The following is a 137,082-nucleotide window of genomic DNA, read 5'->3' on the forward strand; positions in this document are numbered from 1 at the left end:
CTCATCATTCCCCAGTCTTCTCAATTGCTAGGTCTTTCGACCTCACCATTCCCTGTTCTCCTGCAGTACCCATGGGAGCACGCTTGTAGCTTTTAGCACTGGAAGAACTTCAGCTTCTATGATTCAGAGTTGCTTCCTCTGACTAAAGCTATCCATCTCTCACGTCCTCACTTCCCACATCACAAGTCTCCAGACCCATTTTGGTCTTATTTGACTCCTTACCCAGCCTAGACTACCCAGTTCTGTCCCCTTGCTTGTCTACCTTCTGGTTACTTACCAAACCAGGGTAATTGCTCCCCGCCCCTGCCTCTGTTCTCTCCCCCCCAACTCCTGGGCCCAGTTGTATTACTGGAAAAAAAAAAAAGCATGGATCAAAAAAATAAAAATAAATAATAAAATGCATGGATCATGCTGGCTGAGCCCCAGATTCCCTAACCTCACTGCTGGACTCTCAGTGCAGCCCAGCACTGTCTTTTATGGATTCCCTGTCATATCCCTCTAGCTAACTCTTCAAATGTTTCCGTTCATCAAGTCATTCCACCTGTCTCCATCTGCTCTCTGCAGAATGCCCTTTCTATTTTGTGAACTTGAGGCCAAGCATTTGAATGTCTTAATAGTTCCATCTCTGTCACCACACTTGATTCATCCCACAAGAATTCCTCTCCACTTTTACTCCTTTTTGTTTGTTTGGACTCAAAGGAAGAAGTGTCACTCCTCCTTTATAAGACCAATCCTTTGGCATATCTTCTTGCCTCTCCTTTCCAACTGCCTCTAGGCCTCCTTTTATATCATCTTCCCTCTTTTCCTTGACTCTGTCACCCTCTGAATTTCCTATCTGACCTTTAACCTTTCCCCCACCCAAGTCTATTCTTCACTGTGCACAGTTCCTGATCTACCGAAGTGCCCAGCAAATATTTATTGCATGAATGAATGAACCATTCAATTGATAATGTGCTTTCAAAGGGCACTATCTCCTTTGCTTCCATGGCACTGCTTTATCCTTGGTCTGCTACTGTCTCTCTGATCTTTCCCTTTGTTTCACTTCTCCCTCATTCTTTAAATGTGCATGTTTCCTAAGGACCTAACCTCAGCTTTATTTTCTTTTTTTTTTCCTCAGCTTTATTTTCAATACACCTTCTGTCTTGAGAACTTTCATCCTTCTCATGGCTTCACTTGGCATTTCTGTGCAAAAGACTCCTAAATCTGTATTTCCAACTCCAACCTTTCCACCACCACCACTCCCATTTCTAACTCTCTATAAGACATAAAAGCTTGTTCTACTGGCAGCTCATATTGTACATGCTTTTCTTCATGTCAGCTCCTCTTTCTAATAGCCATTTTCTATCATTACTTCCATCATTGTCCTAGTAACTCAGATTCAAAGCCTGAGTCAGCCCTAATCTCTCCTCTCCTTCATCTCCTTCATTTCTAAAGTCCTTCTGGTTCCCTCCCCTGTCTTTAAACATCTCTCCTACTTTTTATTTTCTACTTCCTCATTCATCACTCCTTTGGCCCATGTCCTCTTTTTCTCAAGCCTAGAATATTACAATAATTTCCCAATTCACTCCCTTTTCTCCTCTCTTCCCTAGGGGTAATGTATTCCATCTTAAGGCCTAGTCATGTACCAACTCCACAATCACCCTCCTGTGATTGCATCTCAGCTAGTCATGACCTCCTCCCCCCTTTTTTTGCACTTATACAACATTTGGTTTGTATCTCTTGCATGACTCTCATCATATACTCCATTGCTTTTGTTTGTGTACATGTCAGTTCTCCTACTAGATAGAAGCCATTGAGAGCAGAAACCAAGCCCTTATCTAACTTAACTTTCCAACAAAAGATACCCTACACAGTATCTTATACCAGCATACCGTTGGTGTATGTTAGTAAAACACATGAAGGCAAATATGGGCCAAGAAGAGACTATATATCCCTGGGGAAGACCGATGCATTCATGGAAACAGAGCAAAGACTTAGCTCAGGTGAAAACTCAAAATGCCCCAGGGAACAGGAATGCCTCTAGAGAGACAGACATGTCCTGAAAGGGGAAGTCTGTCTCAGAGGATGAATAGATAGATATATTCTAGGAAGCATATAGGTATATATCTATGGAATGGACAGGCGTGTCCCAGGAAATGGATGTGCATGTCTTCAGAGAGGCAAATGTTTCAGCAAAGAGGAAAGTCCCTGATGAGGCTTCAGGCACCATAAAGAATGAACATATGCCTTTATGGAGAACAAAGTTGTTCTCTCATATTTTTGATGTTCTGGAAGAACTGGAGGTGAAGGTCCTCTGGTGAAAAACTGGGCCTTACTGTCTGGGGAACATGTAAGAGTGTCTGTATAAGAAATGGTGAGTTCAGAGGCTAGGTACATCCCTAGAAAATGGGAATGTGTCTTAAGGGAGTATCAGTATGGCTTAGGAAGCTGATAGAATGTCCCAGTTAAGAACTAGTGATTGCTATGGAGGTGGCAATGTCTGATCCAAGGGTCCGTCTCCTCAGCTTTGAGCTTCTTCCAGGTCACGTCCATCTTCTGGCTCTTACCTCTAGTGGACACCAGGGGGCAGTGTGCTGTCAGGCTGTAGGCCACACCCCCAGGGTACAGGACAACATAGGATGAGGCAGGGACCTGGAAGGGGAGTCCTGTGGTGGACTTAGTAGAGTAAGTCCCTACTGCCCTTGCCCTCAATCCTGAGGTCCTTAGAGATGGACTCTTTTTGGTCATATCAAAGTTCCTATTCTCAGACCCTGGGAGTAAACTGAGGCATGAAGAGGAAAATTCAGGGCTTCTGGGTGGTCCCCCTTCCTTCTTGCAGGAGTCACAGCAAAAATTCCACCCTTGCCCCTCCCCCCACACCTCCCCAGCTGCTGTCCAGACCGGAAGGGAGTCTCTTTCCTGTATACTTCCTGGTGCTGGGTTTGGATAAGGACAGGAAAGGCCCAGCCTTAGGAGGAAACAGTGGAGGGGTGGCCTTCAGGTGGGGGGAGGGAGATATTGGGGAGCAGGCAAGTGAACAAAACAGTGCTGCTATCCAGATTCTTCTAGCTCTGCTTCCCAGAGCTGAGGGCCTGTGAGAATGGCAGAGACTCTAGGATGGGGAGGGGATAGTACAAAAAAAACCTTTTATTTAGAAGAGTACAGAACTTGTGCTGTGACACTGCTGGGTTTCCATTTCCACCAGTCCAAGGATCTGTGGTGGGGTGGGAGTGAGAAAAGGAGGTAGGGAGGGGAAGAGAGACCTGGTGGTAGCAGGGAAAAGGAGTAAAATGGCTTCCAAGAAAAGCTCATACCACCCTAGGCCTGGGCTTCATTGTCTTTACTCCTCCATACCACAAGGGTGACGAGGAAGGGGATGAGGCAGATGGGGGCTATGATCATGGCCAGGAGTACATCCTCTGGGGGGTCTGATAAGGTGGGCTGCACCAGGGAGCAGTTGGCAAAGTGGATCTGGTGAGTCTCAAAGATGACCTCTTCTGCCCAGGGATTGGGGAAGCCCAGGCCAAATGCTTCTGCAAAATGCTCCAAGCAATACTGTAGGTCGCTATAAGGCCTGGGGGCAAGGGAAGACTATAGTGAGTACAGGTTGGGCCAAGAGAGAAGAATGTCCCACACTTATGCAAGGCCCACCCATAAGGAGCAGGCCCCACCCCTGGCCCAAGCTGCCCTGGTACTGCCCCTACCTGCTAATCATGGCCCAGTCGCACCAATCCTTGGGGATAGAGTCCATCTGCTCCTTATAAGATTGCCAGCAAAATTGGACACTGGTTTCATAGTCAGCCATCTTGTTCCCTGTGGGCACAGATTGCTGCACACTGACCACACCCCTGCCCCTTCCTCCAATCCCTCTGGTCCAGGTATTTCCACTGTTCCTGTCTTCAAACATGGCAAACACCAGGAGAGTCTCAGAAAGTTTTCCAAGGAGTCTCAGCTCAGAAAAATGTTAATGCCTTCCAGGTGCCAGCCCCACTGGAACATCCACATACTTTTTCTGGGGTCTTCTAACCTACCTGTGAGGTAAGCCAGCTCAGAGCTGCGTGGGAGCCACAGGGGATGAGAGGGAGAAAGACCACAAGGAACCCCAAGAGAGAACAGGAGGGAGTTTAATGGACCACCAATTGGGCTCCTGAGAAAAGAGACCCTCCCCACTGACCTGGCTCTCCTCGCAGCCCTAGCCCGCCCACCCTCCCAGAGTTGGGGTGGGGGTGGGTGGGAATACACACCTTCTAACTTCAAGCTGCCTTCAGTGGGAAGAAGCTGAGCCAGGGACTCCTGGGGCTTTAGGACAGCTGTGAACAGAAATGGGAGGGGGAGGAGGGATAGTGGGGATCCAAGCGGTGGAGCCTGGAGGAGGGTTCTGAGACCCTAAGAAGTCAAAACTACTTTCAGAGGAGAAAAAGGAACAATCCAGGCCCCCAAGGGACGCCTCAGCGACTGGAAGAGGGGGCTGAAACCAGCTCCCTCCCACTCAATCCAGACCCAAACTCCTCTTCCTCCTCGCCAGCCCCAGACCTCCCAAGACTGCTCCGCGGGGTCCCGGCAGCCCAAGTTCCTCCAAGCGGGAAGCAGCTCGCGCCGAGCCCTCACCGAAGTGGGGCCGAGGACCGTCCGAGGACAGCGCTGTCCCGCCCGCACGCCGGGGCCCCGTCTCGGCCTGGGCAGTCCAGCCCCCTCCCCTCCGGGCCTCTCGCGCTTCCCCCTCCCCCGGGCCCCGGGGCGCAGCGCTCACCGCCCAGCAGGAGGAGGAGGCGGAGCGCAGCCGGTCGCCCGGCGCGGGTAGCGGGGAGCCGCGGGCCGCTGGCTGCGCGCTCAGCCCGGAGCGAGGCCATCGCGCGGCGCGCAGGCGAGGAGGGGCGGTGGCGCTGAGCCGGGCCCGGGCGGGGGCGCCTATATCCCCGGCCCAAGCCCCAGGAAGCCGCGCCGCTTCCTCGCTGGGGCTGGGACGGCTGCGGCCACGTGGGGGGCGGGGGCGACGCCCGGGGCCGCCGGGCTGGAGGGGGAGTCGCTGCCCCACCCGGCCCTGGCGCCCGCCGCTCGCTCGGCCGGGTCGGCGTTGGCCCACTCTTTCTCCTAGCTCACCCTGCGGGGCTGGACAGCTCCCCTCGTAACCCCAGAACCCGGACGCATTTCCTGGGCTCAGCCGCGTGGCGCCCAGGACTCGCCGGGGTCTCTGAGCATCCGCACCGGGGGCCCTGGTCGCCCCGGCTCCTTCGCGGCGGGGGTGAGGAAGGAGGTTAGCGAGCTGCTCTCGCGGACCTGGAGGAGAAAGAAGGGTTGGGGGTTCAGAGGGCCTCTCCACGCCCGCAGTATCTGAGGCAGGGGGTTGGGGCTGTCCTGGGCCGTGGGGGAAGGGGTGTCTGGAGCTGGGCTCAGAATTCCCCTTCCCTGGGAACACCCACTAAAGTCAGCCCGCTGGCCAAAACTGGGGAGGAAATGAGGGAGCCAGCCCTCCAGAGTCTCCAGGACAAGGCCTGGGGTTAGGGACAGAGAGGAAACCAGAGTCCAAATACCCTCCCTCCAGGCACCTCCTAGGGCCTATATCCACAACCTGATTGGTGGGGAGGGCAAAAGTAAGGTTACTTCATTCCTAGGAAGAAGGTGGCCACTACTCTTCGAGACCAAAGTTAGGAGAAAGGAAGGGTTTAGAACCTACTATGGGTGACTTCATTATTGTGCCAGTTTTACAGGGTAAGAAGCCAAAGCTCAGGAGAAAGAGCCCAGAACTTGAACTCAGCAGCTCTGATTCCCACTTCTGTCTTCCTACTCCACAACCAGGTAGCCTGGAATGACTTTGGTTATCCTGACAATGTTTCCCCCATGTAAGATGGGGACATTATTCTTGATAAACGGTCAATGGTAGTGAGGATGACATATGTGAAAGGGCATTGCACTCACTCAGTGGAGGTTTCATTCCTTTCTTTCCTAAGGACTTGCCTAAGGTCACACTTCTGGGAAGCAGTAAGGCTGAGCCTGGAGTCCCAGGGGTCCTGACTTCTGCTACACCACAGCTGTCTCTGTGTCCTGAGCCAGAGCGTCACTAGCTTGAAGCAGCCGAGCAGCCCAGGAGCTGGTTTGGCCCTGACGCTCAGCTCCAGACACAGCTGTCAGCACTGAACTTTCCTAAATTACTCCCAGACACTGACCCCCCTGGACTCAGCTGCTGCTCTTGTCCCAGTTCACTGATTTCTGCCCACCACAAATTATGCTTCACATTCTCTCTTCAAATCTTCATCTCAGGGTCTTAGGCTCTCAAATTATGGCCACTGAAAGCCTGTTGTGCTCCTCCATAGCCGGGATCATGAGGTTGCCTTCATAAGGCATCCGGAAGAAGAAAGGAGGTGGCCCACTTGGCCTGAACCACAAAGCCCTCCTGGTGATAGTCATCTTCTGCAGTGTGCAAAGAGCCTGACAGCCAGCCTCAGAGTCACTTCAGGCTGGCGATCAAATCCATTAATTTCCTCCCACCTAAGAGTGCCCTTTTGAAGAAGGAAACATGGTCAGGAGGGAGATTTCTGATTGATGTGATAGGAGGAGCAGGGATGGGGGGACAGAAAACAAACCAGCCATTTCCACTGAGCTGGGGCCAGAAACACTTGAGCCCACTGTGAATTAGGACTGGGGTTGGGGTAAAGATTAAAGTTAACAAAAAAGTTGGGTTTTAAATAGGGAAGTATGGTATCATTGATTAAAAAGACAAACAAGCATTGGTTAGGATTTTGAAGGCAGATTGTGCCTCCGTGTTGTTGTGTCACCTTGGGTAGGTCATTTCATATCTCTGGAGCTCAACATTTTATATATAAAATGACCTTAGGGGACACCTGGGTGGCTCAGTGGTTGAGCATCTGCCTTCAGCTCAGGGTGTGATCCTGGGGTTCCGGGATAGAGTCCCACATTGGGCTCCCTGCGGGGAGCCGGCTTCTCCCTCTGCCTCTCTCTCTCTCTCTCTCTCTCTCTCTCTCCCTCTCTCTGTCTCTCTCTGTGTGTCTCTTATGAATAAATAAATAAAATCTTTTAAAAATAGTAAATAAACAAAAATTTTTTTAAAAAGCATAAATGGGACTTAATATCTCTGTTGTTCAGGGATCCCTGGGTGGCGCAGTGGTTTGGCACCTGCCTTTGGCCCAGGGCGCGATCCTGGAGACCCGGGATCGAATCCCACGTCGGGCTCCCGGTGCATGGAGCCTGCTTCTCCCTCTGCCTATGTCTCTGCCTCTCTCTCTCTCTGTGACTATCATAAATAAATAAAAGTTAAAAAAAAATCTCTGTTGTTCAATGACTTTTTTTTTTAATGACTTCTTTTTTTACTTAAGAATAGGTCTTGGGCTTCTTTTCACAACAACATATATAAAAGTTCTTCTTTCCTTTTAACTGTAGTTACCTGTAGTCTTTTTGTCTTATATCCAGTGGAGCCTGGTCTTTGTTTTCTACCCACCTCCTTAGTTCTCTGTCCCTATCCCACACCCACTCCTAGTGCCTGGGAAGACAGGGATCTGGTTCTGATCCAGATGGACATTGACCTGAGATTTCTGGCCCCAACCTAGATTGACTTCTGGGTAGGGATCCTACTGCCATGTGAATTTCTCTTCTAATACAGGCAGTGGAACATGTGGCTGAAGCAAGAGGAGAGGTGACCCTATCCTTAGGAGTGCTGTTTCTAATCTTCAGCCTTCCCCCTATACACTCATCACAAATCCAGAACAACATACCGGGCAGTAAAAAGCACTAGGGGCCTCCTACACAATGAAATTGCATGCATAACATCCTGGGATTATCGTCTCTATGATGTAGAGACATGCTGGCCTCTTCCCCAGCTGTCTGCAAAATACAGAGCAGAGCACAGGAGAGGATGTGGGGGAGAATCAGGGTCAAGGGAGCCAGAAGTCCTAGCTGGGAAGGGCTGATCCCTCCAAGCTGGAGAGAGGAGACAGATTTCTTTAGCGGGCAGGAAGGCAGCAGGGACAAGCAGAAGAGCTGCAGTCAGGGCCAGCTAGCTAAGGGAGGGAAGACAAAGGTGTAGGGACACAGCTACTCCATCTCTAGCCATCTTCTCATCTCTAGAATGACACACTTGGTGTGAAGAGCATGGCCATCTCTCAGAAAGAAGAATGGTTACTGGGGAAAACTTTGGCTCGCAAGTTGGTAAAAAGCAGAGAAAATGGTTGAGCCATGTTCCTCATCAACTACCAGGGACTTACTAGTAGCTGCCATTTATTGAACAATTACATGTGATGCACAGTGCATTCTCTGATACAAGTGCTGAGTGCTTTGCAAGTATTTTTTAAAATCCTACTACCATAACGTATCAGAATTATCTTGTCCCTGGGAAAAATGGGGAAACAGGAGTAATGTGCCGAAGGCCCCAGAGGCAGTAATTGACAGTCAGAATTTGAACTCAGGACTGCTTGACGCTAAGCTTCAGGTCTTAACCATTATGATTTATCACCTCCCTCCCACTCTATATCCAAATATTAATTTCTTACTGGGTCTTGAAAATGAGGTCGAAAGAGGAGAGAAGGATAAAGAATTTCTTCCAAGACCAGATAGACCCCTCCAGAAATAAGAAGATCCTCTTTCACCCAGCTATGTATATACAATCTCCTCCTCCTTTCCTTCTTTGACCCAGGCTAGACTATGACATCACATGGTGGAGGCTGTTTTTCTGAAAAAAAAAAAAAAAAAAAAAAGGAAATAAAAAAACCAGACTAGATCCAGATTTATAAGAACGACATTCAGACAGCATGACTGAAGAGGATGATGGCCAAGTGACCATAGCACACGCCCAACAGTGCTAAGAACACTGCCGGTCCCTCGGCACCTGGGGCTGACTCATGGTTGCTGTCAGGACCCAATGCCAAATGCCAGTGTTGCTTTCACTCTCCCTTCATTGCTCAGGACCATCCTGTGAAACCATCCCAGGAACCCTTCTACCCACTCCCAAAACCTAAAGAGTTTTGATGTTATATAACATGGGAATCCCCTGAGGACGCATACTGCTTGGCAGTATGCTCACCTTGTTTCATTTAAAACTCACAACCCCCCCCCCCCAAAAAAAACAAAAACAAAAACAAAAAAACTCACAACCCTATTAAATTAGGCACCATAGCAACCATTTTACAGATGAGGAAACTGAGGCTCAGAAAGGGTAAGTAATTTGTACAAGCTCATGCAACTCATATTGTCAGATATCCAGATCTTGATCCTGAAGCCTGAGTACTTAACCTCTGCTCCACAATGGAAGTCAGCTTGCTAGCCAACCTGCTAGAGAGAACCAAATAGAAAGGGATGCAGAAGACCAGCTGGAAGGGCAACCAAACAAGATTTGGCACGGAGGTCCTCCTGACATGGAGGGCCGTCTCCTCTCAATATGATCCCTCTCCTGACTATGCCTGCTTTGTTTATAGACGGTATCTTTTCACATCTTTTTCCCCAAGACCTTAATGTATAGGATAGACAATGAAAACCCTCACGATGGGGTGCCTGGTTAGCTCAGTCAGTTAAGTGCCTGCCTTTGCCTCAGGTCATGATCCCAGGTCCCAGCATTGATCTGGTGCAGTTGCACCAGGCTCCCTGCTCAGTGGGGAGTCTGCTTCTCCCTCTTTCTACCCCTCCCCACTGCTCATGCATTCTTTCTCTCTTTCTTTCTCACAAATAAATAAATAAATAAGATCTTTTTTAAAAACACTTATGATGTTATGAAATAAAACATTTTCTAGATTATAGCATCCAACATGTGTTAAGCAAATAAGACAGTAGGAGTATATGTTTAACATGTGTGGTATCTATAATGTGAGCTTAATACTACAAAAGGCAATATTTTCCTCTCCTGCAAAACAGGGATAATAAAAATACTTATTAGTTGTAAGATTTAAAGCACTTAGTGTAGGATATTATTATTATTGCTATTATTATTATTGATGATGATGATGATGATTTTCATTACCTTAGTGGTTAAGAGCACACACACTTTGGAGTCAAGCAGACTTGAGTTTGGATCCCAGCTCCATCACTTATTTAGCTGTATGTGACTCTATGTAATTACTTAACTCCTCTGAGAATGTTTTTTTATCTGCAATATGGGGTTACTGGTGTATATCTCATTCAGAAGTAAAGATAATGTAAGTAAAGTATTTGACCCAATGTCTAGTGCTAGTAAGCATGTCATAAATGGTATTTACTATCATGGTGTGTAACATATACACTTATGACAACTGTATTTCCAAGATATTCTGGGATCCTTCCAGTTCTATAATTTTGTTCTTTTCATGACACAGCACTCCTTTTATTTAAAAGAATATAGACTTTGGAGCCAAATAGAATCCCAGCTTTCCTACTTAGCCATGTGCCCATGGCCAATGTTATTAATTTCCCTGAATCTCAATGTCCTTCTCTGTTAAATGGAACTGGGGCACCTGGATGGCTCAGTTAGTTAAACATCCTCCCTTGGCTCAGGTCATGATCTCAGGACCCTGGGATTGAGCCCCACATCAGGATCCCTACTCAGTGGGGAGTCTGCTTACTTCTCCTTCTCTCCTCCCTGCCCTCGCTTGTTCTTCTAATTCTCTCCATCTCAAATAAATAAATAAAACCTAAAAAAAAAAAAAGAGTAGGGATGCCTGGGTGGCTCAGCAGTTGAGCATCTGCCTTCAGCTCAGAGTGTGATCCTGGAGTTCCGCAATCAAGTCCCACATCAGGCTGCCTGCATGGAGCCTGCTTCTCCCTCTGCCTGTGTCTCTGCCTCTCTCTGTGTCTCTTATGAACAAATAAATAAAATCTAAAAATCTAAAAAAAAAAAAAAAAAAAAAAAGGTAAAATAGTGCTAACAATGCCCACTTCTCATGCATATTACAAGGATTACATGAAATAATGTAGGTTCACACTGTGTCCAATGTCTTAACATGAATGTTAAAGATGATTTGTTAAATACATGAATAAATGTGATTTACATTTGTTCCTTTATGTACAGTGTCATGGATATAATTGTAGATGTATATATGTACTTTTCTTGCTCCAAAAGCATCTCTGTAGCCTGGTATCCCATCCTAGCTGGAGTGTGGTTCAAAAGGCCATAGCATTAACAGTGTGCGACCCTGCTGATAAGCCAGGGAAGAGAGAAAGGGAAGTTACAGAAACAAGAGGAACTCCCCTTTCCTGTCTGGCTAGGATTTGTTTGTCTTTCACACAGGCTGTTCCCTACTGATATGAAGGTCTGTCGAGTGTCCAGCTTTGATTGGCATCTCTAGTACATAGGGAGTAAGAAGCCCCTCACCTTTCTGGAACTGTTTTCCTCTGAATTTGCAGAGCTCCAAACACATTTCTCTTTCTGGCACCACTGGTAAGAACAGAAAGCTATGGAGAGAATCCAGAATCATGATATCAGAGCTAGAAGATCTCAGAGAAAGGAGGAGATAGAATGACGCGGTTCAGAGCATGGGTTTGGGGGTCAGAATGGGTTTTGGGTCAGACCCAAATCCTGGCCACACCACCCGCAGCTGGGTAACCTTGGGCAAGTTCCAGAATCTCTTTAAGGTTTAGTTTTCTCAGCTGTAAAATAATAATAAGAATATTACTGACTTCATATGAAATGAGATGACCCTTTGTAAAGTACTCAGCACAATGCTGGGCCCATACTGAATGGACAGTGTTTGAGGACTATTATCACTTTTCTAAGTTCTGCAGTTTTACACTGGAGGACCCTGCTGGCCAGAAAGGAAGCACAGCTCATTAGCTGTCCACCCGATTGGGGCTACTTCCCAGGCAAAGTTGTGCCAAAGGCGTGTCCCATGAGATCAAGGCCCCGAATTAACTGTGCCAAGGGAGCAAGAATGGGCAGCAAGCACCACCCTAGCTGTGGGGTTGGAGCTTTTAATTTGTGCAAGGCATGAATCCCACCCAAGTAATCCCCAAAAGAGAAAGTCCCTTCCTGCTGGAATTATTTATTTTGTAATTAACAAAGGCTAAGGAGGCCCTTTCTAAATTTTGGCTTGGAGGCTCAGAGTTTAAACTTATAACAGCCACAAACAAGGGTTTATTGTGGGCTTGTTCTTACTTGCTGAATTGAATGCATTATTATGATCCCTATGCAACTAGGGGTCAGGAGCTAAGTACCTGGGGCGGAAAGCTGTGTTTTTGAGATGAGAGGACAAAGTGTCCAGGAGTGGAGAGGCTTCAAAAATTGAGCCATGTTTCCAGGCTCAATAATGTCCAGACCTCAACTTGCTTTGGAACTGCCTTTGCCTCTAAGTGTTCAGGGAGGGGTCTGGCACTTCAGCTGGCCGCACCAAGGCCTGGGCAGCAGCCCCAGTTTCTGGTGACCTTCACTCAGGCTTTTAGGTTGTGCTTTGCTTTGTTTTGTTGTTTGTTTCTCCACAGCAGGGTGGCCTTTCCCTACTTCTGGGTGGGAACTGGGGGAGGGGAGAGCGAGGAGGGAGGATAGTTTGCGCCCATCTCCACAGCTGTGTTTACACTTCCCTGTCAGGGACTGTCTGGGGCCCAACCTTTCCTCAGTCCCTTGTGTCCCCTCGGAGAAATGTTATTTGATATCCCTGTGGGCTTTACAAGGGAGGGGCAGAATGAGCCCAGGGGTCACTATCCAAAGGGACCTGAAAGGAGGAAGGGAGGAAGATTGGAAGGGAGGAAGGAATAGGGCAGAAAGCATTGTTTGAATTCTGGGAAGCATCATCTTCTTCCCTTTCTACCAGTGGCCTGAAGACCAGCAGGGCACAAAAATACACTTAGAACTTGACAGCCCCCAAAGGAACAGAACATATGATAGATATGTCATTTCTAATTACTGGATTGAACAAAATCTTGTTTTGTGATGGGGATACGAGTGCACAGAGCAGAACAGTCTTCCTCAAGGCTTCACTGGGGCCAGTGGTCAGTTACAGCATGTTAAAGCCAATAAGATCATGTTAAAATACATGCAAATTAAAAAGGATTTAAGAAAATGGTCAAGTAAATAATGCTCTTCTTCTCTGGGGAGCAAGCTGAGCTGGTATTAATCAGTAGTATTGCTGGACTCTCGGCCAAGCCTGGGAGAATGGCTGCCAAGGCAAATCAGGCATCAGGTTTCAGAAATTAAACACATAATTTTATTTTTCCACAATAAGGCACTTTCAGAAAAAGAACCAGCTCTATTAGGCTTCTCAGCACACTTTGTCCAGTTTCGTTCAGCCCCAGAGGCTTCCAAGTTAAGAGCAAGATGAGCAACTGGAAGCCAGGAGTGACACAGTTATTCCTTTCTCCTATAACTGTCTGGGAGTGGGGCTGGGAGGAGTGGGGCAGGGGTGATGGTACTGTTTTTCAAAGGTCCAGCTGCCAACCACTTGCCAACAGTTTTTCTATGAATTCATAGGACAAAGACCTGGAGGGTTGGGGAAAAAAAGTTATAAAGGAAGAGCTGGCCAAACAAACATTGGCCAATAGCATGTCATGGACATAATCTTCTTTTATGGAAGAGCTTGGTCTCAGGAAAAAAAGGGGAAAAAAATCTCTCCCATCACAATGAGGAGGAACCAATCAGCAAAATTTCCCTAAGAACTCCATGCTTAATGGTGATGTGGGAAATTGCTTTTAAAATCCTCCAGTGATCAAGGATTACTAAGGCCTGGTTTAGTCCTGTGTCAAGTATCATTGTGAATGTGAAAGAGATAACAGCATGAGAGTGAGCATGAGGTGGTACTGGGGTTGAAGCAGGTGGAGATCCAGGAGGGCTGGGAGGCTTTGTGAGGAGGTGGACCTTGAACTGAGCTGCACAATTCTGATCTACAACTTTGAGGTCAACCTTCTCACCATCCTTCCCTTCTGTTTCAAAATATTTCTGTGGCCATGTTTTCTTTATTATCACAAAATTTCTTGTATCTCTCCTCTTGTCACTTGGCTTACTCTCCTAAAGCAATGCTGTCCACTACCACAGTGTTAGTTATCAGCAATAAACTGATGATTCCCATATCTCTCCCCAGTCTCAGTCCTGACATTCAGATCTGAATATCTCTCCTTAGATAATCCTTTTTTTTTTTTAACCTGCTGCCTGTCTCTCCCTCTTTTAACCTACCTTCTTTATTTCACAATTATTTATGTGGCATAATGGTTGTGAAACCTGGTTACACAATGGGATCATTTGTGATTCTCTTAGAATTCTTTTTTTAAAAAAGATTTTATTTATTTATTCATGAGAGACACACAAAGAGGGAGGCAGAGACTTTGGCAGAGGGAGAAGCAGGCTCCCTATGGGGAGCCCAATGCAGGACTCAATCCCAGGAACCTAGGATCACAACCTGAGCCACAGGCAGATGCTCAACCACTGAACCACCCAGGCATCCCTCTCTTAGAATTCTTAATTTTCTTTTAATTTTATTTACTTATGATAGTCATACAGAGAGAGAGAGAGAGGCGCAGAGACACAGGCAGAGGGAGAAGCAGGCTCCATGCACCGGGAGCCCGACGTGGGATTCGATCCCGGGTCTCGAGGATCGTGCCCTGGGCCAAAGGCAGGCGCCAAACCGCTGCGCCACCCAGGGATCCCCCCTCTCTTAGAATTCTTAAAATCCAGGCCATACAGCCTCTCTGGAGGTGGGAAGCAGGCATCAATAGTTATTAAAGCTCCCCAGGTGATTTTATTTTTTTATTATTTTTATTTTTATTCTCCTCAGGTGATTTAAATGTGAGCCACAGTTGAAAACCACTGGTCTAGAAGGTAGGGGGAATGGAAAGGAATATTATTGCAAATTGCTAGGTATGAAGGAATATTTGCTTTGATTTCGTAGTTAATCTGATAGAGGCAAGAGAAAAAAAAAAACACAACAACAACAAAGCCAAAGTTGCTGATATAAGGAAAAGAACATTAAATCTAAAATCCAGAGACCCAGGGATCCCTGGGTGGCGCAGCGGTTTGGCGCCTGCCTTTGGCCCAGGGCGCGATCCTGGAGACCCGGGATCGAATCCCACGTCGGGCTCCTGGTGCATGGAGCCTGCTTCTCCCTCTGCCTGTGTCTCTGCCTCTCTCTCTCTCTCTCTCTGTGACTATCATACATAAAAAAAAAAAAAAAAAGTTTAAAAAAAAAATAAATAAAATAAAATCCAGAGACCTGATTTTAAGACCTGACAGATTTTTCATTAGTGTAAGGCTAGTCTTTTATGTTCCTTAGGCCTGAATAGTCTTGTGTGTAGAACTGAAACTCTCCCTCCCTATTTCATAGAGTTATGAAGATTATCTGAAAAAATAAACATTAACAGGCATTTGTAATTATACACTTTGAGACAGATTCAAGGTAATGTTATTTTGCATTTTAAGTTTTATTATTTTAACTTTATGTTTTGAAGTAACTTCAGATTTACAAGAGTTGCCAATGATAGACAGTTCCCATGTGCCCATCAGCCAAGTTCCTCAAATGTCGAAGAAGTACAATTGCCAAAACCAGGAACTGAGATGATAAACTGCATTTGCCTAGTCTAGGATTCTAATGTCATCAGTTATCCCACCAGTGTCCTTCTTCCCCACCAGGATTCAAGTCAGGATCACACATTACATTTAATGTCCTGTCTCCTTAGTCTCCTCCAATCTGGGACCATTCCTCACTCTCTGTCTTTCATGATCATCACATTTTAAAAGATGCTGGCTAGTTATCTTTTTTTTTTTTTTTTTTTTTTATGATAGTCACACACAGAGAGAGAGAGAGAGGCAGAGACACAGGCCGAGGGAGAAGCAGGCTCCATGCAGAGAGCCTGACGCGGGACTCGATCCAGGGTCTCCAGGATCACGCCCTGAGCTGCAGGCGTCGCCAAACCGCTGCGCCACCAGGGCTGCCCTCCTCTGTAAAAATTTTTTTAAGTTTATTTATTCATGAGACACACACACACAGAGAAAGAGAGAGAGAGAGAGGCAGAGACACAGGCCGAGGGAGAAGCAGGCTCCAAGCAGGGAGCCCTGATGCGGCCGGGGGAAGGCAGGCGCTCACCCGCTGAGCCACCCAGGCGTCCCTCCTTTGTAACTTATAAGTATGTTGTTTGTTTCTTATAAGTAACTTGTGAAGAGATATTTTGATACAAGGGAATTCATTTGAATCTAAGTGGGAAAACTTGACAGACATAGGGAAGTCGGGTGTAAATAAAGCGAGAAGGATGATGGAGAGCTCAGACTGGTGTTTGGAGGTATTGGTAGGTGTGAGGGATCCATACGAAGGATTTCGGGTTGGTTTCAAACGCTGAAGTGAAACGTGGCTTGCCGTCCGCGCGTGAAGATGATGCAACCGCTGGATAGGGTCTCCCTGAAGACATTAGTGACTCTGAGAGGTCCCCTGAGAGCCCCCTTCCTGTCCCCTAACAGAGCCGCCTTGGAAACCGTCGGGCTCGGGCGGCATCACCTTCGACTCCCGAGTTCGGGGTATTGGCGCCAAACGACCGACGTGCGAAGAAGGAAGCCCAGGTGGCCCCGCGGGCGGGGCGCGGGAGGCGCAGCGCGCAGGCGCGGGGCGGGGCCGCGGCGCGGGGGCGGGGCCGCGGCGCGCAGGCGTCCTAGCGGCGGGTCCCTGCGGCTCGGGATGGAGGGTGAGTGAGTAAACAAGCCCGGGCCGGGCGGTGGGGCCGGGCCTCGGCACCTCGCCACGCGGGGCCTGAGGGAGGGAGAGGCGAAGAGGTCAGAGAATTGGGAGGAGGCGGAGGGGCACACTGCTTCCCCGGCCGGGAGTAGCGGGGCTCCCCCTCCCCGTCCGAGGGCTGGAGCAAAGGGGGCGACGGGGCGAGCGAGCCCCCGGCGAGGACCGCGTCTGAGGAGGGGAGGGCGGTGTGTCGGGGAGGAGGAGCGGCGGGGGCGGGCCCGGGGATGGGGACTCCCGTTGGAGGGCGGGGTGGGCCGGTGGGCGGGAGCCCCGGAGCCGAGAGGGCGCGGGTGGGCGGTGGCACCTGCGGGGGCCCTTAGCTAGGTGGACTCCCAGGGACTTGGGGCTGTGCCCCGGGGGGCTAGACGCGGGGGCTGTTTGTGATGACTTTGGGGTGTGTCGAGGAAGGGGTGGCAGAAAAAACAGGGCTGGGACCGAGGTGAGGCGAGGGAGGTTTCTAGGCGCAAAATGAAGGGGGGCGCTCACTTTCGGGGTCTAGCGTGCGCGCTCGGCGCCTCGCGCGCCTCTCCCCGGTCCCGGCCCCGAGTGGGAGGCTGCTTCTTTCTAAATTTGGTCTCTTGCCAATCCCTGCCCACCGCCAGCTCTCCTGAGGATCAAGGGATAGAAGGGGAAGCGCCTTGAAGCAAAGGCGAGGTGCTGTATTTGGGACATGGCTGTTAGGAAATGCGGGACAAACTTACTTCTTACTGAGCAATTGTTTCTCAGGGGGTGGGGAGGGGAAGGGATGTGGAAGGATGTTAGTGCCCCCGGCGGAATATGGAGAGTGGGCTTTTGGTGGATGACATGTAGGATTGTAAGTGGGGTAGCTCGGGTAGCGAGCCTAGCCATAAAGGGGCGTGGATGAGGGAAAAGAGCCGAGGTAGACCAACAGCTGGATGTGTGCGCAGAGACGGCGCGGAAAGTGTGGTCTCTGCAGTGACGTCTTTGAAGAGAACTCCCACCCCCACCGGTGCTTTAAAGTTGAGGAAACCGGCACTGAAGGAAGTTTCCAGCCTGAGAAGGTCCTAACTAACTCTTCTCAGAGGTTTCTGTGAGAGCTTGTCTATTTTAAGCCTTGGAATCCCCAAGGCTGGGATGGTGTGGCAGTGATCGAAGAGATTATTTGCTTACATAGAAGAAGGTGTATTTAGGAGATACGTACCCCCCCCCCCCTTTTAAACACACTTAAAACAGAGGAAAGGATCATCTATGAAAATATAATAATAATGTGTTGAATGTGTGTCTCACAGCCACTGTGAATTAACTCTTCGACGCAGGAGTGTTTGCCTGTTTTATTCATTGATGTACCCTCAGCACTTGAAACAGTGCCAGGGGGCAGCCCGGGTGGCTCAGCGATATCGGGTATCGGTATCGAGTCCCTCGTCGAGCTCCAGGCAAGGAGCCTGCTTCTCCCTCTGCCTGTGTCTCTGCCTCTCTCTCTCACTCTCTGTCTCTCATGAGTAAATAAATAAAATCTTAAAAAAAAAAAATAAGAAGGAAAAGAAAAGAAACAGTGCCAGGCACATTGTAGGTGCTCAGTACATATATGTGGAATAAATAAATAGTGGGCAGATCTCTGGAACCTGGAGTCTGGAAGTCTAGATCCTAGTTCTGCTAGTAGCTGGCAGAGTACTTGTAGACCAGTCATGGAACTTGATGCTAAGGCACGGCCTTAAAACTCCCTGAAGTGGAAATAACCTGTTCACTGTGGTGTTACTTTAATTCTCTTTGAAACAACAATAGAACAAGGAGCCTAGGATTAAAAAATGAAATTTTACTCCCAAGAAGACTTTCATAAGGAGGGAAAAAGTGAGAAGATGTGGTCAGAGTTGTTTCCCTTATACTTACTTGCCTTTGAAGTAGCATGCCTTTTTTTTTTACTTTAGGATTTTTTATTTATTCATGAGAGACACACACAGAGAGAGAGAGGCAGGCTTCCTGGGAGCCCGATGTGGGACTTGTCCAGGGCCCCAGGATCACCCCCTGAGTAGAAGGCAGACACTCAAACCATTGAGCCACCCAGGCGTCCCTAAATTAGCATGCCTTTTAAAAACAATTTAAAATAATCAATTTGTCTATTTAATTCTTGAGATCAAAAATTTGGTTTCCTTGGGATGCCAAGGAAAGCGGCTCCCTGCAGGGATCCCAATGTGCGACTAAATCCCATGATCCGAGGACCACGACCTGAGCCAAAGGTAGATGCTCAACCACTGAGCCCCCAGGTACCCTAGTGCTCCAGACCTTAAAGTCATGAATTACTAAATGGGTAGTTAACTTTTAGTGCCTCTTGTGTGTTGTGTTCTCTGACACACTTGGCCTGATACTTTGATTCAAAATGGAATAACAAAAACAGTCTTTTTATTGAAAAATAATGAGCAATCACTAAAGATTAGGCTTTGTGCTCACGTAGTACAGAACCAACCAAGGTAGGGCTCTAGCCTGTTAGGAGACTGCTTTAACTCTTCTAAGTCAGCATTTTCCTATGGGTCTCCTAAAGACCAATCCTGCTTTGATTTTTATCACCATTATCTCCAATGCAAACGACTGGATTCTCTTAAGCAATGCTAGAAAATACTAATGCTATAATTTTCTTTTAAATAAGAGTTCAGGATCACAGCTTCCTGTTAGTAAGGTTCTTTCTGCGTGCAGGGTGCCGGGAAGCTGAAACTAATAACAAATGTAAATACCTTGGAGGAGTGGGAGAAGTGTAAATTAAAAATGTGCTTAAAAATCCTAATTGCAGGATCTATCAGGCTGTGTACTTAGCCACAGAATAGATTTTAATGGAATGTTGATGAAATTGGCGATCACCAAAATGACTCAATTCTGTGTTTCTAGAGCTCTTTGTAGAGGTAGGTTCACCCCTGTTTGTGTTTCAATTCCACCATGAGCTAATAAGGAAAGAATGAGATGGAAAATTTAAAAATCTACAATGCCATCTACTACTTCTGAAGCCTTACTTAGCCTGCTGCTTGATAAAATTATATGATGTAGAAGAAAGTAGTAAAGATGTTGAACTTGCCCCAAAGAGAAGCTCTTTCTGCAAAGGGAGGGCCCCTTTGTGTGTGTAAAAGAACTTCATAGCTTGGAACTTTTATATTCTGATCTCAACCTCTCTTAAATTTAAGAATATTGTTTTTTAAATGTTTTATCTCCAAACATTTCAATAAAGTCTTCCCATTTCCAGCTAGTGACAGACTACATTCTAGTTTTAGCCTTTGAAACAAATTGAGATCTAATTTTCTGGGGAAAGATCTCCAAATTTTTATAAACTTTTTTTTTTAACATTTATTTATGTATTTTGGAGGGGTGGGAGGGAGGGAATCTCAAGCCGACTCCCCACTGATCTCGGAGCTGACACAGGGCTTGATCCCATAACCCTGAGATCATGACCTGAGCTGAAATCAAGAGCCAGTTGCTTAACCACCTGAGCCACTCAGGCACCCCAATAAGGTAGTTCTTATTTCCAATTATCAATTTTTTAAAAAAGTTTTTTAAACAGTTTAAATTTACAAAAAGATAATAAAGATAGTAGAAGGAGTTTCCATAAATTCTGTATCCAGTTTCCCTTATTATTAACATCTCAACATTAGCATACAGGTAACTTTTTTTTGCAGTTAATAAACCAGTATTGATCATTTTACTGTTATCACTCATTATGAAGTCACTCAGTTTTTTTAAACGGTGGAATTGCCTACTGACTTTTTTTTTTTTTTTTTTTTTTGGCCTACTGATTTTTAAACAAGATTTATTCTAGAAAGAGAAAGTAGAGGGGAGAGGCAGAGGGAGTCTTAAGCAGACTGTACTAAGCACAGAGCTCAACATGATGCTTGATCTCATGACCCTGAGATCAGGACCTGAGCTGAAACCAAGAGTCCAACAGGTAACCAACAGCACCATCCAGGTGCCCTTCCCTACCTACTGATTTTTAACAATAAAAGTCTCTAGAAAATTACTGGTTTGATCTATCATCAAGAAAGACTTATTTTTTTTGGGCAGGCCTGGTGGCTCAGCGGTTTGGCGCCGCCTTCAGCCCAGGGTGTGATCCTGGAGATCCAGGATCGAGTCCCACGTCGGGCTCCCTGCATGGACCCTGCTTCTCCCTCTGCCTGTGTCTCTGCCTCTGTCTCTCTCTGTGTGTCTCTCGTGAATAAATAAAATCTTTAAAAAAAATTTTTTTAAAGACTTATTTTTTCTATAATTTTTTTTTTTAGAGAGAGGCAGAGAGACATAGGGAGAGGGAGAAGCAGGCTCTACACAGGGAGCCCAATGCAGGGCTCAATATCTGGACCTGGGATTACACCCTGAGCTGAAGGCAGGTGCCTAACTGCTGAGCAACCCAGGTATCCCTATTTTTTTCTTTAATCAACTTTACTGAAGGAAAAATTTATTTACGTATGATAAATTCACATTTCATGTGCACGGTTCAGTGAAAGTTCTTAAGAGTGCATAGTCATATAACCATCATCACAGCCATGGTATAGAACATTTCCTAAGACCCCAAAAAGTTCCTTTATGCTTCTTTCCATGTAATCCCTTCCCCCAGCGTCAGCCCCTGGTGACCACTGATCTGCTGTCACTAGATTTTTCCTTTGTAGAATCATTCCAGTAGAATGCACTGTAAGTGGAATCATATAGTACGTAGCTTCTGTGTGTGTCTGATTTCTTTCACTTAGCATAATGCTTTTCAGATGTATTGTACGTGTATAGGAACAGGGAACTCTTCATCCCCTTTTATTGCTGAGTAGTATTCCATCCTGTGTATGTACTGTAATTTGTATCCATTCAGCAATCCATAGATATTTGTTTCTACTTACTGGCTATTATGAATAAAGATGCTATGAACATTTGTGTAGAGGTCTCTGTGGGGAACATATATTTTCGTTTCTTTTGGATCCCTGGACTCCGGGATCATGCCCTGAACCAAAGGCAGATGCTCAACCACTGAGCCACCCAGGTGTCCTATGATCCCCAGTTTTAAATGGACAGAGCAACCTACCATAAGCTTACTATTTCAAAAAGGGAAATGTGCTTCCCCAGAAAATGAGAGAAGGATTGCAGTTCAAAACCATTTTTTAGGAGGTTATGAAGTCTCACTAAATTATGATCTATAACATTTGAGTCTCAGTAAGGGTAACCTAAGGTTTCTGAGGGAGACAATTTTGTCCTAGATTTGAATCATTTTTTTATTTTCTGGAGGAGGCTGTTATACGTATTCAGGGTAGAAATTACATGAGCAATGTACATAGTATTACATGTGAGTATGTTGCACATAATTAAATAGTTTTATCACTTAAGAAAAAAAGTCCCTCTTTTGGCTCCATTCCATAAAGAATGAGAAGTATTTAAAAGATATAGGAGGAAGAGAGATGGTGCAACTTGTGGGAAGGAAATTCAAATCTGTTTAATTTTTTTTTTTTTTTTTGTAACCCAGCACTTTGGCAGTCTGGGATTCAGATTCTTACATTATGCTGTTGTTTCATTCCCTTCCCCCAGAGAGATAATATTTAACTCACTGGGAATTCTGCTTTTAAGAGCTTGAATCACTTGATTGAGTTAACAGTAAAGGCAGGGAGTCTGCTTCTTTGTTATTCTGTCCTTCCCTTATCCTCTAAATTTAACATCACATTACCCTGATCCATTTGGTTCTTCAAATGAAACAATCAAGTATACAGTCTCTTAAAGTCCATGTGCATGAGATATTAAAATCGTGTCTGATTGTGACAGATGTGAAACAGTGGGTTAAATTTTGCTGTTTTCTTGTCAGTGCTGTCATGTCTTAAGGGGAATTTAATTTTTTTTTTAATTTTAAAAATACTTCTTTAGAAGAAATATGTTCTTAAACTCCAAAAGAAAAAAAAATTCATAAAATTTAAAAAACAAGGCCTGAAATTTTAGTTTCTGTTTCAGATTTTGGCTCTTCATAGTTCCTTGTAATGTTTTCATTAACTTAAAAATGCTAAGTGAAATGAATAGAATTAGTTCTCTAGGAAATCTCAGTAGCTAATATAGAATAGAAACATAACCTTGTAGATTTTATTGAATTTTTAAATGTACTTAATATTTGTTCTTTCTCTAAAACAATTGTTTTTTTTTTTTTTAAAGATGAATGTTTTTTTTTTTTTAATTTTTTTTTTTAATTTTTTATTTATTTATGATAGTCACAGAGAGAGAGAGAGAGGCAGAGACACAGGCGGAGGGAGAAGCAGGCTCCATGCGCCGGGAGCCTGATGTGGGATTCGATCCCGGGTCTCCAGGATCGCGCCCTGGGCCAAAGGCAGGCGCCAAACCGCTGCGCCACCCAGGGATCCCTCTAAAACAATTGTTGAGTCTGCTGGCTGAGCCTAGAAATTGGTTCGGAAAGGCAGAAATGTGAACTTGGTAATTGTGAGAATATATTTGCACACATGACTGGAAGGATATAATTTAATAAAGGACAGGACAAATGGCACCAAGTGTGATTGGGGCCTGACATACACGTAGAAATAGTGGTAAGCAGAGACCTCAAAGTCTTTATAGTTCTGGGTAAGCATCTTACTGAGAGTATCAGGGTCTAAAATTATGCTCCATTGACTTAAAACCACTGTCTATTCTCTTTTGAAAAGCTGAGCATTTGTTTTGCCTTTGTGTCTTGCCATTCCTCTGAAGAACAGAAGGCACATTATAAAACCAGACACTTCTCCTTGCATTGTATGAGGTAAGTAGAATGTGTTACAGTAAGTACTTTTTTTTTTTAGACCTTTGAACCTTAATTCAAACACTTCCCCCCAAAAAGGTGATTTGCAGCGTTACATTTCTGTGTGTCTTACTGTTGACTTGGAGTAAAGATTATGCTGTTGTCATATCCTGCCTTTATTTCTAGGCCTGTGGTAGGTTCAGACAATTTGGCAGGTATAGTTTTGTAGTGTGGGTGAATCTTTCCATAAAGCTCTTTTTTGTTGTGTTTTTATAATTGTTGTGTTTTATTGTTGATTTTGTTGTTAATCTCTTCCCGTGCCTAATTTCTAAATTAAACTCTATTGTAGATATGTATAGAGGAAAAAACGTAGTATATGTAGGGCTCAGTACTGACTGGTTTTAGGCATCCACTGGGGTCTTAAAATATATCTCCTTTGGACAAGGGGGCATACTGTACACTGGTCCTTCTTCCAGGGCAGGAATCTTCATTCCATACGCAAGTTGTGCAGGAAACTCTTAAATTTTTTTAAATTAATTTTTAAAAAGATTTTACTTATATATTTTAGAGAGAGAGCAAGTAGGAGGAAGGGCAGAGGGAGAGGGAGAGAGAAAATCTCAAGCAGACTCTGGGCTGAGCATAGAGCCCAGTGTAGGGCTTGATCTTATAACCCTGAGATCCTGACCTGAGCCAAAACCAAGAGTCAGATGCTTAACCAACTAAGCCACCCAGGTGCCCCTGAACTCTTTGATATTAACTTGATCCCTGCTGAACATTTCTTTTAGTCAGGGTATTGAGCAGGCTTCCAAATTTCCAAGTAATTCAAATTCCGAAATATCTGTGAGAGAACTTCCTAAATGCTGAATTAAAAACGAGGTACCAAAAAAATAAAAAATAAAAAATAAAAACGAGGTACCCCCCCAAAAAAAACAAAAACAAAACAAAAAAACCACGAGGTACCACAGAAGACAGAGGCTGAGCTTTTTGGTGATCAGATCAGGAATGGCTAATGTGAAATCTTTTTTTTTTTTTTTTTTTTTTTTTTTAATTAAAACTTTTTGTTGAGCTTACAGATTTGGGTTCTTGAAACTGTGTTTTTATGAATAAATGCAGTGGGAATGGAAGCATGACTGACCATGCTTGAGTTTGAGGCACTCTTCATTTCCAGACAGTAAAATGCCTTTTCTCATGTCTGACTCTCTTAGATTACAGCAAAATGGATATGCCAAACCCCCCAACTTCCAAATGTATTACTTACTGGAAAAGAAAAGTCAAATCTGAATACATGCGACTCCGACAACTGAAACGGCTTCAGGCAAATATGGGCGCCAAGGTCAAAAATAAACCCCGCCAACCGGGTTATCTATTTTATTGATCCAATGTGGAAGCTGGGCTTTTTAAAACTCTTCTCTTTAAATCCTAATCATTCCTCCCTTGGCTTTTCTAGGCTCTGTATGTGGCAAATTTTGCAAAGGTTCAAGAAAAAACCCAGATCCTCAATGAAGAGTGGAAGAAGCTTCGTGTTCAACCTGTACAGTTGATGAGGCCTGCAAGTGGGCATCCTTTTCTCAAAAAGGTATATCCAGGTGTTTAAGCTCGGCCTTCCTTGTTTCTTGGACCAGAGTTGGTTGGTTGGTTGTTTTCTGTATTTGTGACTTATTAAAAAATAAGTAAAGATAATGGATACTGCTATCATAGTCACCTTTGAATAAGTAGGATGGTAAATCTGTAGCTTAAACAATAGCCTATTCACTTATTATTCTCAGTTAATGAGTGTAATCATGAGTGGTTGGTTTTATTTCTGTTATTTTTAATAGAAAAAAAAACATTTAGTGTCTACTTTTCTGGGCTCTGTGTACAAGTTCAAAACAACCTTGTTTGTGCCTTGTTTGGCACCTCCAGTGCTTTGATATTGGAAAAGGAATGCCCCATATAATAGACAGGAATGGACTGATCAAAGGGATGTTTCTTATTATAAATCTAAAAACGATTTTAGTTTCTTAAAGAGATAATATTTTTAAACTGTAAAAATTGGATAGTGTATTGAGAGCAGTTTTTTTTTAAAGATGTTATTCATTCATGAGAAACACAGAGGCAGAGACATAGGCAGAGAGAGAAGCAGGCTCCCTGTGGGGAGGGAGGTGTGGGACTCCATCCTAAGACTCAAGGATCACAACCTGAGCCAAAGGCAGATGCTCTACCACTGAGCCACCCAGGAGTCCTGAGAGCAATTTTCTTTTCCAAAGCAGAATATGACTATAATTTCTGTACTACTTCACTTCCCCCTGTATTGTCTCTATCACCTCTGCAGCTAAATTGATGTCAGCTGTCTTGAAGTTTAGGTCTTCAGAAAAACTCCCTCATCTCCTAGGGCTTTCAGAGGCCCTTTGCTGTTGTGTACAGCCCAAGGAGACCAGAGATTTTAAGTTGAAATAAACACCAGTTGAGTGTGAGAGGCACCATGCTGGAGTATATAAAGATGCAAAGATGAATAAGAGGCAGATCCTGCTTTGCAGAGGTTTATAGTCCAGTGGTTCCTTTTAGGAGCTGATTGTTACAAAGCCATCATTCTGTTAACTTGTAAAAATTAGAAGACTCCTGGGATTAGTTTGGAGGGACACTGTAGTTCTCTCTTGGGTCGTGTGCTTACCTTCCCCTCTCCATGTCTTTGCTTATATTTCAGTGTACCATAGAGAGCATTTTCCCAGGATTTGCAAGCCAACATATGTTAATGAGATCTCTGAACACAGTTGCATTGGTTCCCATCATGTATTCCTGGTCCCCTCTCCAGCAGAACTTTATGGTATGTATTGAAAGCACTGTGGTAATTGTATAAACTGTATTATTTTTTTTTCTTTTTTAAGATTTTATTTATTTATTCATGAGAGACAGAGAGAGACAGAGACATAGGCAGAGGGAGAAGCAGACTCCACGCAGGGAGCCCGATGTGGGACTTAATCCTGGGATCCTGGGATCACTCCCTAAGCCGAAGGCAGACGCTCAACCACTGAGCCACCTGGACGTCCCAAGTGTATGATATTCTTATGTTGGCGTGCTGGTACTTCTCTTAGGTGAAAGGTTGTCAGATTATACTTAAAGCTTGGACATGCTGTTGTAATTTATTTACTCTAAGTTTGTGTTTATTTATATTGCAAGTTGTTCTAACTTGTTAGGTTTTGTGTTCTATGAAGTGTACTTCTGAGTTGATGCTGGTTTTTTTTTGAATGAATGAGACTGGGCAAGACTCCAATTCTCCCTTACTACTTTGGCCCAATTTTTAACATATGCAGTTAAATGCAGTCTAAATCAGACACTTGAGGCTTAAACAGGTTGACATCTTACTGCTGATGGAGCAGTCCTTTCTGAATCCCCTAAAGGCAAGATGCCATGAAAGCAACCGAGATAACAGAGATGCACACAGATCCTTGAGCCTTTCATCTGGGTGTTTATGCTGACTCCTTCTAGAATTAGTTGTGATTCTGATGATCAGTCATCTCTAAATACTGTCATTGCTTATCATCTGCCTGATGACAGCAGTTCCACTGACTGGAATAGGATATTGGTTTACAGAAGGGAGTCATCTAAGAATAAAACTTCACAGTAATTTTACTTAATACTTGAGGACTTAAGAATGACCATGTTTTCTGCTGAACAACAATAACAAAAATCTGTTAATACTGTTTCTTTAGCCAGTAAATATTCATAGCTCATGCTGCAGTTAACTTTAGGTCCCCACTAAAGTTGAGTGATGGACATGAGTTATAATCATAGTTTTTTATTATGATTATTGGAAGTTAGTCTTAGTCTGTATAAGAGAATATCCAGAAACTTTATGGTTGCCTAGATTTTGTTCTAACTGTTCTAGTTATATTGCAGGTTACGCTCTGGGAAGCTTTCCTTTTCATTTATGTCTCCACTTACGAAAAGAATTATAATTGAAGATTTTTTAGGCTGTTGTTTAAGTGCTATTTGTACCTATTTTACAATGGTATTTAGTAGATAAAATTGGATAATAGATGTGAATAATAAGTGTGCTGTCAGAGTCTAGATGTTGGTGGAAATATCAAATGTTAGTATCAGGCTAAACATTTGATAGTTGATATCCTCAAGTAGTTAAGCTGACATTTTTCCCTAAGAGTAGCATTGCCCCCTCCAGTTTGAGGTTTTGGTGGGCAAAACAGAATGGCCAGTCTATAAAAATGCAGGAAACTCTGTCAAAAATGTTTTCAGGAAATTCAAGCAGCAAAAAAGGCCTAGTAACAAAGATTCCATTAAAAAGGAAAGAAGAGCTGCATAGTGGATTCATGGAATGAATTACATCTGGTTTGGTTTCAGGTAGAAGATGAGACAGTTTTGTGCAATATTCCCTACATGGGAGATGAGGTGAAAGAAGAAGATGAGACTTTCATTGAGGAGCTGATCAATAACTATGACGGGAAAGTCCACGGCGAAGAAGGTAGTGGTGCTGGGTTCTTTGGGAGAAAACTTTATTAGAGTGGTGCCCTTTCTTTGGTAAATAATGATCTTGCTCTTATCTGTTGCTTCATGTGTACTTGCTGAAGAATATTTCAATGTCATCACATGGCTAAGAGTAAAAACTTTATATTAAAAATGCCCTTGGTCAAATTTTATTTATTTATTTAAGATTTATTTACTTTATTACTTTTTTAAAAAGATTTTATTTATTCATGAGGAACACAGAGAGAGAGGCAGAGACACAGGCAGAGGGAGAAGCTGACTCCATGCAGGGAGCCCAATGTGGGACTCAATCCTGGGATTCCAGGATCAGGCCCTGGGCCGAAGGCAGGCGCTAAACCTCTGAGCCACCCAGGGATCCCCAAGATTTATTTGCTTTAGAGAGAGAGAATAGAGGGAGGGGCAGAAGGAGAGGGAGAGAGAGTCTTAAGCAGACTCCATGCTGAGCTGAGAGCTCAGTGCAGGGCTTGATCCCACAACCCTGAGATCATGGCCTGAGCCAAAACCAAGAGTCGGATACTTAACCACCTGCACTACCCAGGAACCCCCTCAGTTAAATTTTAAAAGGAGTTGGAAGGGCAATCCAGGTGGCTCAGCGGTTTAGCACCTGCCTTCATCCCAGGGTGTGATCCTGGAGACCTGGGATCAAGTCCCATGTTGGGCTCCCTGCATGGATCCTGCTTCTCCCTCTGCCTGTGTGTCTCTGCCTCTCTCTCTCTTTCTTGTCTCTCATGAATAAATCAATAAAATCTTTAAAAAAAAAAAATAAAAGAAGTTGGAAGCACTGGGTGTTATATGCAACTGATGAATCACTAAATTCTACTCTTGAAACTAGTAATACACTATATGTTGACTAAATTGAATTTAAATATAATTTTTTAAAGTAATGTAAATTAAGAAGAAAAGGGAGTTGGGACATAAAAGGATTTTATATATATATAGTAATCAGTAGCAGGAGAGAAAGTTTAGTGCACAGAGAAGTATGATCCTAGGAGTTTTCCCTAAGTTCATCCAAAGCCTTTTTGTTCTTCACTTCCCTTTCTATTAGAATGGCAATGAGCGGGATCCCTGGGTGGCGCAGCGGTTTGGCGCCTGCCTTTGGCCCAGGGCGCGATCCTGGAGACCCGGGATCGAATCCCACGTCGGGCTCCCGGTGCATGGAGCCTGCTTCTCCCTCTGCCTGTGTCTCTGCCTCTCTCTCTCTCTCACACTGTGTGCCCATCATAAATAAATAAAAATTAAAAAAAAAAAAAAAAAAAGAATGGCAATGAGCATAATCTCTCTGTTCTACTCTGATCTAGATACCCCCTGGATCTCCCAAAAATTGTGTATAATATTCTGACTTTGCTGCAAGTGGGTCATTTGGATTAGTTGTAATTCTAGAAAAGGCTGCTAGTGTGTAAGAAGTGGGAAGATGGAGAGAGACTCCCCATGGCTTTGCAAACCAATGGCCTTACCAGCTCTTTTGACCCTTTTGGGTACTGTTGAAAATACAGTTTTATCCACAGTGCCTCCTAGTGTTCAAAGACTGTCCTAAGCTGTAGTGTAACCCCATACAGTATGAATTTAGGAAGGTAATGCTGTGTTTTGAGTCAGAGAAGTCATTACCAAGCCATCAGCAGCAAAACCAAGTACATTTTGATGTTATAATTCTTTCTCTGTTCCATCTGTATTGTTTGTACACTTTTTTGAGATGCTGGACCATAAATACAGATTGATTTGTGACTGAGGAATGAGCTATCCTAGTACAAATAAAGTCTATATAACTGGATTTCCCACTCTAGCCAGCTGAACTGGTGCAGTTGTAAAAATGAATCAAATTATTGTAATTTCCTGGTTGTTCATATACAAATGTACATATATCATCTCTCTGGGCCTCAGGAGTGAATACTGGAATTCCTGGAAGGACTAATGGAGCATGAAATGATCATTGCTAATCCATCTAATCTTTATGTTCCAGAGATGATCCCTGGATCTGTCCTGATTAGTGATGCAGTATTCCTGGAGTTGGTAGATGCTCTGAATCAATACTCAGATGATGAGGAGGAAGGGCACAATGACACCTCAGATGGAAAGCAAGATGATAACAAAGAAGATCTGCCAGTAACAAGAAAGAGAAAAAGACATGCTCTTGAAGGTAAATATTCCATTTTGAAAGTGACAGGGAGAAGGAAGAATGGAGAAACAGAAAGAATTGTTATTAAAGGCTGTTGGTGCTTCTCTTTTGGCCCACTTAAAAGGAAAACAAAGTAGTGTGTTTGGGAAATATGGAAAGTTATAAAAAAGAAAATATAATTATCCTGTAATCTTACTACCAAGGAATAACCGGCATTAATATTTCCTTCTAGGTCTAAAAAATGTATATGTATATATACATACATATACACCAAGAATATGCACATACACATATCTAAAATAAATATAATAGTATATGTCAACTACATCTCAAAGTTTTTAAAGCATATATATAAATCAAGATGTTTATATACATTATGTGAAATGGGATCATGCCACATATACACACAATTTTATATCCCTTTTTATTTGATCTTCTATCATAAGCATTTTTCCATGTTGTTAATATTTAATAACTTAATGTTTAATTTTGCTCTGTGTTATTTAATTATATGTCCAGGGACGTAGTGTCACTCTCTTGTTCTTCAGCACCATCATTATGAATTCAATATTCACATCTCTCCACGAAAACTCCTGTTTTCCCCTCTAGTTTCTATCTTAGACTGTGGGTTTTGTCATTAATGTATACATAACTCTGATTTCCTTATTATACTGGTAGCCTATTAGATAAGTCCAGGTGGCACTGACCTTCCTTATATGTTCCTAAACATCCAGTGGTTAGGTTAACAAAATAGCTATAATCAAAATGCTGTGACAAAAGGAGAAATGACCAAACAGCTTTGTTTGCATACTCTGATTATAGCACTCAGGAGGTGTTTTTTTGTTTTTGTTTTTCTTGTTTTTTGTTTTGTCATTTCCAATTCAGGCAACAAAAAGAGTTCCAAAAAACAGTTCCCAAATGACATGATCTTCAGTGCAATTGCCTCAATGTTCCCTGAGAATGGAGTCCCAGACGACATGAAGGAGAGGTAGGGAGGAGAGCTGTCCTACTCAGGCTACTTGGGTGCTCAGGCAAAACTTTTATTCAAGCTTATTTTTGGTTAATAAAAAGCCTTGTTTCTGGTAAGTACACTGTGATCTGCTTATGCTTCTTATTATTCCTTGCCTACCTGCTTGCCTCTAACTGGCCATTCCCATATTAAGGGTCACCATTTGCTGGATTTTGAGTAGGTTTGGGCAGAAAACTTTGTAAATTCTGCCATTTTTCTGGAGAGTTATTCCAGCACCACACTTCCCAAATCTTTCCCTCTTTTTACTTTCAGACATATGCCCAGCCCAGCACAATTGCAATGGCATACACAGTTATACACCCTTCCGTCATCAACAAGACCCATAAAAAGCCCTTCCTCCCTTGGTAGGCTGTATCTGGATGACTGTCAGTGTTCAGTCTGTACTTTCTCTGTGAAGACATTTCCTTGGAAGTAATTCTTATCTGTCTTTTTGAAAATAGGTACCGAGAGCTCACAGAGATGTCAGACCCCAATGCACTCCCCCCTCAGTGCACACCCAACATTGATGGCCCCAATGCCAAGTCTGTGCAGCGGGAGCAGTCTCTGCACTCCTTCCACACACTGTTTTGTCGACGCTGCTTCAAATATGACTGCTTCCTTCACCGTGAGTGGGTCTATTCCAAAATACTCTCCTGTTCTCCATTCCCAAACACCACTTCCTTCTGTGTGTGGGTTTTTTGTTGTTGTTTTGCTTTTTTCGGTTAATCATACAGAGTTCCTGGCTTCTGATGATGGTTTTACAAAGGGCCTATTCTGTATTCACTGGTTCAGTTGTAGCACGATGTGCTTTGCATGGTCAGGGCAGAATAACCAGCAACAAAAGTGTCCCTGAGTACCTATTAGCTTTGAAAAGATTGTTGATGTCAGAAATGATTAAATTTTGTGCATCCTGATGGTAGCTGTTTATATCTAAATTTTCTGACAATGGCTCCCTAATTCAGTTTTGTTCTTTCCCATCCTATCAAGTGGATGGACCATTGGAAACAGGACAGTTTTGTGTTTTCCAGCTTTTCACGCCACCCCTAATGTATATAAACGCAAGAACAAAGAGATCAAGATTGAACCAGAACCATGTGGCACAGACTGTTTCCTTTTGCTGGTATGTTCTTTTTTAAGTTTTATTTATTTGAGTAATCTCTACACCCAACGTGGGGCTCCAACTCATGACCCTAAGATCAAGAGTCACATGCTCCTGCAACTGAGCCAACCAGGCGCCCCATGACTTCTGCTCTTAAGGAGCACCCAGATACTAAGGACTATGAAGTTAGTCTTATGGAGCAGGAGTGTGTGTGTGACAGCATTTTCTTTGCTTTCTTCCTTTAGATGCATATATACATAAGAGAAATAATACATGAAAGCGTTGATATCTTATTGTAGGGCAAACAGCCAGATGGACCCGTCCCTGATGGACAGACTATATGCAGCAGCATAAATTCTCCTGCATTCATGTGGGAAGGCAATACGCTTAGAACTAGAAGGGAATAAGTTCACTTGGAATAGCTAAAGACACAGTTTTGCTTTCTGCACAATACAGTGAGTTTAGGTAAAGAATAAAATACCTTGATAAAATTTTCTACTATCAGTTAAATTAGGATATACGGCCAAGTGCCTTTGGGACCATCTTTAGTGGGATACTGGAATAAAAGATGGTAGAAAGTGCCACTGGATATACATCTGGAAAATGAGTCATATGATAATAGCAAAAGAATAAACAAACTTCATCTGATTTATTTTCTCCTTGATAAGCATGGACTCCTTCCTATGTGCCAAGTACCATGCTGGCCCTTAACATATATTACCTTACTTTCGGGACACCTGGGTGGGTCAGCAGTTGAGTGTCTGCCGTCAGCTCAGTGTGTGGTCCCGGGATTCTGGGATCAAGTCCCATGTTGGGCTCCCTGCATGGAGCCTGCTTCTCCCTTTGCCTGTGTCTCTGCCTCTCTCTCGCTCTGTGTGTCTCTCATGATTAAATAAATGAATAAAAATGTTAAAATTACCTTACTTTCATGCTTCCAATATCCTGAGGTAGAGAAACGATAGATATTTCCAAAGTTTGTTAATATGTCAGTGGTGTGGCAGTAATGAAATTCAAGCTCTGATCTAACTCCATAGTCTGTGCTTTTAAAATTACTCTACACTTTATTTATTTTTTTTAAAGAATTATTTATTTATTTATGATAGACACAGAGTGAGAGAGAGAGAGGCAGAGTGTGTCACAGGCAGAGGGAGAAGCAGGCTCCATGCTGGGAGCCCGACGTGGGACTCGATCCTGGGACTTGATCCTGGGACTGGATCCCAGGACTTGATCCCGGGACTCCAGGATTGCACCCTGGGCCAAAGGCAGGCGCTAAACCACCGAGCCACCCAGGGATCCCTTACTCTACACTTTAAAAAAATACACTGTGTTATATCAACATACCAGCATTTATTTGTTGTCCCTTTCACAGCAGTTACCCTGGGACCCTGTACATGCTTCACAAAGATGCCATTAGTGCCCAAAATGTATGTCTGTATATACGTTTATTTTAATTTATTTATTCATTCATGAGACAGACAGACAGAGAGAGAGAGAGACAGAGACACAGGCAGAGGGAGAAGCAGGCTCCATGAAGGCCCAATGCAAGACTCGATCCCAGGTCTCCAGGATCAGGTTCTGGGCCGAAGGCAGCGCTTAACCGCTGAGCCACCTGGGCTGCCCTGAGTATATGTTTAATGTACAGTAATGTCTATGTAGCTTTTCTTTTATTGCTTTTTAGAAATCAGCCCATATTCAACTCTAATGCTGGACTGTTTTCCCTCACACATTTTATGAAGGCTTTTTTTTTCTTCTAAGATTTTATTTATTTATTTTTGAGAGAGAAAGAACAGTAGGGAAAGAGGGGTCGGGGAAGAAGCTGAGCAGGGAGCACGATATGGGCTCCATCCCGGGACTCTGGGATCATGACCTGAGCTGAAGACACCAGCTGAGCCACCCAGGAGCCCCTCCCCCTACATTTTATTAAGAACTTTCTTAATCTGGGCAGCCCCCGTGGCCTATGGTTTAGCGTGGCCTTCGGCCCAGGGCCTGATCCTGGAGACCCGGGATCAAGTCTCGCATTGGGCTCCTTACATGGAGCCTGCTTCTCCCTCTGCCTGTTTCTCTGCTTCTCTCTCTCTGTGTCTCTCATGAGTAAATGAATAAAATCTTAAAAAAAAAAAAAAAAAAGAACATTCTTAGTCATGCAAAGAAGGCCAAAGATACCTTCATCTTAGACTTAATGACTTTTTTCCATATTTGCTTTGTCTATCTGTGTTTGCAAGTGTTTTGCTGAGCCATCTGAAAATGAGTCGTAGACATTGAGACGCTTGTTTGTGAAGTTTTTCAGCATGCACTTCCTAAAAATAAAGACATTCTCTTATATAACCACGTTATTACACCTAAGAAAATTCACAAGAATTTCGTAATATCATCTGTCCATTTCCATATTTAAATTTTTTCAGCTGTACCAAGAATAGCTGGGTTTGGGGTTTTCTCTAAACCAAGGTCATCCGGTCATGCATTATATTTGGTTATTAGGTCTTTTCAGTGTCTTTTAATCTCAAATCATCACACTGTTTTTTTGTTTTTTTGTTTTTTTTAAATCCCAAGCTCATTGTCTTGTAGGATACTGTTCCATATTCTGTATTTGTCTGTGGTTTTCTCCTGGTGGTGTTTAACTTGTTTCTCTTCCCTTTATTTCTCATGAGGTAGAATTAGTTCCTGAAGCTGAATTATGTTTATGTTACACCTTTTAAATAAGAATATGTTGGGGGACGCCTGGGTGGCTCAGTGGTTTAGCGCCTGCCTTTGGCCCGGGGCGTGATCCTGGAGTCCCGGGATTGAGTCCCATGTCGGGCTCCCTGCATGGAGCCTGCTTCTCCCTCTGCCTGTGTCTCTGCTTCTCTCTCTGTGTCCCTTATGAATAAATAAATAAAAATTAAAAAAAAAAAAAGAATATGTTGGGACGCCTGGGTGGCTAAGTGGTTGAGTGTCTGCGTTTGGCCCTGGGCGTGATCCTGGAGTCCCGGGATTGAGTCCCATGTCGGGCTTCCTGCATGGAGCCTGGTTCTCCCTCTGCCTGTGTCTCTGCCTCTCTCTCTGTGTGTGTGTCTTTCGTGAATAAATAAATAAAACCTTTAAAAAAAAAAAAAGAATATGTTGTAAGCAATGCTGTGTATGTCATACGGTAGTATAGGCACATGTCAGATTCTATTTTATTTTTATTTTTTAAAATATTTTATTTATTTATTCATGAAAGACACACACACACACAGAGGGGGTGGGCAGAGGGAGAAGCAGGCTCCACATAGGAAGCGCTATGTGGGACTTGATCCCAGGACTCCAGGATCACGCCATGGGCCAAAGGCAAGCATTAAATCTCTGAGTCACCCAAGGATCCCCATAATTTTAAAACTTTTCTTTTGAGAGGAATTTCCTTTAAGGCCTACAGGATATTCATCTGAATATCCTTAGTGGTGGTAAACATTTATCCTTTACATGTAGATTTGGTTTTCAGAAACAGCTAGAAGTATTTGGGAATCAAGTCTGATGAGAAGATAGATGATCAAGCTGAATGACCCATTATTTGGTCTTTTTTTTTTTTTAAATAAAGTATGGCTATCAAGTAATGTAACAGTATCCTAAGTTTAATATAGTGGTTTGGAGGAAAGTTCTAGAAGTAAGTGACGATATTGTACAAATTTAGGGACTAAATATTTTGTTATTGAAACAGAAGCAATGCAGTAGAATAAAAAGAACAGTGTGGCCTGGACAGGGAGCCCTGATTCTTGTCTCCTCTCTGGAACAATTAGCTATATGCTAATATACCATATATACATATAGTGTATTATATTAGCATTTACAGGAGTATGTAGTATATATGTATAAGAGAAGCAGGTTCCTTGCCCTCTCTGAACATCATTGTCTCACATACAGGAAAATGTGTTCTCAAATTCCATATAGCTGACATGCAAATGAGTTTTAGATACAACTCACTGGAAAGTTGAAGACGCAGAGATTGTATCTTTTTTAAGATTACTTATAGGACAGCTCCTCTTTGAACAGGTATAAATTTATAAGTTTTAGAATTTTTTTTAAAATATTTTACTTATTTATTAAGACAGAGAGAGAGAGAGAGAGGCAGAGCCACAGGCAGAGGGAGAAGCAGGCTCCATGCAGGGAATCCGATGTGGGACTTGAACCCGGGCCTTCAGGATCACACCCCAGGCTGCAGGCGTCGCTAAACCGCTGCGCCATTGGGGCTGCCCTAGAATTTTTTTTTTTTTTAAAGTAGGCTCCACGCCCAGCATGGAATCCAACACAGGGCTTGAACTCACAACCATGAGATTAAGACCTGAGCTGAAATCAAGAGTTGGGACAGTCAACTAAGCCACCCAGGCACCCCTAGAATCTTTGTTAAGCACCTTTTATGTGGTCACATTTACATGATACAGAGAAAAAAAAAAAAAGTCATTGCATGTAAGCACAGGTGTTAAAGAAGGTGGTTTGTGATGATGGATGGGATCAGGATGGTAACTCTGGGCCTGCTCCTGTTTCCCATCTGTAATGTGTCCATTGCAGGAAGGAGCAAAGGAGTATGCCATGCTCCACAACCCTCGCTCCAAGTGCTCTGGTCGTCGCCGGCGAAGGCACCACATGGTCAGTGCTTCCTGCTCCAACACTTCAGCCTCTACTGTGGCTGAGACTAAAGAAGGGGACAGTGACAGGGATACAGGCAATGACTGGGCCTCCAGTTCTTCAGGTACATGGAACAGAAAGCAATCTTTTCTTTCTCCACAAGGCCTCTGGTAAATGCAGGATCACCACCTAACATTAATGTTACTTCCTTTTAAAAATGGTTAATTTTTTCTACAGCTTCGCCTGTAGGCAGTAGAGACGGGGGATATTTTGGTTCCTAACTAATCTGCCTTTTAAAGTAGTGTGAAGTACTTCAGAGTTTGTGACAAACTACTGATGACAACTGCATTCTCTCTCTTTTCCTGTGCCCTCTTCTCTCCTTCTCTCTTAGAGGCCAACTCTCGCTGTCAGACTCCCACAAAGCAGAAAGCTAGTCCGGCTCCACCTCAGCTCTGTGTAGTGGAAGCACCCTCGGAGCCTGTGGAGTGGACTGGGGCTGAGGAGTCCCTTTTTCGAGTCTTTCATGGCACCTACTTCAACAACTTCTGTTCCATAGCCAGACTTCTGGGCACTAAGACGTGCAAGCAGGTACTGTCATAGACGTCCAGGGACAGGCAGGGCCTTCCTTTTTTTTTAGGGCCTTCCTTTCATCCACTGCTCTGTCAGCCATTTTGCCATCTTGTGTGGCTGCCCATTTCAAGCAAAGCTGTCTTAGACTCAGTCCCTCATGAGTGGGTGCTTTGGGGCCATGAAGTGGCTTCCCCAAACCTGGGACCTTCTACAGATGCCAGGCCTAGAAGTGCTGGGTGAATTCTCCTCCTTGCTGAATTCTTACTTCTGCCTCTAGCCACTAGCTAACTTTTCTGGATGTTTCTCCACTCTCTTAGCTTTTTTTTTTTTGGTTTTTGTTCTTTGTTTTTGGTTCCTGTCTTTCTTACTAAATGTGTACCCCTTTCCTAGAAGGTGCTTCCAAGTCTTTCTGGACCTCCTTATCTGGTGCAATCCTGCTCCTGATCCTGCAGCTGCCACTCCCCTTCCCTCTGTCAGTCTCCTCAGTTGCTTTTTCCTCCAGATGTCCTATCACTCACTTTTCTAATTGCTGTCGTGGGTAGCTGAGCCTGGACCATGCCCTTCTCACTCAAGCCATCACTAGAATCACAGTCTGGTAGCATAGGTGTTAAGGTGGTTTGTGATGATGGGATCAGGATGGTGACTCTGGGCCTGCTCCCATTTCCCATCTGTAACGTGTCCATTGCAGGAAAGAGCAAAGGAGTATGCCATGCTCCACAACCTTTGCTCCAGGTGCTCTGGTCGTCCCTGGTGAAGGCAGACGCTGATGCTCTGGAGGCAGTGGGACCTGGTGTCCCAGTGCCCCTCTGTCTCTGCCTGACTGCAGTGGGAAGACAGACCAAAGAGCAGGGACAGGTTGTTGCCAGGTGTTAGGACTGGTCTGTCCAACAAGAAAGGAACACCAGAACTACGCCCTGCTGCTTAGCTCCCTAACTTTTGGAAAAGTCTCTGTGCCCTCTTCTTCATGATGCCTCTACTTAGAACAAGCAATAGAACCATAAATAGAAGTGCCCTTTGCTTTCATTTAGGAGTTCATATCTGTTTCTTTGAGTCACAGGTTCTTAACCTGAAAAAATCTACAGATTATTGTGTAATACAGTTTTGCATGTATTTTCCCAAGAAGAAGATTTGTACTTTTCCCAGAATCTCAAGAGGGCCTATAGCCAAAGAGGAAAAGAAAAAAAACGAATGCTATAAGGGATGAAGCATACTGAAAGGGAACCAGCCTTCCAGAAATGAAATAGATAGTCTCTGCCCTCTTCAAACCAACAGAGGGAGCTAGTGGTTAGCCAAATGGTGCTGCTTGTGTCCTCTCTTCCACTGGATTCTAAAAAGTACTTGGAGTAGTCCTTCTTAAGATGGAACAGATAAGGTTGGTAAGAATCCTCCCACTCAGGACTTGGTAGGCAGAGGTGTAGATGAAAGCTACTGACCAGGAAAGGTGTAACTGTGCTCAGTATTTCTCTTTTCTCGAGTCAGGATAGATAGTTAAGAATTAACTCTGGGGCCAGTGATGAGATATCCCAGTGCCACTCTGTCTCTCCCTGAGTGAAAGGATTCTCAGTTAGCTGCACTTGAGCACTCCAGAACACTCCAAGCCCAGTACCTGGTTGGCTCACTCATCTGACCACCTGGCTCAAGAAGGAGTGACAGGTCCCATTGGATTTCTCTTCCAGGTCTTTCAGTTTGCTGTCAAAGAATCACTTATCCTGAAGCTGCCAACAGATGAGCTCATGAACCCATCACAGAAGAAGAAAAGAAAGCACAGGCAAGGGTTGGACAAAGGATTTTCTGTTCCCTGTGCTCCGACCTCCCCTTGGACTTCCCAACTGCCTCCCTCTTGAATTTAGCATTGCACAACTAAAGGGCCAGCCTTCTCAGTGTTCCCTGTGGTTTGGTGCCTTGGACCAGCCCTTCTCCTGTCCCTAGATGTTGGGAATCAGGAGATAACTGTCTTCTTTGCCTTTAGGCTCCTGTCCAGTGGGGTGAGAGCTGGCCTCATGGCTCCACCCTCAGTGGTTAGTGACCACAGTTCCCACTTCTCAACTCTAACCAGAGTTTTTTCTTTTGGCATTTGTATTGTTTTTCTAAGTTGCATAATAACATCGTCTTTTAGCTAGCCTTTGCTCAGGGTTGGAAGGTTTTTTTTTTTTTTTTTTTTTTTAATTCAACATTTTGCCTGCCTCGGTTCCCTAATGACTATCCCCTCCTGAGGGAAGGAACTGACACCAATTCTAGATATAGAAGGAAGTCACTGTGGCTTCTCCTGCTCAGTTTTCACTTAGCAGATTCTGAAAAAGTCATCCTACCTCCCCAAAGAGAAGGAGGGAGAGAAGGAAGGAGAGAAGGGAGATGGAGAAACAATAGCATTATAATAGACTCAGAGGGTTGGGTTTTGTGTTTTTTAGGATCTTTGATGTTTAAATCTCCAAGCATAGAGCATTCCAAATGGACCCCAGCTTCTACCTACTAGGACAGAGACCTCTTGTAAAGGAGTTTGGGGAGGATACTCCCCAGGTCATTAAACCACAGTCCCTCAGAGCAGGTCACGTTATTATTTACCCAACTCTGCAGAGTTCCCCAGAGCCATAATCCAGGCCCCTTTGTCTCTCTCTTTCAGGCTGTGGGCTGCACACTGTAGGAAAATTCAGCTGAAGAAGGGTAAGTTGCAGCAGGGTGCTCTTGGGCAGTTCAGCCCGAGGTCGCACCTCCGTGGTCTCCTGCCTGCCCCACCTGCAGCCGCACTTGGTGACCCTGCACCGCTTCCGCAGACTGCAGCAGCTGATAACAGCTCAGCTTCTCACTGCAACTGAGAGCACCTCTCAGGAGGCCGAGTCGTGAGCCTTGTGGTCTCTGACTTTCATAGTGTGCCATTTGCCAGGTTCCAGACTTCATTTAATGTTTGGAATGGCTGCCCTGTAGTTCTGGACCATTTCCACACTCTCCCCACAGAGCAAATCACCCCCATGGTAGCTGACGGACAACCATTGTCTCTGATTGCTTCTCACTTTGGGTGCAAAATGTGTCCAAGTTTATGGCTGGGACAGCCTTCTCCAGTCTGGGCCATTGGACAGTTGGGAGGGAGGGCAACTAGGGGGTGCGGGCACAGCAGTGTTCTGGTCTGTTCTTTTCTCTCCTAGATAATTCTTCCACGCAAGTATACAATTACCAGCCCTGCGACCATCCAGACCGCCCCTGTGACAGCACCTGCCCCTGCATCATGACGCAGAATTTCTGTGAGAAGTTCTGCCAGTGCAACCCTGACTGTAAGAGCTCTTTGCTTTTCCCTGTAGTTTTCCCAGACAGTCAGCCATGGTGCACCCTACCTTTCCCTCCCAGCCAGTGCTCTTTGCTGCCTATGGGCCTTCTGATGTTCTCTTGGCTGTGTTTTAAGCATTCTACGGAGGAAACAAGATACGTAAGATCTGGAAAAGTCCTCTTTTAAAAACCTGTTAGGTGTTTGATTCTAAAAGCAACAATTACACAGAAATCAGAAACGTCTTTACCTTCCAGGGAAGCAACAAGAAACGTGGGACTCTTTTTCCTTTTTTTTTTTTTTAATATTTATTTATTCATGAGAAACAGAGAGAGGCAGAGACATAGGCAGAGGGAGAGCCCAATGTGGGACTCGATCCGGGGACTCCAGGATCCCACCCTGAGCCAAAGGCAGGCGCTCAACTGTTGAGCCACCCAGGTGTCCCAAGGGAATCTTTTTCCTTAAGGAACAATTACAGCCTCCCTTTCTAGGATGTTGTGTTACAACATATATGGGTTATGATTCTGTGCACAGCTGTTTTAGTTTAATACTTGGAGTTTTCCTATCAAGTCCATCTGGATGTCAGCAGAAGTAAGATAGAGGCTAAATGTGCTTCCCTTTTGCTTCTTATCACACCGTGCCCTTCCCTGCTCAAGGGTGAGCAGTTTGATAGCAGCCTCCAGACCTTGCAGAACTTGGTGCCCAGGCAGTTGTACTGGAAATACCTTCTAACCCATAGCAGATATCGATCTTAGCCACAGCATAGGGGCACTTGTGCTGGGGAGGGCAATGGGTGGAGGGTGGCTTAGAACGGATGCATTCTGTTCTCAAAATGATTCTTGTTTTGATGGTGATGATTTAACAGTGAAAAGCACTGATTTCATTTTCTCTGGTCCACTAACCACCTCCCTTCCAAATTCCACCAACAAGGGGGAGGGAGAGCATTGTTGAGGAATCTCTAAGAAACACATCTCCATAGTCAAGCCTGCTTTTTTGACTCCTAGGCATGACTGTCGGGAGGCAGTCATTTTCTCTGGAAAGAAACTTGACTGTATGATTATTGGCAAGGGAGTTTCTTTCCGATTTTGCCGAAATCTCCCTGAGCACATCACATTTACTTCCTTGCTGACCCTCAAGTCAGACCTGAGCCCCAGAATTAGCTGCCTCTGCTTCTAACCCTACCTGCCCCTCCCTTTTGTCCCCCACCCCCATCTCCACCCCAGGTCAGAATCGTTTTCCTGGCTGTCGCTGTAAGACCCAGTGCAACACCAAGCAATGTCCCTGCTACTTGGCAGTGCGAGAGTGTGACCCCGACCTGTGCCTCACATGTGGGGCCTCAGAGCACTGGGACTGCAAGGTGGTTTCCTGCAAAAACTGCAGCATCCAGCGAGGCCTCAAGAAGGTGAGGGGTTTTCTCAGGGCTGCGAGTCAAGTAATGGAGGGGGATAGATGGAGTTGCCCCAAGCAGATTCTTTCCACTGGTCCCTCAGAGGGCTTCATGTGACAGTGCTTGGCAAATCCTAAATGATACATGTATAGTGATTTAATATGGTTTTCTGTCCCGGGGAGGAGTTAGGAAAGTGACTCCTGAACTGAATAGCCCGAGAGAGCAGAGAGGAACACCCATCAGTGACATTGTCTGTTTCTACTTGATCCTGCAGCAGTGAGTTCCTAGCCCTTCAGGTCCAGGAGGCCCCCAGGCCTAGAGGAGGAGGAGTCACATTTCCTTTCGCCACCTCCCTTCTTTGTTTTTCCTCTCCCCAGAACAGAATGGCTTAGACCTTTTTCTGTTTTCAGATCCTCTTAACAGTTGCTAGTTCTTTCCACCCTGCCCACCCCTGGCACACGTGCACATCCAAGACATACCCCGCCCACTCACACATGCCCTGTAGTCTGAGGTTTGACTCCCTCTTCCCCAGCACCTGCTGCTGGCCCCCTCAGATGTGGCCGGATGGGGCACCTTCATTAAGGAGTCTGTGCAAAAAAACGAATTCATTTCTGAATACTGTGGTGAGGTGAGTGCTATCGGTTTGGACCACATTCCTATCTGGGGAGATACTGATGAGAAACTCTGATTTTCTGTGGGCCAGACTTCTATGACTTACTCTCTAAATAACTCAGCTGAGTTCCTGTGTGGCCTCTTGGGGGATCCCACAGAAGTGTTTGCAATCCTGAGATAAATCACTCTTCTGAAGTTCTTTGCCAACTCAGGACACACAAGGGGGGTTGGCAGGGAGCTCTCTTCAGTCTCCAGCTGGTCACCCTGGGTGGGGATTGGAATGAACCACCTCAAGCTCTGTCTCCTGTGATTCTCATTGTGATGCTCAGTAAACACCTATGTGTGACACTACCCCCTCTTAGTCCTTTCTGTGAGCAAGGTACCATGCCCCAAACAGACAGTCCAATCCCTCTGTTTGTTCCTTGTTTGTCTCTACAGCTTATTTCTCAGGATGAGGCTGATCGACGGGGGAAGGTCTATGACAAATACATGTCCAGCTTCCTCTTCAACCTCAACAATGGTATGGAGTGTCTTTCTCTTGCCCCAAGGTAGTCTCAGGCAGGTCTTCCTACTAGCTTGCCATTGCTACAGCCCATGTTCAGATCAGCTGTGATTTCTCCAGCTGGTACACAGAGCAAGGTGGGGAGCTTGAACTTTAAGACCCCATGAGCCACAGTTCACTCATTTTGGGAGAGCCCCCATTTGTGGGTAGTGCATATAATTGGAGCAATGAGCACTTACACCTCAGAAATTTCCCTACCCAGTAGATGGGAAGATAATTCCAGCCAAATGGGGCAACCCAAAGAGAACATGCCCCACATGAGGCCATATTCTTATACTGCCTTCTGCTGGACTTCAAAATTCCCACTGGATTATTTCTGTTACTGTTTAATTGATTTTATTTTATTTTTTAAAGATTTTATTTATTTATTTATGAGAGACACACACAGAAAGAGAGAGAGCATGAGAGGCAGAGACAGAGGTAAAGGGAGAAACAGGCTCCATGCAGGGAGCCTGACATGGGACTTGATCCCGGATCTCCAGGATCAGGGCCTGGGCTGAAGGCAAAGCTAAACCGCTGAGCCACCCGGGCTGCCCATGTTTAATTGATTTTAAAATCATGTTCAAGAAGCTGTGGATTTGCCTGGTGAGCTCATGATCTCTTTTTATATAGATTTTGTAGTAGACGCTACCAGAAAAGGAAACAAGATTCGATTTGCAAACCATTCAGTGAACCCCAACTGTTATGCCAAAGGTGAGTTCCCAGTCACCTGGGAGGTGGGGTGAGTGATGGATGCTTTATTTACTATGATTTCTATGCACTATGTAACTTTTTTCATTGCTGAGTTATTTTTTGTCCAAAGACAATCACGATTAACGTCTGGTATCATTTTGAGTCTCTTTTGTAATTGGCTTTCTTCACTGAATACATTATAAAGATTTACCCACAAACAAGAATCTTTTGAAGGCGATCTTCCTATATCACCAGTCAGAATAATAGATCTAAAGCAAGGAAGCAACTGTCTTCACTGACTGGTTTTTACTCACACTTCACTTATGTTTTTCCTGGGAATTGGGAGAAAATCAGCCCAGCACCACCAATTATTGGCTTGGAGCTGAGTAGGAACCTAGCTTTGGCTTTGTCCTGTTTGCAGTGGTCATGGTAAATGGGGATCATCGCATCGGGATCTTTGCTAAAAGGGCAATTCAAGCTGGTGAAGAGCTCTTCTTTGATTACAGGTAAGGTGGCCAGAAATGGTCCTTGGGGGTGGCTCCAGGGGCAGAGGAAGTGGCTATTAGAGTTGATTTGTGGGCTTAAGGTGGACGATATGGATGAAGGAGACGGCCTCATGGTGGTCAAGTCTTTGTCTTCATTCTGCTCTCCAGAGCCTTGCCTCAGAAGTGGGAGCAGATGTCAACCGCTCTGAGGGAGAGGGAGAGGGAGCAAATCAGAGGGGATTCTGTCTTCATTCACAAAAGCCTTCATAGTAACCTGGTTCCTCCTGCTCTGGGACAGGTACAGCCAAGCCGATGCCCTCAAGTACGTGGGAATCGAGAGGGAGACCGATGTCCTTTAGCCTTCCTGGGCCCCATGCCAGCGCTTTTGGTAGCGGCACTGTCTCTGCTTTCATGCACACACCACCGCTGCTCGAGTTTCCTGCACTACGTGTCTCCCAGACCGAGAAACCCCCCACCCACTCCCTCTGCAGTGAGGCCTTGGCTGTGTCCAGTAGGAACAAACTGTCTCAGTGAGACGGGGAGACAGAGGCAACTAGGGCTTGGTCCCCCCAGAGAGAGAGTTGCAGAAGTGGGAGACTACGTCAGGCCTCAGAGGAAGAGAGCACGGGTGGGGGGTGGGTGACTCAGTGTGGTTTCTTGTCTGCTACGTAGGTTGTGGGCCTCAGCAATCAACCTGGGCAGTTCCTAACAAGCATTGGCCTGTAATTCTAACTTTGCAAGTCAAGAGTCCTTGTGTCATTGGGTCGCCAGCATCTCTCTCTGTGACAATAGGACCTGGAGAGGACAGGTCAGTGAAGTTTGGTGACTGGAGCTGATGAGTGGCCTGGGTCACAGGTGAGCCTGGCAGGTGACACAGACTGAATTCAGAGGGGAGACAAGTCACCTTACTACCTCTTCCCTCTGGCAGGGTTCAGATTCAAAGAGTGTGGGTTCTGAGTATAGAAATTCAACACTGGGAGAGGAAAGCTAAGAGCCGTTCGTCCACAGACAGAGCACAAGGGTCATCCTGATGACAGTAGTTCAGCTGCTAAGCCTGTGGTCCAAGAGGCTTTGAGAAACTTCTGTATTCTGGAGATGAGTGAATAAGTTTTCAGATTCCTGAAAGCAGGTACCAGTGTGCCAGTGGCTCCTTCCAAAGCGCTGGCTTGGTGACTACAGGCAGCCATTGTGCTGCTACTGAAGAAGCATGGGGGGGTGCCCGGCTGCGCATGAGCTCTCTGGTTCCTGGGTATGGAGTTGTTTACAGGCCCTTCATTCCCTTTAGAGTCCAGGCCCATGGGGCCTCTGTTGCTTATCCCTTCCTGGAAGATGGGCACAGGCCTGGACTAGAGAGGGGGAGGGTCGTAGAGGTGATTTACTTTCCTGTCTGTCACACCTGCTGTTGGAAAGGGTGAGTTGACAGTGTTTGGAGGTGGGTGAGGGGCTCCCAAGTTGCACGTATTTAGGATGGCATCATGCTTGCCACGCACACTGGCAGAGGGTATTTGAAGTGTTAAGAAGCAGGCCAACCTCCCGTGCCAGTCCATGGTGCCATTCTCTCTGGGATTCATGAAGAGCAAAGCACTTTATTTGAGGTCTGCAGGTTGAGGTGGCATTTGAACCAAGGTCTTTTGGGTCCCTGCCCAAATCCTATTCCTAAGAGAAGGGGAAGGACAGGGGTTGGAAGATTCCTCCTCATTTCTGTCTCAGCAACTTGTGGAGTAAGGAGGAGCTTCCTTGACACACAAGGAGCAAATGAGGATGGAGCCAGCTCTAGGAGCTACCCCGGTGTCTGTGGCTGGCATGCTGAACTGGCAGGGAATAAGGAGCATTGTGCTGGGTAAAAAGGATGTGGGCAGGAGCAGGCTGGCCTAGGGAATATTAGAAGAGGGAGCCAGCTTCTATTTTCTCCAGGGAATCCATGCCTGTCTTCCCTGGTCTATACTGACCACTCCCTTCCTCCAACCCCTCTGGCTTTCCCATGAAGCAAGGATTGGGGTTCCCTTTGGCCAAACTGTCACCTAGGGATTTTGGTGGGATATGCACACACACACACTCACATATCTTCATGTACCACCCTTGTGGGCACACATGCACAGAGCACCGAGCACATGCCCAGCCAGCTCCTGATGGAAGCCTCTTCCTCACTGACTGGCCAGCCCTACCATGATTCTGAAATCTCCGTCTGCTGTGGCTTGTATTCATTGTGTACTGGGGACACCCTCTAGCTGGATTGTGGGCTTGAAAGTACTCGTAAATTACAGGGAAAAACCAGAGACAAATGAAGGAGGAGGAGTTAGGTCAGTCTGACGTAGGGCTGGCTGTGAGGAAAAGATGGGAAACAAGTAACTTACAGCCGTGGAGAGGCCAGACCGACCCCACTCTAACCTCTGTGCAGAATCCGCTCCTTCCTAGTTTCAGACCACTAATGCTCCTGTTCCACCAGCATTTCCATCCTTTCCCCTCACTGCCCCCCCCCCTTAATGACGGGTCTCAACCCCTCCCCCCAGCCGGGGAATTTTGGATGAAGCAAGGTGGTGGGGACTGAGGGGAGACTGGTATATGTGCGGCTTTATTGCCAGTGAATTTCACGCACTTTAAAGTCCTGTGGCTTGTGACCTCTTATCTGAATAAAGTGATAGAATCCATTTTGGCAAGTTGCGTGTTGTATACCTTGGGGCTGGAAGGATCCAGGGACGCCATAGGGGGGCAGCCCAGGCTAAAGCATTAGCATTCTGATCCCTGCTTGTCCACGGAGACAGGGGTGAGGGGAGGTGAGGGGTTTGGCAAGAGCCAGGCAGACTCCTGGTAAATGACGTAAGGATTCTGAGGGCTCCCTGCAGAAGTTCCTGAGCCCTCCGACTAGGTCCCGCTCATCCCCTCGCCACGACGCCAGCTACCACGCACAGACTGGGGCTCTGCCATTCTGCTTTATTAGAACGGCTCTGGCTCTTGGCACACAGCTTCAGAGTGGCGGCTGGGTCAGGCTGGGTGGTGGCCGGCAGACCTCACGAGACTTCCAACACGGGAGAAGCAAGAATCACAGACCGTGGGCACAGCACAGGACAGTTGATAGATTTTTTTCTTTTATATATAAACTGATAATTAAAAAATTAGAGTAATATATAGAGTTTCTCTAGAGAGAGGCTTTGCAACAAAAAATATATGTAAAGAATATAACCTCCTGGGCAAACAAAGCAGCATCTCTGAGCGGAGGAAAGAGAACTCCTCATGCACTGGAGAGGGGGCCAAGCCTTTGGACAGGCACCAAGGCTATTGCATATCTTGGAAGAGGAAGGAAGAATAAAGGGCTGGCTAGTCAGTGTGTCTGCATTATTCTTTCTACATTGCAAGGCTTTTTTTTTTTTTTTTTTTTTATGGCTTTGGCTAAAGCATGTGAAGCAGCGGAGGTACTAAGGTGCTAAAAGCGAGACCTCTCAGTCTCTGTCACAAAAAAAAGAGAGAGAGATAGAGGGTGGAGGACAGCAATGAAGTCCTCCCTAACCCCCAGCTGAGTGGAAGCAGATGGAAGACGTTCTGTAGGGCAGGGGGGAGGCTAGGGGATATGATTTAGCAGCCTCCTCCCCCCATGCCCTGTGCATCCCTGCAATCCCACACATCTGTCCCTGCTGAGATTGAATATTTGAGGGGAAGCAGTTAATCTCCCTTGCACTTTGTTGTTAATCCCTGGCAGCAGCTGGGACAGGGATGGCAGGGAGGGCCTGTCTCAACCCCATGGAGCTTCTCCTTTGGGGCAGGCAAACAACCAGGAGCCTGGGGAAATGGGGACGGGGAGGGCATTGGTTTAGGCAGTGAGGTTGGCCACTCCCTTTGGTCCCATCTGTAGCTTGGCCTACCAAACTTGGCAGGAGGGGCATCCTCTGGATGAACAGAACCAGCTAAGAGGAGCCAAATGTCCCTGACAGGGTGGGGAGAAGTGGAATTGGGGGATTTGGAGGAGAGGGACTTGGTCCCTAAAGCCCTGCTCCTAATTCATTCAGACCTGGACTCTTCCAGGATCTGGGGGAGATTTTGGTCCCGGGGGCCAGAGGATGGGGCTGGGGCTGGGGCTGGGGCTGGGGCTGGGGCTGGGGCTGGGGCGGAAGCTGGTGTAGGGGCCGGGACCTGGGCAGAGCCTGAAGTAGGTAGGGGAGGTTTGCTGCCAGGATGGTAATCGTGGGTGGCCTTGGGCTCATTGGTGTGGTAGGAGCCCTTGTAGCGATGATTTTGCAGATAGAAGAGCACCAACATCCCCACCAGCCCCAGCAGCAGGAAGGCCACCAAAACTGAAAGGGGAAAAAAAGGAACAATTCAGGGCAGATCTTGGGGTTTCTCCATGCACAGACACACATGTATGCTTTTAGCCAAAAGGACAGTGTATGACTGCCCGTTGTTCAAGTGTGTCAAGCCATTCCCAAGTGTCTGGCAGGTCTGAATTCCTTGCTTACCCCCTGCTGTCTTGAGTTCTAGTATTCTCTTTGCATGTCCCTGGAGTTACCCCAGTTTCTCACCTCTCTAGATGTTACTGCACCCTCCCCTTTGCCTCATCCCTGGGCTCATATAGCCTCATTTTAATATTTCACTTCAGTTAAAAGTCCACAGCATCCTCAAACACTTAAAAATCTCCTGCTCAATTCTATACTACCGTCAGCACAGCCTAGCTCATCCATGTTTGCACCCCCATGCACCTAGTGCTCATCGCCATTTAGCCCTGGGGATATGGGGCAGGGAGGGAATGCCAACAGAGTAGAATTAGGATTAGGAAGTCAGGGTAGGGACACCTGGGTGTCTCAGCTGTTGAGAGTCTGCCTTCAGCTCAGGGTGTGATCCGGGGTTTGGGGATTGAGCCCCACATCGGGCTCCCTGTGGGGAGCCTGCTTCTCCTTCTACCTAAGTCTCTGCCTCTCTGTGTCTCTCATGAATGAATAAATAAAAATCTTTTAAAAATTTAAAAAAAAAGGAAGTCAGGATGTGATCACGCTACTCACAGCCTAAAAGTATGGCGACCCATCCCTCGTCATGGTAGTATGGGAAGTCTGAAGGGGAGAAAGCACCAGTTAGGACAAGGCTCCTCCATGTTTCAGAATAATTTCCCTTCCCTGTTGTTCCTCCCTCTTCTCTGTCCCCTGGACATACCTGGGGGCAGATACCAGGGATCCAGCTCGGGTGGCACCTCTGAGACAAGACGTGGCATGGCTCCACAGTTAGATTCAGACAGTTCTCCCTGAACTCGCAGGGCCTCAGCTAGCTCAGCGGTCATGGGTCGAGGGGTTCGGAAGTGGGTCTTGAGGGGAGCCACGTTGTTGAATCGCACACCAGACAGGCAGCCGGAGAAGCCTGGTGTGTTGTAGCGCTGGATCTCTGGGTCAATTACTCCTGTCTCTGAGGGAGAGGCAGGCCCAGAAGGAGAGGGGCTGGGACCACCCCAGCCTCGCTCCTCTCACCATCCACAGGTTTCCTATTGCTCATTAGCACCACCTTCACAGCTGTTCCCAGTTCCCTTGCTCCTCTAGGCTCCGGGGACTTCACCCACAGCTCCTTACCCCAAACACATTGGCACCCACAGCTCACCCATGACACGCCCCAGATACAAGGCCTTGGGTGAGTCCAGCTGGCTGTCCACCAACAGTGAAAACTTCTGTTCTGTCAGTGGGAAGTAGTCCACCTGAGAGGGAGGGGAGAGGAGCTGAGGGAGGGAGAACTAGAGGCTGACACAGCCAAGACCAAGCAGGAACTCCTGAGCTGTCCACACTGCAAGTGAGTCCTAGCTTTGTCCTGGGTGGACAACCCTAAGGCCCAGATGAAGGATTCAGTATTAAAAACCCAATGGGGATCCCTGGGTGGCGCAGCGGTTTGGCGCCTGCCTTTGGCCCAGGGCGTGATCCTGGAGACCCGGGATCGAATCCCACATCGGGCTCCCGGTGCATGGAGCCTGCTTCTCCCTCTGCCTGTGTCTCTGCCTCTCTCTCTCTCTGTGTGACTATCATAAATAAATAAATAAATAAATAAATAAATAAATAAATAAATAAAAATAAAAACCCAATGGCCTCATTCTGAGCCCTATATTTGCAGCTACCAGTGGTTTGACTTTGTGGAAAACCACTTTATTTTCTGAGCCCAACACCTGCCCACTCAAATGACCTCACAGAACAGTTGTGAGGGTCATGTGAGCTAAGACACACAAAAGTCCTCCGTAAGTTGTGCTTACGGAATGTGCTCTACTAATGCTAAATATTTGACATTTGCCAGGGTGCCACAACCTGGCTCCTGGGGTCCTGACCTGAGCCAGACCACGTCTCTCCACACGCACCTGGATGAAGAGGTTGCGGTAGACGCGAGTGATGTTGACGCTGTGGGGCTGGCCGTCAGTGACGGGCCTCGTGGTCAGCTGGTACACGTAGGGGCTGGTGCCCAACTGGTACCGCAGCTGCAGGGTCCCTGTGGGGTGGGGAGGAAAGAGGGCGTCTCCTCTGGGCTCCCACAGACCCCATCTTCTGAGAGCACTCGGGTCCTCAAGTCAGTGACTCAGGAGTTATGAAAGTGCAGGGCACCCTGGGGGGCCTGTGTGACCTCACCATCTTCCTTGATGAGAACGGCCATGTAGTCCCGCACGAAGGAGCTGACGTACAGCAAGACTGCGGGGGCTGAGTCGGTGCTGAAGCTGAAGGACACCTCCTCTCCTGTGACATTGTAGACAGGCCCACGGTAACCGGGCACAGGTCGGCCAGGCCGTGGGTATTCGGGCAGACGGTACCCGGGGCCATGGTAGCCGGGCACGTAGCCAGGAGTGTCATAGCCAGGGATGTAGCCTGGCTCATAGCCGGGCACCGGCCGGCTCAGCATGTGCGAGAACTCCCGGGCCGCGGAGCGCAGCGCAGACTGGAGGTTGTAGCGCATCCAGGTGCCAGGCTCAAAGAAACCACCGATATCTGAAGGCAGAGGGAGTGAGGTCAGGGCCGCCATTCCCGGATTCGGGCACTGTATGTCATCCACACACCCGCCCTGGAACTTGCCCTCGGGTCCTGCCTGCCACCATCACAGCATACTTCCATTCACTGCTAGGTCCCCTTGAGCCTCTATGTCCCAGAAGGGAATCTTAAAACCATGAGAAATGGAAAAGATCAGCTAATACAACCCGTATGTTTTACAGATGGGGAAACTGAGCCACAGAAATTGCTAGTGACTGCTGTAAGGATAACACGCAGTATGTAGAGAGCCAAGATTAGAATCAGAGTATCATGGGGGCGCCTGGGTGGCTCAGTCAGTTAAGTGTCTGCTTTCAGCTCAGGTCACGATCCTGGGGTCCTGGGATCCAGCCCTGCATCAGGCTCCCTGCTCAGCAGAGACTCTGCTTCTCCCTCTGCCCCTCACCCCACTCATGTTCTCTCTCTCAAATAAATAAATAAATAAATAAATAAATTCTTAAGAAAAAGAAAAAGAATTGAGGTATCATGACCCCCCTCCGGCACACTCGTCACTACTCACACTTCCAAAGCAAGACCAAAGGTCCTCTGCTGGTCCCTGAGTCCCTGCCTCTCCCTGCTCCACCAGACTTCTCACACCATTAACCTACCTGCGCGTGCATCCTCCTAGACCAGCCTTAGGAAGGATGCAGTCTGGGTGCATGTGCAGAATGTCAAGGCTTGCCTTAACCAAGAACCAGGCTGGAGACATGTTTTAGGAGCTCAGCAATGGTCAACTAGGAAATGAGATAGGAGGGCATTGCGTGGCCTGAGGTGGGTGTGCTTGCAAGGGGAGTACCCTGTGATATCTTGGTGACAGTGGGAAGATGGGGAAGTTATTGGCTGGTTGCTTTTGAGTTATTTTGGTACCAGCCAGCTGCACCATCCCCTCCTTGCCCCGTTTTATGACTTGGGAGTCACCTAGCATTTTCAGTTGCCAGACAGCCCCAGCTCAGAGCTCAGGAACCTAGGGACAACTCTAGTTTTCCCTGGTGCTGACTCTGCACCTTCCGTCCTTCCCTTGCCCTCCCTATATCCCACTGTGCCCTATGGCTCCCGGGTCTCCTGTGAGCAGCTGCACTGACCGTGGTTGCAGTAGGGCCCATCAAAAGCTGTGAGGTCACAGTCACACGTGTAGTAGCTGTAGCGCTCCACACAGCGGCCTCCATGGAAACAGGGGAACCGGGGGTGGGCACAATGGCCTGTGCAGTTGGGTGAGGTACCCTCCGAGGCGTTGGCACGGCCTTCCAGGTTCAGAGTCACTCCATTCAGACGCATCGCCCTCAAGCAACCCACAAAGGGGCGCCTCTTAAGCTCTGCAGATCCTGGGAAGGGTGGGCAGATGAAAAAATGGGTGTAGAGCCAGAGACAGGGATAAGTATTGAGGTTGGGAAGGGAGCCCAGGGGAATGAAGTGATGAAATAAAATCCATGGCCTAGAGAGGAAAGGTGAGCTTTTTGGCTCACTCTGCAGCAGAGGGCATTAGGACTTCAGACACGGGGCTCTTGGAAACAAGGAGAATAGTGGTGAGAGGAGTGGGAAGGTGAAGGCGGATTCAGACCTGGCTCAGGGTCGCTGCTCACCCACGTAGAGGGGCTGGTCGTATTCCAGCCAGATGTAGGTTTGCAGGGGCATAGGCCGCAGCACCCAGGGCCGGTGGTCCACACGGAGCCGGGCCTGCTTCACATTGATTTCTGCCCGGACCAGGTGCCACTCGTCATCGTTGAATTCAAAGTCATCCGAGTGTACTGTCAGGTTCTCATCTCCGTTCCCCACATCGAAGGCGAAGACCACATCCCGAGATGCTGGACAATGCAGTGGGTGGGGAGAAAGGACTCAGCCCTCATGCATTCCTCTCCCCATACAACCTCTCTTCTTCACTCCTTGGGGCTCCCTGAATGTCCCTCCCAATTTGTCTACAGCTTGTCTACAGCTATAAAACCCATAAGGTCCTTAAAACCTTATGTCCCTGGTCTCCCCCAAATGTGCAGATGCCTGGAGCCAGCTTCCCAGCCACACTTCAGAGGTTAGAAGCACAGGGGAAAACCCCTCAGGGGTCCAGCTGCCTTCTTCACACGTAAGGGACCTGAGGCCCAGAGAGGTGAGGTGAGCACCCAAGTTCGCAAAGCCAGATACCAAGACAGAGCTGGGTCTAGAACCTGGGGTTATCTGAAGCCCTTTCCATGCTGCCTCTTGAGGGGCATCTTCCTTGCCCCTTCCCCCAGCCTCTGCCGGCCCCCCAGGCCCTGGAGGTCTCCGTCCAGCCCACGTCCCTCCCTGCATCTGCTTGCTCACTGTTGAGTTCCACCCGCACGTAAGGTCGGCGCCACTGGCAGTAAGGGCCCCCCATATTCTCCAGGAAGACCCCTGAGGGGGCCGAGGTCCTGAAGTAGAAGGAGACATCAAGGCTGTGGTTGGCACGGATGGGGGGGAAGCGGAGTGCAGCCCCAGTGTGGAAGGAGATGGTGTTCCAGGAATTTCCTACAAAACCAGAAGGGGGAGGCTTCTGTCAGGGAGGTGGGAATGCGGAGAAACAAGGGAGCCCCCGGTGTAGTGGGGGAGGATAGGACAGAGGGGTCACCTAGGGGTGGCTGAGGGGAGAAGAAGGGGTCATCTCACAGCAGGAGCTGGGTGCCTGGCAGCATGCCTTAGAGACCTGCACTGGGTGGGGTGACCTAAATTTTGGGAACTGGAAAGCCCACCCTGGTGGGAGGCACACAAAAAGGGTCTGTCACTCACGATCACCATAGCAGCGCAGGGGCCTCAGGAAAAACTGGGCCTCAGAATTGGAGCGGTTTGTATCTCCCACCACCACCTGAGTGACAGGCAGGTGATCCACAAAGGTCAGCAGTCCCTTGTCAGTTCTCCTGTGGGACAGATGCAGTGGTTCAGCCACCTGCTGCTTTACTGCCCCTGGAAGCCCCGATGCCCCGTCCATTCGCCCCTTACCACTGGGGCTGGTCGGCGTCACAGTTGCAGTGCAGGGCCGGATCCACGCAGCTCCGGTCCAGACCACAGGCACAGCGCTGGATCCCAGGCTGCGAGCCTCCCCAGTAGAAGTGCTGCTCCTCATTCCGGCCCATCCAAAAGCTATAGGGGTAGCCTCCTGAGGATGACACGTAGGCAGTATTCAGGCCCTACCCGTCCACTAGCCTGTGGGCTCCACTCCTGCCTTTCTGACCAGCCCACCTCCTTGCTTGAATGTTCATGAGCCCCAGCAGAAACCTCTGGTTCCTTCTTCCCCGAGCCCCGATAGGTGTCCTGTCCAGCTCTGTGGCCCGTCCCCCACGGCCCAGGCCCTCACCAGCAGTGTTGAGCAGTCGAGAGTTGTAACAGGAGAATTCTATCCACTGTTCACAGTGCTGGGAAGCATTGGCCAGGGCACTGACTTCCTCCCAGGAGGCATTCCAGTACTGGATGGCCCCCAGGAATGGCCGCTCCATACTAGAACCTGTCACTCGAGTTGTCCACAGCCTGTCATGCCGCACCACTGTCCACGCCCGGTTCTCTGTGGGAATGGAAGTGACAGAGCTTTGGCTCAGGATGAGCATTCTCGACCCATCTCCCTGCCCACCTCCACCACCACTGCTGCTACTCAGAGCCAATGAATGTGGCCAGCAGCTCCGTCCCAGCCCCGCTCTGGGCCCTCGACACTGTAGGCTGGAGATGTGACAGCTGGAATGGCTCAGGAAGCTGGAATTTATCTGCAAGGCTAGATTACAAATTCCTGAGAGTCCCCTTTCCCCTCTGCCATCCTTTTCCCCCACCACAGTTTAATCTTGCTGGCCCCTGTGCCCCCTTCAATCCCCTGATCCCCACCCCCCATCCCAACACAGCCTTATTGGTGGCCCCTTCACCACCCACCCAGAGCCACTTGCCTCGGATATCACAGTACACTACAAATGGCTTCAGGGGGCCACTGCCATCAGGATCAATGGTGAAGTTTCCAGAAGTTTTCCCACTGAGCCGATAAGCCTCACAAGATTCCTTATATAAGGCTGGTAGGTCGTTGGGTACGGAAAGAGGAGTTATGAGGTCAGAGGGCTAGGAGGGCCAGTCCTATAATCTCTAGCAGCCTCATGATCCCCAGCAACCTCCTGGCCAACCCTGCCCCCAAGTTGCCCCCATCCCCCAGCTGGCTTACGCTGGTGGCAGGTTTCCCCCTTGTAGCCTGTCAGTTCGCAGTAGCAGATGAAGTCATCCCAGGACTGGTAGCAGCGTCCGTCATGCTCACACATGTTAGGGCTACACCTAAGAAAGAGAGTCAGCACCAAGGGAAGGCGCCTTACTGTGAGCGTGAGAGTGGAGTCTGATCCCTACAAGATTCACTTCCAGCTCCTGAGAGCACCAGAACCCCGCATAACTAGCCAGGTATAACCCTAAGTGCTGGCATATTAGACAGGCCTCAGGGCTCAAGGACTACTGCTTACCAACCCCCCGCCCCCCTCAGGAAGAGAACCCTCTAGGACCAAGAACAGATGCTTCATTTCCATTCTGAGCATGTGTCACTTTAATGGAAGAATTAGGTAAAGGAGGACAAGAGGATAAGACAAGAGGTTAAGGAGAAATCATCTCCAGGTGGGAGACTCAGGAGCTGGGACCAGAAGGGAGACCATTGAGAAAGGCCACTCCCATTGGGAGACCACCGAAGAGGGCTTTGGAGGGGTCACCTCTTGCAGGGAGAGGGGCTTCTGGATACCTATCAGTGATGCCACATGTGTCAAAGAGGACCTCAGCATAGTATCCAAGCCGCCGGCCCTCCACCAGAGTCAGGTTGACCAGTTGACCATCCACCTTGAGCAGCTCCATGCAGCCATGGAACGCCGTCTGGTTGGAGTGGCAGCCCGATCGACTGGCTGGTTTGGGACAACCTGGAGCAACCACCCCTGTGAGGCCCTCCCCAGGGGACACCCCAAAGACCCTCCCCCAGGGAGATGCCAAAGGAAAACCAGACATGAAGGAAGGAAGGGAGCCAATAGATAATGGCAGTGACCTTCCAATCCCCAAGGCTCCAGAGAGGAGAGAGGGATTTATCCCTACAAAACTCTCCAGGTAGCCCCAGATGAGGGGACTTTGGTAGAGCCTTCCCACCCAGAGACAGGGTTCTGGCCAGGGCAGCTCCCACTTACCCCCAAAGAAGTATGAAGTGCCAGTACGGATCAGCAGTGGGTATGAGACCCTGACCTCTGCCCCTTCTACATCATCAATGCTGATGACTGCATGGTTCTCCTGTGCTGCAAAATTCACTTCATGCCAAAAGCCATCATTCAGGCGGTACCCTGGACAGGAGAAGAGGACAGTGTGGGTAGGGGAAGCATGGCATTCTGAGAGAAGGGTGTCTTGAGCCAGGAAGCAGCAACCTCACTCTAGGCCTATGTGCCCTCCATTATAGTATAACCTCTGTGTGTGTGTGTGTGTGTGTGTGTGTGTGTGTACGCACATACACACATATATATGGGTTTTTTTGAGAGAGAGAATAAGGAGTACCCACGGGGGACAGGCAGAGGGAAAGAAAGAATCTCAAGCAGACTCCCCAGTGAGAGTGGAGCTCAGCAAGGGGCTCGATCTCATGACACTGAGATCACAACCTGAGCTGAAATCAAGTCAGACACTTATCCGACTGAGCCACCCAGGTGCGCCCCCCCCCCCCCATTACACTTATCATACTTAGTGGCATCTTTGAATGTCTGTCTTCACTAACTCTAGCAGCTGAGGCAGAGTCTGCAAAGCCGCAAATTAATAATAAATGTTTCTGGAGCCCCTCTCCCCCCAGCTAGAAGATACCAGGACTCAGCCTTCCTGCTTCTCCCAGTACCCTTAGCCCCTCAGACCTGACTTCCCCACCCCATGCACTCACCTCCTCCTCTTTTCCCAGGGCCCTCCTGCCCTGCTCCCTTCCTTCCCTCCCCCCCCCCCTCCGGTCTTCTGACCTCCTGGCACCTCCCCCTGCTTCCCCCACTCACCAGCAGCGAACTGAAGCTTCTTCCGGCCAGTCTGCGCAATGGACACGTTGACCTGCCCCTCACTGAGCATCAGCTCCACGTGGCCCAGCCCGTCCCCCAGGCGGGAGAAGAGTAGCAGGCCCGTGAGATCCCAGGTGCGGAAGCGAAAAGAGACGGCGAAGCGGCCTCGGCGCGGAAAGCCAGGCACTTGCACAAAGTTGTGAGGTCCTCCGAAGTTGATGGGGTGAGGAACGGGGTCCAGGCAACGGAAAGCCACCTTACCCTGAGGACGAAAGTAGGGATCCATCAGCATCCAGGACCATGAATGTGCCGCCTGCCTCTGCTGGGAATTCAATTTCCATACTGGTGCAAAATCTTCAGGCACTCCCTTGCTGTGTGTGTTGGGGGTGGGGGGAGTAATAAGACCTCCCACTTTGACCGTTCCCACCCCGCCCCACAAACATAACCAGCTGTGCAGGGGCTTTCCAACCAAGTGGGCTCTGGGGACTTTCTACGGACTCTCGTTGCTTTTACACTGTCTCCAGGGCAACCGCCACCTTCCCTTCCTTCCAGCGTGGAGAGGCGCACTTTCCTGCTGGCTTCCTGGCAGCGGCACTAGAATACCTGCTGCAGAGTTGGGGTTAGGGGGAACCACACCCAAACATAATGCGGGTTCAAGTCCTGACTCAACTACTGTACCACTCCGCGATCCCTGGCCACGCCGCTCTGGGACTCAGCATCTTACTTTCCTCAAGCATTAACTGAGGAAGTGGCTAGATCAGACCACAGCTGCTTAACTGGGGGTTAGGAAAGGGCTTTTGCACCTCCTGGGAGTAAGTGATGCTTCCCCACTTGAGCATTTGGCTGGGGAGAGAGGGATCCTCGGCTTTTATCTGATTCTCTTTGCTTTCCAAATAGCTTTGACGTCCCCTCCTCCCTGATCCCCCAGCCCACTGGCCTCGAAAGTGATCCTCGAATGGCGCCTCACGGCCAGGTCGGCGATGTTGACTCGGTTGAAGATTATGTTTTCTATGCAGCCTCGGAAATTATGCCGATAGGCAAGGTTCTTCTGAGCGGCTCCCACTAGACCTCCGATGAACATCTGCGGGCGGGGTGGGGGGTAGGGTGAGGATCCCTGGGTGCCAGAACGCGCTCATGCGCACCATTCTCGCTCCTCCATCCCACACTTGCCCAGGCTCCCTGCCTGGCTTCATAAAAGACTTGAAATATACATTTCCTCAGTATCGGTATTAAAGCTGGAAGCTTGCTGGGCCTCCCCAGATTTGGGTTCTAGCCCTGATTCCACCACAAATTGGCTGCATCCCTGTAGGTAAGTCAATTAACCTGTCTGGGATTCTTTATCTGCAGATCAGGGCCACAGAGTTGGGCAATGGAAGGGGGCAATTTTCTCATCTCATCTGATCCCCAAAACCCAGATTTCCAGATCCCATGTCAGTTGTTGTGGGGTGGTGCTGGGGAAATCTGCCTGCTAACAGCCAAGAATAGCCAAAACCTCCCAGGCCTGGGAGCTGCAGCTTTGCTAAGAGCTGCTAGGATATTCAGGAACTATGGTAAAGAAAAGTAGTGTCCCCCACTGACCCACCCAGCACCCCAACTCAACTAAATGAACCCCTCTGCTCACCTCATTATCCAGGTTCAGCCTCTCAAAGTCCCCATTGAGCACAAAGCGCTGCACATAGCCATCCAGGGTGAGATTTGCTTCCCGGCCAAATCGGTCCACGCGCACATAATGCCAGTGCTGGTCGTTAAGGACACCACCAGCGCTCACTGTGGTGTGACCGGGCCTTGGCTGGATGGGGCTGCTGCCTGCGGGGAGGAAGGAGCAGGGTCAGACCTACAATCTGGAGAGCCCCTGAGAGGCCTACCCCCTGAGGTGGAGTAGCAGCCAGGAGCTTGGCACAGGGAAGAGATGGCTTGGCACAGGGCCCAGGCAGCCCAGGAGGGTTGGGCATAAAGAGGTTGGATGTCTTCAGCTTGGGATCCAGTGGTGGCTGTTGGCCAGTATGTGACTTAGGGTAAGTCATTTAACCTCTCTCAGTCCCTGTTTTCCAATAGCTGCTTCTGCTTCATCATATGGATGTTATGAAAAGCTAATGAGATACAAAATAACAACTCCTTGGGTTTCTATGTATATGTACATGTAGTATATATACGGTTTCTACGATGAGGAAACAGACTGAGGAAGTGCCTTGCCCAAGGTCACACCATTGGTCGGGTATAGCTGAGACTGGAATCCAGATCTCCTGACTCAAGAGTCCAGGGTTTTGCTAGGACCAAATTCTGCCCCAAGAAGGCGGGTTGGTCCAAACACTAAGGAAGGGCCTATCAGGAGTGGGCGCGGCTTCGCGGAGGCGGTGCAGCGAGGGGCGTAACCCCAGAGCCGCAGGGGTCGCAGCCCAGTGGCTGAGCTCACCCAGGCTCATGTGCAGAAGCAGGTGCGCCCCCTGCAGCTCCAGTGTGATGTAGTCGCCCTGGACGCCCTCCGCGTGCAGAAGAAGCCCGTCCTTCTCTTCGGTCTTGAAGCTGAAGGCGAACACGTCCCACAGGCTCCGGCTGACCCCTCGCGGGAAGCGGTACGAGATGGCATCATCGCCGTCGAAATAGAGCACGTCGGACTCTGCGCGAAGGACAGTAGGTGGGCCGAAGACCGGGAAGACTATGTCCCAAGGCCCCCGCCACGACCTCCGCACGCTTACTGTAAGGACAGCCGTAGAGGCCGAGCCTTAGGCCGATCTTGCCGCGCGGGTTCCAAGCCAGCGGCACGATGCGGATGTAGCGCGCGGTGAAGTGGTAGTGCAGGTCGTGGCGGACTATCGCCGACTCGTTCACGTTACCGAAGAAGGTCTGAGGGGGGAGGGGAGAGGAGAGACCGGGTCCCCACCTTCCGCTGCGTTTCTCTACAGCCTCCCAGCCCACAGTTGTCACACCCAGCCAGTATCGACTTCCAGAAAGCAAACTCTCCCAGATCTCCTTGGCCCTCATGGCTTCAGAAAAAACAGGTGCCCTAGAGTAGATCTTCCTCTCCTGCCTTCCTGTTATTTCTTCAAAGCTCAACTCAGACGTCCCCTCCTTCAAGAAGCTTTCCCAGATTTTACCCTAAAGAATGTTAAACCCTGTCATCTGAGAATGTCTTGCACACATGATGAGCTGACAGTCCCTCTGGACTGAATCCCCAGATTGAAAGTCACTGCTCCTCATGTGTGTCCTCACCACCTTCTCCTCCATTTCCCCCAAGCTAGTGCCCAGCCCAGGTTGCAGAGCTGGGGAGGTTCTCCAAGTGTGTGCACTGGGGGGCCTGGAATACCGCATTGTGCCCTCTCTGGTAGAATGGCGTCCAGCTGTCCACTCGGTCCCCGTAGAGCAGCATGTAGCGTGTAACCCAGTCCCACGAGTTAAACGAGCCCTGAGTGGCCACAGCTCGGATCCGGTGCTTCTTCATTAAGTCGATCTGGAGCCAAGGATTTGGATCCCCAATTCGGGGAGACCATCCGCTTATGCCTATAGAAGAGGGCTTTTACCACCGGCTCTCCCTTTACCCCTAGCCCTCCAGAGCCCCCCTCCCCCCCGGCACGCGTTGGGGCGGCAACTACCGTGCAGCCGGGCAAAGCGGGGTGCAGTGAAGAGCCCGTAGTAGGAGGAGGCACCCAGGGAGCGTGCGTACAGAGGCCCGACCAGCTCCTCGTCACAGCCGTCTGGGTTGGGGAAACAGACATTTTGGTCTGGCGGCCCCTCCCAGGTCCTTCCAAAGACCCCGCACACTGAGCATCTGGAGCTCCTCCTTCTCTGCTTCCCAGCGGCCAACCCAGCCCTAACTTAAGCCATCTACTCAACCTGGGCTAAAGCAACAACTGCACAATCAGAGGTGGCTGCCTTCTCCTTCTGGGTGGACCTCTAAGCCAGACTTTCCCTAGCTCTGTGACTGCCCTGATACCAGCCCAGCCTTAGTCTTCCCCAAAACACAACCCCAAACCTCAGCATCTTTCAGAACCTGAGTCAGCCCAAGGCACCAATCCAGCCCCAGCCTTATCATCGGTCCCACTCATCAGCACCCCCAGTCCTCACCAACCCCAAATCCAGGCCTTGCTCCCAAACCCTGCCAGTCATACCAGCATCACTAGCTCCAAGTCCAACCTTACCTCAATCACGGTCACCAACTCCTTCTTGGATCCCAGCCTCAAAATCCGGCCCCAGCCCCAAACCCTAGCTCCTGGACCTGCTCCCAGCCCAGTCCCAGACCCTGGCAAAAACCTTAACCCTTGCCGGGGTCACCAGTACCACCCTTATCCCCAACCCTCAAACCCAAGCACCAGCTCCCGCTTGGATTCCAGTCCCAAATCCCCAGCCAGGGCCGACTGGATCCTCGGCTCTGGCCCTTCGGAGCCCAGCACCAGCCCGGGAGCGCGCGCCAGCCTCCGAGCTGCATTGCGGAGCGCGGGGGAGAGGCAGGAAAGGATGGGAACCGGCGAGCGCGCGCCGGCCGAGAAGGGACCCGCGACCACCTAGCCGCAATGCGGCTGGACCCGCCCTGCAGGCTTTGGACTCCCCGCCCAACCCTGCGTGCACCTGAGCCCGGCACTCACAGTAGCCCCAGCCCCGGGTTCCTGAGACCGCGGCGAGCAGGATGCAGAGGAGCCGGAGACACATGGTGCAGGGCTGACGGGTCTCGGCGGCCGCCTCCCAGTGCGCGGCTCCGGCTAGGGCTCCAGTTCCAGGTCGGGCTCCCCGTCTCCTCCTGGGGTTCGCAGCGGACAGCTCTCTCCTCCTAACCCACCCCTCCCTCTAGCCTCTCCCCCAACCCCCTTCTCTCTCTCTCTCTCTCTCTCTCTCTCTCTCTCTCTCTGTCGTTCCAGGTTCTCCGCTGCTCGCTCTCTCTCTCCTTCCCACCCTCTCTCCTCTCACCTCCCCCTTTCCCCAGCCTCGCTCTCCCGGCACGCGCAGCTTTCCCGGACCCCGCGCAAGCGCGCGCCTCAGCCCTGCTGCGAAAGGGCGGGGGTGGAGAGCCTCCAGCCGCCGGGAAATACCCTGAATAACCCGAGGCTGGCAGGGACTGTGGCCGCAGGAGTGGGGGAAGGAAGGCTAGAGCCAGTCGATAGGTCCCCCCAAATCCAAGAAAAGCGGGGAGGGGTGGGGCGGATACCGGGAGATGGAAAGAAGAGCAAGTAAAAGAATATAACATTTTCTGAAAGCAAATTATGCTCCAGGCACCTGTGCTAGGCACCCTCATAACCCTGTGAATTCGGCATTTTTACCTTTCTCCACTCTGCAGATGAAAAACTCGAGGCTCAAAGAGGTAAACTTACTCAAGATCACACAGGTAGCTAGCAAATGATATTTCAAAATCCATTCTTTTTTCTACTGGCAGGGTAAAGAGAAAAAAATAGGCGGGTGGAATGGGAAGTTAGGTAAAGAGAGCCCACAGACCCTAATCCCCACCGCCCTCTGCGTCCATCTCCCCGCCCCTTCCTTCCTGTCCCGCTAGTTTAACTTCTTTCCTCAGTGGCTATACCTCAGAAACCTGTGTAGCCAGAGATGGAGACCGAGCCCACAAAGCAGGTGGGAGTTGGGGCTGGGGGAAGGGTTATAGAGAGGGAGGGTAAGGCAAAGGGATGGGATTCCTTACCTGGTAACAAGCTTCTGTCATGCTTTGACCTATCAAAAATATCTTGAGCCATCTAGACCTGGGACCTTCCAGATAGATGGGCCTGGTGATGTGAGTCTGGGATTGGGTGATGGGACTAGCCTGAGGGGAATCGAGAGCTAACCGTAGAGGTCGGAGGTCCCAACAAACACCAGAAAACCTGAGCCCCTTGTTATGAGTTCTCTGCAGTATGCCTGCAGTCCAGGGACCCCCTCGGATGCAAAGGCTGCATGTGGGTGTTCTTCCAGGAGAGGGCGCTGCAAACAGAACTGAAGCTCCAAGATTTTTTTTTTTTTTAAGATTTTATTTATTTATTCATGAGAGACAGAGGGGGGCGGGCAGAGACACAGGCAGAGGGAGAAGCAGGCTCCACGCAGGGAACCGAGGTGGGACTCGATCCCGGGTCTCCAGGATCACACCCTGGGCTGAAGGTGGTACTAAAGCGCTGAGCCACCAGGCTGCCCCAAGATTTATTAATAATAGAAACCTTGACCTATGAAGAGCACAGAGGCTTCACATCCATTATTTTCCTTATTTCAAACAACTCTGCCACTTGGACTGGTCAGGATTTCTAATCTCGCCAATACATATTAGGCAACTGAGATCCAGAAAGGTCAAGGTCTGCCAGGAAGCTGGACGCAGAGGCAGAAAGGGTGCAGTGGAAGCCAAGGCTTTGTTGGAGGGTGTGCTAGGAAGACTTTGGGGAAGGGTTTGTATCTTCTTCCTCTATTCTGTTGTCATACCGCAGCTCCCAGCTTGGAAGGTGTGTGTGGGAGGGGAAGGTGTGTGGGAAGCTGTCTCATAAGGTCTCTCTAATTTTGACCCCCCCCCCCAGGTCTCCTGGGGCCCCTACTCTGGGGAAGATGAGGAGGCATACTCAGCAGAGCCGATGCCAGAGCTCTGCCACAAGGCAGATGTCCAGGCCTTCAGTAGGACCTTCCAACCTAGTGTCTCCCTGGTGGTGGCTGCACTGGGCCTGGCTGGCAATGGCCTGGTCCTGGCCACCCACCTGGCAGCCCGACGTGCCGTCCGTTCGCCTACTTCTGCCCACCTGCTCCAGCTGGCCCTGGCCGACCTTCTGCTGGCCCTAACCCTACCCTTTGTCGCAGCCGGGGCTCTGCAGGGCTGGAGTCTCGGAAGTGCCACCTGCCGCGCCATCTCGGGCCTCTACTCGGCCTCCTTCCACGCCGGCTTCCTCTTCCTGGCCTGTATTAGCGCCGATCGCTACGTGGCCATCACGCGGGCCCTCCCCGCTGGACCGAGGCCCTCTGCGCCGGGCCGCGCACACGTGGTCTCAGCCATCGTGTGGCTACTGTCGCTGCTTCTGGCGCTGCCTGCTCTCCTTTTCAGCCAGGACGGGCAGCGGGAAGGCCAGCGACGCTGCCGTCTCATCTTCCCCGAGGGCCTCACGCAGACGGTGAAGGGGGCCAGCGCGGTGGCGCAGGTGGTCCTGGGCTTCGCGCTGCCGCTGGGCGTCATGGCCGCCTGCTACGCGCTCCTGGGCCGCACGCTGCTGGCCGCCAGGGGGCCTGAGCGCCGGCGCGCGCTGCGAGTCGTGGTGGCCCTGGTGGCGGCCTTCGTGGTGCTGCAGCTGCCCTACAGTCTCGCCCTACTCCTGGATACGGCGGACCTCCTGGCTGCCCGCGAGCGGAGCTGCCCGGCCAGCAAGCGCAAGGATCTGGCACTGCTGGTCACCGGAGGGCTGGCCCTGGCCCGCTGCGGCCTCAACCCCGTGCTCTACGCCTTTTTGGGCCTGCGCTTCCGCCAGGACCTGCGGAGGCTGCTGCGCGGTGGGAGCTGCAGCCCAGGGCCTCACCCCCGCGGCCGCTGCCCCCGCAGGCCCCGCCTCTCTTCCTGTTCAGCCCCCACGGAGACCCACAGCGTCTCCTCCTGGGACTACTAGGGCTGCGAACCCGAGGGCAGAGGGCGGGCGGGCTGAGGAAGTGATGCCAGGGAGGGTAGTGGGAAAGGGGAGTAGGTGGGGGAACACCGAGGAGGTAGGGACCTAAAGGAATTGCTTCTGTACTTTGCCACACTAAATTGATAACATGGAAATGAGATGCAACCCAACAACTGTTACTATTTTTGAGTCACGCACTTGGAAGTGATTTGCAGCAGGCCAGTACCAGTGGGTTCCCCCTCCCCCTCCGGTGGAAAGCGCTGAGAGTCCCGGTGGGGGTGCAGAGCTGCTGAGCCTGCTGAAGCTCTAGGCACTGTCACCCCCTCCACCTTCACCCGGTCTCTGCGAACAAGAGGTGAGGTGGGAAAGCTGCCAAGCAAGGAGCGCTGGAGTTCCTCTTGAAGTAGCAGAAGCAAGAGCTTTCTAACAACTACAGTGCTATCCAGTAATGGCTGCCTTAGCAAGCACTGAGTTCCTGGCCTCCGGAATGTTCAGGCCAAGGCTGTTGGGGACTGTGTGTGCCCTTGCATGGTGGAGTGGTAGAGAGGGACAGTGGACAGGCGATTCCCTTTTTGGGTGGGCTCTTGGATTAGATTACCACTCTATGGGCCCTTCTAAGGTGGCAGAAAGAAAAGAAAAAGAAAAGGGTAATTTAAAAAGTTGAGTCTGAGTTTTTCACCACGGAGAAAAACCAAGGAGAGAATTCCAATTTGAAAATTTCCAGAGTCGTTATCAGGGGTGTGGTGGGGCTGGGGGTGACTGCCGTTGTCCATCTTCCCTGGGGACAGAGTCAGAGGAAATGCACGGAGCCTGCCGGAAAGAAAGAGGTTAGACATCGGAAAGAACTTTCCTGCAGGCAAGGGCCTGGGATCCAGTCAGGGAAGAGAGTATGTGGTTTGAATGTCACCATCTCTAGGAGCTCTCAGTGCTGGCCACTGTCATCTGGGGCGGGGGCAAGGCCGTAATGGCCTCTAGAGACGGTCGCATGGACTCCTGGTCTTTGTTTTACACAAGCACGGGAGGCAGGATGGTGTTCACGTGCGACAACTCCCGCAGTTTAATATCCGGTCAGCAAAGCTGCCCCGACCACTCCAGCCTGGAGTCTGGGGACATGGGGCAAGAAGGGCGGGGCGGGGCGGGGCGCGGAGGTCTCAAGGGAGGCGCTGGCCAGACGTCTCCGCCCTGTCCCGCCCCGCCCAGCTCGGGTTAGCCTTCCTTCCTAGAGCCTCCGGCGGCTGAGACCTAAAGCCACCGCCAGCTGGGGACAGGATCCAGGGAAGGCCCGGAGATGGCGCCGATCCTCCAAAGGTCCTACAAGGCAGCCACTGGGGGCCAACCTGGAACCCTCCACCGGAGACCGCGGGAATCGCCGCTGAGTCAGCAACGCACGCGCGCGCCCGCGGGAGCCCTGGCCCCGCCCCGCCCGCGGCCCCGCCCCGCCGGGTCCGTGCTGCGCCTCGCTTAACCCCTTCCCACACAGAACCTCAGCCTATTCGCCCCGCCAGGCCTCCACTCTATTCGAGGGCCGCAGAGTTCTCTTGAATCTTACATCACTCTCCCCACAGGAGTTCAGTGAACTGTGCCGTCGAAACTAGATTTTATTTCCCACCTAGGTCTGCACTTCCCCGAGTCTCTGCCCCAGCTTCTTCACCTTAAAGAGAAGGTGACTCAGACCTAGGAATTGGATTACTCCATCCAGGGGCGGAGGGCCGCCTCTAGAGCTGTCCTGGCGCAGGTAGCCAAAGCTCTTTCCTTTCTCAGGGACCCTGAGACGAGACGGGGGTTCAGAGAGCAGCATTCGGGGCCATCCTCTATGCCCTATGGCCTTGGTTCTCCAAAGCTCCTTCTCCAGAGGGTTTTTAATCTGTTGGGTGGTGAGCCAAGAGTTAAAACAAGGGCATGAAGGCGGGCTTCCGTGACATCACTAGCACTCCGCGTCCGACCTCAGGGACGGGGGCGTGGCTCACATCGCACCGCCCCCTCCCTCCTTATTCCTCTGCTCCTCCCCGCTGTCACCGAGCCAGGGGCACATGATGCAACCCACCGCGGTTTCAGTGGCCTGATTGGTGGCCGCGCCCGGCGCCAGGCACAGGGATTGGGCAGGGGAGGCTGTGACGAAAACTACACCCTGCCCTGTAAAGAAGGGAGGAGAGAAAGAAGAGGGGGGGGGGGGGGCCTTAGAGGGGAGGGGGTTGGGGAGGCGGGGTCCCGGCGCTGTGCTCGCGCCCCTAGCGCGCCAGTCCCGGGGCTGCAGGGAGCGCAGCGCGCGCGGCCCGGGCCCCGGCCACCGGACACCCTACCGGACACGACCCTCCCTGGAGCTTGGACAACTGCCCACCTCGGAGATTGCACCGGACACTGCCCCCCACAGGGCTGGACACTACAACGGACACTACTTCCCAGCTCCGGACATTGCTACCCACCCCCCAGCCCTGGACGCTTTCCCCCTCCCCCTCCGGGGACCCAGACACCGAGCCCCCTGCAGGCTCTAGCAAGCGACCCCTTGCACCCCAGAGCCAGACACTGCCTGCTCCTTGTCCCCCTCTCCCTTCCCTTCATCCCGCCGCATCATTCCCCCGCTGGGGTCGGAGCCCCGCCAGTTTCTCCGACCCCCTGCAGCTCGGCCCGGCTGCCCGCGCCCCCATCCCCCGGCTGCTCGCCCGGATGCCTCTCCCCGGGGGATTGTGGTGGCTTCTCTGCTGCCGTCGAGGCTTTACTCTTCTACACCGGGACTACGGGGACGGCGAGCTTAGCGGGGACGGGGACGAGGACGAGGACGAGGAGACCTTTGAGCTGCGGACCCCGAGTCCAGCGGGCGGCGGGAGGGTAAGTCCCTGGGGGGTTGCAGCCTTGTCTCAATCCCTCTCACTACAGCAGGCCGTCACGTCCGATCCTGCTCCAGACTCCAGCCAAATGCAGTGCTCTGGGCGGACGGGGAAGTGGGAGAGGTTTTTGCCTGGGGGCCAGGAGCCCCCCGGGAGCTTAAGGAGCAGCCCTGCTCGGGATGTGCCTGTGGGCCTCGCGCCGCATGCTGGGCGCTGTCCACCTGCTAGGGGCCCGGAGGCAGGGGAGGCGTCACGCGTGGCCCGACCTGGCCCTGCCTCTCCCTTCCCCGCCGGGCCCGCGTCCCATCCCGTCTCCTTCCGCCTCCGCCAGCGCCGAGGAATGTGGCGAGGCCGGCTGGGCGGCTCGGACGCCTGGGTCCGCTCCGCTCCCAGTTCGTGAGCGCTGAGTGCTGGGGCCAGATGCCGGAGCTCCCGCCGCGGGGACCTGGGAGAGGGGGAGAAGGCATCCTCAGATTGGGGTCCGTGGCAGGGACCCCACGGAGAGGGAGTTGGGGGCCACAACTCTTCGAGGACCCCTCGTCATTACCCTGCCACTCAAGACAGAACTCTCGGCCCTCCCTGGTGAGGCTCCTGGGGAATCCTGAGGGGATGGTGAGGGACACTTGGGTCCCCAGTTTTGTGGAACCTCTCAGTGGGGAAACTGAGGCTCGATTATTCTGGAAGACCTCCCCACTGACGTCCTCTCCTAAATTCCCCTGCACACCAGCAACCAAATTCCCGTGTGCTATGGTCTGGGTCAGGCTCCCATCCCCCGCTCAGGGGTCCCCAGCAGGCCCGGTGGCTTGGTGCCCGGGTGGGGCGGGCTGCGCCGCTGGGGCCGGCGCCAGCACCTGGCGGAGGCGGAGGGCGGATAAATATAGAGGGGGGTGGAGGGAGGGAAGCAGGGGACTGCGATTAGGGGAGTTGGTCTAAGAAAGTGGTCAGCACCTGCCCCCGCGGTGGTGTGGCTAAGAACTCCTCCTGGACCCTCCAGAAAATAGGTGGATCTGTTCCAGGAAGGCGCAGGACCCAGGCATCCCCAAGCTTCCAGACTGGGCAGGGTCAGCTCTGTGAACCAGACATTGCCTCCCTCATGCTCCACCTCTACCCCCCTCCCCCGAGCTTGGGGACAGGTGTCCCTGCCCCCCCCCCACCTCCCCCTCCTGGCTTTAGCAGTCTGGGCGCGATAGGACGATGGCACAGTTCCTGCCTGACCTGGCTCCTGGACTGGTTTTTGGCCTCTCTCAGACCCTAGTCTACTGTTGAAGTTCCAGGGCAGGGGAGAGAAGAGCAAAATCCTGAATTGTACCTCCCCTGGAGAGTGTGTGCCATTTCAGCCTGTCTTTCCTGAGCCCCAGCAAAGGGGGAGGGTCTCTGCCTACCACAGAGTCTCAGGGTTGTCTGTGGGAGGGTATAAGTTCTTGGAGAAAGCCCTATACTGAAAGAGTCCCTCTTCCTTTCATCCACCTCTATGCCCACTACCTACCTGCCTGCCTGCCAGCCAGTAAAGGGGAAATGGGAAGAAGGGAGTGACTTCCAACAAGAAGAGCTTCATCCACCTCTGTCTTTGAAGAGATGGGGAAGCTAGGGCCCAAAGACTGAGAGGATCTGTGAAGGTTCCACAGCCAGTTAGTGATTCAAGTTAGTGGTCAGACTGTTGCTAGAACCAGGGTTTCCCAACTGGACTCCTTGCACAGTGCTCTTTCCACCCTGTCCCGCCCTGACTTAAATCTTCAAAGGGAAACAGAGACAAGGGGGGAGCCTTGCCTTCTTAGCTGGGACTGTTCTGTAGAGACTGGTAAAAGGGGTGATCTGGGGGGCTTCCCCCCCCCCCCCCCCGCTCCCTCACAGTGCTGACCCCACTCCTTGATTCCTCAGTCCCCCAAGCAGCTTGTCCTGGGGGCAGAAGCCCGTGGGCATCCTGTGATGACTGCTCTGATGCTGAGGGCTGCCCCCCCTGTTTCCCCAGGGCCCCCTGGATGTGACACTGACTCAGCCAGTGAGGAGCGGACCGGTCTCAGACAGGTGAGCTGGGCCCCTGCATCTCATGATCTGGAGCCCCCAGCTTGTTCCCGGGACCCCAATTCTCACCGCCTGCCCTCCCGCGGTTGTGCAATAAGGGAGAGGCCTTACGCCGGACGCTGTGGTTTGGCCGGGGTCCCGGGGGGGCGGTCCGACTGGGGGCGCGGGGAGAAAGGGGGGGTCTGGGCTATTTCTGGTGCGAGGTCAGAACGGCCCAGCGATTCCCACAGCCTGGGGGAGGGGTGTCCAGGCCGGGAGCAGACTCCCCTTGCGGTCTGGGGAGCCCCGACTGAGGAGCCCCCTGGAGGCGGGGTGCAGGAGGACAGCCTCGCCCAACCCTCCCTCCCCTCTGGCCCAGGCTGCAGAGCTGGGAGGAGACGCGGAGCCTCATACCGGAGAAGGGGCCTACGGAGGAGGACCCGGACATCGTCGTGAAAGGTGGGGACCCACCTCATTCATGCACTCTGGAGGTTCCAGTCTCAACCCTCAAGGGGCTAATGTCTTCTCCTGCTCATCTCCTTTTTCTCCCTGTCCTCCCCCCAGGTTGGCTGTACCGAGAGCCCCGCGGAGGAGGGGCTCGTCCCTGGCTGCCCCCACGCCGAGCCTGGTTCGTGCTCACCCGGGACTCCCTGGACCAGTTCAGCAGCAGCGGGAAGGGGGCCCGACGCCTAGGGAGCCTCGTGCTCACCAGCCTGTGCTCTGTGACCGGTCCCGAGCGCCGGCCCAAGGAGACCGGTAAGAGACTTGGTGGGGACTCTTGTGCCTCCCTGCACATTGGCCCCAGCCGGTTCTGATTGCCCTCCACGGCCTCTTTCCCTAGGTCTGTGGTCAGTGACGGTGTCTGGCCGGAAGCACAGCGTCCGGCTCTGCTCCCCTCGCCAGGCAGAGGCGGAGCGCTGGGGGGTGGCCTTGCGAGAGGTGATCGCCTCCAAGGCGCCGCTGGAAACCCCTACCCAGCTGCTGCTTAGGGACATTCAGGTGTGAAAGAGGGGATTTTGTGGAGACAGAGGAAGGTGGTGGACTCAGAAGCTTTCTGGGAAGACCTTTTATCCATCCCTGTGACTCCTTCCCTGGCTTCTAGGAGAGTTGTGGGGACCCAGAAGCTGTGGCCCTCATTTACCGGAGGAACCCAATTCTGAGGCACACCAGTGGGGCCTTGTATGCTCCCCTCCTACCCCTGCCCTACAGCGTCAGCGCCCCAGGTGAGTGGTGGCATGGCCCCAGGCCCTTGGATGAGGAATCTGAATGCCTCTCTTGACAGGGACTTAATAGTCCAAAGGGGGCCCAGCCCCTCACTTTTCAAAAGGCTGAGAATGGGAGCTGACTAAACTGGTACGCAGGATGGAAGAGAGAGAAGCCAGCAAAGGAAAATAGTCCCCCTTCGACTACCTTCTCTATGGGTCTCACTCTGACTGCTGATATTCCTTCATGAGTTTTTACACTCTATTCTCCACTATATTCTGAAGACCCTGTTATACTACCTTTACAACTGCTGGAAGAACCAGCATTTTGGGAGAAAGCGTTGGCCCCATGCAGCTATATCTCTTCCCAAAAAGGGATAGTGACTAGTCCAGATCCTAAAACTAGAAGATTAAGGGGAGCTGGGAGAAGAACCCTCCTTTCCTGACTCCTGATAGTGCCCAATTACAGAATCTGGGGTTTGAACCTGTGTTCTTGAGTAAAGCCCTGAAGCTCACCAACTCTGAGTGTAGCCCTAGTGGCTCTGGAGGGGGAGGTGCCTGGGAGGCTCTGTGGGGAGCACTTCTTTCCCTTCACTCTTCCTGTCGTTGGTACTCTCCTTTCCTTGCCATACCCTCCGTCCCCTTATACCCCTCTGACCTTTCCCTGGTTCATGCCTTCCTTCCAGGGCCCAGCTCTGTGTCCCCTCTCCAAACCGTCCCTCCGCCCCCACCCTCCCGCAGGTCCGGGCTACGCACCCTTGCGCGAGGAGGCGGTGCGGCTGTTCCTGGCGCTGCAGGCGCTGGAGGGGGCGCGGCGCCCCGGGCCCCTGATGCAGGGTGTGCTCCAGACCTGCCGGGACCTGCCCGCGCTCCGCGACGAGCTCTTCCTGCAGCTGGCTAAGCAGACCTCGGGCCCCGCAGGCCCCCCTGGGCCCCCAGCTACCCAAGACCCCGCAGCCCTTCGGTACTGGCAGCTCCTCACGTGCATGAGCTGCACCTTCCGGCCTGGGGGAGCTGTACGGGGGCACCTCCTGGGGCATCTGGAGAGGTGAGAGGGGAGGGGTGGTGTAAGGCCAAGGCAGGGGAGCTACAGGCCTGGGAGAGAATAACAGGCCTTGCCAAATTGGCGGGTGGAGAATTTAGAGCCAGAGAAGGGAAGAGACTTGACCGCTGCTAATATGCACAGTGTCTTTGTGGAAATTACAAGGTCATATGCCATTCTTGATCGGAGGAATCACAAAAGGTGCCTCCTCTGGGCAGAGGAATTACGAAGGGCAGCTTTTCCTCCAGGCTGAGGCAGTCCAGCCAGAGCTTTGAGTCTGCAGAGCAGAATGGGGCTGGATTTTGGATGCCAACCGGGAGGAGGATCATGAGGGAAATGGGAAGGGTAAGTTAGGAGAGAGCCGTCAGGACCTTAGAAAGCAATTCAGCTCCATTCAGTGCTCCAAGTGTTAATTTGGAAGAGAACTGGTTGCTACCTTCAAACAACTTAAGAGTTGGAAGGAAGGAAATCCATGAAAAGAAAGAAACGATCAAATAAGGTGCCGACAGGGAGGGGGAGAAGGTAAGCCCTCAGAGCTCTGGTCCTCGGTTTTCCCTGACCCAGGACGGAGCAGGCGCTACCGGACACGGAACTCGCGGAATATGCGCGCTTCATCCGCAAGGCGCTGAGCCGGACGCGTGGCCGCGAGCTGGTGCCTTCGCTGGCAGAGATTTCAGCGCTGAGCCGACGGCAGGAGCTGCTATGCACCGTGCACTGTCCCGGGGCTGGTGCCTGCCCTGTGACCATAGACTCCCACACCACAGCGGGCGAGGTAAGGCCAGAGAAGATCCTTGAAACCTCAACCCCTCCTCCCAGCTTCCCGTGCCCGGCTGATCTGGTGCCTGGGCCCCTAGGTTTGCCCAAGTCTGAGATTCATCATTTGGGTAAGGGGTGTGTGTGGCGGGACTAGGAGACCACTGCAGCTGGGACACCCCGGCGCGGTCTGACTTTCCCCGCGTGCCTTCTCCCCTCCAGGTTGCTCGAGAGCTGGTGGGGAGGCTGGGCTTGGCCCGGAGCCGCAACGCCTTCGCGCTGTACGAGCAGCGAGGGGCCCAGGAGCGAGCCCTGGCTGGGGGTACTCTCGTGGCCGACGTGCTCACCAGGTTTGAGAAGTAAATGTCCAGCCCCAGCCCCGCTCCCCCTTAACCCATCAGCCTTTCGGCTCCGGTCAGTCCCCGTGCAAACGTTTATCGAGCGCCAGCTACTAGCCCTGCACAGTCACGTTTGCTGGTTCACAGGGGGGCCCTGCCTGCGGGCGGTTTGCAGTCCGGTTTCCCGGCGTCCCAAACATCTGGCCCCGCCCCCAGTATGGTCCCGCCCCTCCTCCCACCCCCGCCAGCTGCGGCCAGCGCCTGGGAGCGGGTCCCGCTTCTGCCCTGCATCGAGTCCTTCTCTCTTCTGCAGTTTGGCTGCGGAGGAAGCCGGGGTGGACGACTCGGCCGACTCCGGTTGGAGACTATGTCTGCGTCTTCACGGACCCCTGCACCCTGAGGGGCTGTCCCCAGATGGTCACGAACTGCCTTTCCTCTTTGAGCAGGTGAACATCTCCGGCGTTCACGGCCCCCAAAAGACGCCCCTGAGCCTGAATCCCTCCCTCTCCGGGCCGTCTCATTTAACAGTTACCGCGACCTCGCAGGAGGCTTGACTCGAACCCAGACCTCAGACTTTGCCCCCCGAGGTATTTTCGCCGCCTCTCGGGCGCTGACACCCAGTGCCTCCTCCTAGGCTCACGCTCTGCTGCTGCGCGGCCGGCCGCCCCCGCCCGACGACACGCTGCGCGCCCTGGCGGCGCTGCGTCTGCAGAGCCTGCACCGAGACTTCTCCCCGAGGGCGCCCCTGCCGCGCCTGGACCGCCTGCTGCCACCCCCGGCCCCGCCGCGGGAAGACCCTCCCCGCCCAGTCCCCAGGCCTCCCCCCTCCGCTGCCCTGCTGGCCGGGGCAATCTGGAGCCCGGGCCTGGCCAAGAGGCGGGCGGAGCGGACCCGGCGCGGCGGCGGGGCAGGCGGCACGGCGGGCAGCGTGGCCCGCGAGGGAGGAGGTGGCGCCGGCACGGCGGCTGCTGTGCTGGGCAGCTGGAAGCGGCTACGGGGCATGGGCCGAGCTGAAGCCATGGCTGCCTACCTGGCTCTGGCGGCGCAGTGTCCAGGGTTCGGCGCTGCTCGGTATGACGTTCTGGAGCTGAGCACGGTGAGGGGGAGAAGGGAGAGGGGACTCTGGTGGCCCAAGCCCTACACTTCTGCCCCAGAGCCACAGGCCCCACTGTGGGTCATTTCACTCCCCTGCACCCAGCACAGCTGCCCATCTCAAACCCCAGGAGTCACTGGCCCTTGGGCTCTCACCTCTCCAGAGCCTTAAACCCCTTGCAGTGTGGATCATAGAGAGGACGGGGAAGCCCCCTGCTCACAGCCACTTCCCCGCTAAAAATAATGCCACAGGGCCCCCTCCTTCCACCCTGACTCTACCCATCTGTCTGTAGGAGCCTGGTGGGGGCACTCCACAGAAGCTATGCCTGGGCTTGGGAGCCAAGGCCATGTCCCTCTCCCGGCCCGGTGAGACAGAGCCCATCCACAGTGTCAGCTATGGCCACGTGGCCGCCTGCCAGCTAATGGGCCCCCACACCCTGGCACTGAGGGTGGGAGAGAGCCAGCTCCTCCTGCAGAGTCCCCAGGTGAGTGGGAAGAGGGTGTGGAAGGAGGAAGGGAAGGAAAGGATGTCAAGAAACATTTTATTAAACACAGCATGGGCCAGGTACAGCTCTAGGCGCCAAAGATCCAGTAGTGATCAAAGACAAGCTCAAGGACTTTACATTAGAACAGGAGTGTCAGACACTAAATAAGGAATCAAAAACTATATAAGATTATAAATGCTACCAAGGAAAGGGGAATGTGACACAAAGTGTGGGAGTGGGGGGTGTCATAGCATTAGGTAGGACAGTCAGGAAAGGATACTCAGGTGACATTTAGGCTAGCCACAGAAAGATCTGGGGGAACAGCATTCCAGGTAGAGGATATTGCAGGTGTAAAGGCCCTGAGATGACAATCGCATCTTAGAGCAGAAAGACACAGGTGTGACTGGTGCAGAGTGAGTGAGGGAGAGCACGGTGTCGAGGAGGGAAAGGTGGCAGGGGGTGCAGCTCTTGTAAGGTGAGGAGCCTGGGTGAAGGATGAGACAAAGGAGAATCCCACGGCCCCTACTGCTCTCTGCCCTCTCTTAGGTGGAAGAGATCATGCAGCTGGTGAATGCCTACTTGCCCAATCCCTCCCCCGAGAGGCCCTGCAGCAGCCCTTCTCCATGCCAAGACCTGCCAGACACCTCCCCTCCCAGCCAGCGCCCGGGCCTGGACGAGCCCCAGGGACAGTCTGGCTGTTTGGGGCAGCTGCAGCACTGAGCCGGCCAAGAGGTCATGACCTCCCTTCTGCCTCCAGCCTGGCCCCGGACTGCTCTGAGATTTGAGGGAACCATGGACCCTTTGGCCCTGCAGGGACAGGGCACACCCCACACCCAAGGGCTACAATGGGTGCAGACAATTTTCTAGTTTGTTTCTTAATTTATTTGTAGAAGAGAAGCAAAAAAAAAAAAAAAAATCCTTATTTACACAAACTCTTCCTGTGGGAGTGTTGTCCGTGGGACAAGTTAGAGCCCCATAGCTCAGAGCTCCACCCCTGGGGACGCCCACACTCTGGGCTTTTACCAGCACTGAGGGGAGTCTGGACACCACAGGGCTCCACCCTCCTTGACCTTCTGGATTTAACCTCCTCCTAGCCAGCAGGCTGCCACAGGGTGCTGGGTGGGGCAGGCAACAGGGCAGTTTTGGAAGCTGGCAATTACTCACACTCACTTCTCCATTGAGTGGCATAGGGGTGGCCTCTTGGCGTCCCTGAGGCCGGAAGGCAATGAGTCACCAGGATCAGCACTACCCAGTTCCTACCCTGCTACCCTGGTGTCCAGCTTCTGGGCCCTGGTTGGGTCCATTACTGCTCTGGGTCTGGAATGGAGAGAAGCTTGGGGCAGGATCAGACCCAAGAACTTCTTTGGCACAGATAAACACCTTATCGGGATGGGCTCAGCCCTACTCCTGAGTTCTGCTCCTGCTTTATCAAGTTAGCTTGAGTCGGGTTGCGTTCCTAAGGACCTGATGGCCTTGGGCTCTGGGAATCCAGAGTCCCAGGTTTCCTGACATGTTCAGAATGCTGCAGGCCCTCCTGCACTAGCCCCCACAGGCTGTTCCCTGAGTGGAAGAGTCTGGGGCAATACTGATCCACCCTGGGGCAGGAGCTTAGGCACTGAGAACAGAGCAGACCTCAGCAACCCTCTGTAATCTTGCAAGGTAGGGCTGACTCCAGCAAAGCAGCCTAGTTCTAGGCAAGTACGCTGATGAGACCAGTGACCGCACTAAGACATGGACTAGTGGGAAGAACCTAGAGTATGTAAAGGCCACGTGTCTGGGAACTGCGAGGGAAGATGGATCACCCCCCATATTCACAGACCAAGCCCTAACTATATCTATAACTGAGCCCTGACTGTATTCACCACAAATCTTTATTACTTTATTAGAGCTAAACAAGCATATCAAGGGTCAGGGCAGAGAAGGGAGGAAGTAGGGCCAGCTCCTGGGCCAGAGATGAATCTAGAAAGGTTTCTGGTGAGGGGAATTTGGGTCACAGGGACCAGGCATTATGGGAACTATGCTTATTGTCTAGGGGAAGTAAGTGGTGGGGAGGAAGTCACTGCTCCTGGGTTCCCCAGGAGATGTAGTCTGGCCGTGTGGCCGCATGGTATTCGTCGATGAGTTCCTGCACAACCTCTCTCGAGGTGTCCAGCTCGTCAAAGTTCTCCTTGAAGATGTCCTCCTTGCGGAACTGCTCCAGGAAGGCCTCCCGCTTCCGCAGCTTGTCATATTGTTGGCAGGAACTTTCAAAGAGCTGAAAAAGATAGAAATCTCCAGGATGGAAACCAGTGAGAGATAAAGGGCTGGAATGGAATGGGGCAGAATGATAAGAGTGGCTAGTGGAACAGAGTCGTCAAAGACCAGGAGATTAGGCTCACCGAGGAGATGCTGGTGTGGTTGGCCATCATGAGCCCACTGACCCGGTGGGCCGAAGGCAGGTAGGGAGACTTCCTTGACAGGGCCACCTGGATGCTGGCAGGGCCCCAGGGGATGAAGTTGGCCAGCTTCCGTTCCCGGATCCTCTGCAGACTCTTGTGCACCTGGCGGGGAGGGGGGTGGACACAGCAGTGGTGGTGGTAGCCTCTCCTCTACCCTGTGGGTTCTGGGGGTGGCACGAAGGGGCCTCACCTACCTGGGTGGGGTCCACCTCCCCCTGGATGATGTTGAGGATGGCGATGTAGCAGTGGTTGGTCTGGCGATCCCGGCCTGTGGACACCATCACGTTCTTGGGCTGCAGCAACCGCCTCATGACATCCAGGACTGTGGTCTTCCTCACGCTGGCCACCTGAAGGGAGAGGAGGCCACAGGGACCAGACCAGCACTCAGGGCACAGTCAGTGCCTGACTCCACCAGACTCAGGCTAATTGTTCTCCTTGGGAAGTATCCCGAGATTCAGGTCTACACTGAGCCTCTGCTGTGGGACCAGGAACCTTAGCCATCCCCAGCTCAGCAAGGTCAGCCTCCCCTGACCCCTACCCCTTCCCCGCTGACCCTGGGTGCAGGATCATCAGCAGACCCCACAGAGCCCGAGCCCTGCAGGGAGCCAGAGGCAGAGGGAAGAGGAGAGCAAGTCAGCTTGAAGCTGGACAGTCTGTGCCAGTCCCAGAGCACAGAGCCTCCCTCCGGGGGCAGCAGGGGGAGGGAAAGGCTAGGGTGGGGGCTGCTGGGGTTGCTCCTACCGACTGGTCCGTGGTGAGCGGGGTGTAGCCAGTCATGAGGAAGTGGAGTCGAGGAGTGGGAATGAGCGAGGCAATGAGGCCGATGAGGTCGTTGTTCATGTAGCCGGGGTAGCGCAGGGTGGTGGTGCTGGCCGACATGATGGTGGACACCTGGGGACAGCAGTGCCACAGCATGGGCCTTGGCCTGGGGGGGGGGTGGGGCTCCCTTCCTGAGGTGGCACTCCAACAAGGAGGGGTTCCAGCCCAGCGAGTCCAGGAGTGGGGGCTCACCAGCTGGTTGATCTGGGAGAAGGACGGGTTCTGGATGTGCAGGCGGTCTGTGGCGATCCGGTTCAGGGCTGTGTTGTCCAGCACCACCTGGGGGGGGGGGGGACAGAAGAGGGTCACGGCACCTCTTTGAGGAGAAAGGGGGCAGAGAGATAAGTTATTAGCTTAGCCCTCTCTCAACTCCAAAATCAGGAAGTAGATGTGTTAACTTAAAAAGGAAAATACTGTCCCTGGGGCATCACAAGACACTTTTCTACCATCCAGTAAACAAATTTCATTATCCTCATGCGCCATGCACTGTGCCTGGCTCTGGAGATACCATGGAGAATTAAACAGCATGGTCTGTCCCTCTCACCAGGTCTATAGAAAAGTATAGTCTGAAATATGCACAAAGGAATTTGACCTTTGAATGGGTGGTCAGGGAAGGTTTGACTAAGAAAGTGACCCTTGGGCTGAGAATTTAAGCATGAGTAGGCATTAAATAGGCTAACTGGGGACATATGTCAAGGAGTGTACACTTTCTTGAGAGCGTTACTGTCTAAAGGGGTCAAGTCCTAAGTTCATAATTTGGGCCACTGGGTATGGCTTTGACGGTCCTCTGTTCTCTGGGCAGGGGCTTGGGAAAGGCAGGGTGTCCATTTCTCACTGGTTTGAGGAGGTGGACCAAAGCCCCTCCACTCCCTTCTCCGGTGCTCACCACACAATCTGCGTTCTGAGTCAGCCTCTTGAGTGTGAGCAGGGAGTTGTAGGGCTGGACCACCACATCGCTCATCTCGTCCTGGTTGGGAAACACTGAGTATGTCTGCACTAGCTTCTTGGGGTACCTGGGGTTGAAGAAGAGGGAAAGGGGAACGTGACACAGTGAATTGGAAGGACTCCCATCACCACCCATTTTGATCACAGGGCATTCCTTTCCAAGTGCCATGAAACTCTTGGTACAAAAGGGGGGTGAAGGCAGAATTGAGTGTTCAGAGCCCAGGCGCCAGAAAGAATAAAATTAAAGCATCAAAACCACCAAACCCTGTAGTCCCTTCTCTCCCTAAGTAAACCCCCTCGTGGGAGTTACTGTTCCTAAGATGTTCCCTGGATGGCCAGGCTCTGTTCCTACCAATAACTCAAAGCAACAGTGCCAGGCCTTCCAGTCCAAGAGAAAAAAGTGACAAAAAGGAAAGACCTTACCCAGGCAACCAGGGCTAATGCCCTCTCCCCAAACACAGGCTTACCTGTCATTCAGTCGTTCGAGAAGATAGGAGCCTAGGCCAGAACCCGTCCCCCCAGCAATGGAATGACACAGCACAAAGCCCTGCATGGGGAGGGATGGAGAGGCAGTCTCCAGGGATGTGTGGGAGAGGCTTCAGGCTGGTCTCATTCCCCACTCCCAACACACTCAGGTCTCTAGGCTTCTTCTGCGTCCATCCAGGCTGACGCTCCTTAGGAAAGAAGACTCATGCCTAAGGAGCTGATGCTATCCAGATTAGGATCTCTTTGAGGACAAGTACTGTACCTCACTATCTCACATATGATACTCAAAAAAATTAGTCTTGAATAGAATCGCCCCCATCACACCACCTGTTCAGGCTACCTCCTGACCTTTCCTTGGCACTTTTCAGCCCTGTTTTTCCTTCAGCAGGATAGTGTCTCACCTCTAAGCTGTCACTTCCATCGGCTTCTCGGTCGATGATGTCAAAAATGTCTTCATGGATTTTCTCACCCTGTATAGAGACATGGGAGGGAGAGTCAAAATGAAGGTTCTGGGGAGTATCTTTTCAGTACCAAGAACCCTACCCTGGCACACCACTGCCACCATCAAGCAAAGCTTCAGCTGTGACCTTCAAACCTAAAAAGCGACTTTTCAAATGATTTGCAGTTTACATAAACCTCTCCCTGGCTGTCCCTCCTGTCAGGTTATCCCTTTGTCTCTTATTATTGTCAATCTGGTCTGGTCAAATCTCCAGGCTGCCTGAGCCTGCCTTGCCCTGGGGAGGGAACATCAGGGGTTTCTGGGATGGCCACCCAGATACCTGTGAGAATCCACTGGCCCAATTGTTGCCAGCTCCTCCTCCATGCTCTGACAGGTAGATGTTCTCTGGGTTGTAGAGCTTGGCATAGGGGGAGTTGAGGATGGAGTGGATCACCCGTGGCTCGAGGTCCAGCAGCACTGCCCTGGGGATGTAGTGCTCATCGTCTGCCTGTCAAGGGGAACCCAGGAGGGGGGCCGAGTCAGCAAAGGCCCAGTCCTCCATCCTCCCAACTCTGGCTCCTGCCTGCCCTCCCTCCTCAAGCCAGTCACCCTGGCTCCTCTGCCCAGCGGATTTCCCGGTACCAGGCCGCTGCCCTTCCCTACAGGCCCCCTGGCCAAGTCGCTAGGGGCACCTGGTAGAAAAAGACGTCCTTGCGGTCAGTGCCCTCGGTGGCGAACTCCTCCACGATGCCCTCGGGGCTGATACCATGCTCGGCGCACAGCTGTTTCCAGAACTCGAACCCAACTGGGGGATGGGGAGAGATGCCTGGGTCTCCTAGTCAGAAGGCCTCAGGAGCCCAGGGTCAGGCTCAGAGGCTGGCACATTCAGAGGCTGGACCCAAGACACCTGGTCTGGGAGCTGTCACAGCCCAGGCGCGGCTCTCCATCTGGGGGCGTGTTCATCATGCGCAATAGGGCAAGGGGTTCATGGAAGGGAAAGGGGACCTGGAGGATGCCAAGCACTGGGTGGGGCCCGAAGGGGCAGAACTGGAGACTGGAAGGGGCCCGGCGCTCGCTCGCTCGCTCACTCTGGTTGCCGCACTGGCCCAGCTGCAGGGTGATGATCTCCCGGGGCATCGCTCTTCAGACGTGGGCTCGCCAGCCCGGCCCGGCGGGAGTCACGGCGGAGACGAATGCCTGGCAGCCGGGCTCGCAGGACGTGGGGAGCGCGCGCTCTCTTCGTCTTTTGACTCGGGGACTCGGTCTGCGCGTGTGCAGTGCGGGCCTCCCTGCTGCTGCCGGGCTGGGGAGCCCAACCTGGACATCATTTCCCCCACAACACTTACAGCTGGAATTCGGCACAGGCGCAGTGCGAGGCCACGCCCCCTTCTGCCCCCCCCCCCAGCTCCGCGCCTGCGCAGTGAGACTAGTTGGGGCTGCGGGGGTAGGGACCCGGGTGTGGGGGCGGGGAGGGGAGGTCCAGGTGTACCGGGCAGCTGGGCGTTGCAGGTAGGTGAGCGGGTTGGTGGCTCTTTTGGACAGAGGGGCTGACTTTAAGCCAGTCTTTTTTTCAATTTTCAATTTCTATTTTTAAATTAAGTATACTTAACATAAAATTTATCATTTTAATAGTTTTTCATTGTACAGTGGTGTGGCGTAGTGTACATTCACACTGTTCCGTCACCATCACTGTCATTCATCCTCAGAACTTTCTCACCTTTGCAAACTGAAACCCTGTACCATTAAAATAGTAACTCTCCATTCTCATCCCCATCAACATCCTACTTTCTATCTCTATGATTTGGACCAGGCATCTTATATAAGTGGGGATTATATAGTATTTGTCCTTTTGTGTTTAACTTATTTCACTTAGCATAATGTCCTCAAGTAACTTCATGTTGTAGTATGTGTCAGAATTTCATTCCTTTTTAAGGATGTATAATATTCCATTATATGTATATGCCACATTTTGTGTTTATCCATTCATCTGTAGATGGACCCTGGGGTTGCCTCCACCTATTGACTTTTGTGAATAATTCTGCCCTTGAACATGATTGTACAAAGAAGTTTTGAGTCTCTGCTTTTAGTTATTCGTTATTCTCCGTATTCACCCAGAAGCAGAATTGCTGGATCATATGGTAACTCTATGTTTAATTTTTTGAGGAATTGCTGCACCATTTTCTATAATGGCAGCACTATTTTACATTCCCACCAACAATGCACAAGGGTTCCAATTTCTCCACATTCTCACCAACATTTGTTTCTTTTTATTTATTTTTTGTTTTGTTTTTTATAATAGCCATCTTAATGAGTGTGAAGTGGTATTCTCTCTCTCTTTTTTTTTTTTTTTGAAGTGGTGTTCTCATTGTGGTTTCTATTTTATTTTGTTAAATTCATTTAAAGATTATTTGAGAGATAGAGCAGGGCAGGGAGGTGCAGAGGGAGGGGGAGAGAATCTCAAGCAGACTCCTTTTTGTTTATTTTAAGATTTTATTTATTTATTCATGAGAGACATAGAGAGAGAGAGAGGCAGAGACATAGGCAGAGGGAGAAGTAGGCTCCCTGCAAGAAACCCAATGTGGGACTCGATCCCAGACCCCGAGATCATGCCCTGAGCTGAAGGCAGACGCTCAACTGCTGAGCCACCCCGGTGTCCCTCTAGCAGACTCCTTGATGAGCGTGGAGCCCAAAACAGGACTCAATCCCAGGGTTTGATCCCATGATCCTGAGATCATGACCTGAGCCAAAATCAAGAGTCTGATGCTTAACCGACTGAACCACCCAGACGCCCCTCTGTTTTATTTTAAATTACTGAAAAATTTAAATATACAAGAATGATTTTTTATTATATGGTTTTTGTTTTGAAATTTTATGTAAATGGTATCAGTATACTATTGTAACCTGCTTTTTTTTTTATCCGACATTAGATTTTTGTGATTTAGCAATGTTGATACATATAGATTTATTTCATTGTTTTTAACTGCTTTATAGTATTTCATTGGATGAATAAAATTGTATACTCTATTCCCACATAGAGGTGATTAGATCATTTGTAGTTATCCCCTGTTACATAGAAGGAATACAGGATTGGTCACTTCTGAGCATGAAGGAAAAGATCTCTACCACTGGCATGTGCATCAAAGGCTTACAAACTTTAGAAGTTTTCACGTATTTTTTCCTAGATGGTTGTACCATTTACACTTATCAGCAAAGGAGTTTCCATTTCCTTATACCCACATCCACACTTGGTTTATCAGATCTTAATTTTTGTCCATCCCATAGATGCCCAATGAGATCTCATGATTGTAATTTCCATAACAATCTCATCACATTACAAGGGAGGTTGATTTGATTTGTTGTGGTTGTTAGAGTATTCAGAATTGCCTGTTCATATCTTTTGTCCATTTTCCTATTAGGCTATTTATTTTATTTATTTTAATTAATTAATTTATTTATGATAGTCAGAGAGAGAGAGGCAGAGACACAGGCAGAGGGAGAAGCAGGCTCCATGCACCGGGAGGCCGACGTGGGACTCGATCCCGGGTCTCCAGGATCGCGCCCTGGGCCAAAGGCAGGCGCCAAACCGCTGCGCCACCCAGGGATCCCTAGGCTATTTCTTTTAAACATAAGGTATCTACGAATTTTTTTCTTGGTTGTATGGGTCACCAATATCGTCACTTGCTCTATGGCTTGTCTTTATATTTTGCATACAGGGTCTTTTGAAATAGAGAAGATTTTTATGCAGATAGTTATTCTTTCCCTTTCTGTTTTTTTGTTTGTTTGCCAGGGAGCCTCACATGGGACTCGATCCTGGATCTCCAGGATCACTCCCTGGGCCAAAGGCAGGCGCTGAACCGCGGAGCCACCCAGGGATCCCCCTCCCTTTCTGTTTTTTTTTTTTTTAATTTTTTAAAAAATTTATTTATGATAGGCACACAGTGAGAGAGAGAGAGGCAGAGACACAGGCAGAGGGAGAAGCAGGCTCCATGCACCGGGAGCCCGACGTGGAACTCGATCCCGGGTCTCCAGGATCGCGCCCTGGGCCAAAGGCAGGCACTAAACTGCTGCGCCAAAAAAAAATAAAAATAAAAATAAAAATAAATAAAATAAAATAAACCGCTGCGCCACCCAGGGATCCCTCCCTTTCTGTTTTGTATGTTTTATACCTTGTTAAAGAAATCATCCCCTTTCCCAGTATCATAAATCTGTCCTTTTATGGCTTTTTTTTTTTTCAAATGCCCCATAGTTGTTTTGCTTGTTCCTTGTGTTGTGTACTGACTTGTTACGATTTCAAATCCACGATTTGAAAACTAGTTTGGACAAAGTTGTTTGTGGTTTGAACTTGTTTTCATGAAATTGTTTTGAAGTTGGATATTAGAACTTTCTTATCGAACTCTAGCACCTGGAGTGGAGAGGACCAGTACATCATCGACACCATGGTAACAACTTGCTGTGGGGCCCATCACATGGTGGACTATTAAACTTTAAAAACCTCATGGGGCACCTGAGTGGCTCAGTGGTTGAGCGTCTGCCTTTGGCTCTGGTCAGATCCTGGGGTCTTGGGATCAAGTCCCTCATCAGGCTCCTCACAGGGAGCTTGCTTCTCCCTCTGCCTATGTCTCTGCTTCTCTCTCTGTGTCTCTCATGAATAAATAAATAGAATCTTTTTTAAAAATTAATTAATTAATTAAAAAAGAAATAAAAACCATAAGGTATGACCAGCCACTCAAAAGTATTTGGCCTGGATAGGGCTACTCTTTGCTGATATAAATAGTTCTCTGGAGATCTTGAGACACTTATTCTTGCTGTGGCCAGGCTCCCTTCGTCAGCAGTGGTGTTAAAACACATAGCAGACTCAGAAAGAGAAGGGACACTGCTTCTGCCTTAGTGAGGCTACTTCTCCTAGGCAGTGATGGTGCAAGCTGCGTAGCAGCCGCTGCAGTAATAATCTTCAGAGCAGCTAGTTGCCTGCCAACACTGGCACTGTCTTCCACTAGCTACGTGCCCCAGCAGTGAGTGACCTACCGAAGCAGGCAGCTGATACCCAGATTTTATTTATTTTTTTTTAAAGAGGGATCCCTGGGTGGCGCAGCGGTTTGGCGCCTGCCTTTGGCCCAGGGCGCGATCCTGGAGACCCGGGATCGAATCCCACATCAGGCTCCCGGTGCATGGAGCCTGCTTCTCCCTCTGCCTATGTCTCTGCCTCTCTCTCTCTCTCTGTATGACTATCATAAATAAATAATAAAAAACATTTAAGAAAAAATTTTTTTAAAGATTTTATTTATTTATTCATGAGAGACAGACAGAGGGAGAGAGAGAGAGAGGCAGAGACACAGGCAGAGGGAGAAGCAGGCTCCATGCAGGGAGCCCGACATGGGACTCGATCCTGGAACTCCAGGATTACGCCCCTGGCTGAAGGCGGCGCTAAACTGCTGAGCCACCTGGGCTGCCCTGATACCCAGATTTTAGTTGGAAGGACTGACAGTATCAAGAACCAACTCAGAAAGATATATCTCAACTAATATTGGACTTTATTTCTTTCATCTTCCCTTTGCCTGAGCAATAATGTAATTAATCTCTCATTGGTTTGGAATATGTTATTTCTTTTTTGGTGTATTAAGAGACATTATCTTGTATGCTATTGGCTTGTGAAATATTATCATTATAAATTATAATTCTTACAGTGAACCTGTGTTAAAGAAATGATTGGCAAAGACAAACTCAGTCTCTGAGCATAATTTGTCCTGAGCAAAACACCCTGTAGTTCTTTAGTTCTTCTGGAACTTATTTGGAGGCCTACTGTAGCATAGAGATCCACTTTATCTTTTCCATATGGATGGCCAATGGTCCCCAAGCCAACTGCTGAAGAGTGGGTGCAGTCTCCCCACCCCTAGAACATTCTAGTCTCCACTCTGATGTGGGCTGGCTTCTAGCTGCTCTTCTGCCCCATTGGGCTGTCTGTCTGTCCCTGTCTGGTGAGCTTTCTCTGGGAGCTAGTGCAGAGGCACTGGCAAAGACACCACTGCCAGGAATCATGCTCAGACGAAGTTTTTTGTTTTCTTTTCTCTCTCACTTTCTCTTTTTTTATGAGAACTCGGCCACTTTCCAGCCCTGGCCGCCAAGAATCCTCTGGGCTTCTTTAGAAAACTCTGGCTTGCCCCATGCCTGTTCCCTCTGAGGCCTCTGCTCTGTTTCCCTCCCCTCACCCCACTCCAGCCTCCCAGCCCACTTCCTCTACTTGGGCCAGGCTGCTGGGGGTGTCCCCCAGAAGGACGGGCAGCCTCACCCTTTCAGGAAGGGTCTGAGTGCACCCTTGGAAGTCTGAGCTCCTCCTTGGGGCTCCCTTCCCCTGACAGAACTGCTCCTAAGGGCTGACTGTCTTCAGAGGCTCTGCTAGGCTCCGCTCTAAGTGCCCAGGTGAAGAGGAAGGCTCTCATCTCTAAGATGAGAGTAAACTTGCCAAGCCTGCCCTCCTTCTGAGTCTGGAACAGCTGTCTGTTCCTTTAAAATAATACGCTGTAAGCAGTTTATGAACACTTGTGAGATGAGGGAGTTTAATTTCAACCTTTTCTTATGATTAGTAACAGTGCCTTGCTCCTCCTAGCTTCTCTAAAGTGGGAAAACTTCCTTCAAATCCTAGTTTATAGGCAAACAGGTTAGAACGTGTGACTTGATCTGAGTTGGAGAAATTGTAAGGTGGGTTTTCTCGAAGAAGTCATCTCTGACCAGCCAGAGGCTCCTCCTCACCCTTGGAAATGGGTTGGAGACACACCTACATAGAGAACTGAATGTAAATCCTCCCAGTTATCAGTGGATTAAACTTTCCATTTCTGCTGAGAACTGTCCCATCCATGTTGATTCAATGAGATAACACATGAGCATCTAGCATAGTGCCAGACTCATAGAAAACATTCAACATACACCAGCCACTGTTGTGATTATCCCTACACAGTCAAACCTGAGGTAAAACTAGGCTGTTGCTACAGATGAAAGATCTTATTCAGGGTAAAAGCAAAATGAGTGGTGGCTTTGAATAAATTTCAAAAAATTAAAACCTAATTATTTATCACAGTCCTACAGATTCCGTTTCAGATCTCACTTCTATTGAGATTGAGCAAAAGGGCCAGCTTCATGGTCTTTCTCATGGGTTTCAGATCCAGAGTCTCAAGGTCATCACCCATGGCTTGATTATTGAGTGCTGAGTTCAATTTGCTTGGCTCCATGTTCTCTGATCCAGGCTACGATAATATAGTGGGATGTGGCATTCCTTTGTCTGAGGCTTTGGCTTGCCTCTGATGATAAATGCAGCATTTGTAAACTAACAAGTTTGTTATATGTCCTAAGCCTCTATTTGAGATTCGAGGTTGGGTAAAACATTATTTTGGCTGTATCTTCATTTCTGGCCTTTCTTGGACACTTGGCCTACAGGAGCACAGGTGTGTTGGGGGAGGTAAAGAGGCAGAGGTATGAGGTATGGAAAGGTGCGATATGAGGTGTTAGGAGTTGGAGGGAAGAAAGCTAGTTAGAGCAGCTTCAGTTTATGAGACTGGGATCCTTTTTTTTTTTTTTTTTTTTTTTTTGAGACTGGGATCCTATGACCCCAGGGGGGTTAGCCTTTTTTTTAAAAATTAAATTAAATTAAATTTTATTTATTTATTTGACACAGAGAGAGTACACAAACAGGGTTAGCAGTAGGAAGAGGGAGAAGCAGGCTCCCCACTGAGCAGGGAGCCTGATGCATGGCTGGACCCAGGACTCTGGGATCATGACCTGAGCCCAAGGCAGATGCTTAATCAGCTGAGCCACCCAGGCACCCCTGGGGTAGAGTTTCTTAATAAAAAAGAAAAAAGGGGGAAGCTTTGCAGTTCACGCTGGGCTGGAGTTACTCCCATCACGAGGGGTGGACTATAGCTGGGTCAGCGGCGAGCGGCCTGCAGCATTGGCTTGTGGTCGCAATGAGTTTGCCTCTCAATCCGAAACCTTTTCTGAATGGATTAACAGGAAAGCCAGTAACGGTGAAACTGAAGTGGGGAATGGAGTACAAAGGCTACCTTGAGTCTGTAGATGGCTATATGAACATGCAGCTTGCAAACACAAAAGAATACATAGATGGAGTGTTGTCTGGACATTTGGGTGAAGTTTTAATAAGGTGTCATAATGTCCTTTATATCAGGGGTGTTGAAGAAGAGTAAGAAGATGGGGAAGTGAGAGAATAGCATCTTTTGTGGGGAATGTTTTTTATATATATTTCTAGACAATATTTTTTTCAACTTGAAAAAAAAAAGGAAGAAGGAGGAGGAGGAGAAGAAGGAGAAGAAGAAGAAAACAAATAGTCAAAAAAAAAAAAAAGGTAAAAGGAATAAATGGTTCCTGATAAATAAAAAACGTAAAATGATAGTCTCACTAGTAATCAGAAAAATACAAATTTAAGGCAAACTATTAGATAAAATTTAAGGATATCTAGTGTTGATGAGGGTTTTGAGAAATGAGGGCTTTTATACGGTATTTTTATACACCACGGAAGGAAGTTTAAATGAATACATTCTGGAGGATAAACTGGCAGTTCTCTGGATATGTAAAATCACATAACCTTTGACCAAGCAATTCTGCTTCCAGGAATCACCTGGGTCCCTGATAACTAGCGACATGTGTTATGCACCAAGATGTATGTATAGGGATGTGTGCTGCAGCAGTGTTTATAATGCTGAAAAGCAACCTTGCTGTCCATGTGTCCATCCATAGGGGTGTGTTCAAATAAACTTACATTATGCCTGTTAAGGAACACGAAGGAGCCATTTTTAATAATATAAGGTAGAGGCGTCTATCATCAGGATGAAAGGTAGACAACACATTGTAGGTGACAAAAATAAGTTTTGTCAAAAAACAAAAGTATTTTTAAGTGCACATGGAGGGAAAAAAGGTGAGTGTGTGTGCACATGTGTTGAGGGGGGCTGATGGTGTAGAAGAAGCAGTACATGTGCAGGCTAGATGTGAGAGATGGCATGTTGAATTTAGGGTGAAGGAGGAAAGTATCAGATAGTGAACTGGAGAAGTCAGCCAAGACCCAACCTGGATGTGCCTTGCAAAACAGGAAGTTGCTGAAGGTTGCTGAACTGGGCTGGAGAAAGATCCCTCCAGCATCAATGACACAGGAGGAGTAAAGCAAGGGACAAGGTTACCAGCCAGGCCTGAAATGAGCAGGGCCCTGCCCAAGTTTGGAGAGGAGGAGACCAGGGATGCCTGGGTGGCTCAGTGGTTGAGTGCCTCCCTTCTGCCCGGGGCATGTTCCTGGAGACCCAGGATTGAGTCCCACATCAGGCTCCCTGCATGGGGCCTGCTTCTCCCTCTGCCTGTGTCTCTGCCTCTCTCTCTCTCTCTCTCTCTCTCTCTCGAACAAATAAATAAAATCTTAAAGAGAGAGAGAAGGGGACCGATTCAAGAGACACTGAGGGGGGAGGATCTCTAGGAGTTTCAAGATGACTGATTATGTAATGGGGGTAAGGGAGAGGAAGGAGTGTGAGTGGACAGGTCTCAATCATTGGGTGATTACTGAGACTCAGAGAAGTCAGGAGGAGTGTGGATGCAAGTTGAGTTTGAGAGGCCTGGGAAATATCCAGATGGAGCTAGGGGGACCGTAGGTGACAGAATTCTCAGGCCTAGAACTAAAGGGCAAGCTCTAAGATGGAGAGTGAGCTGTACCTAAGTGGCAGTTAAGGCCATAGGTGTGAATAGGGTCACTCAGAGAAAATTCATGGGATGGGATGGTCCTAGGCTGGAAGAGGACTGGAATAGAACCTAATAGAATAGAAAGCATGCATTGCAAAGACAAAATGAAGGAGCAATCAAAAGCAGAAGAAAAACCAGTGTGTATCAGTGAGGTTGGGTTGCCTGCTCACTTCTGGCAGAGCCCTAATTTTGTTCTGCATTCCACCCTTCTTCCAAGTGGTTTGGCAATAAATCCTGATTAATCCAAGCCAATTATGGTCATCACAGTTTCTTTGCCAAGGACTGATTTAGGAAGGGACATATGATGCAATTCAGGTCAATGGGGATGTGAGGAAAGGCTCTTGGGGGCTCCTGGGAAAGGTCTCTTCCCTGATTAGAAAAAGACATACAGGAAGAGACACACTCTGTACTTTAGCTGCATGTTGTCATGTCTGAATATGGCACCTGGAACTGCTACAGTCGGTTTTTAATGTGTAGAGGAGGGCATCTTGAGGATAAGCCATCGTATTGAGGGTGCTAGAGCAGAAAGATGAAAGGCACCTGGGTCCCAGATGACATTACTAAGCCATGAAATTAATCAATCCTGGAGCAGCACCATAGCTGGACTTCTTAAAATGTAGGATTTATTTTAGGGCACCTGGGTGGCTCAGCCAGTTAAACATCAGACTCTTGATTTCAGCTCAGGTCATAATCTCAGCGTTGTGAGGTCAAGCCCCACATGGAACCCTCATGGAGCCCTCATGGAGCCCCACATTGGGCTCCATGCTCAGCACAAAATCTGCTTGGGATTCTTTTCCTCTTCCTCTCCCTCCCTTCTCCTTACCTCCTCCCTCTCCCTCTGCTCCTCCTCCTGCTCACAGGAACATGCTCTCTCTCTCTCTTTCTAAAATAAATAAATAGGGGATCCCTGGGTGGCTCAGCGGTTTGGCGCCTGCCTTTGGCGCCTGCCTTTGGCCCAGGGCGGGATCCTGGAGACCCGGGATCGAATCCCACGTCAGGCTCCCGGTACATGGAGCCTGCTTCTCCCTCTGCCTGTGTCTCTGCTTCTCTCTCGCTCTCTCTCTGTGTGACTATCATAAATAAATAAAAATTTAAAAAATAAAAATAAAATTAAATAAATAAATTGATTAATTTTAATGTAGGATATATTTTTCCTTATGGTTTAAACTATTTATAAAATCTTAAAAAAAAAAAAAAAGGATACCAAGAATAAAAGAAAGGGGTAGGCGGCCTGGGTGGTTCAGCAGTTTAGCACTGCCTTCAGTCTAGGGCCTGATCCTAGAGACCTGGGATCGAGTCCCACGTTGGGCTCCCTGCATGGAGCCTGCTTCTCCCTCTGCCTGTCTCTCTCTCTCTCTCTCTTTCTCTGTCACTCATGAATAAATAAAAAAATATTTTAAAACAATAAAATAAAAATAAAAAATAAAAGAAAGGGGTATATGTATCACTATGTCACAAATTTTAAAAATATATTGTAACAACTGTATTTCACTGTAATTGGTGTCCATGGTAGTTTTGTGTATATTGCATGCATTCAAATACATCATCCACCAGGCAGCCAAAGGCACCCACAGTGTGAAAAAGGCTAGGAGCTCTGGCTGCAAAGGCAAAGAGAGAAGGGGAAGTTTGTACAGTGGAAATGGAAATGTGGGATCCTGAGTACCCTACTTTTTTGAACATGGGAGAGGTTTCCATGTGGCAATACTGCAGGCGCAGAGAAGGGACTCTGAGAGCCAAGGTCCCTGAGGAGGCTGGAGCTATTGGGATGCAGGGCTCAGGTGGAGGGATTAACCACAGGAAGGAAACTTTTCCCACAATAAAAGGGAGGAAAGGATGAGTGTAGATAAAAATAAGTGTTTTGGTGGGGTGGCAGTGGGGGGCAGGAAGTTGAGGGGGCTTCTATTTTCACTGTCAAGTAGGAGTAAAGTTATCTGCTGAGAGTGAGAATGACGGGAGACGATAAGGTAGGGAGCAGAAGAGGGCTGACAAGGACAGGGAGAGGGACCACTGGCCCCCCACCAGGTTGTCATGGCAACTGTGGGCGTGGGTGTTCAGCTGCTCAAGTGTAGGAGTCAGAGGGCAGAAAGTCAGCTAGAGCCGGGGCTGGGGTTTTACCAGGAGGATGAGGTGAAGATCAGGGGAAGACAGGAGGGACCTCCTTGTCCAGCAGCTGCTCGGACAAGCAGGTTAAGCAAGAAGGGGCGGCTAGCTTGGGATAAAATCAACATTAGGAGGAAGAATGGGACAAAGGAAAGGCAAAAGTGGAGGTGCAGGAAGTGGTAGTATAAGAGGGAGCCCATCAAGTTGAAGGTTAAGGACACCTGGGTGGTTCAGTGGTTGGTTGTCTGCCTTCAGCTCAGGCGTGATCCTGGGTCCTGGGACCAAGTCCTGCATTGGGTTCCCCACAGGGAGCCTGCTTCTCCCTCTGCCTGTGTCTCTGCCTCTCTCTCTGTGTGTCTCTCATGAATAAATAAATAAAATCTTAAAAAATAAAAGTTTACGGTTAAGTAGTTCACAGGATGGCAAGTGCTGAAGTCTGTCCATTGCATGAGTGACAAGGAGAGCAGTAAAGGGCATTAGAGCTGAGGACGTCAACTCCAGTCGGGGCCATCCAGATGGATGTAGAAGTCACCTAGGAGGAAAGTGAAGTTTAGAGTGGAAGGTCTAGTGGAAGAGTGATTTGGAAATAGGTACATCATTGGAACAAGTGGTAGAAGAGTCTAATGGTGGTGAATAGTGTGTGCCTCGAGGGAGGAGGAGGGCTTTTACAGGAAAGTAAAATAGTAATCGTCTAAAAGCAGCAATAAGGAGGGATGCCTGGATGGCTCAGTGGTTGAGTGTCTGCCGTTGGCTCAGGCATGATCCTGGATCCCAGGATTGAGTCCCATATCAAGCTCTCTGCGGGAAGCCTGCTTCTCCCTCTGCCTCTGTCTCTGTGTCTCTCATAAATAAATAAATCTTAAAAAAAAATAAAAGTAGCAATAAGGAGATAAGAGAATACCTATCCACCATGAGGTGGAGAATGGGGAGACATGCTCCTGCTGTGTAGCCAGGACTTTAAAAAATAATGAGCTTTTATTAAAGAGGCTGGGGGTGGGGGGGAAATCCCTGGGTGGCTCAGAGGTTTAGCGCCTGCCTTTGGCCCAGGGCGTGATCCTAGAGTCCCAAGATCGAATCCCATATCTGGCTCCCTGCGTGGAGGCTGCTTCCCCCTCTGTCTGTCTATCTCTCTCTCTCTCATGAAAAAATAAATAAAATCTTAAAATAAATAAATAAAGAGGCTGGAGAGAATCAGACAGTTGTGCCCAGACCTGATCTAAGACAGTGGCTTCCAAACCCGCAAGATAGTCCCCTCCCATGCCCAACCCCAACTGAGAGGCATTGGTGAACCAGCAAAGGCCTATTTGGTTTCATGATAGTGGGGGTGGGGGATCCTGGCATTTGGCACCCAGAGATCAGAGATGCTCAATGTCCTGCAGTGTGCAGGAGAGGAACTGTTTGCCCAGGATGCCCATAGCGCAGTGAGGAACTGTTCTGCCCAGGATGCCCATAGCGAATCCCATCACACACTTTACAGAGGAGGAGGATAGGATTCAGAGAGCTGAGATAAGTATTTAGGTCTTGGAGCTTCTGTAGTCTTGATATTATATTAAGTTCTATGTGTATGTCTGAGGTCACTGTGGTAATTAACATTGGCTGGCCAATCCAACCCCCTCTCCCTTGTCACATCTCAATGATGGACCTACGGTTGCCTCAGTTCCAGCTACTGGAAGTTAAGCAGAAGTCATGGAGTAAGACTCCTGGGACAACTTTTTCAAAAAGGCTAGTGCAGCTGGAGACCCCTGCCTCCTTTGCTCTGCTCCTAGTCTTCTGCTTGGAACTTGGTCCAGCAGCCAGCTTGTACCCATGAGCATAAAGGCCACACATGAGTGATGGTGGAACACAAAGATCAACAGGCCAGGTGTCCTTGGTGGCTTCCTGATAGATGCCCCAATCCTGGACTGCCCACCTCTGGACTTACCAAGTGAGAAACACAAACTATACTATTGCTTTAGCCTACTGTTAATTGAATGGTCTGTTCATTGCAGCTGAATGTCATAAGGCCAGTTAGCAACAGTTGAGGCCAAACCCATGTTTTCTCTCTCACAATCTAATAGCCTTTCCCTGATAGCAGCGGTTCTCTAAGTGTGGTTTCCAGACAAGCAGCGTTGCCTGGGAACTTGTCAGAAATGCAGAATTTCTAAACTTTTGAAACAGAAACCCTTTATTTCCTAGAGCTTCCACTGTTTTCATATTTATGTTGACATTTTTGGTCCATTTTGTCTCTACTAACGTTTTTTACACTATTAATACATCCCTCCAGCTATGCCAGGCTAGGGTTTTTGGCTAATTAAAACTATGTAGGCAGGGTGTCTGGGTGGCTCAGTTGGTTAAGCACCTGCCCTTGGTTCAGGTCATGATCTTAGGACCCTGGGCTCCCTGCTCAGCAGGGAGTCTGCTTCTCCTCCCTTTGCTCTCCCCTAGCTTGTGCTCTCACTCTCTTGCTCTCAAATAAATAAGTAAAATCTTTTAAAAAACCAACTATTTGGGATGCCTGGGTGGCTCAGGGGTTGGGGGTCTGCCTTCAACTCAGACTGTGATCCCGAGTCCTGGAATTAAGTCCTGTACAGGGCTCCCCACAGGGAGCCTGCTTCTCCCTCTGCCTGTGTCTCTGCCTCTCTCCCTGTGTCTCATGAATAAATGAATACAATCCTTTTTTAAAATGTATTTATTTATTCATGAGAGACACAGAGAGAGAGAGAGGCAGAGACACAGGCAGAGGGAGAAGCAGGCTCCATTCAGGGAGCCCGACATGGGACTTGATCCCAGGTCCCCAGGATCACACTCCGGGCTGCAGGCAGTGCTAAACCGCTGAGCCACCGGGGCTGCCCCTAAATGAATAAAATCTTAAAAAAAAAAAACAACAACCCAGCTATTTAAGCACAACATAATATATAGAGCTGTTGAACTATTCACTATGTCATAGACCTGAAACTAATGTAATAATGTGTGTCAGCAATATTCAAATAAAAGCAATATTCAAATAAAAAATTTTGGGGATCCCTGGGTGGCTCAACGGTTTAGCGCCTGCCTCGGCCCATGGAGTGATCCTGGAGTCCCGGGATCCAGTCCCACATCAGGCTCCCTGCATGGAGCCTGCTTCTCCCTCTGCCTGTGTCTTTGCCTCTCTCTCTCTCTCTCTCTCTCTCTCTCTATGAATAAATAAATAAAATCTTTAAAAAAATTTTTTTAAACAAGACTACTTAGGAGGTTTATTACAATTACATGTAAGGGCCCCTGGATGGCTCAGCGGTTAAGCTCTGCCTTCAGCTCAGGGTGTGATCCTGGATGTGATCCTGGAGCTCAGGGATCGAGTCCCACATTGGGCTCCCTGAGGGGAGCCTGCTTCTCCCTCTGCCTATATCTCTGCCTCTCTGTCCCTCATGAATAAATAAATAAAATCTTTTTAAAAATTAAATTTAAAAGGTTTAAAGAATTAATTAAAAATTGGGATGTTTGGGTGGCTCAGCAGTTGAGCATCTGCCTTTGGCTCAGGTCGTGATCCTGGGATCTGGGGATTGAGTCCTGCATCAGGCTCCCTGCGAGTAGCCTGCTTCTCCCTCTGTCTATGTCTTTGTCTCTGTCTCTCTCTGTGTCTCTCATGAATAAATAAATTAAAAATCTTAAAAAAAAAAGGACTTGTACACCCAATGTATATAATCTCTACACCCAATGGGTGCTCAAACTCATAACCCTGAGATCAAGAGGCAAATGCTCTACCGACTGAGCCAGCCAGGCACCCCTCATCTTTTAGCACTTGTTATGAATAGTTATTGTTTGCGTGTTTTAGAGCTCCTGTTTTCTTAGTCCTGGCCTGCCTGCCCCCCTGGGTCCTTACCTCTCAAGTTTAAGACTGGCTGTTGACTGGAGAGCCTGCAGATCTCAGGAGATCCCTTTGTGCAGGTTCTCAACAGCAATTCTGTGACGGTTCTGAGCATTCCCAAGTTAAAACTGTCAGAGTCCCATCCCTGACTCACTTCGTCACCACCTATAAACTATTAGTGATAGAAGGAAGTCAGCTAGTGTGTTTTCTGGATTGATCAAGACCAAACAGGCTGAAGCAGTGCTCCCTGGTTGAATCACCCTGTAATCAAATAAGGAGCTGACAAACAAAGGAGCCCTGGAAAGAATCTGTGTCCACTTCCCTCTGCCGCAGCTCCTCCGTGACCCAGAAACGATACATAGCTTAAGGTGGTTTTTCTGTTAATCACAGGTTGAGGCAAAGTCATTCTCAAACTGTTCTCACGTGTTGGAATCAAAGCAATTTAAATCTGATCTTCCCTCATCTGAATTGACATCTGTGTGACATGTTTCCTCCTCCTTGGTGTATTTTAGAAGTGTTTGAGGGTATAGAGAAAAAGATGTTAGACTCTGGTATCCTTTGCTTTGTTAATGTAGAGATGCCTTTTATCTTTTTTTTTAAAGATTTTATTTTTAAGTCATCTCTACATACAACATGCAGCTCAAACTCACAACCCCGAGATCAAGAGTCACATGATCCACCAACTGAGTCCCCTACACACCCCAAGGTGCCTTTTTTTAAAGGAAGAAATAAAACTGTCTTTATTTACAGAAGATATAAGGCATGATTATATGTAGAAAATGCTAAGGAATCTACAAAAAGCTATGAGAACTAATAAGTGAGTTTAGAAAGGTTACAAGATACACACAAGTCAATTACAATTTTTAATTAGAAAAAACTTTTAAATTATTTTTTAATGTGGTAAAATATACATAGAATTTACCACTTTAATCATTTTTTTAATGTTTATTTATTTATGATAGTCACACAGAGAGAGAGAGAGAGAGGCAGAGACACAGGCAGAGGGAGAAGCAGGCTCCATGCACCGGGAGGCCGACGTGGGATTCAGTCCCGGGTCTCCAGGATCGCGCCCTGGGCCAAAGGCAGGCACTAAACCGCTGCGCCACCCAGGGATCCCTCACTTTAGTCATTTTTAAGTGTATAGTTTGGTGCCATTAAATACATTCACGCTGATGTACAACCATCAAGATGACTTCTTAACACATAAAATTTTTCATCAATAAATATGTTATATGTATATGATGTATATATGAATTGAAAATGGAATGGGGAAGCCTTGTGTTTTATTTACATTTCTACTTCAAGATGGAATAAACTGTAAGAACTGAATTATATGTATAACTAACTTAACAGACAGCTTGCATGTGGTAGTATCAGATTTACACTATCTTGGCAAGACAGGGAAAAAACTAATATTTTAATGGGAGAGGACACACTTTATTCTCTGTAATATAATAATCTCTACCAAGTTCAAACATTATAACATCAAAACATACTTATTACAGTAAATATAGAAAATATAGGCAAATGGGAAAAATAACCCAGAAGGATGGGATATTATTGATATTGACCTTTTAGGAATTCATAACCCTGTACCTTTCAGTATTTGAGGACTTAAATAATATTAGTTGGCGTGAGTTCATTATAAGCCACAATTAGCTGTCTTTTGTTCAGTAGCATCTCAGGGTGACTATTGAGTTTCTGGCAATAACAGATCCATAGGTTTTACTTCTTGTTTTATTTGAAAGAAAACCTTATGAGGGATTCATTTTATGTGTGTCTGGGTTTGGCTTTTTCCCCTCCTAAATGATGTGTGTGTTACATCAGCTGGTTACGCGTACGTATGGCATAAGTATGTCTGAGGTCTTCTCTGACCTTTGAATTGGAAGGGACTTGATTAGACCAAGTGTAATTTACACTCCTAGGTGATCATTAGAACTAGATAGTGCAAAAAGTCTGATAAAGAGAATCTGGCTTCTATTCACTCTGAAAGAGAGGTATTAGTGCCAAGTGGTAAAGTGCCAATGGTAAACTCCTTATCTGCACTAGTGGAGGGCTGGTATTGCACACATGGCCCTGGAGCGGAATATCCCAATGGCTTCTGTGTCCTTTAGGAATGCAGCACGATCTTAGAATAACAGACTCTTTGATTAAGAAGTTCAACTCCCTTATTTTTACAAACCCTCAAGCCCCTAATCAGACACAGGTGCTCTCCTCCTGGTTTTTCTCTTTTACCTTGTCCAACCTCCATTATTGCTCTGATCATGAAGCAACATGAAGAGTCATTTACATTAACACATGAACAATAGATTGAGACATTCTTCAGCCTAACTCTATCTTGTTCATCTTGTTGTCTTCAGCATTTAGCACAGTGCCTGGACCTTACTAGCTTCTCAATAAGTATTTGTTGAGTGAATGAATGATGAGGCCAAGGCCCAGGGACAGGAAGTGACCTGCCCAAGATCACAAATCTAGTTAGGAATGTTCTGAGAAGTAGGTTATGATAGCATTTTAATTATATTGCATTACTCAAAAGCACATAGTGGGAGGCCAGAATTGGGCTGGATCTTGGAACAAAACTCTAGGGACTGGTTATTCACAGAATTGGAAATTCATATGGCAGTCCACACAGCATCAAGAGTTGACTCTGAGGTCCATCTCAAGAAGTTATTTTGGGGCAGCCCAGGTGGCTCAGCAGTTTAGCGCCGCCTTCAGCCCAGGGCCTGATCCTGGAGACCCGGGATCGAGTCCCACGTCAGGCTCCCTGCATGGAGCCTGCTTCTCCCTCTGCCTGTGTCTCTGCCTCTCTCTCTGTATGTGTCTCTCATGAATAAACAAAATCTTTAAAAAAAGAGGTGTTTTTGGTACCTTAGAGTTTTGCTTTTCTTATTAATACTCTACCAGTTAAAATGATGGATGTGGTGAGGAGAAAGCCACCTTGGTTGTCTTTCCCATGATTGGGAAAGGCTAGAATAGGAGAAGTCCCTAATCTATGGAAGGGCAGGGAGACCTCTGGGGTCCACAGACCCTTTTTTATATATTAATGGTCAGTCTTTGTTAGAAATATGTCATTATTTTTGGCAGAGATTGGGGAAGGCTGGTGGCAATCCTGTGTGTGTGTGTGTGTGTGTGTGTGTGTGTGTGTGATGAACATTTAGTCTTGTGCCAATATCAAGGTTGTTTTTTTTTTTTTTTAAGACTTTATTCACTTATTTATTTGAGAGAGAGAGAGAGAGAGAGAACAGAAGTGGGGAGGGGAGAGCAGAGGGAGAAGCAAGCTCCCCGCTGAGCAGGGAGCCCAACACAGCTCAATCTCGGGACTGCAGGATCATGACCTGAAGACAGACACTTCACCAACTGAGCCACCCAGGTGCCCCAAGATCAAGGCTGGTTTTTTTTTGTTGTTGTTGTTGTTGTTGTTATAGTCATTATTTTTGAGGCAGAGTGTTGGAGTATCAGATGAGATATCAGATGAGAATGCGTGGCCTTTGAGGAGGTCAGAGTAACCTAAGAAATGTAATCTGGCCAGTGGCCGGGTGGCAGTCATCATTGAATTTGGCAGAGTCCAGCCTGAAGGTGTGCTCTGGGAGATCTGCTACAGGGAGCCCTCGAGATGCTCACTCTGGCTCTTCTGAGTGAAGGCTGGAGTGTGTACTACATGTGTGTGCATGTGTGTGTGAGAGAGAAATGAAGGGAGTAGGTGTGGCCCAGAAGACCTGGTAGACGTCCTTCTCATCCACTATTCCTGGGTGACAAGGTGAGCATCAGAGTCACCTGGCTCACCTGGATAGCCATAGGGAAGGTGTGTGAGGTCTGGGCCAGATGCAGGTGGGAGTGTATTGGTGTGGGCAAGGGAGAGGCCTGTGCCAGTCTCAGACAGGAGCTGCTGCCTTAGTTGATTATTATGAGCCTGCTGCCTCAGCTAGGTGGACAGGTGAGAACAGCACTGGCTGGACCTCACAGATGACATTGACCAACTTTTGTTCCCACATTCTTTGTAGGCCTTTATGCATCTGGAAAACGAGTAGGGAAGAAGTAAGCTGAAACTCTCACCCTTCTGACTAGCTCTCTCTTTAGAAATGTCATCATTTCTTGCCATCGGGAATTGTTAGCATTGGCTTGGGGTCTGAAGAATGGGCTTTCTGAGTCAAGAATTCCTTGAAATGGGGATCCCTGGGTGGCTCAGCGGTTTGGTGCCTGCCTTTGGCCCAGGGTGTGATCCTGGGGTCCCGGGTTCGAGTTCCACTTCGGGCTGCCTGTGTGGAGCCTGCTTCTCCCTCTGCCCGTGTCTCTGCCTCTCTCTCTCTCTCTCTCTCTCTCTCTGTCTCTCATGAATAAATAAATAAAATCTTAAAAAAAAAGATTCCTTTAAATGGTTTTCAAATCCATATGTTAATTTTTTTCTGGGGAGGTTCATAGCAGATTCCCAGAGATCCATGAATCAGCAAAGGTTAAGAACCATTGCCATAGGGCACAGCAGAAAGAGTGCATGCATTTTTAGGATCCTTGTTCACATGGCAGGGATATAAATGGAGTATGACAGTGCCGTAATGATCAGTTTGGTGGCTTGGGGCCTATGGATTAACAGGTGTTGTATCACCTGACAATAGTTGTTATCCGAAGGCATATCCACACACATGGATTAGAGGTAGTGGTCAGAAACCTGCTGAACGAGCAGGGGACAACTACAATGCCTACAGAGAAATGAATACTGTGTGTCCAAAAGAACATGGCTGGTTGGAATAGACCAGTCACTGTGAGGAGATTCCTGAACACAAGCAGAGTATTATAGTGCTTTTAGAGCTGATTCCATTTACAGTTCATAAGAGAGCCAGGCCATAAGGATTTCCAAGGGCCACAGGAGGCTTCAGTTAAGGTTGTTCTCTGGCTCTGGGTGGGGGACCCCCTTAATTGTATTGCCTATGGTTATGTCCTAGAAGCAGAGGTAGGAATCAGTCCCCCTGAGCCCCTAAACACTATGATGTTCTACTCTACTCATCCTTTGCATGAACCTCAGGGAACCTATTTTTTTTTTTCATACCAGTGGTCTCTGGGACTCATTTCCATCCTTAGGGTCCAGGCTGATGGGTATGCTCAGAATAGTGACTTTTCCATAGCTGGAATCTAAGTGGGCAAGAGAAGGTTTTGGGGGTCAGTGCCCTGTAGGTTCATGAATCCTAAGCAAGAATGGGCCATAAAGGGAGTGGGAGTCCTCAGACAGAATTTCAGGTAAAGGAAAGGAAGATGAATTGTTTTCAAGTCTTTGGGCAAGATTTGGGGGCGTCTGGCCCAGTGTTTTCCTAGAGTTTGTGGTCCCTTGAGGCTCTGTCTCACTCCTCACCACCTCCTCCCAGCCATCTCTTGACAGTGGCTGTGATCCTGGAGCAAGGCAAGCTACCACAAAGTTGTTTTAGAGGAACACATCCAGTTGGCAACTTTGTTTTACCCTGTAGATGACCTCCAGCTGTGCTGGATCTGACTGCTCCCTCTTCCCAGCTCACTTTCCAGATCAGGCCTTGAAACTGCCCTACCTTCTGCTGAGTCTATGTTCTGGGGCAGGTGTCTACAGATCCAATTCATGATTCATGACTATTATTTGATATTGTAGGAAGTAAAATACTCGTTGTCACTCGTTTGTTTCCATTCAGGTGCTAATGGACTATCGTATAATGTATCTGTTGGGAATATTTCCAAAGGATCAAATATCAGAAATTCAGCAACATCATGCCATTTGGTTCCTTGATACCATAGCTACTCCGTGTAAGAATCTTGGGATATCTTTTCTTATGTCATGCATAAAAGAAATTGAAAAAATTCATTTCTAAAGGTGCAGAAAGGACATCTCACTCTCCCTCCCTTTGCCCCTCTTTTTGAAAACTGACTAGGATTAAAGTCACAATATTCCTGATCTATAGGCCAATGTGGTGAACACATGAATTTATCCTGGGGTAGACTATTAACTGATTGTGTGGCAAGTCTTTTATTTATTTTACTATTTATTTTTTAAGATTTTATTATTAAGTAATCTCTGTACTCAACTTGGGGCTCGAATTTACAGTCCCAAGATCAAGAGTCACATGCTCTATGGACTGAGCCAGCCAGTTTAAGTCTTTTAACGTCTTCTTGTTAAAGGAAAGGCAGGGAAGAGAAGCTATGACCTTGACATCATTCTCTCATTTGTTCAACAAATATTTGTTGAACAGCTACAATGTACTAGGACCTGTGGTGGTTAGTGGGATGCAGAGATAAAAGATGCCATCCCAGCCCACAAGAAATGCATAGGAAAGCCAAGTATAGAAGACAGAGAAGTGAACCATTAGTTGGAATATAGGGGGGCAATTGCTAGAAGAGCAGGAACAGAGTGCAGTATTCCCTGAGGAAAGTCATTGCTTCTTCCAGTGGAAAAGCAGTAACCCCTCATTGTTTCACTATTGTTTTTAATCATTGTTACATTTCTACCAGAAGAAAAAAAATTCTGGCTTATCTCTCTAGTTCCCACAACTTAAAACATTTAAAAATTATCTGGGTGGCACCTGGCTGGCTTGGTTGGTAGGGCACGTGATTTGATGTCATGGTTGTGAGTTCGAGCCCTATGTTGGGTGGAGAGATTACTTAAAAAAAAAAAAAAACTTTTTACTTAAATCTTAAAAAAAAACCTTTTTAAAATTTTATTATTATTATTATTATTATTAAAAAACCCTTTAAAATTACTGTGGGTGGGAGTATTTGTAAAATGTATTCTTTTTTTTAAAGATTTTATTTATTTATTCATGAGAGACACAAAGATAGAGGCAGAGACATAGGCAGAGGGAGAAGCAGGCTTCCCGCAGGGAGTTCCAAGCAGGACTTTATTCCAGGACCCCAGGATCACGACCTGAGACAAAGACAGATGCTTAACCACTGAGTCACCCAGGTGCCCCTGTAAAATGTATTCTTTACTCCTCTCTTTTCTTTTTCTTTCTTTTTTTTAAATTTTTTTTAAATTTTTATTTATTTATGATAGTCACAGAGAGAGAGAGAGAGAGAGAGAGAGAGAGGCAGAGACACAGGCAGAGGGAGAAGCAGGCTCCATGCACCGGGAGCCCGACGTGGGATTCGATCCCGGGTCTCCAGGATTGCGCCCTGGGCCAAAGGCAGGCGCCAAACCGCCACGCCACCCAGGAATCCCTTTTTCTTTCTTTTTTAAAGGTTTGTTTGTTTGTTTGTTTATCTATCTATTTATTTATTTATGAGACACACAGAGAGGCAGAAACATAGGCACAGGGAGAGGCAGACTCCCCATGGGGAGCCTGATGCGGGACTCTATCCCAGGACTCCAGGACCATGCCCCCAGCCAAAGACAAACACTCAACCACCAAGCCACCCAGGTGTCCCTACTCCTCGCTTTTCTTAAGTGGAATATACTGAATGAAATTCAATCTTTTTGGGATGCCTAGGTGGCACAGGGTGGGATCCCAGGATATGGGATTGAGTCCCACATCGGGCTCCCTACTGGGAGCCTGCTTCTCCCTCTGTCTATGTCTCTGCCTCTCTCTGTGTGTCTCTCATGAATATATAAATAAAATCTTAAAAAAAAAAGTAAATTCAATCTTTTCTTGTTGACTCAAGGCATGGGTATGAACACCAGCCTTTACACAGACTCCTTTGAGGTGTGTTCATCCTTAAGCCAGGTGGCCCCTTCCTTATAGCTTTTCTGTAGTTTTTCTGTCTCTTTTATCTTTATTGGGGTAATACCCATGGTCTAACTGCTTTTACTTTAAAGCCTTTTAGTACCTCTAGGAGTGCCTGGGTAGCTCAGTCTGTTAAGCATCTGCTTCTTGCCTGGATCATGATCCTGGGGTCCTGGGATCAAGCTCTCTGCTCGCCAGGGAGTCTGCTACTCCCTCTCCCTCTACTCCTCCCTCCCACTTGTGCTCTCTCTCTCTCAAATAAAATCATTTTTTTTTTAAAAGAACTCTTTAAAAAGTCCCTAGTACCCCTCTCCTTTCTCCTTGCAAATTTATATTGGTCTAGGAATTCATACATCTAAATAGGTTAGACTTGTTGTTTTTAAACTTTTGTTTAAAATAAGAGTGATTAGGGGCACCTCGATGGCTCAGTTGGTTGAGTGTCTGCCTTTGGCTCAGGTCATGACCCAGGGTCCTGGAATGGAGCCCCAAGTGGAAGTGGATCTGTGAATGGAGCCCCAAGCCAAACACCCAGTCTATCCCCTCACCCATTCCTCTCCTTCTGCCCCAACCCCTGCTCCTGCTCTCACTCACTGTCTCGAGTAAATAAATAAATAAAACTCTTAAAAAAAAAAAAAAAGAGTGAGTAGACTATGAGTTAAGACTTGATGGCATCACCTATGGGTAAAGTATCTAATTTTAAGTATGTGAACTTGGCTATCCAGAGTGCCCTCTTTGTCCTTTTCTTTCTGCTTGGTACTTACATTCTTTTGAGGGATGTCTCTGAATCCCCACCTTGTATCAGACACTAGCAATACGGCAACAAACAGGTCAGTCCTTGTCCACAAGGAGTAAAAAACAAAACCAAAAACATAAAATAATAAAGTGTGATGACATTTATGGCAAAGAAAATACAGGATACTTTCTAGAACCTGTGGAACATCCATGGAGAAGCCAGAAATCTTCCCTGGAAGTGACATGTAAGTGACCTGGAGGATCAGTTAGGAGCCAGACAGATGAAGGAAGTGGAGTGAGGAGGAGAGATCCCAGAGAAGACAGGTGGAGAAGGCTGGGAAGCCAGAGTGGATGGTTGAAGGACCTGGGGGAAACTCACATGGCTGGAGTGAAGAGAGCCAATGAGAGGTGTGGCACAGAACTGGACAGGGACTGGTTCTTCTTGAGGGACCATCTTCCAGGTGAGAGAACACGCGTCATGGCAGATGTCTGAGGAACTACTATAGTCTCACCTTCAGTTGAAACACTGGAGGCCCCAAATTCCCAGAGGATCTTAGGTTTTATTTGCCTAAGTTCTTTGAGGAAATAAAGAAATGTATTCATGAAATTAAACGTTTTTTTTAAATTATTTATTTATTTATGATAGTCACACAGAGAGAGAGAGAGGCAGAAACACAGGCAGAGGGAGAAGCAGGCTCCATGCACCGGGAGCCTGATGTGGGACTCGATCCTGGGTCTCCAGGATCGCGCCCTGGGCCAAAGGCAGGCGCCAAACCGCTGCGCCACCCAGGGATCCCTGTATTCATGAAATTAAAAAAAATTTTAAACCTATCTATTTTTGTATTTCCTGTATTTGCAGAAATTAGTTCTGAAGTGAAAGTTGGTTTCATATATAACTTTTGGGAATGAGACTTTTCACAAATGCTTGTTTTTAAACAATAACTCTTTTTTAAAAATAAACAACAAGATTATGTTTGGAGGATGTTAAGAAAACAGAAGTTCTTTATTATTATTATTTTTTAAAGCTTTATTTGTTCATGAGAGATACAGAGAGAGAGGCAGAGACATAGGCAGAGGGAGAAACAGGCTCCCCATGTGGAGCCTGATTCAAGACTCGACCCAGGACCCTGGAATCATGCCCTGAGCCAAAAGCAGGTACTCAACCTCTGAGCCACCCAGGCATCCCTCTTTATTATTTTCTACATATAGAAATAGGTTTATGAAGTTTAGGCTACGATGTGTAACTGAATATGACATCTAATTGCTTGTGTAAGAGATTATGCAACTCCCTTATGAGGCATTAGTTCTTAAGTTAGCTACAGGGAAATTGGCCTTTTCTATTATCTTCAGTGAATCAGAGTTAGATGCAGATGTGAAATCACTTATGATTGACTTACTTAACCTTACCATTGAACCCAAAGCAATTTTGTTTCAACCATGTTTAAATTTAAATTAAAGTGCAAGCTTTTACATCTGTGGTAGATTATTGCACCAGTAGCCCCTAGTGAACCCTGCCTCCCAGTATTCATGCCCTTGTGTAGCTCCCTCCAGACTTGACTCTGGGCTTGGCCATAAAACTTGCCTTGGCCACTATGCATGACACAAGCACAGGAGGGTCGGGCTTGTGCCCTGGCTTGTCCTCTGGAACACCATCCTGGAGTGCTATGCAAGGAAGTGGGTCTTGTCCACTGGAGGTTGGAAGGTCATGAGGAAGAGAGCTGAGGCTCCTCACCCAGCACCAATTGCCAGACATGTGAATGAAGCCAACTTGGACTTTCCACCTGTTCCAGCCATCTGTAATAGCCCAAGTGAGCCAGAGGAGACCCGCAGAAGAATTGCCCAATCGACTCACACAATCAAGAGAAATAGTAAATCAGTATTTTATGCCTCTACGTTTTGCAGTGAATTTTATGTAGCAATATGTAACAGAAACAATGTCCTTTTACATGATTCAAGTTTCACTTTAAAGGCAGGCTGAGATAGAATTATGAACAATGGGTGGATGGTTTACTTAAACTGCTCTGTGGGAGGTCGAAAAAATCATACACATGGAATGGGATGGCTTATTTCGATCTGCTGGTAAAGTAGACTTTAAGTTAATAAGTAAGATAAGTTAAGATCCACCAGATCTTTATCTAATTTGAAACTTGTTGGATCACACTACTATAAATATTCTGGTATATATTATAAATTCTTTTTAAGAGCGTTTTCTCACATAAGTAATGCATTCTCAGGGCATCTGCCTGGCTCGGGGGGTGGAGCATGGGACTACTGATCTCAGGGTCATGAGTTTGAGCCCTATGACAGGTATAGAAATTACTTAAAAACAAAATCTTTTTAAAAAACATTTTATTTATTTGACAGAGAGAGAGCAAGCAAGCATGAGTGGGGAGAGGGGCAGAGAGAGAAGCAGACTTCCCACTGAGCAGGGATCCCAACATGGGGTTTGCTGGGATCATGACCTGAGCCACAGGCAGATGCTTAACCAACTGGCCACGCCGGTCCAAAAATAAAATCTTAAAAAAAGAGTAATGCATTCTCACTAAAGAAAAATAGAAACAGTTGAAAAATTGTAAAATAAATATATTTTATTTATTTATATTTTATAAATATTTATTTATATTTTATAAAATAAAAAATAAATTAAGCAGTATCTCATAATCCAGACATCTATTGGTAATCATTTCAGTGTATTTTGTGTAACATTTTTTCCCTGTGCTCCATTTAATACTTTTTCATGCTTAATTTAGGCTGCAGGGGGAAAGGTGAGTGTGGATATTAAAATGGGTCATGAGGTGGTGGAGAGAGTCCTGCATTGTTGGTACAATAAAGTAGCTTGATTATGGTGGTGGTCACAGAGAGGTAAACATGTAGTAAAATTGCACATACACAAGTGAGTGAGCTGCACATAGCTGGTGAAGGCCACATAGGCCCTGTGGATTGTGCCAGCATCAATTTCCTGATTTTGCTATCATACTATCGTTATGCAAATTAACATAGGGGAGGCCTGGGTGAAGGGTACAGGAGACCTCCTGTACATTTCCTTGCACTTTCCTGTAAATCTATCATTATTTCAAAAAAGAAAATCGACCTGTAGCTAGAGTCTTATGCTGTACATTTTCACTTTATATATATATTATATATGTGACATATATTTTTTCATATTTAACAGAAAGAGAAGATCCAAGTTTCATATCCATGTCTTGATTGCTTTAAAAAATGAACCAAAAAGTTTCTCTTGAAATATTTCAAGGTTAACTGTGAAGAAGAGGGTACATATTTTTTTTATTTAAAAAAATTTGCGGGGATCCCTGGGTGGCGCAGCGGTTTGGCGCCTGCCTTTGGCCCAGGGCGCGATCCTGGAGACCCGGGATCGAGTCCCACATCAGGCTCCCGGTGCATGGAGCCTGCTTCTCCCTCTGCCTGTGTCTCTGCCTCTCTCTCTCTCTCTCTCACTGTGTGCCTATCATAAATAAATAAATTTAAAAAAAAATTAAAAAAAAAATTTGGGGGGTGCCTAGTGGCTCAGTCGTTTAAGCGTCTGCCTTCAGCTCAGGTCATGATCCTGGCATCCTGGGATCAAGTCCTGCATGGGGCTCTTTGCTCTGTGGGGAAGTTTCTTCTCCCTCTCCCTCTCCCTCTGCTGCTCCCTCTGCTTGTGCTCTTTCACTATTTCTCTGTCAAATAAATAAATACAATCTTTTTTAAAAATTAAAAAAAAATAAATTTTTTGAGGGTATATATTTTAAAATCTGTTATTTCTTAGAACTTAATTCTTGCCAGAATGCCTGAACATTCTATAGAACACCTGGGGTTGTACTTGAGAGTATTAGAAAAGGAAATTACATGACAAAAATACAAGGATAACACTAACAAAATAATGTGAAATTATGCATGTGGTGGACTGGAGACAGGAGATTGTTGTGGTTGAGCGTGGTGAGGATACCCCGGGTATCCCTGGTCAGGAATGATCTTGAAGGCTTTGGGGGAGGGAGGGAAGTGGGACAGTCTGCTGAGCAGAGCTGGTCCGGGGCAGCTCAGGTCAGGGCAGGGCAGGCCATGGTGCTGGAGAGCAAGACAGTAAAGAGCAGACTGCCTGCGTGGGCAGCAGCATCTAAGAATCCACTTTTGGGAAGGAGTGGCAGGACATAGGCTAGAGTTCTGATAGCGATGCTGCCAAATACTGGTTTGCAGAGAGCTAGGGAACAGGAGGGAAGAGAAAGAAGTGGGTGGGGGCAGGGGTGCAGTGCCATTCTAGGTGAAAAGTCCAGAAAGGGCAGGCTGGTGGCTATAGTTTCCCAGCTGGCCTTCAGGGGTTCCCCTTTGCTCGGAGGATAAAGTCCAAACTCTACATGGCAAAAAAGGCCCTGCATGACCTGGCGGGTCTTGGAATATCAACCTGACCTTGTCTCCTGCAGCTCTGGTCCTTTATCCCCTTGCCTAGCATTCCCTCTGGATGTCAACACATTAACTCTTCCCCTGCGCACAAGGCCCAGCTAGCTTCTCTCCTACCTAGGTTGGGCCATAACCCTTTTTTCCTGCCTTTGGCTTTCCCTCAGCTCCAGGTGGGCTCTGATGGCCTCATTTGCCTGGTGTGAGCTTCCTCTCCCCAGAGGACAGGAAGGAGGTGGTTGAGCCACAGAAGAGAAGTAAACTCCATCTCACACTTCCCTGCCAGCAAGGGCCTTACTGCATGCTCGCCCCCTACCTTCTCTTATGTCTCCACTTGGAAACCTTCCCTCAGAATTCAAGACCCTGTCAATGATCGTTCCTCTGTGTGACTCCCACACGGGCCTCCCATAGTCTTTCATTCTTGCTAACACTCAATAAATATTTACTGAGCACACACTGTTGCGATCCTGCTGATGTGTTCTTACCACCTTAACTGTCACTTTGCTGCGTAGATGTCTCAGGCTGTGAATTTCTTGAAATTTCGGGACCTTAGCTTAAGCACCCAGGTATCAGGCAGCCCAGGTGGCTCAGTGCTTTAGCGCTGCCTTCAGCCCAGGGTGTGATCCTGGAGACCCGGGATCAAGTCCCATGTCAGGCTGCTTCTCCCTCTGCCTGTGTCTCTGCCTTTCTCTCTGTGTCTCTTGTGAATAAATAAATAAATCTTAAAAAAAGAAAAAAAAAGCACCCAGGTATCCTCAGTTCCTGGAAAGGGTTCAGGCACACAGTAGGCCTTGATATATTTGTTTTAAAAATGAACTCATGAGGATGCCTGGGTGGCTCAGTGGTTGAGCATCTGCCTTCGGCTCAGGGCATGATCCCAGGATCTGGGATCGAGTCCCACATCTGGCTCCTTGCAGGGAGCCAGCTTCTCCCTCTGCCTGTGTTTCCGCCTCTCTCTGTGTGTGTGTCTTCTCATGAATAAATAAATAAAATCTTTAAAAAATAATAAAATAAAATAAAATAAAAATCAACTCACGGGGTGCCTGGGTGCTGGGTGGCTCAGTTGGTCAAGTGTTCAAATCTTGATCTCAGCTCAGGTCTTGATCTCAGGGTCGGGAGTTCAAGCCTCGAGCTGGGCTCCACGCTGGGTGTGGCACCTAGTTAAAAAATTAAAATTAAAAATGAGGGTCACCGGGGATCCCTGGGTGGCTCAGCAGTTTGGTGCCTGCCTTTGGCCCAGGGCACGATCCTGGGGTCCCGGGATCGAGTCCCACATCAGGCTCCTGGCATGGAGCCTGCTTCTTCCTCCTCCTGTGTCTCTGCCTCTCTCTCTCTCTATGTCTATCATAAATAATAAATAATATATATTTAAAAAAAATAAAATAAAATAAAAATGAGGGGCACCTGGGTGGCTCAGTGGTTGAGCGTCTGCCTTCAGCTCAGGTCATGATCTCAGGGTCCTGGGATCGAGTCCTACATCAGGCTCCATGCAGGGAGCCTGCTTCTACCTCTGCCTATGTCTGTGTCTCTCATGAATAAATAAAATTCTTTAAAAAATAATAAAATGAATAAGCTTTATTACAAAGGAAATTTGTTTCCAAGGAGTTCCTAAATCCTTAAGGTTGGAAAGCACAATAAAGGTCACGTCATCTATCTCCTAGGCCCCAACCATTCCAGGCTGAGTCATCATGCAGAATGTGCCTGAGTTCAGTAAAGTCCATGGCTGCTCATTCCACCTGAGGACAGCAGCAATTGTGTGGATGATCTTCCAGATGCAGAGCTGCAACCTGCCTCTTCGTATGTCCCGCTACTGGCCCCTATTCTGCTCCCTGGAGTGGCACAGAAGAGCCCTTCCCTCAGGCAGTTGACAGCCACCATATATTTGCCAGTTAATGCATCTCTTCCTAAGTTTTCTCTTTCCAGGGGAGAAACGACCACTGCCTGGCTGTGTGATGCTAAGCTTCACTTCCCTTATTTGTAAAAATGCATATAAGACAGTGCCTATCTATATAGTGGTTGTCAAAATTAAATGAGCTCAGATATGTAAAGTGCTTAGAACAGTACTTGGTGTATATTAAATGCTCAATAATGATTTCAATATTATTTCGTATTATATTTTACATATACTGCTTAAAATTGAACAGAATTGGGATCCCTGGGTGGCGCAGTGGTTTGGCGCTTGCCTTTGGCCCAGGGCGCGATCCTGGAGACCCGGGATCGAATCCCACATCAGGCTCCCGGTGCATGGAGCCTGCTTCTCCCTCTGCCTGTGTCTCTGCCTCTCTCTCTCTCTCTCTCTCTCTGTGACTATCATAAATAAATAAAAAAAATAAAAAAATAAATTAAAATTGAACAGAATTACAGGGGCACCTGGATGGCTCAGTGGGTAGAGCATGAGACTCTTGATCTCAGGGTCATGAGTTCAAGCACCATGTTGGGTGAGGAGCTTATATAGTTAAAAAAAAAAAGCAGAATAATAAAACATGACCACATGCAAAAATTATATTAATATACTGTAGATATTATATAAGTTAATTATATTATATATTCTATTCCATACCCCCAATAAAATTGGAAACTCCCTTAGGTAGGGTTCATTATGAAGCATGACGGGCAACTTGTTTTCTATTTTTAATGAACACTTAATTAATGAACAAAATGAACAACTGTCTACCAGACCTTAATTCGGCCCTGATCATTCGTATATACTGCTTTGAGATTTTCTGATCGTTCTCTGTGGTGTTCTTTCATTTAAGGTGACCAGCCATCCCAGTTTTCTCAGGATTGAGGGAATGTGGGAATTTTAGTTAAAACTGAATCTGAGGGTGTTCTCAAGTCTTGGAACTTTCAGTGCTAAAACAAGGATGAGCTGATCACCCTATTAATAACTCATAACAGATTTGAGGACTGGAGGGATGAACTGCCTACCTCTGGAGTCCATGGCCAGGGTCACTACTATAGCAATGCCAGAGATACAAGGAGGTTATTTCCGTCTGGGTCTCACAGGGGAGTTAGACCTTGACTAGCCGAGGCTGTAACTTTGCAAGAAACTCGATTTTACCAATTCACGTTGTGGTGACCAGGCCCTAGGACATTTCATTGAAACTTCTAAATGATGGATTAGAAAATCAGAAAGTCATTTTATTTTTAAAATTTTACAATATTATTCATTTGTGTATGTGTGTGTGTGTGTGTGTGTGAGAGAGAGAGAGAGAGAGGGAGAGAGGGAGAGAGAGCTCGCATGAACAGGGGCAAGCAGCAGAGGGAGAGGGAGGCTGATCAGGGGCTCGCTTGATCCCCAGGACTCTGAGATCACGACTCACAGGATCACGACTCAGAGCTGAAGGCAGACGCTCAACCAATTGAGCCACCCAGGTGCCCCCAGAATGTCACTTTAAAATGTCCCCATTTCCTAGGGCAGCAGCCCCTTACCTGCTTGATATCCAAGAGGAATGGAGAGTGAGTGAGTGGTGGAGACTGGCCTTCCTGGAAGGTGTACTGGTGTTGGATTTGAGTTGACTCCCCCCCCCCCCCCCCCCCCCCCCCGCCTTGCAGAGAGACCCTTGCTAGGGAGATGGAGCTTGCTGGCAACCAGCGACCAGCGGAGACCACAGATGAGGCTAAGTAGAGGCGTCTGTGCTTACCATGAGCTCCTGATCCAGCCTTGAGCTCATCCTCTCTTTGCCTCATCCTGTTACACCTCCCAAAGTGACAATCCTAAATTCTAGAATCACTTATACCTTCTATTTCTATTATAAAGTGCTTCCTGAAACTGGATCTCTGTCCCTGGGTCCCATCACACTGGTGTTCTGGGAATATTACCTTGAAATGGCTGATTTTTTCTTATTTTTTTTAGTCAGAGCTTCCTGTTCTGGGCACAAACAGTCTTTCTCTGCAGTTTCTCTGCAGCCGCCCTCCTCTCTCATCGGGACAGTTACTTCTGTGCTTGCAGTCTCTCAGACCATGGATTTTTCACCACCAGCACCACCTGCTGCCCTGATTCCCAGGGGCCCTCCTCCCTTTCCACCTGGCCTCCCCGCTGCCCTCTGGTTGACATACTCCGCTTTGCTGGTGGCCAAGAACTGGGAGGGGCTGCCCGCTGGCCTGGAGGGGGGGGGTGATGGGTGATCTGGAAATAGCCGTGGGGGAGGGGCCTGGCTTTAAAGCTGGCATTACCGTGTCTGTGCTGGTAGTATATGGCCCTCCGCAGTCAAATAAGGGAGGTATCTTTGCAGATCCAGCCCTCCCTTCCAAGGAGGCCCACCTGCACAGCATATCCTCTGCTCTGGGTTGGTGACTATACTCCTATCCACACAAACCTTTTATTCTGGACAACCCGGGGCTTCCTCCCCGAGGCTCCACACCCTTTAACTGGGTCTGCCAAAGGAAGACCCTGGGCTTGTGGCTTAGAGGGGTTCACATATAGCAGCCTCACCACATCTGCCAGTGCTCATGACCCCCACTTTGTGCCAGTCACCCATGCCAATACCCCAGGTGATGAAAGATTGGTCATTGGCGGCCGAGGCAGTAAAGGGGGAGGAACAAGGCAAGGTGCCCAGTGGTGCAAGGGCCAGAGGTGGAGTGTAGAAGGCACCAGGTGCACGCTGGTTTTCCCTGAAGTCATCTTCTGTACTGAGATGACAGGCAGCTGGTTGACACTGACTAGGCTGGCTCTCCTGAGTCAGCCTCCTGCAGCCCTGGCAACTGAAAGTGACAAGTTCATGCTTTGACTGTGGTGGTGACAGGCTTATGGCCTCCCTGCCACCCCTCAGCAGCCCAGGGCCTGGCCTCTGACTGCCCCTTCTCTGCTCATCAGTCCCTTTTGTTCCTAAGAGTCATCTGGTTTCTCACTGTTCGTATTCAAAGCTTTACTTTACTAAAGGTAAGTAGGTCCATAGAAGAAAAAGTATGTCCTCAGGCCAACAACGAACCAGAAGGGAAAAAAAGTCTGCCCAAAGTTCCTGGGTACTCTTAGCCCTCTGTAGGGACTCACAAACACCTTACTGGGCTGGTCCTTCCCCTGTGTGCTGAGCTCCACCAGCCCCAATCCTTCTGATCCACTGGGCTGATCCTCTGGCTTTGGCCCCAGAATCCTGGTGGTGACAGTAATGACAAGGCAGGCACAAGTCCCCAGCTACCCTGACCTGAATGATGGGGACACTTTGCAGGTTTATGTGAAGCCTGTTGAGGCTGATCCTCCCTCCAACACTGGGATTGCACCTGCCCTATCTAAACAGGTGTTCAAGGTCCTCACATCCTCTGACAACCATGGGCTCATCCAATGGCTCCAAAAGACTTCATCCCATTTCGGGATGATTCTACACTAACCCATCAGATATCACACAAGGCAGGACATGCAATGGTTAGGAATACTGATACCAGTGAAATCAGGATGTGACTCCAACTTTGTCATTTATTAGGTAGGTGACCTAGTAAGTTAATGATTAGTCTTAGTTGCCTCATTTATAAAATGGGATTAGGGACGCCTGGGTGGCTCAGCGGTTGAGTGTCTGCCTTTGGCTCAGGGCATGATCCTGGATTCCTGGGATCGAGTCCCACATCAGGCTCCTTGCATGGTGGAGCCTGCTTCTCCTCCCTCTGCCTATGTCTCTGCCTCTCTTTCTGTGTCTCTCATAAATAAAAAAATAAAACCTTTAAAATAAATAAATAAAATAATAAAATGGAACTAATAATATCTACCACTTAATAGAATTGAACAAAATAATGTGAAGTATCTAGCATAGTGTTCACATACCTGTTTGCTATTGTTACCCAACCCCCACCTTTGGGGTACATAAGGGCCTGAGAAGGGCCCTGATCATTCACCATGATTAGGAACAAGCTGCTTTGCCCTGTGATTCTGAAAATTTAGGTCACTACCTATTTACTACCTCCTTGCAATCCTCCACCAGAAGTGGAGGGCTCTGGCCTTTTAAACTAGAGACCACCTGGCAAAGAGAATTATGGAGACAGCTATGGGCCCACTTCAAGCCCTGCTTACAATCTAGGTTTTGGATTTGGGTCTCCTGAGTGGATTTTCCCGGTCTCCAGCTGCCTGAACAGTGGCTTTCTTGGACTGGCTCTCTGACACACACTGCTTATAAGATTAAAGGTACTTGGACCAACTCATTGCTTGCCCAAGGCCTGGTGATAGAGGTGGCGGCTGCAGGCCTACTGCTGTGATAATTAACAGGACACTCTGATGTGGGAACATGAAACTGGTGGAATGATCATCCGATACTGGGAGGGATGTGGGGGGGACCTGAGACCCAGAATGTCAGTAGAGAGTAAGGTAATATCAGTTGGCCTTTTTACCCTGGAAAGAAATGTCTCACATGGGTGCACCCCACCCATGTTCTCCAAAACAAGGAAGGAGAAGCAAAAGCTAGGGGAGGCAACTGCCCAGAGTCAAAGAGGCTGGAAGTAGGGGAACACTCTTTCATTGTGATGGAGAAAGAACAGGCATCCCCTTCCCCACAACTACAACCATTTTTTTTTTTTTTTTTTAATGACAGTCACACAGAGAGAGAGAGAGGCAGAGACACAGGCAGAAGGAGAAGCAGGCTCCATGCACCGGGAGCCCGACGTGGGATTCGATCCCGGGTCTCCAGGATTGCGCCCTGGGCCAAAGGCAGGCGCTAAACCGCTGCGCCACCCAGGGATCCCCATCTACAACCATTTACGATACGAGACCAGTGACTTGATTTATGTCCAGTGCTTTATTAAACATAAATAGTCTCATAAGAGGAGACATAAACACATCCCCAAGCCGATACAGAATACGTGTGAGTGTATTTCTGAGAAAGAAATATGTGAGGTCCCTGATCTGTTCTCTGAGGGGGTGGTCAGTCAGGCAGGGCCTGGGCCAACCGGTAAGGCAGATGAGGTCCCCATCCTGGGGTACTCACTGCTCCTGGGCGCCCCAGGAGATGTAGTCTGGCCGTGTGGCTGCATGGTACTCGTCAATGAGCTGCTGCACAACTTCCCTGGACGTGTCCAATTCGTCGAAGTTCTCCTTGAAGATGTCCTCCTTGCGGAACTGCTCCAGGAAGGCCTCCCGCTTCCGCAGCTTGTCATACTGGCGACAGGTCCGCTCAAAGAGCTTGGTATGTGCAGAAAGCAGGGGTCACAAAGAGCTTAGAGTAGCAATATGACCCAGAGAGCCGCGGAACCAGAGCTGGGCAATCCGCACATTAAGAGAGCTACAAGGGGGGGACAGCAGGAATGTGGAGAGGTGAGCCCCAACCAGGGAAATGAGTGTTAACAGTGAGCCTCACCGAGGAGATGCTGGTGTGGTTGGCCATCATGAGCCCACTGACCCGGTGGGCCGAAGGCAGGTAGGGAGACTTCCTTGACAGGGCCACCTGGATGCTGGCAGGGCCCCAGGGGATGAAGTTGGCCAGCTTCCGTTCCCGGATCCTCTGCAGACTCTTGTGCACCTGGCGGGGAGGCGGGTGGACACAGCAGTGGTGGTGGTAGCCTCTCCTCTACCCTGTGGGTTCTGGGGGTGGCACGAAGGGGCCTCACCTACCTGGGTGGGGTCCACCTCCCCCTGGATGATGTTGAGGATGGCGATGTAGCAGTGGTTGGTCTGGCGATCCCGGCCTGTGGACACCATCACGTTCTTGGGCTGCAGCAACCGCCTCATGACATCCAGGACCGTGGTCTTCCTCACGCTGGCCACCTGAAGGGAGAGGAGGCCACGGGACCAGACCAGCACTCAGGGCACAGTCAGTGCCTGACTCCACCAGACTCAGGCTAATTGTTCTCCTTGGGAAGTGTCCCGAGATTCAGGTCTACACTGAGCCTCTGCTGTGGGACCAGGAACCTTAGCTATCCCCAGCTCAGCAAGGTCAGCCTCCCCTGACCCCTACCCCTTCCCCGCTGACCCTGGGTGCAGGATCATCAGCAGACCCCACAGAGCCCGAGCCCTGCAGGGAGCCAGAGGCAGAGGGAAGAGGAGAGCAAGTTAGCTTGAAGCTGGACAGTCTGTGCCAGTCCCAGAGCACAGAGCCTCCCTCCGGGGGCAGCAGGGGGAGGGAAAGGCTAGGGTGGGGGCTGCTGGGGTTGCTCCTACCGACTGGTCCGTGGTGAGCGGGGTGTAGCCAGTCATGAGGAAGTGGAGTCGAGGAGTGGGAATGAGCGAGGCAATGAGGCCAATGAGGTCGTTGTTCATGTAGCCGGGGTAGCGCAGGGTGGTGGTACTGGCTGACATGATGGTGGACACCTGGGGACAGCAGTGCCACAGCATGGGCCTTGGCCTGGGGGGGGGGTGGGGCTCCCTTCCTGAGGTGGCACTCCAACAAGGAGGGGTTTCAGCCCAGCGAGTCCAGGAGTGGGGGCTCACCAGCTGGTTGATCTGGGAGAAGGACGGGTTCTGGATGTGCAGGCGGTCTGTGGCGATCCGGTTCAGGGCTGTGTTGTCCAGCACCACCTGGGGGGGACAGAAGGAATGGGCGCTCTGCCGGACTCTGGTCTCTGAAGCTTAATTTCTTGGGTGCTTCATCACCAGAAAGACCCATCTAAAAGGCACTGGTACAGGACTGGGACATACGGGACTCAAAACAGTCTTTTTAAGTGCAAGAAAATAATTAAATAAGACAGGGGTGCTGGGAGTGGACAATGGCAGAATCCAGGACGCACCACACAGTCTGCATTCTGAGTCAGCCTCTTAAGTGTGAGCAGGGAATTGTAGGGCTGGACCACCACATCGCTCATCTCGTCCTGGTTGGGAAACACTGAGTATGTCTGCACCAGCTTCTTGGGGTACCTGGGGTGAAGACGAGGGTCAGGTTAAGACACTGGAGGCTTGGTAAACAGGAGGATCAGGATAGTCAGAAAGCAGTTGAATCTAGATGAGGAACTTGGGGTGGGACACAGGATCAATAGAGAAGGGAGACTTGACTTTTGGAAGTCTGCAATCCCAAAGGATGAATGGCAGAGACACATCTTAGGACCTAGGGTTCTAACTCTAAAGCAACCATACTCTGTGAACTTTCATCTCTTCACCTAGGGCCTAGATTCTAGGCTCTGGATCCAACCACCCAGAGTGTAATCAGGTTCATGGTTATAGTATCTTCCCTTTCCTAACTACAAGAGCAAATAGAAGGGCTCTTTCACTGCTCCAGCGAATAGGAAGGCATAACTGATAGGCCTCCCAATTACTTGAAAAACCAAGTCCTCCAGCCCCACAAAACACAGACTTACCTGTCGTTCAGCCGTTCTAAGAGGTAGGAGCCCAGGCCAGAGCCTGTCCCCCCAGCAATGGAGTGACACAGCACGAAGCCCTACATGGGGAAGGGGCAGTGAGTGCCTAGGTATTGCATTTCAAACTGGACCCATCCTACAATTTCTTGGACTCCTATTTGCCCGAGCCCTCTCCTCCATCTTCCTCACTCCATACATACAGCTTAGGAGACTCTGCCTTGTGTCCAGCAAAGCCCAGTGCAAAGGTCACATGGGTAGGTCTTACACCTAACAGATGGCTTCTAAAGGATGTTGCTAAGCCTTCTCTATGACAGCTCCCACCAGCATTCCTAAGACACTCACCTCTAGACTGTCACTACCATCTGCCTCCCGGTCTATGATGTCAAAAATGTCTTCGTGGATCTTCTCTCCCTGTATAGACATGGGGAGTGTCAGAGTGGGACAGAGCTATGGGACAAGGACTCTGACCTTGGAATAGCCACCCTGTATTCTCCTTATAGAACATAAAAGTCCTTTTTTGGAGCACAATGGCCCTGCTTTATATTTGCATTGAGAGGCAGTAAAGCACGGTGGGTATGAGCAGACACTCTACATCCACAGTGTGTGGGGTCATGTAGCTCTAGTTTTATTTAACCAAGTGACTCTGGGCAAGTTATTCAGTTTCTTCATCTGTATAATGAAGGGAATAATACAAGTCCACAGTCTCTTATGTAAAATTCTTGGGGCCAGTTATGTTTTGGAATTCAAATATTTGCCGTGCTAGTAAGGTAATAAATACGGTACTTATATGTACCATATATATATATACATATATATATGTATATTAAGTAAAACACCAGTGGGTGTCTGATGTATACTAATCAAATATATTAGTATTTCTGCAATGAAACATATAAGTAATGACAAGTTGGATAAAAGCTATAAAATAGCCTGTCTCCACTGAAATTTGTTTTTGTTTTTAAGATTTTATGTTTAAATAATTTCTACACCTAATGTGAGGCTCAAACTCACAACCCCGAGATCAAGAGTCACATACTCGATTGAATGAGCCAGCCAGGCACCTAAGATTTGGTTTTGTTACTGAGTAACTTATAAATCTTGTGGTTTCAGAGCTTTTAGGAATCTGAAAAAGCAGTTAAGAGACTGTGAACCTATAATATTTACCTCTACAGTTGTTGGGAGGTTTAAATAACTTCTAGCTAAAGTGCTTAGTACGGCCTGGCACATAGCACTAGCAAGTGCAGTCTTAACCGTATTACATAGTTGAGTTAGCTAAAGAACTCTCCTCAGCCCTCTCTCTCTCTACTACTCATACAGCCCTGATCCGGTTTTGTCTCTCTCTGGCAAGTCATACCACCTGTCCTCACACAGGAAGGGAGTTGCAGGTCCGGCCAGGGAATAGCAAATGACCTGCGAGAATCCACTGGCCCAATTGTTGCCAGCTCCTCCTCCATGCTCTGACAGGTAGATGTTCTCTGGGTTGTAGAGCTTGGCATAGGGGGAGTTGAGGATGGAGTGGATCACCCGTGGCTCGAGGTCCAGCAGCACTGCCCTGGGGATGTAGTGCTCATCGTCTGCCTGTCAAGGGGAACCCAGGAGGGGGGCCGAGTCAGCAAAGGCCCAGTCCTCCATCCTCCCAACTCTGGCTCCTGCCTGCCCTCCCTCCTCAAGCCAGTCACCCTGGCTCCTCTGCCCAGCGGATTTCCCGGTACCAGGCCGCTGCCCTTCCCTACAGGCCCCCTGGCCAAGTCGCTAGGGGCACCTGGTAGAAAAAGACGTCCTTGCGGTCAGTGCCCTCGGTGGCGAACTCCTCCACGATGCCCTCGGGGCTGATACCATGCTCGGCGCACAGCTGCTTCCAGAACTCGAACCCAACTAGGGGAGGAGGGGCGGACGGGGGAGAAAGAGGATATCTTGGTCTGGGCAGATTCCAACCAGGAGCTGGGGGACTGAGCGCCTGGGTCCGAAGATAGGAAGTCAAGCCTCGGGAGTCTCCCACGTCAGAGGAAAGCGCTGTATCGCCAGCGACTGGGAGGGGAGGGCCCCTCGCCTTGGGCAACTGGACACTGGGTCAGGAATGTCCCGCCTTTGGGAAACCACGATTCTGGGAAGGGCAGATGGAGTCCAGGATCCCACAGCGAGATCCCGTAGCGTCTAAGGAACCTGGCTAGTGGAGGGGCCGGAGATTCGCTCACTCTGATTGCCGCACTGGCCCAACTGTAGGGTGATGATCTCCCTCGGCATCGCTCCTCAGGTACCGGCGTTGCAGCCGCTCCCGCCAGCCAAGCCGCGGCTCGCTAGCCGCTAGCCGCACTACGCAGGCGCCGAACAGCCTGCTCCGCCCACGAACGTTCTCGGCTCCAATGGGAACGGAGTTCTGACGATGGCAAGTCCTTATTCATTTGGCTTCAGTCAAGCAGGCTGCGCGTGCGCAACTCCAGGCCGGGCTCTGCGCCGGGGCGCGCGGCACGTACTTTGACGCAGCGTTCTCTCCTCGGGGTGGACGTGGGCTGGTCCCTGTACGCAGGCGCACTGTGGAGGGACGCGGCCTCCCCCGCCGAATCGCGCATCTGCGCAGTTGGTGTTTATTGTGACCGTCGGGCCGCGGCCCCGGATGTTGTGGCTGCCGGGGGGGAGATGGCGGAGGCAGAGGGGGTGGCCGCGGCCCCAGGCCCAGCTTCGGGGCCGGCTTTCAGGAGCCGCCACGCTCTGTCAGGCTCCTGGGAACGAGACCAGCAGGTTGAGGCGGCGCAGCGGGCCCTGGTGGAGGTGCTGGGGCCCTACGAGCCTCTGCTGAGCCGGGTGCAGGCAGCCCTGGTGTGGGAGCGGCCAGCCAGGAGCGCCCTGTGGTGCCTGGGGCTGAACGCGGCTTTCTGGTGAGAGAACTGGACCCTTGGAAACCCTCCCAGGCGTGAATCCGTGAGGTTTTTCTAGGGCTCTACCTCTCGCCTCCCCTGTTTTCTTCGCTGCATCGGCTCCTTCCAGTACCGGCCTGATTTTGCCTCACCTCCTTCCACCGCATCCCGCCTTTAGGCTTTGGCACCGCAGTCCTCCCCGTGGCCCTCCAGTCATCTTCCCTGCTTTACCTGTTCCCGCAGCCTCGCCCCGCACATACGGCAGGAGCTTCTGGTAACATCTTGAGCCGCTCGCAGTGAGCGAGGGCGCCTCGTCTTGGCTCGGGAAAGCTGTGTCACTTAAGGCCATCACTTTCCGTCTCTTGTTTGCTCCAGTATGGTTTGAAGACTATCCCCAGAGCTCTGATTTTAGCAGTTGTTATGGGTGTGTGTGTGTGTGTGTGTGTGTGTGCATGAGGCGTGAGATGTTTGCAAAGGTGTCCCTAGGTGTGATAAGAAAACAAGCTTGAGTGATCTGAATTGGCACGTTAGGTGTCCTCTCCTGCTCAAGGGAAGTTTGTGAAGTGTGAGCGTCAATGAGAGCCTCCAGAGCTGCAACTTCAAAGAAAATTAGAAGCTCTTGAAGAACAGTTATGAAATAGTGAGAGTGAGATTTCACCCATTTCAAAGCCACTTAGGATTGCAACTCATCCCTGTCCCAAGGAATTAGAGATTCATCCTTAGGCACCGTTTATAGGCGGGGAAGTTGAGGATGCCTAATAGCGTGTGTGAATTTTCCTGAGCTGGAAAAGTGAGACTATAAATATGCTTTAAAAGTCAGTGTGTCATGCTTTGTGAAAATGGAACTGCTGCTTCTCAGTTGTCATGATCTAAGGTGGACACAGGTCTTCATAAGATCTTCTGAGCATACTTTGGGATTAACTCATAACTAGGAAAGGTTATTCACCAAATTCCAAGGGAACTGAAGTGGGCGGGGGGGGGGAGGGGCTTCAACAGCTGAATGAAATAAACTATTCTGGATAAGTATGAAATGGAACAGTATGTTTCCAAAGAAAATTTGTTTCTGCTAAAAATACATATTTTTTTGCTAAAAATATTTTTATCCTAAAATTTCTTGTTTTAAAACCAACCCGTTTATTATCCTTTGTCTGAAAGATTTTCAGTGAACTAGAGTAAAACAATTTCAAATTCATTGACAGAAAGATGTAATTTTCAGCTATTACTCCCCTCACGGTTTGAAAGGGACTCAGGTTAAAGGTGTTGCAGCAGTCTCTGGCATTAGTTGTTTCCAGTCTTTAACAAACTTGGTGATAAAGTTTTCCTACAGCATTCTTCATTTATTTTTGGTAGTGCTTCTTTGATCCCCAGGTACCCACTTCTCTTCCTGTTCCTCTCTGGCAGAAACCTTTAACTGTAGCATCTCAATTGGGAGCGTTTTCCAAAATGATCTTCTTTTCCTTTCCGCATCTCCCCCCATTACAACCCCTAACCCCAGACCATCTAGTCAAAACTTCATTTTTTACCTACATTGAGATTGTACTCCAAGGGGAGAAAATTTGTCTTCAATAAGCCAGTTTGGATCAAAGTGTGGTTAGCTGACTTATAAGCTTCATCAGGATTTAAATGAGTAACGAAACCAAGGGTTTGTTAATACAAATAGATCAGTAGCATGTTGTTATTACTACTACTACTACTATACTACTACTAGCAGTAGTATGTTGTTATTTCTGAAGGGACTTTCCGTAGGCCTCTTGCCTGAGAGACTTTTGAAGTAGAATGTGGAATTGAGGTCTGAACATGATCTCCTACCGAGGCACCACTTTAAATGTTACAGGTAGCTTTAATTTGCTGGCTCTCAACAAGTGTTTGTTAAAGTTTACTAATATGCTATGTTTAGAATCTCACTCAGCTCCCCTTTTTTACTCTTGGTCTCTGAAAGCCTTGTTGTGATTGGTCTTTGTCTCTGGCATTTCCTGGTAGCTTGCCTGCTGCGTGTCCAGAATATGGTTACTTGGTACCTCCCCATCCCTCTAGAAGTAGGTGGAAAAGAGCTATAGCAAAATGAAGGTGCGACTCCTGAGACTCTTGCACTTTAAGGTGAAGAGGACTCCTACCCCTGAAGGCTACAGAGTGACCTATAGTGTTAAACCCCCAGAGGCTAAGGTAGTTTGGTGTGACAGTTCACAGGATTGTTGTTTTAGGAAATGAGCTTCCTTGGGAGGCAGTTTGGGTTAAAACTGAAGGTTAGACTTAACATTCTAGTAGTATCATATTATTATGTATGTATGTTGACATTTCAGTTAGGAATGTTGAAGGGTAACTGTTTAGTTCTCTGATACTATAAATGTTTAGAAAATGTAAGGATCATTGGCTCAGGTCGGAGAGAAATTAAGTCTGAAAGTTTTTTTCCTTATTTGTGTTGAATAATGGTACATCTATTAACTAAAATGTCTTACACATTTTGAGGAGGTATTAGAAGATTGGATAGGAGTACAAAAATCACCAGAGTTGACATAGGTATCTCTTAACGTTCTTAAAAAAAAAAAAAAAAGATTTTATTTATTTATTCATGAGAGACACAGAGACAGAGACACGGCCGAGGGAGAAGCAGGCTCCATGCAGGGAGCCCGATGTGGAACTCCATCCCGGACCCCAGGATCATGACCTGAGCCGAAGGCAGACTCAACCACTGAGCCATCCAGGTGTCCCTCTCTTAACTTTCAGTAATATGGATTCTCAGTCAAGGTTTTTCTGTACCTATGAATGTACCCTCTTAAATTTTAGTAAAACAGAATAAAAACAACAACAAAATAAAAGAGATAGATGTATAGCCTTGCTATAGTATTTCAGGGCTTTCATTCTTTTTTTTTTTTTTTTTTTTCTTCAGGTTCCAGAGCAATTATGGTGATTATGTCAGAAGTCTTCCAGTCTATATTGCTTCTGGTCACTGATAATGTTATTATCTCTAGGATAATAAAGGCAATGTCAGGCCTTCCTTTCCAGTAGCTTGTGTTTTCATTAGTGTGAGCACCACCTGTAAATGAGAGATTTGAAGGAAGAATATCTGAGTCAGCAAGAGTGTATCCTGACAGATTCAGAAAAGAACAGGTTGGAGTTACCTGCTGGTTAAACTCTGATTTAGCAGATCAGGGGAGCACCCAGGAGCCCTGGAAATATGGATGCATTCTAAGCCCTCCCCTTTCTGTGAAGAGCAGCACATGATTCAAGGAAGGCTAGATGATTCTGGAGCTCCTTTCCAGTTTTTAACATTCTAGGATTCTAGACAGTCTTTAAATTAGGGATATTGCTTTAGAGCAATCACTAGCTGATTCCCTGTTGAGATCTGCTTTGACAGTCACTTGTCTGCATTAACCATCCTATATTCTAGGGGATATTATGGAATCTATTGTTTCCACAATTAAAAAAAATAAAATTGTTCCTTCACCCCCCCCCAAATAAAAAAATGAGAAGTGATTAAAGGTGTACAGCAGTTTTGATTTAAAAGGTCAGAATTTGAGTGAAAAACAACAGTGAGGAACAGGAAATGGAAGGCAGGGCCCATTTAAGTAGAAACATTTGTTTTGTGAGAATTTACACATTGAGTTTCAGATGAAATCTGTTGAGCAAATGTTTCTAATGCTAGTCTTCAGAAGGTTCTTACTGCTTTTGGTAGCCAAGGAGACACCCAAAGATGCCTTGGCTTACATTTTTTTCGCCTCTCTTTCACCATCAGTTTTTATCTGTCCTAATTGTAAGGTTGGGTGCTTTCTGTCCATTAACGTAAAGTAGGTGTTTAGCAGCTAGCTGGTTTCATTTCTGGTTTTGTGTAAGCAACAACTATCACTACATTATGTGAGTTGGGTTAATTTTTTTCATTCTGATTTACCAGTGACTGGCTCATTAACCAGACGGCCACAAGTGCCGTACAATAATGGGCTTTTTGTCCCTATAGGATGGGAAGCTTTGTTCTGAAGTGCCAGTGAGACAGGCTTACTCTGTAATAACAAAAGGAAACCAGAAATAGTATCTTCTTTGATGGAAGATAGACATGTGCTCTTTGTTTATGATTATAGCAAATTCTAATTTACCTGTACTAATGAGGATTCATCAGATAGTTAACCTCAAAAAAATTGTTCAGTTTTGGAATTCCTCATGATATTTCTGGAGACCAGTTTGTTTTCCCAAGGAATATTTTATTTAGACTGATAATTGGATTTATTTATTTATTTGTTTATTTAGACCCTATCCAACTATTCATTAGAGACGCAGAGAGAGAGAGAGAGAGAGAGAGAGGCAGAGACACAGGCAGAGGGAGAAGCAGGCTCAGTGCAGAGTGACTGATTTGGGACTCAATCCCAGGACTCCAGGATCATGCCCTGGGTGGAAGGCAGGTACTAAACCACTGAACCATCCAGGGATCCCCAATAATTGGATTTTAACTCCTTTTTTTTTTTTTAATTTATTTATGATAGTCACAGAGAGAGAGAGAGAGAGGCAGAGACACAGGCAGAGGGAGAAGCAGGCTCCATGCACCGGGAGCCCGACGTGGGATTCGATCCTGGGTCTCCAGGATTGCTCCCTGGGCCAAAGGCAGGCGCCAAACCGCTGTGCCACCCAGGGATCCCGGATTTTAACTCCTAATAAAGGGGATGGAAAGTTTACAAAAGGGCTGGGGAAAAAGCAGAAAGTAATTGATGGATATATATCTCAGGAGTAGTAAAAAATGTGAATGTAAATGGCAATGAGTTACTAATTTCTGCTTATTAGGTTCTTTTAAATGGTAGTATCTAATTCTGGGGAAAATACGTAAAAATTGGCATGTGGTTGACAGAAACATAAATTGGATAATCTTTCTGGAAAGTAATTAGGCAACATATTTTAAGACATTTAAGTTAGTATCTTGGGGTGCCTAGGTGGCTCATTCAGTTAAGCGACCAACTCTTGATTTCGGCTCTGGTCATGATCTCAAGGTTGTGGATCAAACCCAGCGTTGGGCTCCATGCTGGGTATGGAGCCTGCTTGGGATTCTCCCTCTCCCTCTGCCCCTTCTCTCTCTCTTAAAAAAGGAAAAAAAAAAAGTGTCTTTTTAGAGACTGGAGGAAATGGGGAATGATTGCCAACTGGTAATGGGTTTCCTTTTGGGATCGTGAAAATGTTCTAAATTAGATGATGGTGATAGTTGTACAACCCTGAATATATTAAAAACCATTGAATCAGACAATTTAAAAGGGTGAATTTTATGGTTTGCAAACTCTATCTCAGAAACACTTATAAAGGGGATCCCTGCCTTTGGCCCAGGGCGCGATCCTGGAGACCCGGGATCAAATCCCACGTTGGGCTCCCGGTGCATGGAGCCTGCTTCTCCCTCCGCCTGTGTCTCTGCCTCTCTCTCTCTCTGTGACTATCATAAATAAATAAAAAAAAAATTAAAAAAAAAAAGAAAAAAGAAACACTTATAAAAAAAAGTCAATGCCCTTTGACCCAGTAATTCCAGTTAAAGTAATTGTGAGAACAAAGATATATGCTCAGTGATACATAGTTTAGCTTTTTTTATATAAAAAATTGGAGACATTTGTTCAATTAGAAAAGATTTAACAAGACTAATTGTGTGTATATATGTATATATATATATACACACACACACACATATACAGTACAATCATTTTAGAAGTTTTTGATGTTTTTCTGGTGACACAGGAAAACCTATCGTTAAATTAAGAAAATTGGTTTTCTTTTTTAAGATTTTATTTATTCATGAGAGACACACAGAGGCAGAGACCTAGGCAAAGGGAGAAGCAGGCTCCATGCAGGGAGCCTGACAAGGGACTCAATTCCAGGATTCCAGGATCACAGCCTGAGCGTGATGTCCCAAGAAGAAGGTTTTTAAACTAGATATGGTATATACATCCATGGATGTATATACCATATTTTTTAAAAAAATCTTTTAAAATGAAGGAATAGCATCTGTTCACATTTGGACGCATGTATGTGGATAAGGGGCCATTTTTAAAAACTTTTTCTTGGGATGCCTGGGTGGCTCAGCAGTTGGGTTTCTACCTTTGGCTCAGGGTGTGATCCTGGAGTCCTGGGATGGAGTCCCACATCGGGCTCCCTGCATGGAGCCTGCTTCTCCTCCCTCTGCCTGTGTCTCTGCCATTCTCTCTGTGTCTCTTGTGAATGAATGAATGAATGAATGAATGAATGAATGAATAAATCGTTTTAAAAACCACCAAACATTGTCTTAAGGAAAATTTTAAACATGTCCATAAGTAGGTAGAATAATATGTACCATCATGTACCCAGCTTTAAAATTCTTCAGTTCATGGCCAACTTTGTGTCTTCTGTACCTCAGTTCTTTTTCACCTCTTTATTGTTTCGAAGCAAATCCCAGGTGTCTTATAATGTTATCTGTAAATATTTTAGAATGTGAATCTCTGAAAAATAAAGATTTTTAAAAAATAACAGCACCAGGCAGCCCTGGTGGCACAGCGGTTTAGCGCCGCCTGCAGCCCGAGGTGTGATCCTGGAGACCTGGGATCGAGTCCCGCGTCGGGCTCCCTGCGTGGAGCCTGCTTCTCCCTCTGCCTGTGTCTCTGCCTGCGTCTCTATGAATAAATAAATAAAATCTTAAAAAAAAAAAATAACAGCACCATTATCACATGTAAAAAATTAATGACTCCTTTCAGTGTTCAAATTTCCAGTTTTTTCATAAATACTATTTGTGTTTTGGGGTGCTTAGCTGGCTCAGTCAGTAGAACATATGACTCTTGATCTCAGCTTGGTGAGTTCAAGCCTCACATTGGGCATAGAGCTTATTTAAATATATATATATATATTTAAATATTATTTGTTTTTAAAAATTGTTTGGAGGGCACCTAGGTGGCGTAGTCAGTTAAGCATCCAACTCGATTTCAGCTCAGGTCATGATCTCAGGGTCACGAGATTGAGCTTGGAGTTGGGCTCTGTGTCAGAGGCATGGAGCCTGCTTGGGATTTTGTCTCTCTGCCCCCTCCTCCCCTAAAAAAAAAAAATTAAAAATAATAAGATTGTTTGGATCAGGACCCAAATGAAGTCCACATATTATAACTGATCTGTTTTTTACATATCTTTTATTCTGTTGATTCTCCTTCAGTCTTTTTTTCCTCCCTAATTTGTTGGTTGAAGAAATCAGTTTGTCCTATAAAGTGTTTCACAGACTGGATTTTGCTTATTGCATCCCTGTGCACATTTCCCTGTGCTCTATATTTTTGTAAATTGGTAGTTGGCTCTAGAGGCTTGATCAGATTCAGGTTCAAGAAATTTCTTTTGTTGTTTGGTAAGAGTGTTTCGTGTTAGATGGTATACTAATTTCCTTTTTAATTTCATTTTTCATTATCGCTTACATTTTTAAACTCTCTCCAATAAACATGGTTGCCTTTACGAATAAGAAAAAAATACATCATTAAGAAAAAAATAGATTGTGAACCCACAAAGGATAAAGGCAATGGGCTATGGGCAATCCCCAAATTGAACAATTCACATGTGAATATTCAGAATTGACTTCATTTGCAGTTGCTTTAGTTAAGTTGGGAAGTTCTCATGCTGATTTTAGTAGCTGAAAAATGTTTCACATACTGTCTTATTAAACTCATATACTGCTATATCTGCATGTGAGTTTTTTGATCTGGATGAATAGACATTGGAGGACTAAACCAGTCCAGGAGAATCCTTATTTTTCATCCATCCTTTACCTATACTGATCTCAAAAATACTTTATCTTCAATTATGTCTTATCTTTTTTAGAAAAAGATTTTGTTTATTAGAGAGAGAGAGAGTACAAGTGAGGGAAGAGGAAGAAGCAGACTCCCCACTGAGTAGGGAGCCCTACACTAGGCTGGATCCCAGGACCCTGGGATCATGACACCAGTGGAAGGCAGATGTTTAACCAGCTGAGCCACCCAGGAATCCCCAACGCCAACTATGTCTTATCTCTGCACTTACTTGCAGAGTTTTCTTACAGGTGGGCTGCCTGGTTATGTCTGGTAAAATGATAAGCATTTGATGTGACTTCTTTTCATCTAGTGCGGGTTTTACTCTTTTCTGAACTTTTTTTTCCAAAACACACTAATATGAGATTGATGCTCCCTTTTTGTTTAGGGTTTTAGTATTGAGGCCTAGAAGGAAGGAAGCACACGCTTACTCATATTTTATGTTTGACAATCAAACCTCTAAGAGAACATTGATGCTAATTGTCTGGTTACCTTGGAGGGGTCAACTGCAGTGTATTGAGGTGATCTTTCCATTAGGTTTTACCTTTATGGAAGAAACTATTTTCCCAAGAAATGTCATTTTACACCACACAGAAAAACTTCTGAAATTCCTACATTGGCTTATTCAAGAAAAAGATAAATCTATTCCTAAAATTAATTTATGGGCCAGGATTAATCTTGTTCAAGAAGATGTTCACAGTTTTAGCCTTCATGACCCAAAAATACTCCTTTTATAAAACTTTACTGTATCACCTTTATCTGCAGGATAAAATCCAATATGCTTGTTATAAAAGGCCATTCATGATCTGACTCCTGACACTATCCCCATATTCATCCCCTCCTTGTGTTCTGTTTCAGTTCTATCAAAACTGCTTGTCGTTCTTTAAGTATGTCACGCCAGCTGGCTATTCTCCCTGAGTACCCTCTCCTTCCCCACACCCTTTTGTCCTGTTTTCTTACCATTTATCTGGATTTCTTTTTCTTTTCTTTTTTTCTTTTTTGTATTTTTTCAGTTATCTCCACACCCAGTGTGGGGCTCAGACCCACAACCCGAGATCAAGAGTTGCATACTCCACTGACTGAGCCAGCCAGGCACCCCATTCTTACTTATCTCTTAAATTCCAGTTTAGATGTCCTCTTCTTTGTTATCGTTAGCTTGTCATGTTATATTGCAAACACAGATAGACACATAAATACACTTGAAAGTAAGGTCCATGTCTTTCTCTTTTCTGTAACTGCTATAACTGGGCTGCATACCTCAAAGCCTCTACATAAAATGAGCACTCAATAAATGTTTGTTGGATTGGGTTGAAACATAGGTGGGAACTATAACAGACTACTAGAATAGTTCAGGTCTTAGATAAAGTATTTGCACCGCCATCATTTTTGGAAGATCAGCCTTTCTTAGAAGGGCTTAATATCCTCTCCCTACCCCACTTTATATTTGTTAGTAATTATGATCTGGGAAGTAGAGATTGCAGACAGTCTGGATTGCCTCCCCAGGGAGCCCTTTCAAGCACGCTGGAGAAAACGGTGGCCCTGCCACATCCTCCTGCTGCCAGGAATGAGAAGTAGCAGCACTGGGGAGCAAAAAGCTCCAGAGCCCTTATCCTTGGCCTTGTTAAATTTGCTCGTTAGTTGGGTTGATGAGTTGGCCTTGGAGAAAAGATTAATGACTAGGGCAGCTCTAGAGACTTATTTTTGTTAAGCTGCTTTCATTCTTTAATCTCATGTATAATTACAGTGTCCTTTAAATGGTGGTGGGGGAAGAATTGGAATAGGGTTATCACTGGTGACTGGAACTTCACTCTTTGTGTAGTTTTTAAAATTACATAACATGGACTCATGTTTTTTTTTAAACAATTTTTTTAAGATTATTTATTTACTTATGATAGAGAGAGAGAGAGGCAGAGACACAGGAGGAGAGAGAAGCAGGCTCCATGCCAGGAGACCGACATGGGACTCGATCCCTGGACCCCAGGATCATGCCCTGAGCCAAAGGCAGGCGTCAAACCGCTGAGCCACCCAGGGATTCCCCCCTGGACTCATGTTTATTGAAAACCAGTACAAAAATATCTGGAAATAAAAAGTTCCTCTGCCAATCCATGCATATGTAGATGTATTCATATGTACACATAGATGAAGCTTTTTTTTTCCATTTACATATAAAGATTATACTCTATTGTTCTGTGGTTATGTCAAGTCGTTAGGTAGTGTGTTGAGCTGAGAAAGCAAGAGGTCATTTGTAACCAAACCAACCTTACCCTTGTTTGATCCGTTTGCTGTGATAATAGCTAGTAACACTTCTACATTGTAAAATTGAATAGAACTACGTCTTAGGCTTACATTTTCTTGTCTTTTTAAGCAAGATGAAGTATGACTATTAAAATTTTTATTTATTTATGTATTTACTTATTTATGAGAGAGAGAGAGATAATGAGAGAGCACGAGCAGCGGGGAGAGGGAGAAGAAGGTTCCCCGCTGAGCAGGGAGCCCAATGTGGGGCTGATCCCAGGACCCTGGGGTCACAACCTGAGCGAAAGGCAGATACTTAATGGACTGAACCACCCAGGCGCCCCAAGTATGATATTTTTACAGGGAATTAAGTAAGTTGTTTCTAAAACCTACAAACAATCCTCCAAATTCTGTCATTGTTACCACTACATACAAAGAAACTGGAACGCCTAGGTGGCTTGGCAATTGAGTGTCTGCCTTTGGCTCAGGGCCTGGTCCCGGGGTCCTGAGATGGGAGTCCCACATCAAGCTCTCTGCGGGGAGCCTGCTTTTACCTCTGCCTGTGTCTCTGCCCCTCTTTCTGTGTCTCTCATGAATAAATATAAAATCTTAAACAAAACAAAACGAAGAAACAATCTTTAAAGAGGTTAAGCTAATTTATCCAAAGTCATATGACTAAGTGGGTGTTCAGAGAATCAGACTCAAGCCAGTCTGACTTGAAAAGCTATGCCTACTACATCCCTGCTGAACCATCTGTGGTCAGAGCCAGTGGTGTCCCTGATCTCTTACAAATCAATACTTTTGTAAAATGCAATATAAATGAGTTACTAGAAAAATTAAGTTACTAGAAAGTTACTAAATTAAGTTACTAGAAAAATTAAGTTTATTTATTTATTTAAGATTTTATTTATTTATTCATGAGAGAGAGGCAGAGACACAGGCGGAGGGAGAAGCAGGCTCCATGCGAGGAGCCCGATGCGGTACTTGATCCCGGAACTCGATCCCGGGACTCCAGGATCACGCCCCAGGCTGAAGGCGGCGCTGAACCGCTGAGCCACCCGGGGTGCCTGAAAAATTAAGTTTAAAAGACAGAAAGTATAAACCCAAATGTGTTCTGTGATTCAAGATTACTTGGTCAAATTGCTATAAAATTTTTTTTAAATGTTTACTCTAAATTTTATACTTGGCTTCCTCACAGACTGACAGAATCAGCTTGTGGGCCAGCACTGTCCTAAAGATACTGAAAGGCTGGTGTAGTACAAAGACTCATAGAACTTGTTTTTTGATTATCTTTTTCCCCCCACATTTTGTGAAAGATTTATTTTATTTATTACATTTTTACTTATTCATTTGACGAGAGAGAGAGTGCAGGAGAGCACAAGAAGGGGGAGCGACAGAGGGAGAGGGAGATATAGGGCTTTAGTTTTCTTGTATTGTCTTTGTCTGGCTTTGATATCAGAGTAATGCTGGCCTCATAAAATCAATCAGAAAAGTTCCCTCTTCAGTTTTTTGGAAATGTTTAAGAAGTATTGGTGTTAATTCTTAAGAACTGGCTTTTATTATTTATTTATTCATGAGAGACAGAGAGAGAGAGAGAGAGAGAGGAAGAGACACAGGCAGAGAGAGAAGCAGGCTCCACGCAGGGAGACCAACGTGTGGACTCGATCCCGGGACTCCAGGATCACGCCCTGGGCTGAAGGCAGGCGCTAAACCGCTGGGCCGCTATTAATTCTAATTAACTAGAATTAATTAAATTCTAATTAATTTAATTTAGAATGTTGCTTCAGTGCTTTCTGTTGACCTTGATCAAATCATTTTACTGTTTTAGACCTGAGTTCCTCCATCTGTAAAAGGATATCTAATTGAGTTACATGCTTTGTAATACATCTCTATCAGTTTGTTGCCCTACAGTAGGGTCTAATTTGGTAGAAGGGTGTTTGTTTTCATTATAATAAGTTATCAGGAATGAATTTCTCCCTGAAATTAATAGAATTGCAGACTTGAAAGAGACTTTAAGAAGTTATTTGATTTAGTCCTCTGCCTTTACAGAAGCAAATTATTATCTCTTCCCCATAAATACAATAGCTAATGTTCAGAAAGTTTTTTTTTTTTTTAAGATTTTATTTATTTATTCATGAGAGACACAGAGAGAGAGAGAGGCAGAGACACAGGCAGAGGGAGAAGCAGGCTCCATGCTGGGAGCTCGATGTGGGACTCAATCCCTGGTCTCCAGGATGATGCCCTGGGCTGAAGGCAGGCGCTAAACCGCTGAGCCACCCGGGGATCCCCTAATGTTCAGAAAGTTTAAGTGATTTTCTTAAGGTACGTAACTAGGACTTAAGTATGTTTACTAAAGCCTGAAATATACAGATGGTCCTTTCTGAAATTAGATTAATTGAATAATAATCTTCTGTTTTTTCTTCTCTGTAGGTTCTTTGCACTGACATCCCTTCGTCTTGTGTTTTTACTTGCATTCAGCTCGATGATCATTGTATGTATAGACCAATGGAAGAACAAAATCTGGCCTGAAATGAAAGGTGAGTTTGATAGCATTTAGAACAGTCTGAACTGGAAATGGTCTTTCCTTTAATTTTTACCTTTAGTTTTGGGGGTTTATGAGGGAGTGTATAGAACTGGGAATATCTTTTGATGTGTGAATTACTTGTTTTAGGAGACACTTGAAGGGCTGGTGCTCCATCGGTAGTTCCTTACAGCTGCATTCCACCTTTCCCATTGTTACCAAGCTCAAGAAATCTGTATCCACCACCTGAGATATTCTTGCCCTTATAATTGGCCAGAGGAATAAAGAGTCTTCAAGTTAAAAAAAATAGATAGATATATCTATATCATTGGATACTGCATCTTTACTGAGGCAGTATCAATTTGCTTCTCAGGAATTTCTTTTAAATTGCTTATTTGCAAAAGCACTAAGCTAAGCATTGTGATTCATATAAAGTAAGATACGTTTCCTTTTCTCAAAGATTATACAGGCACAAACAAAAGACCAGTGAAATGATAGCTACAGAACAGTACCAGAGATGTCACTGTGCAGTATGTGATTGGTATGTTTGTCATGTATTTTGGCCCTGGTTCAGGCCTTGAATGAAGCAAGTGACTTGAACAAGTGAAGAGAGAAGTGGTGTTTCTAGTGGCACCAGTAGTTCGATTAGTCTGAGAAACCAGAAGCAGCAAAGCATCTCCTGAGAACAAGGAATTAGTCACTTTCACCAGAATGAAGAGGTCATTAAAAGGAAATAAAACTGATAATATGTTGGTATTAGATTTTACAAGGCCTTCAAGTTAGGCCTAGAAGTTTAGGCTTAATCCTATAGGTAGTGAATGATCATTGAGTATTTCTTTTTTAGAGTTATATTGTGAGGTGATACAGAAGATTGATAGCATTTTACAGGATCACATGGAAAGAAAAGGGAAAGAGGGAGACTTGATAGGAAATTATGACTGTATCTGTGTGAGAAATAGAGAGGTATTCATGGAAACAAACAATGGGTGGCTTGGAGAGCTGGGAAGAAGAAAGATAATATTAAGACTGATAAGTAGGGGATTAGAAGAATAAGGGATAAAAGCCATTGAAGTGTTGGCAGGATATTTACATGAGAGTATATAGCTTTTAAATACATTCCCATCCTATTTTGCAGAGACTTTAAGGAATCATGTAGTTCATCACCTGTCTTATGGCTGGTGAATGTCAAAAGATGACATCATTCATTGTAGTTAATGCATCTCTTTTTAAAGAGAAAAGGCAGATTTCTGGATTTGGAGTAGTTATAACATGCCTCAGTAACCTGGTGCACATTGATGTATGTGAGCAGCCAAGACACCCTTGAGGGGTAGGGTGGATCATTTTTCTTGTGAACCTTGGCTCTCAGTTGTAGTAAGTAGAAGGGGCCCTGATGTTCCATTTGGATCCCCTCACCCACCCACCAGAGAAATGAGCAGGCATCAGCCATCCTCCCCATGTCTGCACTCCCCTAACTCTGTCAGTATAACCTGGTGTCTCCTTTTTATTGGCTATTACTATTTTCTTTTCCCCAAACCTATTAAAACTCGAGCTGTCAGACCAACAGCCTAACATTTTTATGTTTAGTTTGCCCTACCAACTAATGCTGGTGTTTGTTTTAATATTGTAGTGCCAAGACCCGACGCATTAGACAATGAGAGGTATGGAACACTAATTAAATCCCTTTTTGTTGCTCTGATTGATTCTCTTGTTGTAATATTCTGGTTACATGTTGTTAACCCCATGTTATGGATACAGAGTATGAGCTGAGAACCTAGTCTGTTCTGAATAATCATCTTAACAAATCCTAAAGTTCAGGTAGCAAGTTGAGATTGCTAGTGTCCTCTGCTATTAACAAGAAAAGTTTCTGAAAAAGAGCATTATAGTGCCCTGTAACCTGATATGCCAAGGAGTTAGCTGCATTTTTTAGCTCTACTGTAAAAACTTAGAGGCAGCTTATTTCATTTGTTTCCTGACTTTTATTCCAGGTCATTTAGTGTTTTCTGTGACCTCTAGCTTTTTAAAAAGTTTCTGGTCAGAAAACACATTGGTTCCTGGCATCAGCAAGCCAAAGATTCCTCTTGTGTCTTACAGCTCTTGCTTTCATTTCTCAGTTCATTCATCCCATATGTTTGATCCAAGGAATTTCCTCTGCTATGGTTTATTTTACTTTTGCTATATTTATTTTCTGAGGGACACATCTACCATTGCCTCCCCCTCAGCAGCAGCAGTGTCAGATTGTGTTTTACTTTTATCCCTGAATTGCAATCACAGTGAATTGCAATGGTCCGAGTGCAGGGAAGATGTTTCTAAGCACAAAGTGCCTTGGAGCTAGTGGCAGGTTTATACACGTGGATTGGACTGCTTGCTCATAGGGTGGAGTTGTCAGAACAAATGTGCCCTCCTAGTCCCTAAATTCAAGTTTCAACCTGGTGAGACAAGAAAAAAGTCCCACTTCACCTCCAAAGCACCTAGGACTAGCCACTCCCGAGCTCCAGTTGAAACCTAGAATCATTGGCTGCCAATGCCACAGCAAGATGGGGGGAATCCCTCAACACCCTCCTTTCACAGCTCCCCCTTCTCTCTCCTATAGCTGGGGCTTTGTGCACCCTCGGTTGCTCAGCGTGCCCGAGCTCTGCCACCACGTAGCTGAAGTCTGGGTTAGTGGGACCATTTTCATAAGGAATCTTGTGCTTTTCAAAAAGCAAAACCCAGGCAAGGTAAGACTCTTCCCTTTTCACTTTCATTTCTGGCTTCTCAGTATAGATTATGCTAAAGTGAAATAGTCCTTTGACTACATAGTGTCATTCAAGAGAGAAAAAGACCGTGATGATTGTGGAGGCAAAGAGAATTTGTAGGAAGGGCTTCTGACCAGCCACTAGGACTAAGGGAAGAGCTTGATGACTCCTTTGGGTGCTTGCCTCTGAGATAGAGCCATCTTCCTGCCCCACGATGGAAAAGAGAGCTTGCTTGTGTGCATTCAGTGTCATATTAAACATGTGGTTGTTGGGTTTTTTACTTTTTTTACTTTTTTTACTTTTTTTTTTTTTTAACTTAAAAAACCCACCACCACCACTTGCTTTCTGAGAGAATTTTTGGCTAAGCCTGTGCAAACCAATTTCCCAGCGGGAAAGGTGCAGCCCTGTTGGGTTAGCAAAGGAAAAGGAGTTTGAATAAAATGGACATCCTCCTTTTCATCCCAAGCAGAGTCACCATGAGATGCAAAAGTGGCTAGACACAGCTGTCATTCTGACGTGCCCACTTATAGGTCATAGTCATTTCAGTCGTCTCCACCTTTCCCTTGTCCGCACCCCAGTCTCCTGCCGTGTAACAGAAAATACTGTTTCCTGACTCCTCTAGTTCTGCTTGCTGAGCTGTGGGATACTGACCTTTTTGGCCGTCTTGGGCCGCTACATCCCCGGGCTCCTGCTATCCTATTTGATACGTAAGTATGGCACATACCTCCTCTGGAGCTTTCCCTACACCTAGCTTTTCTAGCCACAGCTAACTCTGGGTCTAGGAAGAGGACCCTTTATATTTTGGTTCTCCAGGAAATGACCTGTTTATATTTTCATAATCTGTTTGGTGTCATGAAAATATCTTTCTTCTTGCTTATAACAGGCTCCCCCCACACAAAGGGCTTTTCTTACCAAGTCAGCTTTAGAAATTGATGAGGATCCACTAACATATATTGTATTACCAGCTGTAAAGGACTGTCTGTCCCTGTTTAGGAGGAAATTTTTAGAGTTAGTATGTTGTGTGACAGAATATAACTTTTAGGGGTTTCTCTACTAGGCTCTGCTTATCCTGGAGCACTTCTTTTTCTCCTGGAGCACAGTTTTTTAGATTTAGTTACTTCCTATTGGCATGAATTTTGCGTGGGGCTGGAAAAACTGAGGAGATGTACTGTGGCCAGCCCCTCACATGATTTGTTGTCATTACTGAGGCATTGTTACCATTTAGCCTGATTTATGGCTCAATGACACTTATATGCAAGTGACCACACCTGGTTCTGTCCTTGATAAATCAGTAGCCCACTCTAATGTGCAGAGCCATATAGGTGGCGGCAGAAGTCTTTAGACCCTCCAGAGCCCCCCTCATGTGGTACGGGAGACTGTTAAAGATCACCAGCAGAATGAAGGAGAACTATTCCGCACCGAGTGTCTAGTCAGAGGACACAATAGCAGAGGGACGGTCAGGACTGTTTGTACAGCCCCCTCTCCACTTTGCCTGTTTCCCACTCCTCTCAGTTGTCACTGTCATGACGTGGCCTCTTGCTGTGTACCACCGGCTGTGGGATCGAGCATATGTACGGCTGAAGCCAGCTCTGCAGCGGCTGGACTTCAGTGTCCGTGGCTACATGATGTCCAAGCAGAGAGAGAGACAATGTAAGTGTCAAGGAGAGGCTTCCTTCCACTTGGGCAAGTTGGGGAAGAGAAGAGAAAAGCCCATAGGTCTGACATAACGGGCAGGTCTTCAGAAGTGGGAGAAGTGGGGTGTGGTTGTTTTGTAAGGGGGAGTAGATAAAAGTGATATTTTATTCCAGGGAAACCTCTGCAGGCTTACCAATTTTGGCATTTGGAATTCTGGACACTCCCATTTTAAGCAAATCTGGGAAAAGCTCTTCCAAGTTGAATATAAGTCAGACAGATAGC

General features: G+C 47.9%; 9 protein-coding genes across 17 annotated transcripts in view; 5 read left to right on the forward strand and 4 right to left on the reverse strand.

The window, feature by feature from the left end:
- Positions 1–3,108: 3,108 nt before the first annotated feature.
- On the reverse strand, positions 3,109–5,028 carry RAMP2 (receptor activity modifying protein 2). 2 transcript variants are annotated; one of them, XM_072747132.1, is made up of 4 exons: positions 4,730–5,028; positions 4,224–4,289; positions 3,684–3,876; positions 3,109–3,553 (listed from the first exon to the last, which is right to left on the reverse strand). In XM_072747132.1, exons 1-4 carry the CDS (start codon positions 4,827–4,829, stop codon positions 3,298–3,300), a joined length of 615 nt encoding a protein of 204 aa, XP_072603233.1. In that variant the 5' UTR covers positions 4,830–5,028; the 3' UTR covers positions 3,109–3,297. The 2 variants fall into 2 exon arrangements, with proteins under 2 accessions (XP_072603233.1, XP_025842848.1); XM_025987063.2 differs by having other exon boundaries at positions 3,684–3,792; positions 4,730–4,951.
- Positions 5,029–16,461: 11,433 nt separating this feature from the next.
- On the forward strand, positions 16,462–46,741 carry EZH1 (enhancer of zeste 1 polycomb repressive complex 2 subunit). 6 transcript variants are annotated; one of them, XM_072747127.1, is made up of 23 exons: positions 16,487–16,545; positions 20,810–20,938; positions 23,201–23,292; positions 24,477–24,604; positions 24,719–24,847; positions 25,955–26,074; positions 27,607–27,727; positions 29,708–29,884; positions 30,749–30,851; positions 31,334–31,497; positions 31,901–31,992; positions 36,493–36,673; positions 36,941–37,137; positions 38,796–38,887; positions 39,740–39,780; positions 40,260–40,385; positions 41,599–41,777; positions 42,295–42,390; positions 42,813–42,894; positions 43,549–43,629; positions 44,030–44,114; positions 44,262–44,391; positions 44,766–46,741. In XM_072747127.1, the coding sequence occupies exons 4-23, from the start codon at positions 24,488–24,490 to the stop codon at positions 44,817–44,819; spliced, it is 2,367 nt and encodes a 788-aa protein (XP_072603228.1). In that variant the 5' UTR covers positions 16,487–16,545; positions 20,810–20,938; positions 23,201–23,292; positions 24,477–24,487; the 3' UTR covers positions 44,820–46,741. The 6 variants fall into 6 exon arrangements, with proteins under 6 accessions (XP_072603230.1, XP_025842771.1, XP_025842769.1 ...); XM_072747129.1 differs by lacking the exon at positions 44,262–44,391 and having other exon boundaries at positions 16,462–16,545; positions 44,392–46,741; XM_025986984.2 differs by lacking the exon at positions 20,810–20,938 and having other exon boundaries at positions 16,468–16,545.
- Positions 46,742–47,004: 263 nt separating this feature from the next.
- Positions 47,005–62,006, reverse strand: CNTNAP1 (contactin associated protein 1). Its single transcript, XM_025986988.2, has 24 exons — positions 61,599–62,006; positions 60,609–60,710; positions 60,323–60,516; positions 59,715–59,862; positions 59,432–59,635; positions 58,640–58,824; positions 57,956–58,099; positions 57,019–57,280; positions 56,185–56,334; positions 55,755–55,926; positions 55,200–55,306; positions 54,934–55,053; positions 54,360–54,563; positions 54,005–54,161; positions 53,795–53,922; positions 53,351–53,536; positions 52,639–52,860; positions 52,141–52,380; positions 50,669–51,022; positions 50,404–50,531; positions 49,665–49,758; positions 49,230–49,475; positions 49,082–49,129; positions 47,005–48,379 (listed from the first exon to the last, which is right to left on the reverse strand). The coding sequence occupies exons 1-24, from the start codon at positions 61,660–61,662 to the stop codon at positions 48,087–48,089; spliced, it is 4,152 nt and encodes a 1,383-aa protein (XP_025842773.1). The 5' UTR covers positions 61,663–62,006; the 3' UTR covers positions 47,005–48,086.
- An 827-nt stretch (positions 62,007–62,833) lies between these two features.
- On the forward strand, positions 62,834–64,726 carry CCR10 (C-C motif chemokine receptor 10). The gene has a single exon (XM_025987127.2). It carries the CDS (start codon positions 63,546–63,548, stop codon positions 64,557–64,559), a length of 1,014 nt encoding a protein of 337 aa, XP_025842912.2. The 5' UTR covers positions 62,834–63,545; the 3' UTR covers positions 64,560–64,726.
- Positions 64,727–66,745: 2,019 nt separating this feature from the next.
- PLEKHH3 (pleckstrin homology, MyTH4 and FERM domain containing H3) lies at positions 66,746–75,226 on the forward strand. Of its 3 annotated transcripts, none has more exons than XR_011999626.1 (13): positions 66,746–67,382; positions 69,351–69,406; positions 69,762–69,841; positions 69,947–70,138; positions 70,224–70,381; positions 70,485–70,605; positions 71,326–71,632; positions 72,191–72,398; positions 72,602–72,738; positions 73,031–73,163; positions 73,352–73,788; positions 74,103–74,294; positions 74,841–75,226. XR_011999626.1 is itself a non-coding variant. In XM_025987017.2 (13 exons), the coding sequence occupies exons 1-13, from the start codon at positions 67,221–67,223 to the stop codon at positions 75,012–75,014; spliced, it is 2,382 nt and encodes a 793-aa protein (XP_025842802.2). In that variant the 5' UTR covers positions 66,746–67,220; the 3' UTR covers positions 75,015–75,226. The 3 variants fall into 3 exon arrangements, 2 of the variants coding, with proteins under 2 accessions (XP_025842802.2, XP_072603234.1); XM_025987017.2 differs by having other exon boundaries at positions 73,352–73,813; XM_072747133.1 differs by having other exon boundaries at positions 72,602–72,729; positions 73,352–73,813.
- A 921-nt stretch (positions 75,227–76,147) lies between these two features.
- Positions 76,148–80,846, reverse strand: LOC112910811 (tubulin gamma-2 chain). Its single transcript, XM_072747134.1, has 11 exons — positions 80,510–80,846; positions 80,114–80,226; positions 79,762–79,929; positions 79,384–79,452; positions 78,964–79,043; positions 78,438–78,564; positions 77,744–77,830; positions 77,474–77,623; positions 76,927–77,079; positions 76,673–76,834; positions 76,148–76,548 (listed from the first exon to the last, which is right to left on the reverse strand). Exons 1-11 carry the CDS (start codon positions 80,556–80,558, stop codon positions 76,351–76,353), a joined length of 1,356 nt encoding a protein of 451 aa, XP_072603235.1. The 5' UTR covers positions 80,559–80,846; the 3' UTR covers positions 76,148–76,350.
- A 6,468-nt stretch (positions 80,847–87,314) lies between these two features.
- LOC112910823 (small nuclear ribonucleoprotein F) lies at positions 87,315–87,707 on the forward strand. Its single transcript, XM_025987129.2, has one exon. The coding sequence runs from the start codon at positions 87,377–87,379 to the stop codon at positions 87,611–87,613; it is 237 nt and encodes a 78-aa protein (XP_025842914.2). The 5' UTR covers positions 87,315–87,376; the 3' UTR covers positions 87,614–87,707.
- Positions 87,708–114,564: 26,857 nt separating this feature from the next.
- On the reverse strand, positions 114,565–119,632 carry LOC112910789 (tubulin gamma-1 chain). Its single transcript, XM_025987085.2, has 11 exons — positions 119,267–119,632; positions 118,834–118,946; positions 118,482–118,649; positions 117,414–117,482; positions 117,072–117,151; positions 116,508–116,634; positions 116,212–116,298; positions 115,942–116,091; positions 115,396–115,548; positions 115,142–115,303; positions 114,565–114,966 (listed from the first exon to the last, which is right to left on the reverse strand). The coding sequence occupies exons 1-11, from the start codon at positions 119,313–119,315 to the stop codon at positions 114,769–114,771; spliced, it is 1,356 nt and encodes a 451-aa protein (XP_025842870.1). The 5' UTR covers positions 119,316–119,632; the 3' UTR covers positions 114,565–114,768.
- Positions 119,597–137,082, forward strand: part of RETREG3 (reticulophagy regulator family member 3) — a 21,884-nt gene continuing 4,398 nt past the window's right edge. The window contains exons 1-6 of the mRNA XM_025987046.2: positions 119,597–119,947; positions 132,340–132,446; positions 134,058–134,088; positions 135,021–135,147; positions 135,788–135,872; positions 136,678–136,815. Of these exons, the coding sequence (XP_025842831.2) occupies positions 119,709–119,947; positions 132,340–132,446; positions 134,058–134,088; positions 135,021–135,147; positions 135,788–135,872; positions 136,678–136,815 (727 nt within the window). The 5' untranslated portion in view covers positions 119,597–119,708. The remainder of the gene's footprint in view (positions 119,948–132,339; positions 132,447–134,057; positions 134,089–135,020; positions 135,148–135,787; positions 135,873–136,677; positions 136,816–137,082) is intronic.

The sequence above is a fragment of the Vulpes vulpes genome, chromosome 2, assembly GCF_048418805.1.
Source record: "Vulpes vulpes isolate BD-2025 chromosome 2, VulVul3, whole genome shotgun sequence".
In the NCBI taxonomy this organism is placed as follows: Eukaryota; Metazoa; Chordata; class Mammalia; order Carnivora; family Canidae; genus Vulpes; species Vulpes vulpes.

What these genes read in the sequence shown, in the direction of transcription:
- CCR10 (XM_025987127.2), top strand. Translation starts at nt 63,546, where the DNA reads ATGCCAGAGCTCTGCCACAAGGCAGATGTCCAGGCCTTCAGTAGGACC.
- CNTNAP1 (XM_025986988.2), bottom strand. Translation starts at nt 61,662, where the DNA reads ATGTGTCTCCGGCTCCTCTGCATCCTGCTCGCCGCGGTCTCAGGAACC. An exon ending in ACATGTGGCATCACTGATAG is followed by an intron (nt 55,307 to 55,754) that starts GTATCCAGAAGC and finishes TCTCTTTCTTAG; the next exon opens with GTGTAGCCCTAACATGTGTG. An exon ending in CGTGCGGGTGGAACTCAACA is followed by an intron (nt 52,861 to 53,350) that starts GTGAGCAAGCAG and finishes TGCATTGTCCAG; the next exon opens with CATCTCGGGATGTGGTCTTC.
- EZH1 (XM_025986984.2), top strand. Translation starts at nt 24,488, where the DNA reads ATGGATATGCCAAACCCCCCAACTTCCAAATGTATTACTTACTGGAAA. An exon ending in GGCATCCTTTTCTCAAAAAG is followed by an intron (nt 24,848 to 25,954) that starts GTATATCCAGGT and finishes CTTATATTTCAG; the next exon opens with TGTACCATAGAGAGCATTTT. An exon ending in CTGGGCCTCCAGTTCTTCAG is followed by an intron (nt 36,674 to 36,940) that starts GTACATGGAACA and finishes CTTCTCTCTTAG; the next exon opens with AGGCCAACTCTCGCTGTCAG.
- LOC112910811 (XM_072747134.1), bottom strand. Translation starts at nt 80,558, where the DNA reads ATGCCCCGGGAGATCATCACCCTGCAGCTGGGCCAGTGCGGCAACCAG. An exon ending in GGGCCAGTGGATTCTCACAG is followed by an intron (nt 79,453 to 79,761) that starts GTATCTGGGTGG and finishes GTCTCTATACAG; the next exon opens with GGTGAGAAAATCCATGAAGA. An exon ending in GGGAGGTGGACCCCACCCAG is followed by an intron (nt 76,835 to 76,926) that starts GTAGGTGAGGCC and finishes CCTCCCCGCCAG; the next exon opens with GTGCACAAGAGTCTGCAGAG.
- LOC112910823 (XM_025987129.2), top strand. Translation starts at nt 87,377, where the DNA reads ATGAGTTTGCCTCTCAATCCGAAACCTTTTCTGAATGGATTAACAGGA.
- LOC112910789 (XM_025987085.2), bottom strand. Translation starts at nt 119,315, where the DNA reads ATGCCGAGGGAGATCATCACCCTACAGTTGGGCCAGTGCGGCAATCAG. An exon ending in CGCTCACCACGGACCAGTCG is followed by an intron (nt 115,549 to 115,941) that starts GTAGGAGCAACC and finishes CTCTCCCTTCAG; the next exon opens with GTGGCCAGCGTGAGGAAGAC. An exon ending in ACCACACCAGCATCTCCTCG is followed by an intron (nt 114,967 to 115,141) that starts GTGAGGCTCACT and finishes GCACATACCAAG; the next exon opens with CTCTTTGAGCGGACCTGTCG.
- PLEKHH3 (XM_025987017.2), top strand. Translation starts at nt 67,221, where the DNA reads ATGCCTCTCCCCGGGGGATTGTGGTGGCTTCTCTGCTGCCGTCGAGGC. An exon ending in CTACAGCGTCAGCGCCCCAG is followed by an intron (nt 70,606 to 71,325) that starts GTGAGTGGTGGC and finishes ACCCTCCCGCAG; the next exon opens with GTCCGGGCTACGCACCCTTG. An exon ending in CTCCTGGGGCATCTGGAGAG is followed by an intron (nt 71,633 to 72,190) that starts GTGAGAGGGGAG and finishes TCCCTGACCCAG; the next exon opens with GACGGAGCAGGCGCTACCGG.
- RAMP2 (XM_072747132.1), bottom strand. Translation starts at nt 4,829, where the DNA reads ATGGCCTCGCTCCGGGCTGAGCGCGCAGCCAGCGGCCCGCGGCTCCCC. An exon ending in AGGCAGCTTGAAGTTAGAAG is followed by an intron (nt 3,877 to 4,223) that starts GTGTGTATTCCC and finishes CCATGTTTGAAG; the next exon opens with ACAGGAACAGTGGAAATACC. An exon ending in GACTGGGCCATGATTAGCAG is followed by an intron (nt 3,554 to 3,683) that starts GTAGGGGCAGTA and finishes CCTTGCCCCCAG; the next exon opens with GCCTTATAGCGACCTACAGT.